This window comes from Sinohyriopsis cumingii, chromosome 13, assembly GCF_028554795.1.
Source record: "Sinohyriopsis cumingii isolate HCF-2022 chromosome 13, ASM2855479v2, whole genome shotgun sequence".
NCBI classification, from domain to species: domain Eukaryota; kingdom Metazoa; phylum Mollusca; class Bivalvia; order Unionida; family Unionidae; genus Sinohyriopsis; species Sinohyriopsis cumingii.
In genome coordinates this window covers 46851893-46986513 of record NC_142973.1, presented here as the reverse complement: position 1 = coordinate 46986513, position 134621 = coordinate 46851893, and the positions used below count along the sequence as shown (strand labels likewise).

Sequence of the window (134621 nt, the reverse complement as noted above, 5' to 3'; positions counted from 1 at the left end):
GAGAAAAAACTGTCGCAAATGACCCATGATCAAACTAAATTTAATGAATTTTAATAATCTTTGTATCATTTAAGACCAGATGATAGGAAGGAACTTAATGTTCCTATAAAGTGTTTTCTTTTTCTCTCTTAGTTTTCTCTGAAGAGGGTGTTTTGTAATATATGTAATTTATGGATGACATTATTCATTGTTGTATACACAGACTGGTTCTCTAAATTCAAGACCGAAACTATGCAATCAAGCTGATTGTTGTTGTGGGTAACACATGAAAAGTAATTAGTTGACTTTGTTTAGACTAACATGCTTTAAGATAAAGTCGATTTCCGATGACGAAGACATATTTAGAATTAAAATGATATTTATTTGCATGCTTCTAAATGAAATCCAACTCATCTGAATTTTACTGTTGATAATAATCAAGAGTTTCAGATCTACATAATATTAATTGCTGCCGATAGACCCTTGGACAATTCGTTGATCAAACAGCATTCTCCATTCGCCGGCGTCCCCGTTTGACACTTGCATTATGCATAAAGATGAATGCATGCTGATGTATGTCGATGGAAGCCAAATTTGCCATTCTAGTCGACGGTCATACCATTAATTTGACAGTTGATTTTCACAACAACAAAAAAGATAATTCCAGTAGGTGGATTAGGCAAGGTTCGTTTTAGGTTCTCTCTAAGCAGCACATTCATCTTTCGTTAAAGATATGATAGGAAATCTGTACAAATATTATGAATTCGTCCATCAATATTTTGCTTAAAAACCAATTCCGGATAGACTTTGTTCTATTTACAACCTCCTTGAAAACGAATACCGTTTTCTACTAAAATGCATCTTGTGGATAGATGTGAGATGAAATTCAAGCAGACAAGACCTTTGAAGAGACTAGCAAGTGAGAAATCATGTGGCTGTCTCCAATTTAGAAAGTGCTTCAATCCAAGTAATCTACGCCGTTTCAGAATCAAATAAAGAGATGTGTTGTGTCGGTTTATTCTAACAGCATGCATTGTAACCCCATAGGCAGTCAATCAATAAATCAACGCCTACTGAATTAGATGACACAGACATGTAAATGACATTAGGCAGTTAAGGTAAAGACACGGTGGGGAGATAGGCCCTTACGAAGCAAGGGAATAATGTGCATCGGTGGTTCAGTGGTAGAATGCTCGCCTGCCACGCGGGCGGCCCGGGTTCGATTCCCGGCCGATGCAAATTTTTTTTATATAGTTTTAGAATGTTTGCATAATCCAATATTTGTAATAACTCTTTTTGCCCTAGTCTAATTTTCGCTCACTTTTGTGTTTTATGCCAACTCCACAACTGAAATCGGAACAGTCCTTGAATCAGAAGCTTGGATGTCTCACACTGAGTGTCCCTCGCTTCCCGGAAAAAAACATGGATGTTGGTGCAAAACAGCTTTCCATTACAGTGGGACAGATCCTTATCTTGTCTATAAGGAGTTTCTAATTGGAACTGTAGGAAGAGCGTAATAACCTTCATTTTTCAGTCAGAGGATAATCTTTAAATCCGGATGACGATGCCTATCGCCCTTAATTATTTTAACACAAGAACATTTCAGTGTACTGAACGTGTTATTATCATTTACTTTATGACACTAGAATACTCTTTTAGAGATGTCTTCAATTTATTTCAACATTTATGTCTGTCTGTAAACCTCGTTTCACGTTTGACCTTCTCCAGCCAACTTTGACTCGAATTTCATTGAACTGATTTCAAATCCAGACTGAAAGGAATGATACTAAGTTCCCATTCACAATGTTTTTGTGTTATTTACAGATTACTGTATCAAACGATCATTGACCTCTCTCTCTCCCTCTCTCTCTCTCCCTCTCTCTCCCTCGCACTCTCTCTCTCTCTCTCTCTCTCTCTCTCTCTCTCTCTCGTTCGTTATCACACAAGAGTTCAAAGTTTATGCCTGCACAATGTCATATGTAGGAAAGTCATCATTGGAGATGTAAATGTTTAGATGATCAACCTGTCATGGGTTTCATTACATTTCAGAGGACAACAAATAGAACTATAATCAGCCTGCAATTTCAAAACTCTACAACGTCATTAAGAATAAATGTACGACATACTGTTATATCTACAATTACACCGTTTGAAAGATAAACTATATCCTCATGCGCAAACATGCACGCACGCAAACATACATATATGTGTAAACAACATACAATCATTTTTTTAAAAAGGCAAACTGTTATCTATACTGTATTTCTACTGTGTGATTGAAGTTTCTCCTTAATTGCGGGTAGGAGATTGGGCCTATCTGAATAATGTCTTTTTTATCAATAACATATTGAAGGCTTATTGTGTATATGGTTGTAGATTATAAAGTAAGATTATTAATTTTGTATGAAAACATCTTTATTTGGATTTGAGCTCAGATCATTAGTTTTTCCTCAGGAAATCCTGGTGTACCAGATATTTGGCATGTTCTTTACTAAACCTTTAGTATTATACATGATCTTGCTGCCAGCGTTGAATATTATAGTAAACGAAACAAATATATTTGCAGTAGATGCATTAGGCAAAGTTGATTGCAGGTTTTATCTAAGCAATACACCAAACTTTAGGATAGGAAAACTGTACCAATAGTGCGAATTGCGTCCATTAATGTCTTGCTTACAAACTAATTCAGGAGGGATTTTATTTGATTCACAACCTCCTTAGAAATGAACACCATTTCTCTACTTGCATGTGTCTTGTAGAAAGATCTAAGAGCCATATATATACAGACGCTGGCGGCCTTCATTTGATTGCAAGTCGATGAAAGGGTACTTTTACGTTCAGAATGTGTGCATGGTCCTAAATTGTACTAGCGTTTCTCGCTGTAACCTAATTGTCGCTCACTTATGTTTTGTATGCCAACGCCACAACTTAAAGTCTTCCATCAGGAGATGGGGTTTCTCACACAGAATGTCCCTCGTTTGATAGATGCCCCGTGAATCCAAAATCAAAAGCAATTATTTTGTCATTGAGGATGTATTAAACTGCATGCCATAGCATTCATAGAACTGTATGCCTGAGAATGTGCAGAAATGCATTTCTGTCTATCGAAACAAAAGCACACCTGATGTTTCTATCCAGAACTCAAACCTGAGTAAATCATAAAATAGGGAGTTGCAAAATTAATGCTAAAACAGTTCTCTGGCAATCAAGAAGTCTAGTAAAAGTAATGCCACCAATGTCTTTCATCAGTACATTTTGGAATTAGAGCTACAATGAAATGATTTTGCAATATTATCAGCCTATTACAAACCCAGTTTGAAGTGAGACAGAAATGTGACTCGGATTGAATCTTGAAAAGGTAAATAAAAGTCAGACGGAAACTTGCCGAAAACATGGAAGTCCGACGATATTTTTGAATAGTAAATGGAAATCAGACGAAGTCTTGGTAAAGTATGTTTAGGTAGATTTCTGAACACAAGGGAATTCGACTGCTGTATTCCGAATTCAATACCAAGGTATTGTTATATTTATCCGAAAAGTCACAAACGGGTCTAGAACTGGACTATGCCAAGCGAAGTTCGGACAAGTGGCACATTGTTTCAGATTGTTCAAGACAGACTGAGCGTGTTGCCGAGCGGATTTATTTTAATCGAAACACTTTGGCGCAGAAACACTATCCATATTTTAAAGATACAAATGATTTCCTGGAAAAAACTGACCAAACTTACAGCCTCTTAAAACTGTATACTTGGAGAAAGAAAAGTGTGCAACGGCCATAAATTACCATTTTTGTACGTTAGGTGTATTGAGGATAGTTTCCTCGTTTGGACCCATGTGGAGGAAAAATAGTTTCCTGACTGGATAAAACAACCAACATTCATCAATTAAAATTAAAACGAAAAAGAAATGGAATAAGGAGTAGATTTCCTAAATTTGACATTATACAACAGAATAAACTTGCAAACGGGAATAATCGGGACATTAGGATATATTTAAAGGAGATTCATCAATTGTTACGTTAAATACCTTTCCTGTAAAGCATGGGTTCAGGAGCATTGTTAATTCCAAACACATATTTCCCACACGATTTTGCAACATCAACAAGATTTAATGACGCTTGTTCGATGTATTTCGAGAAATAAGTTGAAAAATCAAGCAAGTGGTTAAACAGAGACCTGAAGTTTTAAGAAGAATAAATATTCTCAACAAAAGAAAACTAACAATTTCGTTTTTTGTTAGTTATATTCGACGTTCTTAGTTTTTCTCCTTTATATTCCATACAACTTTACAAAACAAAAAATAACAATTACGATCTATGTTGGTTTCAGTCCACGTTCTTTTTTTCTTTTACATTCCTTAAAAGCTTGCAAAACAAATGTAACAAGTACGTTCTTTGTTGGTTAAAGTCGATCTTCTTTTTTTCTTTCTTACATTCTTTACAAGCTTACAAATTAAAACTAACAATTATGTTCTTTTTTGGTTTCAATCGACGTTCCGCATCTGCAAGATGACTTATTGTTGTTACAGCTCTGTGAAGATAACAATTCCAAAATGTTGCACCGTATAATTGTAAATATAACTTTATGAAGCATATTTATTCTTAATAGGGTTGTCAACTTTTGAAAGCTGAGGCTGATTGAAGTCCTGAAGATTGATCTCTGAAAGGTAAAGAAATGCAAGACAGGTTGATCATCTAGCCATCTACAACTACAAATATAACTTCCCAACATATGTCACATACACAACGAGAAAACACCGATATTATTTTCACCGAAAGCATAACTTAGGAAGAAAATTATAATATATTCAATTGAATTCGAATCGCAATTATGCGACTATTTATTTCAATTGAAACCTTTAAAGGGAGGAAATCACTGGCCGCACATGGTGTCTGAAGCCATACACTGCTTTATACTCCTCATCAAGAGCAGAAGACTTCTTCCAGGACATGGTGATTATCACAATTTTTGCACGATCAGTTGCGTTCAAAACATTTAAAAGAACGGAAACATGGTACTTATTGGAAATGTAACACGTGCAGTTACATACAAAGCCAGTGAATGAACAGGAGCCGTGGTGATGCATAGTTATAGCAGAAACAGTTGCATTTGAAAATCCGAGAAACAGAATAAACTCTCTAGCCGAAGATGTTACCTACTTATGATATTGATCAAGTGGTAGTCAGTATTTATCACCTTCAGACACACACAATAAGAGAACGGGAGTAAAATGAAATTTGTTGATTTTGAAATAAGGACAGACCAAGTTTCATGAAAATGTCTTACAATTTTAGAGCGAACTAACTGAAGACATTTTATTCTTAATTCTTACTGATTATATGGACAGACATACATTCGCAGAGTAAATGTGAATTTTTTTGAACATCAAAGTTTTCCTAATTTGACTTACTTGTTCATCTTTGAACTGCAACGATAAAACACTTAATTGACCATATGCCTTTTGTATGGTTTCGCTTTCTAATGAACCGAACACTTGATTGAAAATTCAGGCGTGAATATGCTTTGGCGCATCATCTTAAATTAGTATCATATACTTTCTTTAAAACATAATCTGGACACTAGAATAGTTTTAAAGGAGATTCATCAATTGTTACGTAAAATACTTTTCCAATAAGTCGTACGTTCAGGAGCATTGTCAAATTCCCAATACATATCTCCCACACGATTTGTAACAATCAACAACATTTAATGACGTTTGCTTGTTGCTTTTCGTGAAATAGGTTAGAAAATCAAGAAAGTGGGTAAACTGAGACTTGATGTTTTAAGAAGAATAAAGATTCTCAACAAGAAAAATCACAACCTACCAATTACGTTCTTTGCTGATCCCCGGTCGAGTCATACCAAAGACTTACAAAATGCTACTAACAGCTGCCTCGCTTCACGCTCAGCATTAAGAGGTTAGTGTTAGGACTGGTCCGCCTGGTGTCAGGATAATATGACTGGGTTGGACATCATGCTACATGTCTGCGGCATGATGCCCCAGTACTAGACATAACTATAATCTGTCGCACTGCGGACATCGTAGCGATATGACTGATAGATTATTAAAGCTACGTTAAAAATCCAAATCACACACACACACACACACACACGCAGACGCACACATGTTCTTTGCTGGTTTTAATCGACGTTCTTATTTTTTCTTCTTTCCATTCCTTACAACCTTACACAACAAAAGATAACAATTACGTTATTTGTTAGTTTCAATCGATGTTCAGCATATGAATCAAAGTTTGCAAGAGAATATTTGTGTGAATATTTGTGTGATTTGCAACAACAATTTCCTGATGCGTTTCAAAGTTACACTTTGAATAGAGCTTACAAAGGAAATGAAAATATAAGGAGCATTTTGGGCGAGATCCAGTCTTCCGAGTATCGACAAGCCTGGTTTTTAAAAGTGTAAATCGAATGGTAGTAAGTGGTGAATGTTTCTAATTAATTCAGACCTAGCAATTAACGTTAAAACAAAATCAAAATTGTAAAGTTAAAAATATAGTTCATATGATGCGTAAACCATGTTTTATGTGATGTATTGTTTAAACTGTATAAAGAGAATGCAGAGGAAACCAAAAGGCATTTAATTTATTTACTTTTAATGAACATTCTGCGGGACCATTATGGTACATAGATTCATTCGCATCTATCTGTCTGTCTCTATGTATAACTGTATGTCTGCTTCAATCTCAATCCATTGTAAACCTGTCTGCCTGTTTGTCTGCCTATATGTCTATTGTATTGCCTGTTCAAGTATTTTGATTCTCTTGATGGGTATCTTCCTTCGTTGGAATGATGAAATATATATCTATATATCAATCTATCGATTGACCGATAGCTTTATTCCGTCTATATATCTTGATGGGCATGCTCCTTTTTGAGAATGAGTACATTTCATACACAACTAGTAAAGTTTCAAAATCTTAGTCTTTCGTCATCATTAAACTATTCAATTTGCTTCAGAACAAGAAGACAGAATAACTTCAAATTACTTTTGTTTTTACATTCATCGCCAGGCTTTCTTCTCCAGTTACTTGTCGACATTATGTCCAAATAATGAAGATAATGACCCAAATATAAGTCCTTCCTCCAAGGACAAAAAAAAAACTGTCGCAAATGACCAAAGGAAAAACTGATTTTAATGAATTTTAATCATTATTGCATAGGATAAGAAGGAACTTAGTGTCACTATAAAGTGTTTTTTATTTCTCTTAGTTTTCTCTGACGATGGTGTTTTCTGACATATGTAATTGTGGTTAAGATTAGTCTTTCTTGTATACATAAACTGGTTCTCTAAATTCAAGAATGAAACTATGCAATCAAAACTGGCAGAAGTTAAATAATTATTAGCATACATTTTGATAAGGATGTCTAAAACAAACTTTTTCTGTATGGGTGTGGAGGTTAACTTTGTTCAGAGGAAGATAAGAGTGCAATGAAAAACTATGCTAATCCACTGGTCCATACAGTAGTTATATTTGTTCAAGAATTTCAGTACATCCTCTGAAGCTGAAGTCGTAAATGGGGTTCTGGGAAGTTAACTTCCAATTAATTGTACTTGACTAACTATATGAAAACCTATTTCAAGTTTTGGAGAAATGACAATTCACCAGCGTTTCCGAAATGAATCCGTCAAAAGTATTGCATTTACACGAATAATTGAAAATGAAATATTTCACTCATGGTTGTCCCGAGAGATTGCTTCAACCATTTACCAGGATACTACAAAATGAGTATTAACTTTGATTTCCAAAATGGTGGGCTCGTCCGGGATTTGAACCCGGGACCTCTCGCACCCAAAGCGAGAATCATACCCCTAGACCAACGAGCCTCACATGGGAAATAATCGTGCCATTATCCGCCTTTATATTTGTCCTGCATACGAGCCGCTACCTTATCGACAGCTTGATATCAGTGCGCTGCTGTTACTCAGATCCTTGCACATGAAAAGATTATATCATAGATGAAACGTACATATTTCATTTCCTTGTGTACATTTCATGCACAAATAGTATTGTTTCGAAATATCAGTCTTTTGATATCATTTACTATTCAGTTTGCTTCAAAGCTAATCTCCCAAATCTATGAGACATACACATATAAGTCCTTCTTCCAAGGAGAAAAAACTGTCGCAAATGACCCATGATCAAACTAAATTTAATGAATTTTAATAATCTTTGCATCATTTAAGACCAGATGATAGGAAGGAACTTAATGTTCTTATAAAGTGTTTTCTTTTTCTCTCTTAGTTTTCTCTGAAGAGGGTGTTTTGTAATATATGTAATTTATGGATGACATTATTCATTGTTGTATACACAGACTGGTTCTCTAAATTCAAGACCGAAACTATGCAATCAAGCTGATTGTTGTTGTGGGTAACAAATGAAAAGTAATTAGTTGACTTTGTTTAGACTAACATGCTTTAAGATAAAGTCGATTTCCGATGACGAAGACATATTTAGAATTAAAATGATATTTTATTTGCATGCTTCTAAATGAAATCCAACTCATCTGAATTTTACTGTTGATAATAATCAAGAGTTTCAGATCTACATAATATTAATTGCTGCCGATAGACCCTTGGACAATTCGTTGATCAAACAGCATTCTCCATTCGCCGGCGTCCCCGTTTGACACTTGCATTATGCATAAAGATGAATGCATGCTGATGTATGTCGATGGAAGCCAAATTTGCCATTCTAGTCGACGGTCATACCATTAATTTGACAGTTGATTTTCACAACAACAAAAAAGATAATTCCAGTAGGTGGATTAGGCAAGGTTCGTTTTAGGTTCTCTCTAAGCAGCACATTCATCTTTCGTTAAAGATATGATAGGAAATCTGTACAAATATTATGAATTCGTCCATCAATATTTTGCTTAAAAACCAATTCCGGATAGACTTTGTTCTATTTACAACCTCCTTGAAAACGAATACCGTTTTCTACTAAAATGCATCTTGTGGATAGATGTGAGATGAAATTCAAGCAGACAAGACCTTTGAAGAGACTAGCAAGTGAGAAATCATGTGGCTGTCTCCAATTTAGAAAGTGCTTCAATCCAAGTAATCTACGCCGTTTCAGAATCAAATAAAGAGATGTGTTGTGTCGGTTTATTCTAACAGCATGCATTGTAACCCCATAGGCAGTCAATCAATAAATCAACGCCTACTGAATTAGATGACACAGACATGTAAATGACATTAGGCAGTTAAGGTAAAGACACGGTGGGGAGATAGGCCCTTACGAAGCAAGGGAATAATGTGCATCGGTGGTTCAGTGGTAGAATGCTCGCCTGCCACGCGGGCGGCCCGGGTTCGATTCCCGGCCGATGCAAATTTTTTTTATATAGTTTTAGAATGTTTGCATAATCCAATATTTGTAATAACTCTTTTTGCCCTAGTCTAATTTTCGCTCACTTTTGTGTTTTATGCCAACTCCACAACTGAAATCGGAACAGTCCTTGAATCAGAAGCTTGGATGTCTCACACTGAGTGTCCCTCGCTTCCCGGAAAAAAACATGGATGTTGGTGCAAAACAGCTTTCCATTACAGTGGGACAGATCCTTATCTTGTCTATAAGGAGTTTCTAATTGGAACTGTAGGAAGAGCGTAATAACCTTCATTTTTCAGTCAGAGGTTAATCTTTAAATCCGGATGACGATGCCTATCGCCCTTAATTATTTTAACACAAGAACATTTCAGTGTACTGAACGTGTTATTATCATTTACTTTATGACACTAGAATACTCTTTTAGAGATGTCTTCAATTTATTTCAACATTTATGTCTGTCTGTAAACCTCGTTTCACGTTTGACCTTCTCCAGCCAACTTTGACTCGAATTTCATTGAACTGATTTCAAATCCAGACTGAAAGGAATGATACTAAGTTCCCATTCACAATGTTTTTGTGTTATTTACAGATTACTGTATCAAACGATCATTGACCTCTCTCTCTCCCTCTCTCTCTCTCCCTCTCTCTCCCTCGCACTCTCTCTCTCTCTCTCTCTCTCTCTCTCTCTCTCTCTCTCTCTCTCTCTCTCTCTCTCTCTCTCTCTCGTTCGTTATCACACAAGAGTTCAAAGTTTATGCCTGCACAATGTCATATGTAGGAAAGTCATCATTGGAGATGTAAATGTTTAGATGATCAACCTGTCATGGGTTTCATTACATTTCAGAGGACAACAAATAGAACTATAATCAGCCTGCAATTTCAAAACTCTACAACGTCATTAAGAATAAATGTACGACATACTGTTATATCTACAATTACACCGTTTGAAAGATAAACTATATCCTCATGCGCAAACATGCACGCACGCAAACATACATATATGTGTAAACAACATACAATCATTTTTTTTAAAAAGGCAAACTGTTATCTATACTGTATTTCTACTGTGTGATTGAAGTTTCTCCTTAATTGCGGGTAGGAGATTGGGCCTATCTGAATAATGTCTTTTTTATCAATAACATATTGAAGGCTTATTGTGTATATGGTTGTAGATTATAAAGTAAGATTATTAATTTTGTATGAAAACATCTTTATTTGGATTTGAGCTCAGATCATTAGTTTTTCCTCAGGAAATCCTGGTGTACCAGATATTTGGCATGTTCTTTACTAAACCTTTAGTATTATACATGATCTTGCTGCCAGCGTTGAATATTATAGTAAACGAAACAAATATATTTGCAGTAGATGCATTAGGCAAAGTTGATTGCAGGTTTTATCTAAGCAATACACCAAACTTTAGGATAGGAAAACTGTACCAATAGTGCGAATTGCGTCCATTAATGTCTTGCTTACAAACTAATTCAGGAGGGATTTTATTTGATTCACAACCTCCTTAGAAATGAACACCATTTCTCTACTTGCATGTGTCTTGTAGAAAGATCTAAGAGCCATATATATACAGACGCTGGCGGCCTTCATTTGATTGCAAGTCGATGAAAGGGTACTTTTACGTTCAGAATGTGTGCATGGTCCTAAATTGTACTAGCGTTTCTCGCTGTAACCTAATTGTCGCTCACTTATGTTTTGTATGCCAACGCCACAACTTAAAGTCTTCCATCAGGAGATGGGGTTTCTCACACAGAATGTCCCTCGTTTGATAGATGCCCCGTGAATCCAAAATCAAAAGCAATTATTTTGTCATTGAGGATGTATTAAACTGCATGCCATAGCATTCATAGAACTGTATGCCTGAGAATGTGCAGAAATGCATTTCTGTCTATCGAAACAAAAGCACACCTGATGTTTCTATCCAGAACTCAAACCTGAGTAAATCATAAAATAGGGAGTTGCAAAATTAATGCTAAAACAGTTCTCTGGCAATCAAGAAGTCTAGTAAAAGTAATGCCACCAATGTCTTTCATCAGTACATTTTGGAATTAGAGCTACAATGAAATGATTTTGCAATATTATCAGCCTATTACAAACCCAGTTTGAAGTGAGACAGAAATGTGACTCGGATTGAATCTTGAAAAGGTAAATAAAAGTCAGACGGAAACTTGCCGAAAACATGGAAGTCCGACGATATTTTTGAATAGTAAATGGAAATCAGACGAAGTCTTGGTAAAGTATGTTTAGGTAGATTTCTGAACACAAGGGAATTCGACTGCTGTATTCCGAATTCAATACCAAGGTATTGTTATATTTATCCGAAAAGTCACAAACGGGTCTAGAACTGGACTATGCCAAGCGAAGTTCGGACAAGTGGCACATTGTTTCAGATTGTTCAAGACAGACTGAGCGTGTTGCCGAGCGGATTTATTTTAATCGAAACACTTTGGCGCAGAAACACTATCCATATTTTAAAGATACAAATGATTTCCTGGAAAAAACTGACCAAACTTACAGCCTCTTAAAACTGTATACTTGGAGAAAGAAAAGTGTGCAACGGCCATAAATTACCATTTTTGTACGTTAGGTGTATTGAGGATAGTTTCCTCGTTTGGACCCATGTGGAGGAAAAATAGTTTCCTGACTGGATAAAACAACCAGCATTCATCAATTAAAATTAAAACGAAAAAGAAATGGAATAAGGAGTAGATTTCCTAAATTTGACATTATACAACAGAATAAACTTGCAAACGGGAATAATCGGGACATTAGGATATATTTAAAGGAGATTCATCAATTGTTACGTTAAATACCTTTCCTGTAAGGCATGGGTTCAGGAGCATTGTTAATTCCAAACACATATTTCCCACACGATTTTGCAACATCAACAAGATTTAATGACGCTTGTTCGATGTATTTCGAGAAATAAGTTGAAAAATCAAGCAAGTGGTTAAACAGAGACCTGAAGTTTTAAGAAGAATAAATATTCTCAACAAAAGAAAACTAACAATTTCGTTTTTTGTTAGTTATATTCGACGTTCTTAGTTTTTCTCCTTTATATTCCATACAACTTTACAAAACAAAAAATAACAATTACGATCTATGTTGGTTTCAGTCCACGTTCTTTTTTTCTTTTACATTCCTTAAAAGCTTGCAAAACAAATGTAACAAGTACGTTCTTTGTTGGTTAAAGTCGATCTTCTTTTTTTCTTTCTTACATTCTTTACAAGCTTACAAATTAAAACTAACAATTATGTTCTTTTTTGGTTTCAATCGACGTTCCGCATCTGCAAGATGACTTATTGTTGTTACAGCTCTGTGAAGATAACAATTCCAAAATGTTGCACCGTATAATTGTAAATATAACTTTATCAAGCATATTTATTCTTAATAGGGTTGTCAACTTTTGAAAGCTGAGGCTGATTGAAGTCCTGAAGATTGATCTCTGAAAGGTAAAGAAATGCAAGACAGGTTGATCATCTAGCCATCTACAACTACAAATATAACTTCCCAACATATGTCACATACACAACGAGAAAACACCGATATTATTTTCACCGAAAGCATAACTTAGGAAGAAAATTATAATATATTCAATTGAATTCGAATCGCAATTATGCGACTATTTATTTCAATTGAAACCTTTAAAGGGAGGAAATCACTGGCCGCACATGGTGTCTGAAGCCATACACTGCATTATACTCCTCATCAAGAGCAGAAGACTTCTTCCAGGACATGGTGATTATCACAATTTTTGCACGATCAGTTGCGTTCAAAACACTTAAAAGAACGGAAACATGGTACTTATTGGAAATGTAACACGTGCAGTTACATACAAAGCCAGTGAATGAACAGGAGCCGTGGTGATGCATAGTTATAGCAGAAACAGTTGCATTTGAAAATCCGAGAAACAGAATAAACTCTCTAGCCGAAGATGTTACCTACTTATGATATTGATCAAGTGGTAGTCAGTATTTATCACCTTCAGACACACACAATAAGAGAACGGGAGTAAAATGAAATTTGTTGATTTTGAAATAAGGACAGACCAAGTTTCATGAAAATGTCTTACAATTTTAGAGCGAACTAACTGAAGACATTTTATTCTTAATTCTTACTGATTATATGGACAGACATACATTCGCAGAGTAAATGTGAATTTTTTTGAACATCAAAGTTTTCCTAATTTGACTTACTTGTTCATCTTTGAACTGCAACGATAAAACACTTAATTGACCATATGCCTTTTGTATGGTTTCGCTTTCTAATGAACCGAACACTTGATTGAAAATTCAGGCGTGAATATGCTTTGGCGCATCATCTTAAATTAGTATCATATACTTTCTTTAAAACATAATCTGGACACTAGAATAGTTTTAAAGGAGATTCATCAATTGTTACGTAAAATACTTTTCCAATAAGTCGTACGTTCAGGAGCATTGCCAAATTCCCAATACATATCTCCCACACGATTTGTAACAATCAACAACATTTAATGACGTTTGCTTGTTGCTTTTCGTGAAATAGGTTAGAAAATCAAGAAAGTGGGTAAACTGAGACTTGATGTTTTAAGAAGAATAAAGATTCTCAACAAGAAAAATCACAACCTACCAATTACGTTCTTTGCTGATCCCCGGTCGAGTCATACCAAAGACTTACAAAATGCTACTAACAGCTGCCTCGCTTCACGCTCAGCATTAAGAGGTTAGTGTTAGGACTGGTCCGCCTGGTGTCAGGATAATATGACTGGGTTGGACATCATGCTACATGTCTGCGGCATGATGCCCCAGTACTAGACATAACTATAATCTGTCGCACTGCGGACATCGTAGCGATATGACTGATAGATTATTAAAGCTACGTTAAAAATCCAAATCACACACACACACACACACACACACACACACACGCAGACGCACACATGTTCTTTGCTGGTTTTAATCGACGTTCTTATTTTTTCTTCTTTCCATTCCTTACAACCTTACACAACAAAAGATAACAATTACGTTATTTGTTAGTTTCAATCGATGTTCAGCATATGAATCAAAGTTTGCAAGAGAATATTTGTGTGAATATTTGTGTGATTTGCAACAACAATTTCCTGATGCGTTTCAAAGTTACACTTTGAATAGAGCTTACAAAGGAAATGAAAATATAAGGAGCATTTTGGGCGAGATCCAGTCTTCCGAGTATCGACAAGCCTGGTTTTTAAAAGTGTAAATCGAATGGTAGTAAGTGGTGAATGTTTCTAATTAATTCAGACCTAGCAATTAACGTTAAAACAAAATCAAAATTGTAAAGTTAAAAATATAGTTCATATGATGCGTAAACCATGTTTTATGTGATGTATTGTTTAAACTGTATAAAGAGAATGCAGAGGAAACCAAAAGGCATTTAATTTATTTACTTTTAATGAACATTCTGCGGGACCATTATGGTACATAGATTCATTCGCATCTATCTGTCTGTCTCTATGTATAACTGTATGTCTGCTTCAATCTCAATCCATTGTAAACCTGTCTGCCTGTTTGTCTGCCTATATGTCTATTGTATTGCCTGTTCAAGTATTTTGATTCTCTTGATGGGTATTTTCCTTCGTTGGAATGATGAAATATATATCTATATATCAATCTATCGATTGACCGATAGCTTTATTCCGTCTATATATCTTGATGGGCATGCTCCTTTTTGAGAATGAGTACATTTCATACACAACTAGTAAAGTTTCAAAATCTTAGTCTTTCGTCATCATTAAACTATTCAATTTGCTTCAGAACAAGAAGACAGAATAACTTCAAATTACTTTTGTTTTTACATTCATCGCCAGGCTTTCTTCTCCAGTTACTTGTCGACATTATGTCCAAATAATGAAGATAATGACCCAAATATAAGTCCTTCCTCCAAGGACAAAAAAAAAAACTGTCGCAAATGACCAAAGGAAAAACTGATTTTAATGAATTTTAATCATTATTGCATAGGATAAGAAGGAACTTAGTGTCACTATAAAGTGTTTTTTATTTCTCTTAGTTTTCTCTGACGATGGTGTTTTCTGACATATGTAATTGTGGTTAAGATTAGTCTTTCTTGTATACATAAACTGGTTCTCTAAATTCAAGAATGAAACTATGCAATCAAAACTGGCAGAAGTTAAATAATTATTAGCATACATTTTGATAAGGATGTCTAAAACAAACTTTTTCTGTATGGGTGTGGAGGTTAACTTTGTTCAGAGGAAGATAAGAGTGCAATGAAAAACTATGCTAATCCACTGGTCCATACAGTAGTTATATTTGTTCAAGAATTTCAGTACATCCTCTGAAGCTGAAGTCGTAAATGGGGTTCTGGGAAGTTAACTTCCAATTAATTGTACTTGACTAACTATATGAAAACCTATTTCAAGTTTTGGAGAAATGACAATTCACCAGCGTTTCCGAAATGAATCCGTCAAAAGTATTGCATTTACACGAATAATTGAAAATGAAATATTTCACTCATGGTTGTCCCGAGAGATTGCTTCAACCATTTACCAGGATACTACAAAATGAGTATTAACTTTGATTTCCAAAATGGTGGGCTCGTCCGGGATTTGAACCCGGGACCTCTCGCACCCAAAGCGAGAATCATACCCCTAGACCAACGAGCCTCACATGGGAAATAATCGTGCCATTATCCGCCTTTATATTTGTCCTGCATACGAGCCGCTACCTTATCGACAGCTTGATATCAGTGCGCTGCTGTTACTCAGATCCTTGCACATGAAAAGATTATATCATAGATGAAACGTACATATTTCATTTCCTTGTGTACATTTCATGCACAAATAGTATTGTTTCGAAATATCAGTCTTTTGATATCATTTACTATTCAGTTTGCTTCAAAGCTAATCTCCCAAATCTATGAGACATACACATATAAGTCCTTCTTCCAAGGAGAAAAAACTGTCGCAAATGACCCATGATCAAACTAAATTTAATGAATTTTAATAATCTTTGTATCATTTAAGACCAGATGATAGGAAGGAACTTAATGTTCCTATAAAGTGTTTTCTTTTTCTCTCTTAGTTTTCTCTGAAGAGGGTGTTTTGTAATATATGTAATTTATGGATGACATTATTCATTGTTGTATACACAGACTGGTTCTCTAAATTCAAGACCGAAACTATGCAATCAAGCTGATTGTTGTTGTGGGTAACACATGAAAAGTAATTAGTTGACTTTGTTTAGACTAACATGCTTTAAGATAAAGTCGATTTCCGATGACGAAGACATATTTAGAATTAAAATGATATTTATTTGCATGCTTCTAAATGAAATCCAACTCATCTGAATTTTACTGTTGATAATAATCAAGAGTTTCAGATCTACATAATATTAATTGCTGCCGATAGACCCTTGGACAATTCGTTGATCAAACAGCATTCTCCATTCGCCGGCGTCCCCGTTTGACACTTGCATTATGCATAAAGATGAATGCATGCTGATGTATGTCGATGGAAGCCAAATTTGCCATTCTAGTCGACGGTCATACCATTAATTTGACAGTTGATTTTCACAACAACAAAAAAGATAATTCCAGTAGGTGGATTAGGCAAGGTTCGTTTTAGGTTCTCTCTAAGCAGCACATTCATCTTTCGTTAAAGATATGATAGGAAATCTGTACAAATATTATGAATTCGTCCATCAATATTTTGCTTAAAAACCAATTCCGGATAGACTTTGTTCTATTTACAACCTCCTTGAAAACGAATACCGTTTTCTACTAAAATGCATCTTGTGGATAGATGTGAGATGAAATTCAAGCAGACAAGACCTTTGAAGAGACTAGCAAGTGAGAAATCATGTGGCTGTCTCCAATTTAGAAAGTGCTTCAATCCAAGTAATCTACGCCGTTTCAGAATCAAATAAAGAGATGTGTTGTGTCGGTTTATTCTAACAGCATGCATTGTAACCCCATAGGCAGTCAATCAATAAATCAACGCCTACTGAATTAGATGACACAGACATGTAAATGACATTAGGCAGTTAAGGTAAAGACACGGTGGGGAGATAGGCCCTTACGAAGCAAGGGAATAATGTGCATCGGTGGTTCAGTGGTAGAATGCTCGCCTGCCACGCGGGCGGCCCGGGTTCGATTCCCGGCCGATGCAAATTTTTTTTATATAGTTTTAGAATGTTTGCATAATCCAATATTTGTAATAACTCTTTTTGCCCTAGTCTAATTTTCGCTCACTTTTGTGTTTTATGCCAACTCCACAACTGAAATCGGAACAGTCCTTGAATCAGAAGCTTGGATGTCTCACACTGAGTGTCCCTCGCTTCCCGGAAAAAAACATGGATGTTGGTGCAAAACAGCTTTCCATTACAGTGGGACAGATCCTTATCTTGTCTATAAGGAGTTTCTAATTGGAACTGTAGGAAGAGCGTAATAACCTTCATTTTTCAGTCAGAGGATAATCTTTAAATCCGGATGACGATGCCTATCGCCCTTAATTATTTTAACACAAGAACATTTCAGTGTACTGAACGTGTTATTATCATTTACTTTATGACACTAGAATACTCTTTTAGAGATGTCTTCAATTTATTTCAACATTTATGTCTGTCTGTAAACCTCGTTTCACGTTTGACCTTCTCCAGCCAACTTTGACTCGAATTTCATTGAACTGATTTCAAATCCAGACTGAAAGGAATGATACTAAGTTCCCATTCACAATGTTTTTGTGTTATTTACAGATTACTGTATCAAACGATCATTGACCTCTCTCTCTCCCTCTCTCTCTCTCCCTCTCTCTCCCTCGCACTCTCTCTCTCTCTCTCTCTCTCTCTCTCTCTCTCTCTCTCTCTCTCGTTCGTTATCACACAAGAGTTCAAAGTTTATGCCTGCACAATGTCATATGTAGGAAAGTCATCATTGGAGATGTAAATGTTTAGATGATCAACCTGTCATGGGTTTCATTACATTTCAGAGGACAACAAATAGAACTATAATCAGCCTGCAATTTCAAAACTCTACAACGTCATTAAGAATAAATGTACGACATACTGTTATATCTACAATTACACCGTTTGAAAGATAAACTATATCCTCATGCGCAAACATGCACGCACGCAAACATACATATATGTGTAAACAACATACAATCATTTTTTTAAAAAGGCAAACTGTTATCTATACTGTATTTCTACTGTGTGATTGAAGTTTCTCCTTAATTGCGGGTAGGAGATTGGGCCTATCTGAATAATGTCTTTTTTATCAATAACATATTGAAGGCTTATTGTGTATATGGTTGTAGATTATAAAGTAAGATTATTAATTTTGTATGAAAACATCTTTATTTGGATTTGAGCTCAGATCATTAGTTTTTCCTCAGGAAATCCTGGTGTACCAGATATTTGGCATGTTCTTTACTAAACCTTTAGTATTATACATGATCTTGCTGCCAGCGTTGAATATTATAGTAAACGAAACAAATATATTTGCAGTAGATGCATTAGGCAAAGTTGATTGCAGGTTTTATCTAAGCAATACACCAAACTTTAGGATAGGAAAACTGTACCAATAGTGCGAATTGCGTCCATTAATGTCTTGCTTACAAACTAATTCAGGAGGGATTTTATTTGATTCACAACCTCCTTAGAAATGAACACCATTTCTCTACTTGCATGTGTCTTGTAGAAAGATCTAAGAGCCATATATATACAGACGCTGGCGGCCTTCATTTGATTGCAAGTCGATGAAAGGGTACTTTTACGTTCAGAATGTGTGCATGGTCCTAAATTGTACTAGCGTTTCTCGCTGTAACCTAATTGTCGCTCACTTATGTTTTGTATGCCAACGCCACAACTTAAAGTCTTCCATCAGGAGATGGGGTTTCTCACACAGAATGTCCCTCGTTTGATAGATGCCCCGTGAATCCAAAATCAAAAGCAATTATTTTGTCATTGAGGATGTATTAAACTGCATGCCATAGCATTCATAGAACTGTATGCCTGAGAATGTGCAGAAATGCATTTCTGTCTATCGAAACAAAAGCACACCTGATGTTTCTATCCAGAACTCAAACCTGAGTAAATCATAAAATAGGGAGTTGCAAAATTAATGCTAAAACAGTTCTCTGGCAATCAAGAAGTCTAGTAAAAGTAATGCCACCAATGTCTTTCATCAGTACATTTTGGAATTAGAGCTACAATGAAATGATTTTGCAATATTATCAGCCTATTACAAACCCAGTTTGAAGTGAGACAGAAATGTGACTCGGATTGAATCTTGAAAAGGTAAATAAAAGTCAGACGGAAACTTGCCGAAAACATGGAAGTCCGACGATATTTTTGAATAGTAAATGGAAATCAGACGAAGTCTTGGTAAAGTATGTTTAGGTAGATTTCTGAACACAAGGGAATTCGACTGCTGTATTCCGAATTCAATACCAAGGTATTGTTATATTTATCCGAAAAGTCACAAACGGGTCTAGAACTGGACTATGCCAAGCGAAGTTCGGACAAGTGGCACATTGTTTCAGATTGTTCAAGACAGACTGAGCGTGTTCCCGAGCGGATTTATTTTAATCGAAACACTTTGGCGCAGAAACACTATCCATATTTTAAAGATACAAATGATTTCCTGGAAAAAACTGACCAAACTTACAGCCTCTTAAAACTGTATACTTGGAGAAAGAAAAGTGTGCAACGGCCATAAATTACCATTTTTGTACGTTAGGTGTATTGAGGATAGTTTCCTCGTTTGGACCCATGTGGAGGAAAAATAGTTTCCTGACTGGATAAAACAACCAACATTCATCAATTAAAATTAAAACGAAAAAGAAATGGAATAAGGAGTAGATTTCCTAAATTTGACATTATACAACAGAATAAACTTGCAAACGGGAATAATCGGGACATTAGGATATATTTAAAGGAGATTCATCAATTGTTACGTTAAATACCTTTCCTGTAAAGCATGGGTTCAGGAGCATTGTTAATTCCAAACACATATTTCCCACACGATTTTGCAACATCAACAAGATTTAATGACGCTTGTTCGATGTATTTCGAGAAATAAGTTGAAAAATCAAGCAAGTGGTTAAACAGAGACCTGAAGTTTTAAGAAGAATAAATATTCTCAACAAAAGAAAACTAACAATTTCGTTTTTTGTTAGTTATATTCGACGTTCTTAGTTTTTCTCCTTTATATTCCATACAACTTTACAAAACAAAAAATAACAATTACGATCTATGTTGGTTTCAGTCCACGTTCTTTTTTTCTTTTACATTCCTTAAAAGCTTGCAAAACAAATGTAACAAGTACGTTCTTTGTTGGTTAAAGTCGATCTTCTTTTTTTCTTTCTTACATTCTTTACAAGCTTACAAATTAAAACTAACAATTATGTTCTTTTTTGGTTTCAATCGACGTTCCGCATCTGCAAGATGACTTATTGTTGTTACAGCTCTGTGAAGATAACAATTCCAAAATGTTGCACCGTATAATTGTAAATATAACTTTATCAAGCATATTCATTCTTAATAGGGTTGTCAACTTTTGAAAGCTGAGGCTGATTGAAGTCCTGAAGATTGATCTCTGAAAGGTAAAGAAATGCAAGACAGGTTGATCATCTAGCCATCTACAACTACAAATATAACTTCCCAACATATGTCACATACACAACGAGAAAACACCGATATTATTTTCACCGAAAGCATAACTTAGGAAGAAAATTATAATATATTCAATTGAATTCGAATCGCAATTATGCGACTATTTATTTCAATTGAAACCTTTAAAGGGAGGAAATCACTGGCCGCACATGGTGTCTGAAGCCATACACTGCATTATACTCCTCATCAAGAGCAGAAGATTTCTTCCAGGACATGGTGATTATCACAATTTTTGCACGATCAGTTGCGTTCAAAACATTTAAAAGAACGGAAACATGGTACTTATTGGAAATGTAACACGTGCAGTTACATACGAAGCCAGTGAATGAACAGGAGCCGTGGTGATGCATAGTTATAGCAGAAACAGTTGCATTTGAAAATCCGAGAAACAGAATAAACTCTCTAGCCGAAGATGTTACCTACTTATGATATTGATCAAGTGGTAGTCAGTATTTATCACCTTCAGACACACACAATAAGAGAACGGGAGTAAAATGAAATTTGTTGATTTTGAAATAAGGACAGACCAAGTTTCATGAAAATGTCTTACAATTTTAGAGCGAACTAACTGAAGACATTTTATTCTTAATTCTTACTGATTATATGGACAGACATACATTCGCAGAGTAAATGTGAATTTTTTTGAACATCAAAGTTTTCCTAATTTGACTTACTTGTTCATCTTTGAACTGCAACGATAAAACACTTAATTGACCATATGCCTTTTGTATGGTTTCGCTTTCTAATGAACCGAACACTTGATTGAAAATTCAGGCGTGAATATGCTTTGGCGCATCATCTTAAATTAGTATCATATACTTTCTTTAAAACATAATCTGGACACTAGAATAGTTTTAAAGGAGATTCATCAATTGTTACGTAAAATACTTTTCCAATAAGTCGTACGTTCAGGAGCATTGTCAAATTCCCAATACATATCTCCCACACGATTTGTAACAATCAACAACATTTAATGACGTTTGCTTGTTGCTTTTCGTGAAATAGGTTAGAAAATCAAGAAAGTGGGTAAACTGAGACTTGATGTTTTAAGAAGAATAAAGATTCTCAACAAGAAAAATCACAACCTACCAATTACGTTCTTTGCTGATCCCCGGTCGAGTCATACCAAAGACTTACAAAATGCTACTAACAGCTGCCTCGCTTCACGCTCAGCATTAAGAGGTTAGTGTTAGGACTGGTCCGCCTGGTGTCAGGATAATATGACTGGGTTGGACATCATGCTACATGTCTGCGGCATGATGCCCCAGTACTAGACATAACTATAATCTGTCGCACTGCGGACATCGTAGCGATATGACTGATAGATTATTAAAGCTACGTTAAAAATCCAAATCACACACACACACACACACACACACACGCAGACGCACACATGTTCTTTGCTGGTTTTAATCGACGTTCTTATTTTTTCTTCTTTCCATTCCTTACAACCTTACACAACAAAAGATAACAATTACGTTATTTGTTAGTTTCAATCGATGTTCAGCATATGAATCAAAGTTTGCAAGAGAATATTTGTGTGAATATTTGTGTGATTTGCAACAACAATTTCCTGATGCGTTTCAAAGTTACACTTTGAATAGAGCTTACAAAGGAAATGAAAATATAAGGAGCATTTTGGGCGAGATCCAGTCTTCCGAGTATCGACAAGCCTGGTTTTTAAAAGTGTAAATCGAATGGTAGTAAGTGGTGAATGTTTCTAATTAATTCAGACCTAGCAATTAACGTTAAAACAAAATCAAAATTGTAAAGTTAAAAATATAGTTCATATGATGCGTAAACCATGTTTTATGTGATGTATTGTTTAAACTGTATAAAGAGAATGCAGAGGAAACCAAAAGGCATTTAATTTATTTACTTTTAATGAACATTCTGCGGGACCATTATGGTACATAGATTCATTCGCATCTATCTGTCTGTCTCTATGTATAACTGTATGTCTGCTTCAATCTCAATCCATTGTAAACCTGTCTGCCTGTTTGTCTGCCTATATGTCTATTGTATTGCCTGTTCAAGTATTTTGATTCTCTTGATGGGTATCTTCCTTCGTTGGAATGATGAAATATATATCTATATATCAATCTATCGATTGACCGATAGCTTTATTCCGTCTATATATCTTGATGGGCATGCTCCTTTTTGAGAATGAGTACATTTCATACACAACTAGTAAAGTTTCAAAATCTTAGTCTTTCGTCATCATTAAACTATTCAATTTGCTTCAGAACAAGAAGACAGAATAACTTCAAATTACTTTTGTTTTTACATTCATCGCCAGGCTTTCTTCTCCAGTTACTTGTCGACATTATGTCCAAATAATGAAGATAATGACCCAAATATAAGTCCTTCCTCCAAGGACAAAAAAAAAACTGTCGCAAATGACCAAAGGAAAAACTGATTTTAATGAATTTTAATCATTATTGCATAGGATAAGAAGGAACTTAGTGTCACTATAAAGTGTTTTTTATTTCTCTTAGTTTTCTCTGACGATGGTGTTTTCTGACATATGTAATTGTGGTTAAGATTAGTCTTTCTTGTATACATAAACTGGTTCTCTAAATTCAAGAATGAAACTATGCAATCAAAACTGGCAGAAGTTAAATAATTATTAGCATACATTTTGATAAGGATGTCTAAAACAAACTTTTTCTGTATGGGTGTGGAGGTTAACTTTGTTCAGAGGAAGATAAGAGTGCAATGAAAAACTATGCTAATCCACTGGTCCATACAGTAGTTATATTTGTTCAAGAATTTCAGTACATCCTCTGAAGCTGAAGTCGTAAATGGGGTTCTGGGAAGTTAACTTCCAATTAATTGTACTTGACTAACTATATGAAAACCTATTTCAAGTTTTGGAGAAATGACAATTCACCAGCGTTTCCGAAATGAATCCGTCAAAAGTATTGCATTTACACGAATAATTGAAAATGAAATATTTCACTCATGGTTGTCCCGAGAGATTGCTTCAACCATTTACCAGGATACTACAAAATGAGTATTAACTTTGATTTCCAAAATGGTGGGCTCGTCCGGGATTTGAACCCGGGACCTCTCGCACCCAAAGCGAGAATCATACCCCTAGACCAACGAGCCTCACATGGGAAATAATCGTGCCATTATCCGCCTTTATATTTGTCCTGCATACGAGCCGCTACCTTATCGACAGCTTGATATCAGTGCGCTGCTGTTACTCAGATCCTTGCACATGAAAAGATTATATCATAGATGAAACGTACATATTTCATTTCCTTGTGTACATTTCATGCACAAATAGTATTGTTTCGAAATATCAGTCTTTTGATATCATTTACTATTCAGTTTGCTTCAAAGCTAATCTCCCAAATCTATGAGACATACACATATAAGTCCTTCTTCCAAGGAGAAAAAACTGTCGCAAATGACCCATGATCAAACTAAATTTAATGAATTTTAATAATCTTTGCATCATTTAAGACCAGATGATAGGAAGGAACTTAATGTTCTTATAAAGTGTTTTCTTTTTCTCTCTTAGTTTTCTCTGAAGAGGGTGTTTTGTAATATATGTAATTTATGGATGACATTATTCATTGTTGTATACACAGACTGGTTCTCTAAATTCAAGACCGAAACTATGCAATCAAGCTGATTGTTGTTGTGGGTAACAAATGAAAAGTAATTAGTTGACTTTGTTTAGACTAACATGCTTTAAGATAAAGTCGATTTCCGATGACGAAGACATATTTAGAATTAAAATGATATTTTATTTGCATGCTTCTAAATGAAATCCAACTCATCTGAATTTTACTGTTGATAATAATCAAGAGTTTCAGATCTACATAATATTAATTGCTGCCGATAGACCCTTGGACAATTCGTTGATCAAACAGCATTCTCCATTCGCCGGCGTCCCCGTTTGACACTTGCATTATGCATAAAGATGAATGCATGCTGATGTATGTCGATGGAAGCCAAATTTGCCATTCTAGTCGACGGTCATACCATTAATTTGACAGTTGATTTTCACAACAACAAAAAAGATAATTCCAGTAGGTGGATTAGGCAAGGTTCGTTTTAGGTTCTCTCTAAGCAGCACATTCATCTTTCGTTAAAGATATGATAGGAAATCTGTACAAATATTATGAATTCGTCCATCAATATTTTGCTTAAAAACCAATTCCGGATAGACTTTGTTCTATTTACAACCTCCTTGAAAACGAATACCGTTTTCTACTAAAATGCATCTTGTGGATAGATGTGAGATGAAATTCAAGCAGACAAGACCTTTGAAGAGACTAGCAAGTGAGAAATCATGTGGCTGTCTCCAATTTAGAAAGTGCTTCAATCCAAGTAATCTACGCCGTTTCAGAATCAAATAAAGAGATGTGTTGTGTCGGTTTATTCTAACAGCATGCATTGTAACCCCATAGGCAGTCAATCAATAAATCAACGCCTACTGAATTAGATGACACAGACATGTAAATGACATTAGGCAGTTAAGGTAAAGACACGGTGGGGAGATAGGCCCTTACGAAGCAAGGGAATAATGTGCATCGGTGGTTCAGTGGTAGAATGATCGCCTGCCACGCGGGCGGCCCGGGTTCGATTCCCGGCCGATGCAAATTTTTTTTATATAGTTTTAGAATGTTTGCATAATCCAATATTTGTAATAACTCTTTTTGCCCTAGTCTAATTTTCGCTCACTTTTGTGTTTTATGCCAACTCCACAACTGAAATCGGAACAGTCCTTGAATCAGAAGCTTGGATGTCTCACACTGAGTGTCCCTCGCTTCCCGGAAAAAAACATGGATGTTGGTGCAAAACAGCTTTCCATTACAGTGGGACAGATCCTTATCTTGTCTATAAGGAGTTTCTAATTGGAACTGTAGGAAGAGCGTAATAACCTTCATTTTTCAGTCAGAGGTTAATCTTTAAATCCGGATGACGATGCCTATCGCCCTTAATTATTTTAACACAAGAACATTTCAGTGTACTGAACGTGTTATTATCATTTACTTTATGACACTAGAATACTCTTTTAGAGATGTCTTCAATTTATTTCAACATTTATGTCTGTCTGTAAACCTCGTTTCACGTTTGACCTTCTCCAGCCAACTTTGACTCGAATTTCATTGAACTGATTTCAAATCCAGACTGAAAGGAATGATACTAAGTTCCCATTCACAATGTTTTTGTGTTATTTACAGATTACTGTATCAAACGATCATTGACCTCTCTCTCTCCCTCTCTCTCTCTCCCTCTCTCTCCCTCGCACTCTCTCTCTCTCTCTCTCTCTCTCTCTCTCTCTCTCTCTCTCTCTCTCTGTCTCTCTCGTTCGTTATCACACAAGAGTTCAAAGTTTATGCCTGCACAATGTCATATGTAGGAAAGTCATCATTGGAGATGTAAATGTTTAGATGATCAACCTGTCATGGGTTTCATTACATTTCAGAGGACAACAAATAGAACTATAATCAGCCTGCAATTTCAAAACTCTACAACGTCATTAAGAATAAATGTACGACATACTGTTATATCTACAATTACACCGTTTGAAAGATAAACTATATCCTCATGCGCAAACATGCACGCACGCAAACATACATATATGTGTAAACAACATACAATCATTTTTTTTAAAAAGGCAAACTGTTATCTATACTGTATTTCTACTGTGTGATTGAAGTTTCTCCTTAATTGCGGGTAGGAGATTGGGCCTATCTGAATAATGTCTTTTTTATCAATAACATATTGAAGGCTTATTGTGTATATGGTTGTAGATTATAAAGTAAGATTATTAATTTTGTATGAAAACATCTTTATTTGGATTTGAGCTCAGATCATTAGTTTTTCCTCAGGAAATCCTGGTGTACCAGATATTTGGCATGTTCTTTACTAAACCTTTAGTATTATACATGATCTTGCTGCCAGCGTTGAATATTATAGTAAACGAAACAAATATATTTGCAGTAGATGCATTAGGCAAAGTTGATTGCAGGTTTTATCTAAGCAATACACCAAACTTTAGGATAGGAAAACTGTACCAATAGTGCGAATTGCGTCCATTAATGTCTTGCTTACAAACTAATTCAGGAGGGATTTTATTTGATTCACAACCTCCTTAGAAATGAACACCATTTCTCTACTTGCATGTGTCTTGTAGAAAGATCTAAGAGCCATATATATACAGACGCTGGCGGCCTTCATTTGATTGCAAGTCGATGAAAGGGTACTTTTACGTTCAGAATGTGTGCATGGTCCTAAATTGTACTAGCGTTTCTCGCTGTAACCTAATTGTCGCTCACTTATGTTTTGTATGCCAACGCCACAACTTAAAGTCTTCCATCAGGAGATGGGGTTTCTCACACAGAATGTCCCTCGTTTGATAGATGCCCCGTGAATCCAAAATCAAAAGCAATTATTTTGTCATTGAGGATGTATTAAACTGCATGCCATAGCATTCATAGAACTGTATGCCTGAGAATGTGCAGAAATGCATTTCTGTCTATCGAAACAAAAGCACACCTGATGTTTCTATCCAGAACTCAAACCTGAGTAAATCATAAAATAGGGAGTTGCAAAATTAATGCTAAAACAGTTCTCTGGCAATCAAGAAGTCTAGTAAAAGTAATGCCACCAATGTCTTTCATCAGTACATTTTGGAATTAGAGCTACAATGAAATGATTTTGCAATATTATCAGCCTATTACAAACCCAGTTTGAAGTGAGACAGAAATGTGACTCGGATTGAATCTTGAAAAGGTAAATAAAAGTCAGACGGAAACTTGCCGAAAACATGGAAGTCCGACGATATTTTTGAATAGTAAATGGAAATCAGACGAAGTCTTGGTAAAGTATGTTTAGGTAGATTTCTGAACACAAGGGAATTCGACTGCTGTATTCCGAATTCAATACCAAGGTATTGTTATATTTATCCGAAAAGTCACAAACGGGTCTAGAACTGGACTATGCCAAGCGAAGTTCGGACAAGTGGCACATTGTTTCAGATTGTTCAAGACAGACTGAGCGTGTTGCCGAGCGGATTTATTTTAATCGAAACACTTTGGCGCAGAAACACTATCCATATTTTAAAGATACAAATGATTTCCTGGAAAAAACTGACCAAACTTACAGCCTCTTAAAACTGTATACTTGGAGAAAGAAAAGTGTGCAACGGCCATAAATTACCATTTTTGTACGTTAGGTGTATTGAGGATAGTTTCCTCGTTTGGACCCATGTGGAGGAAAAATAGTTTCCTGACTGGATAAAACAACCAGCATTCATCAATTAAAATTAAAACGAAAAAGAAATGGAATAAGGAGTAGATTTCCTAAATTTGACATTATACAACAGAATAAACTTGCAAACGGGAATAATCGGGACATTAGGATATATTTAAAGGAGATTCATCAATTGTTACGTTAAATACCTTTCCTGTAAGGCATGGGTTCAGGAGCATTGTTAATTCCAAACACATATTTCCCACACGATTTTGCAACATCAACAAGATTTAATGACGCTTGTTCGATGTATTTCGAGAAATAAGTTGAAAAATCAAGCAAGTGGTTAAACAGAGACCTGAAGTTTTAAGAAGAATAAATATTCTCAACAAAAGAAAACTAACAATTTCGTTTTTTGTTAGTTATATTCGACGTTCTTAGTTTTTCTCCTTTATATTCCATACAACTTTACAAAACAAAAAATAACAATTACGATCTATGTTGGTTTCAGTCCACGTTCTTTTTTTCTTTTACATTCCTTAAAAGCTTGCAAAACAAATGTAACAAGTACGTTCTTTGTTGGTTAAAGTCGATCTTTTTTTCTTTCTTACATTCTTTACAAGGTTACAAATTAAAACTAACAATTATGTTCTTTTTTGGTTTCAATCGACGTTCCGCATCTGCAAGATGACTTATTGTTGTTACAGCACTGTGAAGATAACAATTCCAAAATGTTGCACCGTATAACTGTAAATATAACTTGATCAAGCATATTTATTCTCAATAGGGTTGTCAACTTTTGAAAGCTGAGGCTGATTGAAGTCCTGAAGATTGATCTCTGAAAGGTAAAGAAATGCAAGACAGGTTGATCATCTAGCCATCTACAACTACAAATATAACTTCCCAACATATGTCACATACACAACGAGAAAACACCGATATTATTTTCACCGAAAGCATAACTTAGAAAGAAAATTATAATATATTCAATTGAATTCGAATCGCAATTATGCGACTATTTATTTCAATTGAAACCTTTAAAGCGAGAGAAATCACTGGCCGCACATGGTGTCTGAAGCCATACACTGCATTATACTCCTCAGCAAGAGCAGAAGACCTCTTCCAGGACATGGTGATGATCACAATTTTTGCACGATCAGTTGCGTTCAAAACATTTAAAAGAACGGAAACCCTCTTCAAGCACATGGTACTTATTGGAAATGTAACACGTGCAGTTACATACGAAGCCAGTGAATGAACAGGAGCCGTGGTGATGCATAGTTATAGCAGAAACAGTTGCATTTGAAAATCCGAGAAACAGAATAAACTCTCTAGCCGAAGATGTTACCTACTTATGATATTGATCAAGTGGTAGTCGGTATTTATCACCTTCAAACACACACAATAAGAGAACGGGAGTAAAATGAAATTTGTTGATTTTGAAATAAGGACAGACCAAGTTTCATGAACATGTCTTACAATTTTAGAGCGAACTAACTGAAGACATTTTATTCTTAATTCTTACTGATTATATGGACAGACATACATTCGCAGAGTAAATGTGAATTTTTTTGAACATCAAAGTTTTCCTAATTTGATTTACTTGTTCATCTTTGAACTGCAACGATAAAACACTTAATTGACCATATGCCTTTTGTATGGTTTCGCTTTCTAATGAACCGAACACTTGATTGAAAATTCAGGCGTGAATATGCTTTGGCGCATCATCTTAAACTAGTATCATATACTTACTTTAAAACATAATCTGGACACTAGAATAGTTTTAAAGGAGGTTCATCAATTGTTACGTAAAATACTTTTCCAATAAGTCGTACGTTCAGGAGCATTGTCAAATTCCCAATACATATCTCCCACACGATTTGTAACAATCAACAACATTTAATGATGTTTGCTTGTTGCTTTTCGTGAAATAGGTTAGAAAATCAAGAAAGTGGGTAAACTGAGACTTGATGTTTTAAGAAGAATAAAGATTCTCAACAAGAAAAATCACAACCTACCAATTACGTTCTTTGCTGATCCCCGGTCGAGTCATACCAAAGACTTACAAAATGCTACTAACAGCTGCCTCGCTTCGCGCTCAGCATTAAGAGGTTAGTGTTAGGACTGGTCCGCCTGGTGTCAGGATAATATGACTGGGTGGGACATCATGCTACATGTCTGCGGCATGATGCCCCAGTGCTAGACATAACTATAATCTGTCGCACTGCGGACATCGTAGCGATATGACTGATAAATTATTAAAGCTACGTTAAAAATCCAAATCACACACACACACGCACACACACACGCACACGCACACATGTTCTTTGCTGGTTTTAATCGACGTTCTTATTTTTTCTTCTTTCCATTCCTTACAACCTTACACAACAAAAGATAACAATTACGTTATTTGTTAGTTTCAATCGATGTTCAGCATATGAATCAAAGTTTGCAAGAGAATATTTGTGTGAATATTTGTGTGATTTGCAACAACAATTTCCTGATGCGTTTCAAAGTTACACTTTGAATAGAGCTTACAAAGGAAATGAAAATATAAGGAGCATTTTGGGCGATATCCAGTCTTCCGAGTATCCACAAGCCTGGTTTTTAAAAGTGTAAATCGAATGGTAGTAAGTGGTGAATGTTTCTAATTAATTCAGACCTAGCAATTAACGTTAAAACAAAATCAAAATTGTAAAGTTAAAAATATAGTTCATATGATGCGAAAACTGTTTTATGTTATGTATTGTTTAAACTGTATAAAGAGAATGCAGAGGAAACCAAAAGGCATTTAATTTATTTACTTTTAATGAACATTCTTCGGGACCTTTATGGTACATAGATTCATTCGCATCTATCTGTCTGTCTCTATGTATAACTGTATATCTGTTTTAATCTCAATCCACTGTAAACCTGTCTGCCTGTTTGTCTGCCTATATGTCTATTGTATTGCCTGTTCAAGTATTTTGATTCTCTTGATGGGTATCTTCCTTCGTTGGAATGATGAAATATATATCTAAATATCAATCTATCGATTGACCGATAGCTTTATCTGTCTATATATCTTGATGGGCATGCTCCTTTTTGAGAATGAGTACATTTCATACACAACTAGTAAAGTTTCAAAATCTTAGTCTTTCGTCATAATTAAACTATTCAATTTGCTTCAGAACAAGAAGACAGAATAACTTCAAATTACTTTTGTTTTTACATTCATCGCCAGGCTTTCTTCTCAGTTACTTGTCGATATTATGTCCATATAATGAAGATAATGACCCAAATATAAGTCCTTCTTCAAAGGCAAAAAAAAACTGTCACAAATGACCAAAGGAAAAACTGATTTTAATGAATTTTAATCATTATTGCATAGGATAAGAAGGAACTTAGTGTCACTATAAAGTGTTTTTTATTTCTCTTAGTTTTCTCTGACGATGGTGTTTTCTGACATATGTAATTGTGGTTAAGATTAGTCTTTCTTGTATACATAAACTGGTTCTCTAAACTCAAAAATGAAACTATGCAATCAAAACTGGCAGAAGTTAAATAATTATTAGCATACATTTTGATAAGGATGTCTAAAACAAACTTTTTCTGTATGGGTGTGGAGGTTAACTTTGTTCAGAGGAAGATAAGAGTGCAATGAAAAACTATGCTAATCCACTGGTCCATACAGTAGTTATATTTGTTCAAGAATTTCCGTACATCCTCTGAAGCTGAAGTCGTAAATGGGGTTCTGGGAAGTTAACTTCCAATTAATTGTACTTGACTAACTATATGAAAACCTATTTCAAGTTTTGGAGAAATGACAATTCACCAGCGTTTCCGAAATCAATCCGTCAAAAGTATTGCATTTACACGAATAATTGAAAATGAAATATTTCATTCATGGCTGTCCCGAGAGATTGCTTCAACCATTTACCAGGATACTACAAAATGAGTATTAACTTTGATTTCCAAAATGGTGGGCTCGTCCGGGATTTGAACCCGGGACCTCTCGCACCCAAAGCGAGAATCATACCCCTAGACCAACGAGCCTCACATGGGAAATAATCGTGCCATTATCCGCCTTTATATTTGTCCTGCATACGAGCCGTACCTTATCTACAGCTTGATATCAGTGCGCTGCTGTTACTCAGATCCTTGCACATGAAAAGATTATATCATAGATGAAACGTACATATTTCATTTCCTTGTGTACATTTCATGCACAAATAGTATTGTTTCGAAATATCAGTCTTTTGATATCATTTACTATTCAGTTTGCTTCAAAGCTAATCTCCCAAATCTATGAGACATACACATATAAGTCCTTCTTCCAAGGAGAAAAAACTGTCGCAAATGACCCATGATCAAACTAAATTTAATGAATTTTAATAATCTTTGCATCATTTAAGACCAGATGATAGGAAGGAACTTAATGTTCTTATAAAGTGTTTTCTTTTTCTCTCTTAGTTTTCTCTGAAGAGGGTGTTTTGTAATATATGTAATTTATGGATGACATTATTCATTGTTGTATACACAGACTGGTTCTCTAAATTCAAGACCGAAACTATGCAATCAAGCTGATTGTTGTTGTGGGTAACAAATGAAAAGTAATTAGTTGACTTTGTTTAGACTAACATGCTTTAAGATAAAGTCGATTTCCGATGACGAAGACATATTTAGAATTAAAATGATATTTTATTTGCATGCTTCTAAATGAAATCCAACTCATCTGAATTTTACTGTTGATAATAATCAAGAGTTTCAGATCTACATAATATTAATTGCTGCCGATAGACCCTTGGACAATTCGTTGATCAAACAGCATTCTCCATTCGCCGGCGTCCCCGTTTGACACTTGCATTATGCATAAAGATGAATGCATGCTGATGTATGTCGATGGAAGCCAAATTTGCCATTCTAGTCGACGGTCATACCATTAATTTGACAGTTGATTTTCACAACAACAAAAAAGATAATTCCAGTAGGTGGATTAGGCAAGGTTCGTTTTAGGTTCTCTCTAAGCAGCACATTCATCTTTCGTTAAAGATATGATAGGAAATCTGTACAAATATTATGAATTCGTCCATCAATATTTTGCTTAAAAACCAATTCCGGATAGACTTTGTTCTATTTACAACCTCCTTGAAAACGAATACCGTTTTCTACTAAAATGCATCTTGTGGATAGATGTGAGATGAAATTCAAGCAGACAAGACCTTTGAAGAGACTAGCAAGTGAGAAATCATGTGGCTGTCTCCAATTTAGAAAGTGCTTCAATCCAAGTAATCTACGCCGTTTCAGAATCAAATAAAGAGATGTGTTGTGTCGGTTTATTCTAACAGCATGCATTGTAACCCCATAGGCAGTCAATCAATAAATCAACGCCTACTGAATTAGATGACACAGACATGTAAATGACATTAGGCAGTTAAGGTAAAGACACGGTGGGGAGATAGGCCCTTACGAAGCAAGGGAATAATGTGCATCGGTGGTTCAGTGGTAGAATGCTCGCCTGCCACGCGGGCGGCCCGGGTTCGATTCGCGGCCGATGCAAATTTTTTTTATATAGTTTTAGAATGTTTGCATAATCCAATATTTGTAATAACTCTTTTTGCCCTAGTCTAATTTTCGCTCACTTTTGTGTTTTATGCCAACTCCACAACTGATATCGGAACAGTCCTTGAATCAGAAGCTTGGATGTCTCACACTGAGTGTCCCTCGCTTCCCGGAAAAAAACATGGATGTTGGTGCAAAACAGCTTTCCATTACAGTGGGACAGATCCTTATCTTGTCTATAAGGAGTTTCTAATTGGAACTGTAGGAAGAGCGTAATAACCTTCATTTTTCAGTCAGAGGTTAATCTTTAAATCCGGATGACGATGCCTATCGCCCTTAATTATTTTAACACAAGAACATTTCAGTGTACTGAACGTGTTATTATCATTTACTTTATGACACTAGAATACTCTTTTAGAGATGTCTTCAATTTATTTCAACATTTATGTCTGTCTGTAAACCTCGTTTCACGTTTGACCTTCTCCAGCCAACTTTGACTCGAATTTCATTGAACTGATTTCAAATCCAGACTGAAAGGAATGATACTAAGTTCCCATTCACAATGTTTTTGTGTTATTTACAGATTACTGTATCAAACGATCATTGACCTCTCTCTCTCCCTCTCTCTCTCTCCCTCTCTCTCCCTCGCACTCTCTCTCTCTCTCTCTCTCTCTCTCTCTCTCTCTCTCTCTCTCTCTCTCTCTCTCTCTCTCTGTCTCTCTCGTTCGTTATCACACAAGAGTTCAAAGTTTATGCCTGCACAATGTCATATGTAGGAAAGTCATCATTGGAGATGTAAATGTTTAGATGATCAACCTGTCATGGGTTTCATTACATTTCAGAGGACAACAAATAGAACTATAATCAGCCTGCAATTTCAAAACTCTACAACGTCATTAAGAATAAATGTACGACATACTGTTATATCTACAATTACACCGTTTGAAAGATAAACTATATCCTCATGCGCAAACATGCACGCACGCAAACATACATATATGTGTAAACAACATACAATCATTTTTTTTAAAAAGGCAAACTGTTATCTATACTGTATTTCTACTGTGTGATTGAAGTTTCTCCTTAATTGCGGGTAGGAGATTGGGCCTATCTGAATAATGTCTTTTTTATCAATAACATATTGAAGGCTTATTGTGTATATGGTTGTAGATTATAAAGTAAGATTATTAATTTTGTATGAAAACATCTTTATTTGGATTTGAGCTCAGATCATTAGTTTTTCCTCAGGAAATCCTGGTGTACCAGATATTTGGCATGTTCTTTACTAAACCTTTAGTATTATACATGATCTTGCTGCCAGCGTTGAATATTATAGTAAACGAAACAAATATATTTGCAGTAGATGCATTAGGCAAAGTTGATTGCAGGTTTTATCTAAGCAATACACCAAACTTTAGGATAGGAAAACTGTACCAATAGTGCGAATTGCGTCCATTAATGTCTTGCTTACAAACTAATTCAGGAGGGATTTTATTTGATTCACAACCTCCTTAGAAATGAACACCATTTCTCTACTTGCATGTGTCTTGTAGAAAGATCTAAGAGCCATATATATACAGACGCTGGCGGCCTTCATTTGATTGCAAGTCGATGAAAGGGTACTTTTACGTTCAGAATGTGTGCATGGTCCTAAATTGTACTAGCGTTTCTCGCTGTAACCTAATTGTCGCTCACTTATGTTTTGTATGCCAACGCCACAACTTAAAGTCTTCCATCAGGAGATGGGGTTTCTCACACAGAATGTCCCTCGTTTGATAGATGCCCCGTGAATCCAAAATCAAAAGCAATTATTTTGTCATTGAGGATGTATTAAACTGCATGCCATAGCATTCATAGAACTGTATGCCTGAGAATGTGCAGAAATGCATTTCTGTCTATCGAAACAAAAGCACACCTGATGTTTCTATCCAGAACTCAAACCTGAGTAAATCATAAAATAGGGAGTTGCAAAATTAATGCTAAAACAGTTCTCTGGCAATCAAGAAGTCTAGTAAAAGTAATGCCACCAATGTCTTTCATCAGTACATTTTGGAATTAGAGCTACAATGAAATGATTTTGCAATATTATCAGCCTATTACAAACCCAGTTTGAAGTGAGACAGAAATGTGACTCGGATTGAATCTTGAAAAGGTAAATAAAAGTCAGACGGAAACTTGCCGAAAACATGGAAGTCCGACGATATTTTTGAATAGTAAATGGAAATCAGACGAAGTCTTGGTAAAGTATGTTTAGGTAGATTTCTGAACACAAGGGAATTCGACTGCTGTATTCCGAATTCAATACCAAGGTATTGTTATATTTATCCGAAAAGTCACAAACGGGTCTAGAACTGGACTATGCCAAGCGAAGTTCGGACAAGTGGCACATTGTTTCAGATTGTTCAAGACAGACTGAGCGTGTTGCCGAGCGGATTTATTTTAATCGAAACACTTTGGCGCAGAAACACTATCCATATTTTAAAGATACAAATGATTTCCTGGAAAAAACTGACCAAACTTACAGCCTCTTAAAACTGTATACTTGGAGAAAGAAAAGTGTGCAACGGCCATAAATTACCATTTTTGTACGTTAGGTGTATTGAGGATAGTTTCCTCGTTTGGACCCATGTGGAGGAAAAATAGTTTCCTGACTGGATAAAACAACCAGCATTCATCAATTAAAATTAAAACGAAAAAGAAATGGAATAAGGAGTAGATTTCCTAAATTTGACATTATACAACAGAATAAACTTGCAAACGGGAATAATCGGGACATTAGGATATATTTAAAGGAGATTCATCAATTGTTACGTTAAATACCTTTCCTGTAAGGCATGGGTTCAGGAGCATTGTTAATTCCAAACACATATTTCCCACACGATTTTGCAACATCAACAAGATTTAATGACGCTTGTTCGATGTATTTCGAGAAATAAGTTGAAAAATCAAGCAAGTGGTTAAACAGAGACCTGAAGTTTTAAGAAGAATAAATATTCTCAACAAAAGAAAACTAACAATTTCGTTTTTTGTTAGTTATATTCGACGTTCTTAGTTTTTCTCCTTTATATTCCATACAACTTTACAAAACAAAAAATAACAATTACGATCTATGTTGGTTTCAGTCCACGTTCTTTTTTTCTTTTACATTCCTTAAAAGCTTGCAAAACAAATGTAACAAGTACGTTCTTTGTTGGTTAAAGTCGATCTTCTTTTTTTCTTTCTTACATTCTTTACAAGCTTACAAATTAAAACTAACAATTATGTTCTTTTTTGGTTTCAATCGACGTTCCGCATCTGCAAGATGACTTATTGTTGTTACAGCTCTGTGAAGATAACAATTCCAAAATGTTGCACCGTATAATTGTAAATATAACTTTATCAAGCATATTTATTCTTAATAGGGTTGTCAACTTTTGAAAGCTGAGGCTGATTGAAGTCCTGAAGATTGATCTCTGAAAGGTAAAGAAATGCAAGACAGGTTGATCATCTAGCCATCTACAACTACAAATATAACTTCCCAACATATGTCACATACACAACGAGAAAACACCGATATTATTTTCACCGAAAGCATAACTTAGGAAGAAAATTATAATATATTCAATTGAATTCGAATCGCAATTATGCGACTATTTATTTCAATTGAAACCTTTAAAGGGAGGAAATCACTGGCCGCACATGGTGTCTGAAGCCATACACTGCATTATACTCCTCATCAAGAGCAGAAGACTTCTTCCAGGACATGGTGATTATCACAATTTTTGCACGATCAGTTGCGTTCAAAACACTTAAAAGAACGGAAACATGGTACTTATTGGAAATGTAACACGTGCAGTTACATACAAAGCCAGTGAATGAACAGGAGCCGTGGTGATGCATAGTTATAGCAGAAACAGTTGCATTTGAAAATCCGAGAAACAGAATAAACTCTCTAGCCGAAGATGTTACCTACTTATGATATTGATCAAGTGGTAGTCAGTATTTATCACCTTCAGACACACACAATAAGAGAACGGGAGTAAAATGAAATTTGTTGATTTTGAAATAAGGACAGACCAAGTTTCATGAAAATGTCTTACAATTTTAGAGCGAACTAACTGAAGACATTTTATTCTTAATTCTTACTGATTATATGGACAGACATACATTCGCAGAGTAAATGTGAATTTTTTTGAACATCAAAGTTTTCCTAATTTGACTTACTTGTTCATCTTTGAACTGCAACGATAAAACACTTAATTGACCATATGCCTTTTGTATGGTTTCGCTTTCTAATGAACCGAACACTTGATTGAAAATTCAGGCGTGAATATGCTTTGGCGCATCATCTTAAATTAGTATCATATACTTTCTTTAAAACATAATCTGGACACTAGAATAGTTTTAAAGGAGATTCATCAATTGTTACGTAAAATACTTTTCCAATAAGTCGTACGTTCAGGAGCATTGCCAAATTCCCAATACATATCTCCCACACGATTTGTAACAATCAACAACATTTAATGACGTTTGCTTGTTGCTTTTCGTGAAATAGGTTAGAAAATCAAGAAAGTGGGTAAACTGAGACTTGATGTTTTAAGAAGAATAAAGATTCTCAACAAGAAAAATCACAACCTACCAATTACGTTCTTTGCTGATCCCCGGTCGAGTCATACCAAAGACTTACAAAATGCTACTAACAGCTGCCTCGCTTCACGCTCAGCATTAAGAGGTTAGTGTTAGGACTGGTCCGCCTGGTGTCAGGATAATATGACTGGGTTGGACATCATGCTACATGTCTGCGGCATGATGCCCCAGTACTAGACATAACTATAATCTGTCGCACTGCGGACATCGTAGCGATATGACTGATAGATTATTAAAGCTACGTTAAAAATCCAAATCACACACACACACACACACACACACACACGCAGACGCACACATGTTCTTTGCTGGTTTTAATCGACGTTCTTATTTTTTCTTCTTTCCATTCCTTACAACCTTACACAACAAAAGATAACAATTACGTTATTTGTTAGTTTCAATCGATGTTCAGCATATGAATCAAAGTTTGCAAGAGAATATTTGTGTGAATATTTGTGTGATTTGCAACAACAATTTCCTGATGCGTTTCAAAGTTACACTTTGAATAGAGCTTACAAAGGAAATGAAAATATAAGGAGCATTTTGGGCGAGATCCAGTCTTCCGAGTATCGACAAGCCTGGTTTTTAAAAGTGTAAATCGAATGGTAGTAAGTGGTGAATGTTTCTAATTAATTCAGACCTAGCAATTAACGTTAAAACAAAATCAAAATTGTAAAGTTAAAAATATAGTTCATATGATGCGTAAACCATGTTTTATGTGATGTATTGTTTAAACTGTATAAAGAGAATGCAGAGGAAACCAAAAGGCATTTAATTTATTTACTTTTAATGAACATTCTGCGGGACCATTATGGTACATAGATTCATTCGCATCTATCTGTCTGTCTCTATGTATAACTGTATGTCTGCTTCAATCTCAATCCATTGTAAACCTGTCTGCCTGTTTGTCTGCCTATATGTCTATTGTATTGCCTGTTCAAGTATTTTGATTCTCTTGATGGGTATCTTCCTTCGTTGGAATGATGAAATATATATCTATATATCAATCTATCGATTGACCGATAGCTTTATTCCGTCTATATATCTTGATGGGCATGCTCCTTTTTGAGAATGAGTACATTTCATACACAACTAGTAAAGTTTCAAAATCTTAGTCTTTCGTCATCATTAAACTATTCAATTTGCTTCAGAACAAGAAGACAGAATAACTTCAAATTACTTTTGTTTTTACATTCATCGCCAGGCTTTCTTCTCCAGTTACTTGTCGACATTATGTCCAAATAATGAAGATAATGACCCAAATATAAGTCCTTCCTCCAAGGACAAAAAAAAAAACTGTCGCAAATGACCAAAGGAAAAACTGATTTTAATGAATTTTAATCATTATTGCATAGGATAAGAAGGAACTTAGTGTCACTATAAAGTGTTTTTTATTTCTCTTAGTTTTCTCTGACGATGGTGTTTTCTGACATATGTAATTGTGGTTAAGATTAGTCTTTCTTGTATACATAAACTGGTTCTCTAAATTCAAGAATGAAACTATGCAATCAAAACTGGCAGAAGTTAAATAATTATTAGCATACATTTTGATAAGGATGTCTAAAACAAACTTTTTCTGTATGGGTGTGGAGGTTAACTTTGTTCAGAGGAAGATAAGAGTGCAATGAAAAACTATGCTAATCCACTGGTCCATACAGTAGTTATATTTGTTCAAGAATTTCAGTACATCCTCTGAAGCTGAAGTCGTAAATGGGGTTCTGGGAAGTTAACTTCCAATTAATTGTACTTGACTAACTATATGAAAACCTATTTCAAGTTTTGGAGAAATGACAATTCACCAGCGTTTCCGAAATGAATCCGTCAAAAGTATTGCATTTACACGAATAATTGAAAATGAAATATTTCACTCATGGTTGTCCCGAGAGATTGCTTCAACCATTTACCAGGATACTACAAAATGAGTATTAACTTTGATTTCCAAAATGGTGGGCTCGTCCGGGATTTGAACCCGGGACCTCTCGCACCCAAAGCGAGAATCATACCCCTAGACCAACGAGCCTCACATGGGAAATAATCGTGCCATTATCCGCCTTTATATTTGTCCTGCATACGAGCCGCTACCTTATCGACAGCTTGATATCAGTGCGCTGCTGTTACTCAGATCCTTGCACATGAAAAGATTATATCATAGATGAAACGTACATATTTCATTTCCTTGTGTACATTTCATGCACAAATAGTATTGTTTCGAAATATCAGTCTTTTGATATCATTTACTATTCAGTTTGCTTCAAAGCTAATCTCCCAAATCTATGAGACATACACATATAAGTCCTTCTTCCAAGGAGAAAAAACTGTCGCAAATGACCCATGATCAAACTAAATTTAATGAATTTTAATAATCTTTGCATCATTTAAGACCAGATGATAGGAAGGAACTTAATGTTCCTATAAAGTGTTTTCTTTTTCTCTCTTAGTTTTCTCTGAAGAGGGTGTTTTGTAATATATGTAATTTATGGATGACATTATTCATTGTTGTATACACAGACTGGTTCTCTAAATTCAAGACCGAAACTATGCAATCAAGCTGATTGTTGTTGTGGGTAACAAATGAAAAGTAATTAGTTGACTTTGTTTAGACTAACATGCTTTAAGATAAAGTCGATTTCCGATGACGAAGACATATTTAGAATTAAAATGATATTTTATTTGCATGCTTCTAAATGAAATCCAACTCATCTGAATTTTACTGTTGATAATAATCAAGAGTTTCAGATCTACATAATATTAATTGCTGCCGATAGACCCTTGGACAATTCGTTGATCAAACAGCATTCTCCATTCGCCGGCGTCCCCGTTTGACACTTGGATTATGCATAAAGATGAATGCTTGCTGATGTATGTCGATGGAAGCCAAATTTGCCATTCTAGTCGACGGTCATACCATTAATTTGACAGTTGATTTTCACAACAACAAAAAAGATAATTCCAGTAGGTGGATTAGGCAAGGTTCGTTTTAGGTTCTCTCTAAGCAGCACATTCATCTTTCGTTAAAGATATGATAGGAAATCTGTACAAATATTATGAATTCGTCCATCAATATTTTACTTAAAAACCAATTCCGGATAGACTTTGTTCTATTTACAACCTCCTTGAAAACGAATACCGTTTTCTACTAAAATGCATCTTGTGGATAGATGTGAGATGAAATTCAAGCAGACAAGACCTTTGAAGAGACTAGCAAGTGAGAAATCATGTGGCTGTCTCCAATTTAGAAAGTGCTTCAATCCAAGTAATCTACGCCGTTTCAGAATCAAATAAAGAGATGTGTTGTGTCGGTTTATTCTAACAGCATGCATTGTAACCCCATAGGCAGTCAATCAATAAATCAACGCCTACTGAATTAGATGACACAGACATGTAAATGACATTAGGCAGTTAAGGTAAAGACACGGTGGGGAGATAGGCCCTTACGAAGCAAGGGAATAATGTGCATCGGTGGTTCAGTGGTAGAATGCTCGCCTGCCACGCGGGCGGCCCGGGTTCGATTCCCGGCCGATGCAAATTTTTTTTATATAGTTTTAGAATGTTTGCATAATCCAATATTTGTAATAACTCATTTTGCCCTAGTCTAATTTTCGCTCACTTTTGTGTTTTATGCCAACTCCACAACTGAAATCGGAACAGTCCTTGAATCAGAAGCTTGGATGTCTCACACTGAGTGTCCCTCGCTTCCCGGAAAAAAACATGGATGTTGGTGCAAAACAGCTTTCCATTACAGTGGGACAGATCCTTATCTTGTCTATAAGGAGTTTCTAATTGGAACTGTAGGAAGAGCGTAATAACCTTCATTTTTCAGTCAGAGGATAATCTTTAAATCCGGATGACGATGCCTATCGCCCTTAATTATTTTAACACAAGAACATTTCAGTGTACTGAACGTGTTATTATCATTTACTTTATGACACTAGAATACTCTTTTAGAGATGTCTTCAATTTATTTCAACATTTATGTCTGTCTGTAAACCTCGTTTCACGTTTGACCTTCTCCAGCCAACTTTGACTCGAATTTCATTGAACTGATTTCAAATCCAGACTGAAAGGAATGATACTAAGTTCCCATTCACAATGTTTTTGTGTTATTTACAGATTACTGTATCAAACGATCATTGACCTCTCTCTCTCCCTCTCTCTCTCTCCCTCTCTCTCCCTCGCACTCTCTCTCTCTCTCTCTCTCTCTCTCTCTCTCTCTCTCTCTCTCTCTCTCGTTCGTTATCACACAAGAGTTCAAAGTTTATGCCTGCACAATGTCATATGTAGGAAAGTCATCATTGGAGATGTAAATGTTTAGATGATCAACCTGTCATGGGTTTCATTACATTTCAGAGGACAACAAATAGAACTATAATCAGCCTGCAATTTCAAAACTCTACAACGTCATTAAGAATAAATGTACGACATACTGTTATATCTACAATTACACCGTTTGAAAGATAAACTATATCCTCATGCGCAAACATGCACGCACGCAAACATACATATATGTGTAAACAACATACAATCATTTTTTTAAAAAGGCAAACTGTTATCTATACTGTATTTCTACTGTGTGATTGAAGTTTCTCCTTAATTGCGGGTAGGAGATTGGGCCTATCTGAATAATGTCTTTTTTATCAATAACATATTGAAGGCTTATTGTGTATATGGTTGTAGATTATAAAGTAAGATTATTAATTTTGTATGAAAACATCTTTATTTGGATTTGAGCTCAGATCATTAGTTTTTCCTCAGGAAATCCTGGTGTACCAGATATTTGGCATGTTCTTTACTAAACCTTTAGTATTATACATGATCTTGCTGCCAGCGTTGAATATTATAGTAAACGAAACAAATATATTTGCAGTAGATGCATTAGGCAAAGTTGATTGCAGGTTTTATCTAAGCAATACACCAAACTTTAGGATAGGAAAACTGTACCAATAGTGCGAATTGCGTCCATTAATGTCTTGCTTACAAACTAATTCAGGAGGGATTTTATTTGATTCACAACCTCCTTAGAAATGAACACCATTTCTCTACTTGCATGTGTCTTGTAGAAAGATCTAAGAGCCATATATATACAGACGCTGGCGGCCTTCATTTGATTGCAAGTCGATGAAAGGGTACTTTTACGTTCAGAATGTGTGCATGGTCCTAAATTGTACTAGCGTTTCTCGCTGTAACCTAATTGTCGCTCACTTATGTTTTGTATGCCAACGCCACAACTTAAAGTCTTCCATCAGGAGATGGGGTTTCTCACACAGAATGTCCCTCGTTTGATAGATGCCCCGTGAATCCAAAATCAAAAGCAATTATTTTGTCATTGAGGATGTATTAAACTGCATGCCATAGCATTCATAGAACTGTATGCCTGAGAATGTGCAGAAATGCATTTCTGTCTATCGAAACAAAAGCACACCTGATGTTTCTATCCAGAACTCAAACCTGAGTAAATCATAAAATAGGGAGTTGCAAAATTAATGCTAAAACAGTTCTCTGGCAATCAAGAAGTCTAGTAAAAGTAATGCCACCAATGTCTTTCATCAGTACATTTTGGAATTAGAGCTACAATGAAATGATTTTGCAATATTATCAGCCTATTACAAACCCAGTTTGAAGTGAGACAGAAATGTGACTCGGATTGAATCTTGAAAAGGTAAATAAAAGTCAGACGGAAACTTGCCGAAAACATGGAAGTCCGACGATATTTTTGAATAGTAAATGGAAATCAGACGAAGTCTTGGTAAAGTATGTTTAGGTAGATTTCTGAACACAAGGGAATTCGACTGCTGTATTCCGAATTCAATACCAAGGTATTGTTATATTTATCCGAAAAGTCACAAACGGGTCTAGAACTGGACTATGCCAAGCGAAGTTCGGACAAGTGGCACATTGTTTCAGATTGTTCAAGACAGACTGAGCGTGTTGCCGAGCGGATTTATTTTAATCGAAACACTTTGGCGCAGAAACACTATCCATATTTTAAAGATACAAATGATTTCCTGGAAAAAACTGACCAAACTTACAGCCTCTTAAAACTGTATACTTGGAGAAAGAAAAGTGTGCAACGGCCATAAATTACCATTTTTGTACGTTAGGTGTATTGAGGATAGTTTCCTCGTTTGGACCCATGTGGAGGAAAAATAGTTTCCTGACTGGATAAAACAACCAACATTCATCAATTAAAATTAAAACGAAAAAGAAATGGAATAAGGAGTAGATTTCCTAAATTTGACATTATACAACAGAATAAACTTGCAAACGGGAATAATCGGGACATTAGGATATATTTAAAGGAGATTCATCAATTGTTACGTTAAATACCTTTCCTGTAAGGCATGGGTTCAGGAGCATTGTTAATTCCAAACACATATTTCCCACACGATTTTGCAACATCAACAAGATTTAATGACGCTTGTTCGATGTATTTCGAGAAATAAGTTGAAAAATCAAGCAAGTGGTTAAACAGAGACCTGAAGTTTTAAGAAGAATAAATATTCTCAACAAAACAAAACTAACAATTTCGTTTTTTGTTAGTTATATTCGACGTTCTTAGTTTTTCTCCTTTATATTCCATACAACTTTACAAAACAAAAAATAACAATTACGATCTATGTTGGTTTCAGTCCACGTTCTTTTTTTCTTTTACATTCCTTAAAAGCTTGCAAAACAAATGTAACAAGTACGTTCTTTGTTGGTTAAAGTCGATCTTCTTTTTTTCTTTCTTACATTCTTTACAAGCTTACAAATTAAAACTAACAATTATGTTCTTTTTTGGTTTCAATCGACGTTCCGCATCTGCAAGATGACTTATTGTTGTTACAGCTCTGTGAAGATAACAATTCCAAAATGTTGCACCGTATAATTGTAAATATAACTTTATCAAGCATATTCATTCTTAATAGGGTTGTCAACTTTTGAAAGCTGAGGCTGATTGAAGTCCTGAAGATTGATCTCTGAAAGGTAAAGAAATGCAAGACAGGTTGATCATCTAGCCATCTACAACTACAAATATAACTTCCCAACATATGTCACATACACAACGAGAAAACACCGATATTATTTTCACCGAAAGCATAACTTAGGAAGAAAATTATAATATATTCAATTGAATTCGAATCGCAATTATGCGACTATTTATTTCAATTGAAACCTTTAAAGGGAGGAAATCACTGGCCGCACATGGTGTCTGAAGCCATACACTGCATTATACTCCTCATCAAGAGCAGAAGATTTCTTCCAGGACATGGTGATTATCACAATTTTTGCACGATCAGTTGCGTTCAAAACATTTAAAAGAACGGAAACATGGTACTTATTGGAAATGTAACACGTGCAGTTACATACGAAGCCAGTGAATGAACAGGAGCCGTGGTGATGCATAGTTATAGCAGAAACAGTTGCATTTGAAAATCCGAGAAACAGAATAAACTCTCTAGCCGAAGATGTTACCTACTTATGATATTGATCAAGTGGTAGTCAGTATTTATCACCTTCAGACACACACAATAAGAGAACGGGAGTAAAATGAAATTTGTTGATTTTGAAATAAGGACAGACCAAGTTTCATGAAAATGTCTTACAATTTTAGAGCGAACTAACTGAAGACATTTTATTCTTAATTCTTACTGATTATATGGACAGACATACATTCGCAGAGTAAATGTGAATTTTTTTGAACATCAAAGTTTTCCTAATTTGACTTACTTGTTCATCTTTGAACTGCAACGATAAAACACTTAATTGACCATATGCCTTTTGTATGGTTTCGCTTTCTAATGAACCGAACACTTGATTGAAAATTCAGGCGTGAATATGCTTTGGCGCATCATCTTAAATTAGTATCATATACTTTCTTTAAAACATAATCTGGACACTAGAATAGTTTTAAAGGAGATTCATCAATTGTTACGTAAAATACTTTTCCAATAAGTCGTACGTTCAGGAGCATTGTCAAATTCCCAATACATATCTCCCACACGATTTGTAACAATCAACAACATTTAATGACGTTTGCTTGTTGCTTTTCGTGAAATAGGTTAGAAAATCAAGAAAGTGGGTCAACTGAGACTTGATGTTTTAAGAAGAATAAAGATTCTCAACAAGAAAAATCACAACCTACCAATTACGTTCTTTGCTGATCCCCGGTCGAGTCATACCAAAGACTTACAAAATGCTACTAACAGCTGCCTCGCTTCACGCTCAGCATTAAGAGGTTAGTGTTAGGACTGGTCCGCCTGGTGTCAGGATAATATGACTGGGTTGGACATCATGCTACATGTCTGCGGCATGATGCCCCAGTACTAGACATAACTATAATCTGTCGCACTGCGGACATCGTAGCGATATGACTGATAGATTATTAAAGCTACGTTAAAAATCCAAATCACACACACACACACACACACACACACACACGCAGACGCACACATGTTCTTTGCTGGTTTTAATCGACGTTCTTATTTTTTCTTCTTTCCATTCCTTACAACCTTACACAACAAAAGATAACAATTACGTTATTTGTTAGTTTCAATCGATGTTCAGCATATGAATCAAAGTTTGCAAGAGAATATTTGTGTGAATATTTGTGTGATTTGCAACAACAATTTCCTGATGCGTTTCAAAGTTACACTTTGAATAGAGCTTACAAAGGAAATGAAAATATAAGGAGCATTTTGGGCGAGATCCAGTCTTCCGAGTATCGACAAGCCTGGTTTTTAAAAGTGTAAATCGAATGGTAGTAAGTGGTGAATGTTTCTAATTAATTCAGACCTAGCAATTAACGTTAAAACAAAATCAAAATTGTAAAGTTAAAAATATAGTTCATATGATGCGTAAACCATGTTTTATGTGATGTATTGTTTAAACTGTATAAAGAGAATGCAGAGGAAACCAAAAGGCATTTAATTTATTTACTTTTAATGAACATTCTGCGGGACCATTATGGTACATAGATTCATTCGCATCTATCTGTCTGTCTCTATGTATAACTGTATGTCTGCTTCAATCTCAATCCATTGTAAACCTGTCTGCCTGTTTGTCTGCCTATATGTCTATTGTATTGCCTGTTCAAGTATTTTGATTCTCTTGATGGGTATCTTCCTTCGTTGGAATGATGAAATATATATCTATATATCAATCTATCGATTGACCGATAGCTTTATTCCGTCTATATATCTTGATGGGCATGCTCCTTTTTGAGAATGAGTACATTTCATACACAACTAGTAAAGTTTCAAAATCTTAGTCTTTCGTCATCATTAAACTATTCAATTTGCTTCAGAACAAGAAGACAGAATAACTTCAAATTACTTTTGTTTTTACATTCATCGCCAGGCTTTCTTCTCCAGTTACTTGTCGACATTATGTCCAAATAATGAAGATAATGACCCAAATATAAGTCCTTCCTCCAAGGACAAAAAAAAAAACTGTCGCAAATGACCAAAGGAAAAACTGATTTTAATGAATTTTAATCATTATTGCATAGGATAAGAAGGAACTTAGTGTCACTATAAAGTGTTTTTTATTTCTCTTAGTTTTCTCTGACGATGGTGTTTTCTGACATATGTAATTGTGGTTAAGATTAGTCTTTCTTGTATACATAAACTGGTTCTCTAAATTCAAGAATGAAACTATGCAATCAAAACTGGCAGAAGTTAAATAATTATTAGCATACATTTTGATAAGGATGTCTAAAACAAACTTTTTCTGTATGGGTGTGGAGGTTAACTTTGTTCAGAGGAAGATAAGAGTGCAATGAAAAACTATGCTAATCCACTGGTCCATACAGTAGTTATATTTGTTCAAGAATTTCAGTACATCCTCTGAAGCTGAAGTCGTAAATGGGGTTCTGGGAAGTTAACTTCCAATTAATTGTACTTGACTAACTATATGAAAACCTATTTCAAGTTTTGGAGAAATGACAATTCACCAGCGTTTCCGAAATGAATCCGTCAAAAGTATTGCATTTACACGAATAATTGAAAATGAAATATTTCACTCATGGTTGTCCCGAGAGATTGCTTCAACCATTTACCAGGATACTACAAAATGAGTATTAACTTTCATTTCCAAAATGGTGGGCTCGTCCGGGATTTGAACCCGGGACCTCTCGCACCCAAAGCGAGAATCATACCCCTAGACCAACGAGCCTCACATGGGAAATAATCGTGCCATTATCCGCCTTTATATTTGTCCTGCATACGAGCCGCTACCTTATCGACAGCTTGATATCAGTGCGCTGCTGTTACTCAGATCCTTGCACATGAAAAGATTATATCATAGATGAAACGTACATATTTCATTTCCTTGTGTACATTTCATGCACAAATAGTATTGTTTCGAAATATCAGTCTTTTGATATCATTTACTATTCAGTTTGCTTCAAAGCTAATCTCCCAAATCTATGAGACATACACATATAAGTCCTTCTTCCAAGGCGAAAAAACTGTCGCAAATGACCCATGATCAAACTAAATTTAATGAATTTTAATAATCTTTGCATCATTTAAGACCAGATGATAGGAAGGAACTTAATGTTCTTATAAAGTGTTTTCTTTTTCTCTCTTAGTTTTCTCTGAAGAGGGTGTTTTGTAATATATGTAATTTATGGATGACATTATTCATTGTTGTATACACAGACTGGTTCTCTAAATTCAAGACCGAAACTATGCAATCAAGCTGATTGTTGTTGTGGGTAACAAATGAAAAGTAATTAGTTGACTTTGTTTAGACTAACATGCTTTAAGATAAAGTCGATTTCCGATGACGAAGACATATTTAGAATTAAAATGATATTTTATTTGCATGCTTCTAAATGAAATCCAACTCATCTGAATTTTACTGTTGATAATAATCAAGAGTTTCAGATCTACATAATAGTAATTGCTGCCGATAGACCCTTGGACAATTCGTTGATCAAACAGCATTCTCCATTCGCCGGCGTCCCCGTTTGACATTTGCATCATGCATAAAGATGAATGCATGCTGATGTATGTCGATGGAAGCCAAATTTGCCATTCTAGTCGACGGTCATACCATTAATTTGACAGTTGATTTTCACAACAACAAAAAAGATAATTCCAGTAGGTGGATTAGGCAAGGTTCGTTTTAGGTTCTCTCTAAGCAGCACATTCATCTTTCGTTAAAGATATGATAGGAAATCTGTACAAATATTATGAATTCGTCCATCAATATTTTACTTAAAAACCAATTCCGGATAGACTTTGTTCTATTTACAACCTCCTTGAAAACGAATACCGTTTTCTACTAAAATGCATCTTGTGGATAGATGTGAGATGAAATTCAAGCAGACAAGACCTTTGAAGAGACTAGCAAGTGAGAAATCATGTGGCTGTCTCCAATTTAGAAAGTGCTTCAATCCAAGTAATCTACGCCGTTTCAGAATCAAATAAAGAGATGTGTTGTGTCGGTTTATTCTAACAGCATGCATTGTAACCCCATTGGCAGTCAATCAATAAATCAACGCCTACTGAATTAGATGACACAGACATGTAAATGACATTAGGCAGTTAAGGTAAAGACACGGTGGGGAGATAGGCCCTTACGAAGCAAGGGAATAATGTGCATCGGTGGTTCAGTGGTAGAATGCTCGCCTGCCACGCGGGCGGCCCGGGTTCGATTCCCGGCCGATGCAAATTTTTTTTATATAGTTTTAGAATGTTTGCATAATCCAATATTTGTAATAACTCTTTTTGCCCTAGTCTAATTTTCGCTCACTTTTGTGTTTTATGCCAACTCCACAACTGAAATCGGAACAGTCCTTGAATCAGAAGCTTGGATGTCTCACACTGAGTGTCCCTCGCTTCCCGGAAAAAAACATGGATGTTGGTGCAAAACAGCTTTCCATTACAGTGGGACAGATCCTTATCTTGTCTATAAGGAGTTTCTAATTGGAACTGTAGGAAGAGCGTAATAACCTTCATTTTTCAGTCAGAGGTTAATCTTTAAATCCGGATGACGATGCCTATCGCCCTTAATTATTTTAACACAAGAACATTTCAGTGTACTGAACGTGTTATTATCATTTACTTTATGACACTAGAATACTCTTTTAGAGATGTCTTCAATTTATTTCAACATTTATGTCTGTCTGTAAACCTCGTTTCACGTTTGACCTTCTCCAGCCAACTTTGACTCGAATTTCATTGAACTGATTTCAAATCCAGACTGAAAGGAATGATACTAAGTTCCCATTCACAATGTTTTTGTGTTATTTACAGATTACTGTATCAAACGATCATTGACCTCTCTCTCTCCCTCTCTCTCTCTCTCCCTCTCTCTCCCTCGCATTCTCTCTCTCTCTCTCTCTCTCTCTCTCTCTCTCTCGTTCGTTATCACACAAGAGTTCAAAGTTTATGCCTGCACAATGTCATATGTAGGAAAGTCATCATTGGAGATGTAAATGTTTAGATGATCAACCTGTCATGGGTTTCATTACATTTCAGAGGACAACAAATAGAACTATAATCAGCCTGCAATTTCAAAACTCTACAACGTCATTAAGAATAAATGTACGACATACTGTTATATCTAAAATTACACCGTTTGAAAGATAAACTATATCCTCATGCGCAAACATGCACGCACGCAAACATACATATATGTGTAAACAACATACAATCATTTTTTTTAAAAAGGCAAACTGTTATCTATACTGTATTTCTACTGTGTGATTGAAGTTTCTCCTTAATTGCGGGTAGGAGATTGGGCCTATCTGAATAATGTCTTTTTTATCAATAACATATTGAAGGCTTATTGTGTATATGGTTGTAGATTATAAAGTAAGATTATTAATTTTGTATGAAAACATCTTTATTTGGATTTGAGCTCAGATCATTAGTTTTTCCTCAGGAAATCCTGGTGTACCAGATATTTGGCATGTTCTTTACTAAACCTTTAGTATTATACATGATCTTGCTGCCAGCGTTGAATATTATAGTAAACGAAACAAATATATTTGCAGTAGATGCATTAGGCAAAGTTGATTGCAGGTTTTATCTAAGCAATACACCAAACTTTAGGATAGGAAAACTGTACCAATAGTGCGAATTGCGTCCATTAATGTCTTGCTTACAAACTAATTCAGGAGGGATTTTATTTGATTCACAACCTCCTTAGAAATGAACACCATTTCTCTACTTGCATGTGTCTTGTAGAAAGATCTAAGAGCCATATATATACAGACGCTGGCGGCCTTCATTTGATTGCAAGTCGATGAAAGGGTACTTTTACGTTCAGAATGTGTGCATGGTCCTAAATTGTACTAGCGTTTCTCGCTGTAACCTAATTGTCGCTCACTTATGTTTTGTATGCCAACGCCACAACTTAAAGTCTTCCATCAGGAGATGGGGTTTCTCACACAGAATGTCCCTCGTTTGATAGATGCCCCGTGAATCCAAAATCAAAAGCAATTATTTTGTCATTGAGGATGTATTAAACTGCATGCCATAGCATTCATAGAACTGTATGCCTGAGAATGTGCAGAAATGCATTTCTGTCTATCGAAACAAAAGCACACCTGATGTTTCTATCCAGAACTCAAACCTGAGTAAATCATAAAATAGGGAGTTGCAAAATTAATGCTAAAACAGTTCTCTGGCAATCAAGAAGTCTAGTAAAAGTAATGCCACCAATGTCTTTCATCAGTACATTTTGGAATTAGAGCTACAACGAAATGATTTTGCAATATTATCAGCCTATTACAAACCCAGTTTGAAGTGAGACAGAAATGTGACTCGGATTGAATCTTGAAAAGGTAAATAAAAGTCAGACGGAAACTTGCCGAAAACATGGAAGTCCGACGATATTTTTGAATAGTAAATGGAAATCAGACGAAGTCTTGGTAAAGTATGTTTAGGTAGATTTCTGAACACAAGGGAATTCGACTGCTGTATTCCGAATTCAATACCAAGGTATTGTTATATTTATCCGAAAAGTCACAAACGGGTCTAGAACTGGACTATGCCAAGCGAAGTTCGGACAAGTGGCACATTGTTTCAGATTGTTCAAGACAGACTGAGCGTGTTGCCGAGCGGATTTATTTTAATCGAAACACTTTGGCGCAGAAACACTATCCATATTTTAAAGATACAAATGATTTCCTGGAAAAAACTGACCAAACTTACAGCCTCTTAAAACTGTATACTTGGAGAAAGAAAAGTGTGCAACGGCCATAAATTACCATTTTTGTACGTTAGGTGTATTGAGGATAGTTTCCTCGTTTGGACCCATGTGGAGGAAAAATAGTTTCCTGACTGGATAAAACAACCAACATTCATCAATTAAAATTAAAACGAAAAAGAAATGGAATAAGGAGTAGATTTCCTAAATTTGACATTATACAACAGAATAAACTTGCAAACGGGAATAATCGGGACATTAGGATATATTTAAAGGAGATTCATCAATTGTTACGTTAAATACCTTTCCTGTAAGGCATGGGTTCAGGAGCATTGTTAATTCCAAACACATATTTCCCACACGATTTTGCAACATCAACAAGATTTAATGACGCTTGTTCGATGTATTTCGAGAAATAAGTTGAAAAATCAAGCAAGTGGTTAAACAGAGACCTGAAGTTTTAAGAAGAATAAATATTCTCAACAAAACAAAACTAACAATTTCGTTTTTTGTTAGTTATATTCGACGTTCTTAGTTTTTCTCCTTTATATTCCATACAACTTTACAAAACAAAAAATAACAATTACGATCTATGTTGGTTTCAGTCCACGTTCTTTTTTTCTTTTACATTCCTTAAAAGCTTGCAAAACAAATGTAACAAGTACGTTCTTTGTTGGTTAAAGTCGATCTTCTTTTTTTCTTTCTTACATTCTTTACAAGCTTACAAATTAAAACTAACAATTATGTTCTTTTTTGGTTTCAATCGACGTTCCGCATCTGCAAGATGACTTATTGTTGTTACAGCTCTGTGAAGATAACAATTCCAAAATGTTGCACCGTATAATTGTAAATATAACTTTATCAAGCATATTTATTCTTAATAGGGTTGTCAACTTTTGAAAGCTGAGGCTGATTGAAGTCCTGAAGATTGATCTCTGAAAGGTAAAGAAATGCAAGACAGGTTGATCATCTAGCCATCTACAACTACAAATATAACTTCCCAACATATGTCACATACACAACGAGAAAACACCGATATTATTTTCACCGAAAGCATAACTTAGGAAGAAAATTATAATATATTCAATTGAATTCGAATCGCAATTATGCGACTATTTATTTCAATTGAAACCTTTAAAGGGAGGAAATCACTGGCCGCACATGGTGTCTGAAGCCATACACTGCATTATACTCCTCATCAAGAGCAGAAGACTTCTTCCAGGACATGGTGATTATCACAATTTTTGCACGATCAGTTGCGTTCAAAACATTTAAAAGAACGGAAACATGGTACTTATTGGAAATGTAACACGTGCAGTTACATACAAAGCCAGTGAATGAACAGGAGCCGTGGTGATGCATAGTTATAGCAGAAACAGTTGCATTTGAAAATCCGAGAAACAGAATAAACTCTCTAGCCGAAGATGTTACCTACTTATGATATTGATCAAGTGGTAGTCAGTATTTATCACCTTCAGACACACACAATAAGAGAACGGGAGTAAAATGAAATTTGTTGATTTTGAAATAAGGACAGACCAAGTTTCATGAAAATGTCTTACAATTTTAGAGCGAACTAACTGAAGACATTTTATTCTTAATTCTTACTGATTATATGGACAGACATACATTCGCAGAGTAAATGTGAATTTTTTTGAACATCAAAGTTTTCCTAATTTGACTTACTTGTTCATCTTTGAACTGCAACGATAAAACACTTAATTGACCATATGCCTTTTGTATGGTTTCGCTTTCTAATGAACCGAACACTTGATTGAAAATTCAGGCGTGAATATGCTTTGGCGCATCATCTTAAATTAGTATCATATACTTTCTTTAAAACATAATCTGGACACTAGAATAGTTTTAAAGGAGATTCATCAATTGTTACGTAAAATACTTTTCCAATAAGTCGTACGTTCAGGAGCATTGTCAAATTCCCAATACATATCTCCCACACGATTTGTAACAATCAACAACATTTAATGACGTTTGCTTGTTGCTTTTCGTGAAATAGGTTAGAAAATCAAGAAAGTGGGTCAACTGAGACTTGATGTTTTAAGAAGAATAAAGATTCTCAACAAGAAAAATCACAACCTACCAATTACGTTCTTTGCTGATCCCCGGTCGAGTCATACCAAAGACTTACAAAATGCTACTAACAGCTGCCTCGCTTCACGCTCAGCATTAAGAGGTTAGTGTTAGGACTGGTCCGCCTGGTGTCAGGATAATATGACTGGGTTGGACATCATGCTACATGTCTGCGGCATGATGCCCCAGTACTAGACATAACTATAATCTGTCGCACTGCGGACATCGTAGCGATATGACTGATAGATTATTAAAGCTACGTTAAAAATCCAAATCACACACACACACACACACACACACACGCAGACGCACACATGTTCTTTGCTGGTTTTAATCGACGTTCTTATTTTTTCTTCTTTCCATTCCTTACAACCTTACACAACAAAAGATAACAATTACGTTATTTGTTAGTTTCAATCGATGTTCAGCATATGAATCAAAGTTTGCAAGAGAATATTTGTGTGAATATTTGTGTGATTTGCAACAACAATTTCCTGATGCGTTTCAAAGTTACACTTTGAATAGAGCTTACAAAGGAAATGAAAATATAAGGAGCATTTTGGGCGAGATCCAGTCTTCCGAGTATCGACAAGCCTGGTTTTTAAAAGTGTAAATCGAATGGTAGTAAGTGGTGAATGTTTCTAATTAATTCAGACCTAGCAATTAACGTTAAAACAAAATCAAAATTGTAAAGTTAAAAATATAGTTCATATGATGCGTAAACCATGTTTTATGTGATGTATTGTTTAAACTGTATAAAGAGAATGCAGAGGAAACCAAAAGGCATTTAATTTATTTACTTTTAATGAACATTCTGCGGGACCATTATGGTACATAGATTCATTCGCATCTATCTGTCTGTCTCTATGTATAACTGTATGTCTGCTTCAATCTCAATCCATTGTAAACCTGTCTGCCTGTTTGTCTGCCTATATGTCTATTGTATTGCCTGTTCAAGTATTTTGATTCTCTTGATGGGTATCTTCCTTCGTTGGAATGATGAAATATATATCTATATATCAATCTATCGATTGACCGATAGCTTTATTCCGTCTATATATCTTGATGGGCATGCTCCTTTTTGAGAATGAGTACATTTCATACACAACTAGTAAAGTTTCAAAATCTTAGTCTTTCGTCATCATTAAACTATTCAATTTGCTTCAGAACAAGAAGACAGAATAACTTCAAATTACTTTTGTTTTTACATTCATCGCCAGGCTTTCTTCTCCAGTTACTTGTCGACATTATGTCCAAATAATGAAGATAATGACCCAAATATAAGTCCTTCCTCCAAGGACAAAAAAAGCTGTCGCAAATGACCAAAGGAAAAACTGATTTTAATGAATTTTAATCATTATTGCATAGGATAAGAAGGAACTTAGTGTCACTATAAAGTGTTTTTTATTTCTCTTAGTTTTCTCTGACGATGGTGTTTTCTGACATATGTAATTGTGGTTAAGATTAGTCTTTCTTGTATACATAAACTGGTTCTCTAAATTCAAGAATGAAACTATGCAATCAAAACTGGCAGAAGTTAAATAATTATTAGCATACATTTTGATAAGGATGTCTAAAACACACTTTTTCTGTATGGGTGTGGAGGTTAACTTTGTTCAGAGGAAGATAAGAGTGCAATGAAAAACTATGCTAATCCACTGGTCCATACAGTAGTTATATTTGTTCAAGAATTTCAGTACATCCTCTGAAGCTGAAGTTGTAAATGGGGTTCTGGGAAGTTAACTTCCAATTAATTGTACTTGACTAACTATATGAAAACCTATTTCAAGTTTTGGAGAAATGACAATTCACCAGCGTTTCCGAAATGAATCCGTCAAAAGTATTGCATTTACACGAATAATTGAAAATGAAATATTTCACTCATGGCTGTCCCGAGAGATTGCTTCAACCATTTACCAGGATACTACAAAATGAGTATTAACTTTCATTTCCAAAATGGTGGGCTCGTCCGGGATTTGAACCCGGGACCTCTCGCACCCAAAGCGAGAATCATACCCCTAGACCAACGAGCCTCACATTGGAAATAATCGTGCCATTATCCGCCTTTATATTTGTCCTGCATACGAGCCGCTACCTTATCGACAGCTTGATATCAGTGCGCTGCTGTTACTCAGATCCTTGCACATGAAAAGATTATATCATAGATGAAACGTACATATTTCATTTCCCTGTGTACATTTCATGCACAAATAGTATTGTTTCGAAATATCAGTCTTTTGATATCATTTACTATTCAGTTTGCTTCAAAGCTAATCTCCCAAATCTATGAGACATACACATATAAGTCCTTCTTCCAAGGAGAAAAAACTGTCGCAAATGACCCATGATCAAACTAAATTTAATGAATTTTAATAATCTTTGCATCATTTAAGACCAGATGATAGGAAGGAACTTAATGTTCCTATAAAGTGTTTTCTTTTTCTCTCTTAGTTTTCTCTGAAGAGGGTGTTTTGTAATATATGTAATTTATGGATGACATTATTCATTGTTGTATACACAGACTGGTTCTCTAAATTCAAGACCGAAACTATGCAATCAAGCTGATTGTTGTTGTGGGTAACACATGAAAAGTAATTAGTTGACTTTGTTTAGACTAACATGCTTTAAGATAAAGTCGATTTCCGATGACGAAGACATATTTAGAATTAAAATGATATTTATTTGCATGCTTCTAAATGAAATCCAACTCATCTGAATTTTACTGTTGATAATAATCAAGAGTTTCAGATCTACATAATATTAATTGCTGCCGATAGACCCTTGGACAATCCGTTGATCAAACAGCATTCTCCATTCGCCGGCGTCCCCGTTTGACACTTGCATTATGCATAAAGATGAATGCATGCTGATGTATGTCGATGGAAGCCAAATTTGCCATTCTAGTCGACGGTCATACCATTAATTTGACAGTTGATTTTCACAACAACAAAAAAGATAATTCCAGTAGGTGGATTAGGCAAGGTTCGTTTTAGGTTCTCTCTAAGCAGCACATTCATCTTTCGTTAAAGATATGATAGGAAATCTGTACAAATATTATGAATTCGTCCATCAATATTTTACTTAAAAACCAATTCCGGATAGACTTTGTTCTATTTACAACCTCCTTGAAAACGAATACCGTTTTCTACTAAAATGCATCTTGTGGATAGATGTGAGATGAAATTCAAGCAGACAAGACCTTTGAAGAGACTAGCAAGTGAGAAATCATGTGGCTGTCTCCAATTTAGAAAGTGCTTCAATCCAAGTAATCTACGCCGTTTCAGAATCAAATAAAGAGATGTGTTGTGTCGGTTTATTCTAACAGCATGCATTGTAACCCCATTGGCAGTCAATCAATAAATCAACGCCTACTGAATTAGATGACACAGACATGTAAATGACATTAGGCAGTTAAGGTAAAGACACGGTGGGGAGATAGGCCCTTACGAAGCAAGGGAATAATGTGCATCGGTGGTTCAGTGGTAGAATGCTCGCCTGCCACGCGGGCGGCCCGGGTTCGATTCCCGGCCGATGCAAATTTTTTTTATATAGTTTTAGAATGTTTGCATAATCCAATATTTGTAATAACTCTTTTTGCCCTAGTCTAATTTTCGCTCACTTTTGTGTTTTATGCCAACTCCACAACTGAAATCGGAACAGTCCTTGAATCAGAAGCTTGGATGTCTCACACTGAGTGTCCCTCGCTTCCCGGAAAAAAACATGGATGTTGGTGCAAAACAGCTTTCCATTACAGTGGGACAGATCCTTATCTTGTCTATAAGGAGTTTCTAATTGGAACTGTAGGAAGAGCGTAATAACCTTCATTTTTCAGTCAGAGGTTAATCTTTAAATCCGGATGACGATGCCTATCGCCCTTAATTATTTTAACACAAGAACATTTCAGTGTACTGAACGTGTTATTATCATTTACTTTATGACACTAGAATACTCTTTTAGAGATGTCTTCAATTTATTTCAACATTTATGTCTGTCTGTAAACCTCGTTTCACGTTTGACCTTCTCCAGCCAACTTTGACTCGAATTTCATTGAACTGATTTCAAATCCAGACTGAAAGGAATGATACTAAGTTCCTATTCACAATGTTTTTGTGTTATTTACAGATTACTGTATCAAACGATCATTGACCTCTCTCTCTCCCTCTCTCTCTCTCCCTCTCTCTCCCTCGCACTCTCTCTCTCTCTCTCTCGTTCGTTATCACACAAGAGTTCAAAGTTTATGCCTGCACAATGTCATATGTAGGAAAGTCATCATTGGAGATGTAAATGTTTAGATGATCAACCTGTCATGGGTTTCATTACATTTCAGAGGACAACAAATAGAACTATAATCAGCCTGCAATTTCAAAACTCTACAACGTCATTAAGAATAAATGTACGACATACTGTTATATCTACAATTACACCGTTTGAAAGATAAACTATATCCTCATGCGCAAACATGCACGCACGCAAACATACATATATGTGTAAACAACATACAATCATTTTTTTTAAAAGGCAAACTGTTATCTATACTGTATTTCTACTGTGTGATTGAAGTTTCTCCTTAATTGCGGGTAGGAGATTGGGCCTATCTGAATAATGTCTTTTTTTTATCAATAACATATTGAAGGCTTATTGTGTATATGGTTGTAGATTATAAAGTAAGATTATTAATTTTGTATGAAAACATCTTTATTTGGATTTCAGATCAGATCATTAGTTTTTCCTCAGGAAATCCTGGTGTACCAGATATTTGGCATGTTGTTTACTAAACCTTTAGTATTATACATGATCTTGCTCCCAGCGTTGAATATTATAGTAAACGAAACAAATATATTTGCAGTAGATGCATTAGGCAAAGTTGATTGCAGGTTTTATCTAAGCAATACACGAAACTTTAGGATAGGAAAACTGTACCAATAGTGCGAATTGCGTCCATTAATGTCTTGCTTACAAACTAATTCAGGACGGATTTTATTTGATTCACAACCTCCTTAGAAATGAACACCATTTCTCTACTTGCATGTGTCTTGTAGAAAGATCTAAGAGCCATATATATACAGACGCTGGCGGCCTTCATTTGATTGCAAGTCGATGAAAGGGTACTTTTACGTTCAGAATGTGTGCATGGTCCTAAATTGTACTAGCGTTTTTCGCTGTAACCTAATTGTCGCTCACTTATGTTTTGTATGCCAACGCCACAACTTAAAGTCTTCCATCAGGAGATGGGGTTTCTCACACAGAATGTCCCTCGTTTGATAGATGCCCCGTGAATCCAAAATCAAAAGCAATTATTTTGTCATTGAGGATGTATTAAACTGCATGCCATAGCATTCATAGAACTGTATGCCTGAGAATGTGCAGAAATGCATTTCTGTCTATCGAAACAAAAGCACACCTGATGTTTCTATCCAGAACTCAAACCTGAGTAAATCATAAAATAGGGAGTTGCAAAATTAATGCTAAAACAGTTCTCTGGCAATCAAGAAGTCTAGTAAAAGTAATGCCACCAATGTCTTTCATCAGTACATTTTGGAATTAGAGCTACAACGAAATGATTTTGCAATATTATCAGCCTATTACAAACCCAGTTTGAAGTGAGACAGAAATGTGACTCGGATTGAATCTCGAAAAGGTAAATAAAAGTCAGACGGAAACTTGCCGAAAACATGGAAGTCCGACGATATTTTTGAATAGTAAATGGAAATCAGACGAAGTCTTGGTAAAGTATGTTTAGGTAGATTTCTGAACACAAGGGAATTCGACTGCTGTATTCCGAATTCAATACCAAGGTATTGTTATATTTATCCGAAAAGTCACAAACGGGTCTAGAACTGGACTATGCCAAGCGAAGTTCGGACAAGTGGCACATTGTTTCAGATTGTTCAAGACAGACTGAGCGTGTTGCCGAGCGGATTTATTTTAATCGAAACACTTTGGCGCAGAAACACTATCCATATTTTAAAGATACAAATGATTTCCTGGAAAAAACTGACCAAACTTACAGCCTCTTAAAACTGTATACTTGGAGAAAGAAAAGTGTGCAACGGCCATAAATTACCATTTTTGTACGTTAGGTGTATTGAGGATAGTTTCCTCGTTTGGACCCATGTGGAGGAAAAATAGTTTCCTGACTGGATAAAACAACCAACATTCATCAATTAAAATTAAAACGAAAAAGAAATGGAATAAGGAGTAGATTTCCTAAATTTGACATTATACAACAGAATAAACTTGCAAACGGGAATAATCGGGACATTAGGATATATTTAAAGGAGATTCATCAATTGTTACGTTAAATACCTTTCCTGTAAGGCATGGGTTCAGGAGCATTGTTAATTCCAAACACATATTTCCCACACGATTTTGCAACATCAACAAGATTTAATGACGCTTGTTCGATGTATTTCGAGAAATAAGTTGAAAAATCAAGCAAGTGGTTAAACAGAGACCTGAAGTTTTAAGAAGAATAAATATTCTCAACAAAACAAAACTAACAATTTCGTTTTTTGTTAGTTATATTCGACGTTCTTAGTTTTTCTCCTTTATATTCCATACAACTTTACAAAACAAAAAATAACAATTACGATCTATGTTGGTTTCAGTCCACGTTCTTTTTTTCTTTTACATTCCTTAAAAGCTTGCAAAACAAATGTAACAAGTACGTTCTTTGTTGGTTAAAGTCGATCTTCTTTTTTTCTTTCTTACATTCTTTACAAGCTTACAAATTAAAACTAACAATTATGTTCTTTTTTGGTTTCAATCGACGTTCCGCATCTGCAAGATGACTTATTGTTGTTACAGCTCTGTGAAGATAACAATTCCAAAATGTTGCACCGTATAATTGTAAATATAACTTTATCAAGCATATTTATTCTTAATAGGGTTGTCAACTTTTGAAAGCTGAGGCTGATTGAAGTCCTGAAGATTGATCTCTGAAAGGTAAAGAAATGCAAGACAGGTTGATCATCTAGCCATCTACAACTACAAATATAACTTCCCAACATATGTCACATACACAACGAGAAAACACCGATATTATTTTCACCGAAAGCATAACTTAGGAAGAAAATTATAATATATTCAATTGAATTCGAATCGCAATTATGCGACTATTTATTTCAATTGAAACCTTTAAAGGGAGGAAATCACTGGCCGCACATGGTGTCTGAAGCCATACACTGCATTATACTCCTCATCAAGAGCAGAAGACTTCTTCCAGGACATGGTGATTATCACAATTTTTGCACGATCAGTTGCGTTCAAAACATTTAAAAGAACGGAAACATGGTACTTATTGGAAATGTAACACGTGCAGTTACATACAAAGCCAGTGAATGAACAGGAGCCGTGGTGATGCATAGTTATAGCAGAAACAGTTGCATTTGAAAATCCGAGAAACAGAATAAACTCTCTAGCCGAAGATGTTACCTACTTATGATATTGATCAAGTGGTAGTCAGTATTTATCACCTTCAGACACACACAATAAGAGAACGGGAGTAAAATGAAATTTGTTGATTTTGAAATAAGGACAGACCAAGTTTCATGAAAATGTCTTACAATTTTAGAGCGAACTAACTGAAGACATTTTATTCTTAATTCTTACTGATTATATGGACAGACATACATTCGCAGAGTAAATGTGAATTTTTTTGAACATCAAAGTTTTCCTAATTTGACTTACTTGTTCATCTTTGAACTGCAACGATAAAACACTTAATTGACCATATGCCTTTTGTATGGTTTCGCTTTCTAATGAACCGAACACTTGATTGAAAATTCAGGCGTGAATATGCTTTGGCGCATCATCTTAAATTAGTATCATATACTTTCTTTAAAACATAATCTGGACACTAGAATAGTTTTAAAGGAGATTCATCAATTGTTACGTAAAATACTTTTCCAATAAGTCGTACGTTCAGGAGCATTGTCAAATTCCCAATACATATCTCCCACACGATTTGTAACAATCAACAACATTTAATGACGTTTGCTTGTTGCTTTTCGTGAAATAGGTTAGAAAATCAAGAAAGTGGGTCAACTGAGACTTGATGTTTTAAGAAGAATAAAGATTCTCAACAAGAAAAATCACAACCTACCAATTACGTTCTTTGCTGATCCCCGGTCGAGTCATACCAAAGACTTACAAAATGCTACTAACAGCTGCCTCGCTTCACGCTCAGCATTAAGAGGTTAGTGTTAGGACTGGTCCGCCTGGTGTCAGGATAATATGACTGGGTTGGACATCATGCTACATGTCTGCGGCATGATGCCCCAGTACTAGACATAACTATAATCTGTCGCACTGCGGACATCGTAGCGATATGACTGATAGATTATTAAAGCTACGTTAAAAATCCAAATCACACACACACACACACACACACACGCAGACGCACACATGTTCTTTGCTGGTTTTAATCGACGTTCTTATTTTTTCTTCTTTCCATTCCTTACAACCTTACACAACAAAAGATAACAATTACGTTATTTGTTAGTTTCAATCGATGTTCAGCATATGAATCAAAGTTTGCAAGAGAATATTTGTGTGAATATTTGTGTGATTTGCAACAACAATTTCCTGATGCGTTTCAAAGTTACACTTTGAATAGAGCTTACAAAGGAAATGAAAATATAAGGAGCATTTTGGGCGAGATCCAGTCTTCCGAGTATCGACAAGCCTGGTTTTTAAAAGTGTAAATCGAATGGTAGTAAGTGGTGAATGTTTCTAATTAATTCAGACCTAGCAATTAACGTTAAAACAAAATCAAAATTGTAAAGTTAAAAATATAGTTCATATGATGCGTAAACCATGTTTTATGTGATGTATTGTTTAAACTGTATAAAGAGAATGCAGAGGAAACCAAAAGGCATTTAATTTATTTACTTTTAATGAACATTCTGCGGGACCATTATGGTACATAGATTCATTCGCATCTATCTGTCTGTCTCTATGTATAACTGTATGTCTGCTTCAATCTCAATCCATTGTAAACCTGTCTGCCTGTTTGTCTGCCTATATGTCTATTGTATTGCCTGTTCAAGTATTTTGATTCTCTTGATGGGTATCTTCCTTCGTTGGAATGATGAAATATATATCTATATATCAATCTATCGATTGACCGATAGCTTTATTCCGTCTATATATCTTGATGGGCATGCTCCTTTTTGAGAATGAGTACATTTCATACACAACTAGTAAAGTTTCAAAATCTTAGTCTTTCGTCATCATTAAACTATTCAATTTGCTTCAGAACAAGAAGACAGAATAACTTCAAATTACTTTTGTTTTTACATTCATCGCCAGGCTTTCTTCTCCAGTTACTTGTCGACATTATGTCCAAATAATGAAGATAATGACCCAAATATAAGTCCTTCCTCCAAGGACAAAAAAAGCTGTCGCAAATGACCAAAGGAAAAACTGATTTTAATGAATTTTAATCATTATTGCATAGGATAAGAAGGAACTTAGTGTCACTATAAAGTGTTTTTTATTTCTCTTAGTTTTCTCTGACGATGGTGTTTTCTGACATATGTAATTGTGGTTAAGATTAGTCTTTCTTGTATACATAAACTGGTTCTCTAAATTCAAGAATGAAACTATGCAATCAAAACTGGCAGAAGTTAAATAATTATTAGCATACATTTTGATAAGGATGTCTAAAACACACTTTTTCTGTATGGGTGTGGAGGTTAACTTTGTTCAGAGGAAGATAAGAGTGCAATGAAAAACTATGCTAATCCACTGGTCCATACAGTAGTTATATTTGTTCAAGAATTTCAGTACATCCTCTGAAGCTGAAGTTGTAAATGGGGTTCTGGGAAGTTAACTTCCAATTAATTGTACTTGACTAACTATATGAAAACCTATTTCAAGTTTTGGAGAAATGACAATTCACCAGCGTTTCCGAAATGAATCCGTCAAAAGTATTGCATTTACACGAATAATTGAAAATGAAATATTTCACTCATGGCTGTCCCGAGAGATTGCTTCAACCATTTACCAGGATACTACAAAATGAGTATTAACTTTCATTTCCAAAATGGTGGGCTCGTCCGGGATTTGAACCCGGGACCTCTCGCACCCAAAGCGAGAATCATACCCCTAGACCAACGAGCCTCACATGGGAAATAATCGTGCCATTATCCGCCTTTATATTTGTCCTGCATACGAGCCGCTACCTTATCGACAGCTTGATATCAGTGCGCTGCTGTTACTCAGATCCTTGCACATGAAAAGATTATATCATAGATGAAACGTACATATTTCATTTCCTTGTGTACATTTCATGCACAAATAGTATTGTTTCGAAATATCAGTCTTTTGATATCATTTACTATTCAGTTTGCTTCAAAGCTAATCTCCCAAATCTATGAGACATACACATATAAGTCCTTCTTCCAAGGAGAAAAAACTGTCGCAAATGACCCATGATCAAACTAAATTTAATGAATTTTAATAATCTTTGCATCATTTAAGACCAGATGATAGGAAGGAACTTAATGTTCTTATAAAGTGTTTTCTTTTTCTCTCTTAGTTTTCTCTGAAGAGGGTGTTTTGTAATATATGTAATTTATGGATGACATTATTCATTGTTGTATACACAGACTGGTTCTCTAAATTCAAGACCGAAACTATGCAATCAAGCTGATTGTTGTTGTGGGTAACAAATGAAAAGTAATTAGTTGACTTTGTTTAGACTAACATGCTTTAAGATAAAGTCGATTTCCGATGACGAAGACATATTTAGAATTAAAATGATATTTTATTTGCATGCTTCTAAATGAAATCCAACTCATCTGAATTTTACTGTTGATAATAATCAAGAGTTTCAGATCTACATAATATTAATTGCTGCCGATAGACCCTTGGACAATTCGTTGATCAAACAGCATTCTCCATTCGCCGGCGTCCCCGTTTGACACTTGGATTATGCATAAAGATGAATGCTTGCTGATGTATGTCGATGGAAGCCAAATTTGCCATTCTAGTCGACGGTCATACCATTAATTTGACAGTTGATTTTCACAACAACAAAAAAGATAATTCCAGTAGGTGGATTAGGCAAGGTTCGTTTTAGGTTCTCTCTAAGCAGCACATTCATCTTTCGTTAAAGATATGATAGGAAATCTGTACAAATATTATGAATTCGTCCATCAATATTTTGCTTAAAAACCAATTCCGGATAGACTTTGTTCTATTTACAACCTCCTTGAAAACGAATACCGTTTTCTACTAAAATGCATCTTGTGGATAGATGTGAGATGAAATTCAAGCAGACAAGACCTTTGAAGAGACTAGCAAGTGAGAAATCATGTGGCTGTCTCCAATTTAGAAAGTGCTTCAATCCAAGTAATCTACGCCGTTTCAGAATCAAATAAAGAGATGTGTTGTGTCGGTTTATTCTAACAGCATGCATTGTAACCCCATAGGCAGTCAATCAATAAATCAACGCCTACTGAATTAGATGACACAGACATGTAAATGACATTAGGCAGTTAAGGTAAAGACACGGTGGGGAGATAGGCCCTTACGAAGCAAGGGAATAATGTGCATCGGTGGTTCAGTGGTAGAATGCTCGCCTGCCACGCGGGCGGCCCGGGTTCGATTCCCGGCCGATGCAAATTTTTTTTATATAGTTTTAGAATGTTTGCATAATCCAATATTTGTAATAACTCATTTTGCCCTAGTCTAATTTTCGCTCACTTTTGTGTTTTATGCCAACTCCACAACTGAAATCGGAACAGTCCTTGAATCAGAAGCTTGGATGTCTCACACTGAGTGTCCCTCGCTTCCCGGAAAAAAACATGGATGTTGGTGCAAAACAGCTTTCCATTACAGTGGGACAGATCCTTATCTTGTCTATAAGGAGTTTCTAATTGGAACTGTAGGAAGAGCGTAATAACCTTCATTTTTCAGTCAGAGGATAATCTTTAAATCCGGATGACGATGCCTATCGCCCTTAATTATTTTAACACAAGAACATTTCAGTGTACTGAACGTGTTATTATCATTTACTTTATGACACTAGAATACTCTTTTAGAGATGTCTTCAATTTATTTCAACATTTATGTCTGTCTGTAAACCTCGTTTCACGTTTGACCTTCTCCAGCCAACTTTGACTCGAATTTCATTGAACTGATTTCAAATCCAGACTGAAAGGAATGATACTAAGTTCCCATTCACAATGTTTTTGTGTTATTTACAGATTACTGTATCAAACGATCATTGACCTCTCTCTCTCCCTCTCTCTCTCTCCCTCTCTCTCCCTCGCACTCTCTCTCTCTCTCTCTCTCTCTCTCTCTCTCTCTCTCTCTCTCTCTCGTTCGTTATCACACAAGAGTTCAAAGTTTATGCCTGCACAATGTCATATGTAGGAAAGTCATCATTGGAGATGTAAATGTTTAGATGATCAACCTGTCATGGGTTTCATTACATTTCAGAGGACAACAAATAGAACTATAATCAGCCTGCAATTTCAAAACTCTACAACGTCATTAAGAATAAATGTACGACATACTGTTATATCTACAATTACACCGTTTGAAAGATAAACTATATCCTCATGCGCAAACATGCACGCACGCAAACATACATATATGTGTAAACAACATACAATCATTTTTTTAAAAAGGCAAACTGTTATCTATACTGTATTTCTACTGTGTGATTGAAGTTTCTCCTTAATTGCGGGTAGGAGATTGGGCCTATCTGAATAATGTCTTTTTTATCAATAACATATTGAAGGCTTATTGTGTATATGGTTGTAGATTATAAAGTAAGATTATTAATTTTGTATGAAAACATCTTTATTTGGATTTGAGCTCAGATCATTAGTTTTTCCTCAGGAAATCCTGGTGTACCAGATATTTGGCATGTTCTTTACTAAACCTTTAGTATTATACATGATCTTGCTGCCAGCGTTGAATATTATAGTAAACGAAACAAATATATTTGCAGTAGATGCATTAGGCAAAGTTGATTGCAGGTTTTATCTAAGCAATACACCAAACTTTAGGATAGGAAAACTGTACCAATAGTGCGAATTGCGTCCATTAATGTCTTGCTTACAAACTAATTCAGGAGGGATTTTATTTGATTCACAACCTCCTTAGAAATGAACACCATTTCTCTACTTGCATGTGTCTTGTAGAAAGATCTAAGAGCCATATATATACAGACGCTGGCGGCCTTCATTTGATTGCAAGTCGATGAAAGGGTACTTTTACGTTCAGAATGTGTGCATGGTCCTAAATTGTACTAGCGTTTCTCGCTGTAACCTAATTGTCGCTCACTTATGTTTTGTATGCCAACGCCACAACTTAAAGTCTTCCATCAGGAGATGGGGTTTCTCACACAGAATGTCCCTCGTTTGATAGATGCCCCGTGAATCCAAAATCAAAAGCAATTATTTTGTCATTGAGGATGTATTAAACTGCATGCCATAGCATTCATAGAACTGTATGCCTGAGAATGTGCAGAAATGCATTTCTGTCTATCGAAACAAAAGCACACCTGATGTTTCTATCCAGAACTCAAACCTGAGTAAATCATAAAATAGGGAGTTGCAAAATTAATGCTAAAACAGTTCTCTGGCAATCAAGAAGTCTAGTAAAAGTAATGCCACCAATGTCTTTCATCAGTACATTTTGGAATTAGAGCTACAATGAAATGATTTTGCAATATTATCAGCCTATTACAAACCCAGTTTGAAGTGAGACAGAAATGTGACTCGGATTGAATCTTGAAAAGGTAAATAAAAGTCAGACGGAAACTTGCCGAAAACATGGAAGTCCGACGATATTTTTGAATAGTAAATGGAAATCAGACGAAGTCTTGGTAAAGTATGTTTAGGTAGATTTCTGAACACAAGGGAATTCGACTGCTGTATTCCGAATTCAATACCAAGGTATTGTTATATTTATCCGAAAAGTCACAAACGGGTCTAGAACTGGACTATGCCAAGCGAAGTTCGGACAAGTGGCACATTGTTTCAGATTGTTCAAGACAGACTGAGCGTGTTGCCGAGCGGATTTATTTTAATCGAAACACTTTGGCGCAGAAACACTATCCATATTTTAAAGATACAAATGATTTCCTGGAAAAAACTGACCAAACTTACAGCCTCTTAAAACTGTATACTTGGAGAAAGAAAAGTGTGCAACGGCCATAAATTACCATTTTTGTACGTTAGGTGTATTGAGGATAGTTTCCTCGTTTGGACCCATGTGGAGGAAAAATAGTTTCCTGACTGGATAAAACAACCAACATTCATCAATTAAAATTAAAACGAAAAAGAAATGGAATAAGGAGTAGATTTCCTAAATTTGACATTATACAACAGAATAAACTTGCAAACGGGAATAATCGGGACATTAGGATATATTTAAAGGAGATTCATCAATTGTTACGTTAAATACCTTTCCTGTAAGGCATGGGTTCAGGAGCATTGTTAATTCCAAACACATATTTCCCACACGATTTTGCAACATCAACAAGATTTAATGACGCTTGTTCGATGTATTTCGAGAAATAAGTTGAAAAATCAAGCAAGTGGTTAAACAGAGACCTGAAGTTTTAAGAAGAATAAATATTCTCAACAAAACAAAACTAACAATTTCGTTTTTTGTTAGTTATATTCGACGTTCTTAGTTTTTCTCCTTTATATTCCATACAACTTTACAAAACAAAAAATAACAATTACGATCTATGTTGGTTTCAGTCCACGTTCTTTTTTTCTTTTACATTCCTTAAAAGCTTGCAAAACAAATGTAACAAGTACGTTCTTTGTTGGTTAAAGTCGATCTTCTTTTTTTCTTTCTTACATTCTTTACAAGCTTACAAATTAAAACTAACAATTATGTTCTTTTTTGGTTTCAATCGACGTTCCGCATCTGCAAGATGACTTATTGTTGTTACAGCTCTGTGAAGATAACAATTCCAAAATGTTGCACCGTATAATTGTAAATATAACTTTATCAAGCATATTCATTCTTAATAGGGTTGTCAACTTTTGAAAGCTGAGGCTGATTGAAGTCCTGAAGATTGATCTCTGAAAGGTAAAGAAATGCAAGACAGGTTGATCATCTAGCCATCTACAACTACAAATATAACTTCCCAACATATGTCACATACACAACGAGAAAACACCGATATTATTTTCACCGAAAGCATAACTTAGGAAGAAAATTATAATATATTCAATTGAATTCGAATCGCAATTATGCGACTATTTATTTCAATTGAAACCTTTAAAGGGAGGAAATCACTGGCCGCACATGGTGTCTGAAGCCATACACTGCATTATACTCCTCATCAAGAGCAGAAGATTTCTTCCAGGACATGGTGATTATCACAATTTTTGCACGATCAGTTGCGTTCAAAACATTTAAAAGAACGGAAACATGGTACTTATTGGAAATGTAACACGTGCAGTTACATACGAAGCCAGTGAATGAACAGGAGCCGTGGTGATGCATAGTTATAGCAGAAACAGTTGCATTTGAAAATCCGAGAAACAGAATAAACTCTCTAGCCGAAGATGTTACCTACTTATGATATTGATCAAGTGGTAGTCAGTATTTATCACCTTCAGACACACACAATAAGAGAACGGGAGTAAAATGAAATTTGTTGATTTTGAAATAAGGACAGACCAAGTTTCATGAAAATGTCTTACAATTTTAGAGCGAACTAACTGAAGACATTTTATTCTTAATTCTTACTGATTATATGGACAGACATACATTCGCAGAGTAAATGTGAATTTTTTTGAACATCAAAGTTTTCCTAATTTGACTTACTTGTTCATCTTTGAACTGCAACGATAAAACACTTAATTGACCATATGCCTTTTGTATGGTTTCGCTTTCTAATGAACCGAACACTTGATTGAAAATTCAGGCGTGAATATGCTTTGGCGCATCATCTTAAATTAGTATCATATACTTTCTTTAAAACATAATCTGGACACTAGAATAGTTTTAAAGGAGATTCATCAATTGTTACGTAAAATACTTTTCCAATAAGTCGTACGTTCAGGAGCATTGTCAAATTCCCAATACATATCTCCCACACGATTTGTAACAATCAACAACATTTAATGACGTTTGCTTGTTGCTTTTCGTGAAATAGGTTAGAAAATCAAGAAAGTGGGTCAACTGAGACTTGATGTTTTAAGAAGAATAAAGATTCTCAACAAGAAAAATCACAACCTACCAATTACGTTCTTTGCTGATCCCCGGTCGAGTCATACCAAAGACTTACAAAATGCTACTAACAGCTGCCTCGCTTCACGCTCAGCATTAAGAGGTTAGTGTTAGGACTGGTCCGCCTGGTGTCAGGATAATATGACTGGGTTGGACATCATGCTACATGTCTGCGGCATGATGCCCCAGTACTAGACATAACTATAATCTGTCGCACTGCGGACATCGTAGCGATATGACTGATAGATTATTAAAGCTACGTTAAAAATCCAAATCACACACACACACACACACACACACACACGCAGACGCACACATGTTCTTTGCTGGTTTTAATCGACGTTCTTATTTTTTCTTCTTTCCATTCCTTACAACCTTACACAACAAAAGATAACAATTACGTTATTTGTTAGTTTCAATCGATGTTCAGCATATGAATCAAAGTTTGCAAGAGAATATTTGTGTGAATATTTGTGTGATTTGCAACAACAATTTCCTGATGCGTTTCAAAGTTACACTTTGAATAGAGCTTACAAAGGAAATGAAAATATAAGGAGCATTTTGGGCGAGATCCAGTCTTCCGAGTATCGACAAGCCTGGTTTTTAAAAGTGTAAATCGAATGGTAGTAAGTGGTGAATGTTTCTAATTAATTCAGACCTAGCAATTAACGTTAAAACAAAATCAAAATTGTAAAGTTAAAAATATAGTTCATATGATGCGTAAACCATGTTTTATGTGATGTATTGTTTAAACTGTATAAAGAGAATGCAGAGGAAACCAAAAGGCATTTAATTTATTTACTTTTAATGAACATTCTGCGGGACCATTATGGTACATAGATTCATTCGCATCTATCTGTCTGTCTCTATGTATAACTGTATGTCTGCTTCAATCTCAATCCATTGTAAACCTGTCTGCCTGTTTGTCTGCCTATATGTCTATTGTATTGCCTGTTCAAGTATTTTGATTCTCTTGATGGGTATCTTCCTTCGTTGGAATGATGAAATATATATCTATATATCAATCTATCGATTGACCGATAGCTTTATTCCGTCTATATATCTTGATGGGCATGCTCCTTTTTGAGAATGAGTACATTTCATACACAACTAGTAAAGTTTCAAAATCTTAGTCTTTCGTCATCATTAAACTATTCAATTTGCTTCAGAACAAGAAGACAGAATAACTTCAAATTACTTTTGTTTTTACATTCATCGCCAGGCTTTCTTCTCCAGTTACTTGTCGACATTATGTCCAAATAATGAAGATAATGACCCAAATATAAGTCCTTCCTCCAAGGACAAAAAAAAAAACTGTCGCAAATGACCAAAGGAAAAACTGATTTTAATGAATTTTAATCATTATTGCATAGGATAAGAAGGAACTTAGTGTCACTATAAAGTGTTTTTTATTTCTCTTAGTTTTCTCTGACGATGGTGTTTTCTGACATATGTAATTGTGGTTAAGATTAGTCTTTCTTGTATACATAAACTGGTTCTCTAAATTCAAGAATGAAACTATGCAATCAAAACTGGCAGAAGTTAAATAATTATTAGCATACATTTTGATAAGGATGTCTAAAACAAACTTTTTCTGTATGGGTGTGGAGGTTAACTTTGTTCAGAGGAAGATAAGAGTGCAATGAAAAACTATGCTAATCCACTGGTCCATACAGTAGTTATATTTGTTCAAGAATTTCAGTACATCCTCTGAAGCTGAAGTCGTAAATGGGGTTCTGGGAAGTTAACTTCCAATTAATTGTACTTGACTAACTATATGAAAACCTATTTCAAGTTTTGGAGAAATGACAATTCACCAGCGTTTCCGAAATGAATCCGTCAAAAGTATTGCATTTACACGAATAATTGAAAATGAAATATTTCACTCATGGTTGTCCCGAGAGATTGCTTCAACCATTTACCAGGATACTACAAAATGAGTATTAACTTTCATTTCCAAAATGGTGGGCTCGTCCGGGATTTGAACCCGGGACCTCTCGCACCCAAAGCGAGAATCATACCCCTAGACCAACGAGCCTCACATGGGAAATAATCGTGCCATTATCCGCCTTTATATTTGTCCTGCATACGAGCCGCTACCTTATCGACAGCTTGATATCAGTGCGCTGCTGTTACTCAGATCCTTGCACATGAAAAGATTATATCATAGATGAAACGTACATATTTCATTTCCTTGTGTACATTTCATGCACAAATAGTATTGTTTCGAAATATCAGTCTTTTGATATCATTTACTATTCAGTTTGCTTCAAAGCTAATCTCCCAAATCTATGAGACATACACATATAAGTCCTTCTTCCAAGGCGAAAAAACTGTCGCAAATGACCCATGATCAAACTAAATTTAATGAATTTTAATAATCTTTGCATCATTTAAGACCAGATGATAGGAAGGGACTTAATGTTCTTATAAAGTGTTTTCTTTTTCTCTCTTAGTTTTCTCTGAAGAGGGTGTTTTGTAATATATGTAATTTATGGATGACATTATTCATTGTTGTATACACAGACTGGTTCTCTAAATTCAAGACCGAAACTATGCAATCAAGCTGATTGTTGTTGTGGGTAACAAATGAAAAGTAATTAGTTGACTTTGTTTAGACTAACATGCTTTAAGATAAAGTCGATTTCCGATGACGAAGACATATTTAGAATTAAAATGATATTTTATTTGCATGCTTCTAAATGAAATCCAACTCATCTGAATTTTACTGTTGATAATAATCAAGAGTTTCAGATCTACATAATATTAATTGCTGCCGATAGACCCTTGGACAATTCGTTGATCAAACAGCATTCTCCATTCGCCGGCGTCCCCGTTTGACATTTGCATCATGCATAAAGATGAATGCATGCTGATGTATGTCGATGGAAGCCAAATTTGCCATTCTAGTCGACGGTCATACCATTAATTTGACAGTTGATTTTCACAACAACAAAAAAGATAATTCCAGTAGGTGGATTAGGCAAGGTTCGTTTTAGGTTCTCTCTAAGCAGCACATTCATCTTTCGTTAAAGATATGATAGGAAATCTGTACAAATATTATGAATTCGTCCATCAATATTTTACTTAAAAACCAATTCCGGATAGACTTTGTTCTATTTACAACCTCCTTGAAAACGAATACCGTTTTCTACTAAAATGCATCTTGTGGATAGATGTGAGATGAAATTCAAGCAGACAAGACCTTTGAAGAGACTAGCAAGTGAGAAATCATGTGGCTGTCTCCAATTTAGAAAGTGCTTCAATCCAAGTAATCTACGCCGTTTCAGAATCAAATAAAGAGATGTGTTGTGTCGGTTTATTCTAACAGCATGCATTGTAACCCCATAGGCAGTCAATCAATAAATCAACGCCTACTGAATTAGATGACACAGACATGTAAATGACATTAGGCAGTTAAGGTAAAGACACGGTGGGGAGATAGGCCCTTACGAAGCAAGGGAATAATGTGCATCGGTGGTTCAGTGGTAGAATGCTCGCCTGCCACGCGGGCGGCCCGGGTTCGATTCCCGGCCGATGCAAATTTTTTTTATATAGTTTTAGAATGTTTGCATAATCCAATATTTGTAATAACTCTTTTTGCCCTAGTCTAATTTTCGCTCACTTTTGTGTTTTATGCCAACTCCACAACTGAAATCGGAACAGTCCTTGAATCAGAAGCTTGGATGTCTCACACTGAGTGTCCCTCGCTTCCCGGAAAAAAACATGGATGTTGGTGCAAAACAGCTTTCCATTACAGTGGGACAGATCCTTATCTTGTCTATAAGGAGTTTCTAATTGGAACTGTAGGAAGAGCGTAATAACCTTCATTTTTCAGTCAGAGGTTAATCTTTAAATCCGGATGACGATGCCTATCGCCCTTAATTATTTTAACACAAGAACATTTCAGTGTACTGAACGTGTTATTATCATTTACTTTATGACACTAGAATACTCTTTTAGAGATGTCTTCAATTTATTTCAACATTTATGTCTGTCTGTAAACCTCGTTTCACGTTTGACCTTCTCCAGCCAACTTTGACTCGAATTTCATTGAACTGATTTCAAATCCAGACTGAAAGGAATGATACTAAGTTCCCATTCACAATGTTTTTGTGTTATTTACAGATTACTGTATCAAACGATCATTGACCTCTCTCTCTCCCTCTCTCTCTCTCCCTCTCTCTCCCTCGCACTCTCTCTCTCTCTCTCTCTCTCTCTCTCTCTCTCTCTCTCTCTCTCTCGTTCGTTATCACACAAGAGTTCAAAGTTTATGCCTGCACAATGTCATATGTAGGAAAGTCATCATTGGAGATGTAAATGTTTAGATGATCAACCTGTCATGGGTTTCATTACATTTCAGAGGACAACAAATAGAACTATAATCAGCCTGCAATTTCAAAACTCTACAACGTCATTAAGAATAAATGTACGACATACTGTTATATCTACAATTACACCGTTTGAAAGATAAACTATATCCTCATGCGCAAACATGCACGCACGCAAACATACATATATGTGTAAACAACATACAATCATTTTTTTAAAAAGGCAAACTGTTATCTATACTGTATTTCTACTGTGTGATTGAAGTTTCTCCTTAATTGCGGGTAGGAGATTGGGCCTATCTGAATAATGTCTTTTTTATCAATAACATATTGAAGGCTTATTGTGTATATGGTTGTAGATTATAAAGTAAGATTATTAATTTTGTATGAAAACATCTTTATTTGGATTTGAGCTCAGATCATTAGTTTTTCCTCAGGAAATCCTGGTGTACCAGATATTTGGCATGTTCTTTACTAAACCTTTAGTATTATACATGATCTTGCTGCCAGCGTTGAATATTATAGTAAACGAAACAAATATATTTGCAGTAGATGCATTAGGCAAAGTTGATTGCAGGTTTTATCTAAGCAATACACCAAACTTTAGGATAGGAAAACTGTACCAATAGTGCGAATTGCGTCCATTAATGTCTTGCTTACAAACTAATTCAGGAGGGATTTTATTTGATTCACAACCTCCTTAGAAATGAACACCATTTCTCTACTTGCATGTGTCTTGTAGAAAGATCTAAGAGCCATATATATACAGACGCTGGCGGCCTTCATTTGATTGCAAGTCGATGAAAGGGTACTTTTACGTTCAGAATGTGTGCATGGTCCTAAATTGTACTAGCGTTTCTCGCTGTAACCTAATTGTCGCTCACTTATGTTTTGTATGCCAACGCCACAACTTAAAGTCTTCCATCAGGAGATGGGGTTTCTCACACAGAATGTCCCTCGTTTGATAGATGCCCCGTGAATCCAAAATCAAAAGCAATTATTTTGTCATTGAGGATGTATTAAACTGCATGCCATAGCATTCATAGAACTGTATGCCTGAGAATGTGCAGAAATGCATTTCTGTCTATCGAAACAAAAGCACACCTGATGTTTCTATCCAGAACTCAAACCTGAGTAAATCATAAAATAGGGAGTTGCAAAATTAATGCTAAAACAGTTCTCTGGCAATCAAGAAGTCTAGTAAAAGTAATGCCACCAATGTCTTTCATCAGTACATTTTGGAATTAGAGCTACAATGAAATGATTTTGCAATATTATCAGCCTATTACAAACCCAGTTTGAAGTGAGACAGAAATGTGACTCGGATTGAATCTTGAAAAGGTAAATAAAAGTCAGACGGAAACTTGCCGAAAACATGGAAGTCCGACGATATTTTTGAATAGTAAATGGAAATCAGACGAAGTCTTGGTAAAGTATGTTTAGGTAGATTTCTGAACACAAGGGAATTCGACTGCTGTATTCCGAATTCAATACCAAGGTATTGTTATATTTATCCGAAAAGTCACAAACGGGTCTAGAACTGGACTATGCCAAGCGAAGTTCGGACAAGTGGCACATTGTTTCAGATTGTTCAAGACAGACTGAGCGTGTTGCCGAGCGGATTTATTTTAATCGAAACACTTTGGCGCAGAAACACTATCCATATTTTAAAGATACAAATGATTTCCTGGAAAAAACTGACCAAACTTACAGCCTCTTAAAACTGTATACTTGGAGAAAGAAAAGTGTGCAACGGCCATAAATTACCATTTTTGTACGTTAGGTGTATTGAGGATAGTTTCCTCGTTTGGACCCATGTGGAGGAAAAATAGTTTCCTGACTGGATAAAACAACCAACATTCATCAATTAAAATTAAAACGAAAAAGAAATGGAATAAGGAGTAGATTTCCTAAATTTGACATTATACAACAGAATAAACTTGCAAACGGGAATAATCGGGACATTAGGATATATTTAAAGGAGATTCATCAATTGTTACGTTAAATACCTTTCCTGTAAGGCATGGGTTCAGGAGCATTGTTAATTCCAAACACATATTTCCCACACGATTTTGCAACATCAACAAGATTTAATGACGCTTGTTCGATGTATTTCGAGAAATAAGTTGAAAAATCAAGCAAGTGGTTAAACAGAGACCTGAAGTTTTAAGAAGAATAAATATTCTCAACAAAACAAAACTAACAATTTCGTTTTTTGTTAGTTATATTCGACGTTCTTAGTTTTTCTCCTTTATATTCCATACAACTTTACAAAACAAAAAATAACAATTACGATCTATGTTGGTTTCAGTCCACGTTCTTTTTTTCTTTTACATTCCTTAAAAGCTTGCAAAACAAATGTAACAAGTACGTTCTTTGTTGGTTAAAGTCGATCTTCTTTTTTTCTTTCTTACATTCTTTACAAGCTTACAAATTAAAACTAACAATTATGTTCTTTTTTGGTTTCAATCGACGTTCCGCATCTGCAAGATGACTTATTGTTGTTACAGCTCTGTGAAGATAACAATTCCAAAATGTTGCACCGTATAATTGTAAATATAACTTTATCAAGCATATTCATTCTTAATAGGGTTGTCAACTTTTGAAAGCTGAGGCTGATTGAAGTCCTGAAGATTGATCTCTGAAAGGTAAAGAAATGCAAGACAGGTTGATCATCTAGCCATCTACAACTACAAATATAACTTCCCAACATATGTCACATACACAACGAGAAAACACCGATATTATTTTCACCGAAAGCATAACTTAGGAAGAAAATTATAATATATTCAATTGAATTCGAATCGCAATTATGCGACTATTTATTTCAATTGAAACCTTTAAAGGGAGGAAATCACTGGCCGCACATGGTGTCTGAAGCCATACACTGCATTATACTCCTCATCAAGAGCAGAAGATTTCTTCCAGGACATGGTGATTATCACAATTTTTGCACGATCAGTTGCGTTCAAAACATTTAAAAGAACGGAAACATGGTACTTATTGGAAATGTAACACGTGCAGTTACATACGAAGCCAGTGAATGAACAGGAGCCGTGGTGATGCATAGTTATAGCAGAAACAGTTGCATTTGAAAATCCGAGAAACAGAATAAACTCTCTAGCCGAAGATGTTACCTACTTATGATATTGATCAAGTGGTAGTCAGTATTTATCACCTTCAGACACACACAATAAGAGAACGGGAGTAAAATGAAATTTGTTGATTTTGAAATAAGGACAGACCAAGTTTCATGAAAATGTCTTACAATTTTAGAGCGAACTAACTGAAGACATTTTATTCTTAATTCTTACTGATTATATGGACAGACATACATTCGCAGAGTAAATGTGAATTTTTTTGAACATCAAAGTTTTCCTAATTTGACTTACTTGTTCATCTTTGAACTGCAACGATAAAACACTTAATTGACCATATGCCTTTTGTATGGTTTCGCTTTCTAATGAACCGAACACTTGATTGAAAATTCAGGCGTGAATATGCTTTGGCGCATCATCTTAAATTAGTATCATATACTTTCTTTAAAACATAATCTGGACACTAGAATAGTTTTAAAGGAGATTCATCAATTGTTACGTAAAATACTTTTCCAATAAGTCGTACGTTCAGGAGCATTGTCAAATTCCCAATACATATCTCCCACACGATTTGTAACAATCAACAACATTTAATGACGTTTGCTTGTTGCTTTTCGTGAAATAGGTTAGAAAATCAAGAAAGTGGGTCAACTGAGACTTGATGTTTTAAGAAGAATAAAGATTCTCAACAAGAAAAATCACAACCTACCAATTACGTTCTTTGCTGATCCCCGGTCGAGTCATACCAAAGACTTACAAAATGCTACTAACAGCTGCCTCGCTTCACGCTCAGCATTAAGAGGTTAGTGTTAGGACTGGTCCGCCTGGTGTCAGGATAATATGACTGGGTTGGACATCATGCTACATGTCTGCGGCATGATGCCCCAGTACTAGACATAACTATAATCTGTCGCACTGCGGACATCGTAGCGATATGACTGATAGATTATTAAAGCTACGTTAAAAATCCAAATCACACACACACACACACACACACACACACGCAGACGCACACATGTTCTTTGCTGGTTTTAATCGACGTTCTTATTTTTTCTTCTTTCCATTCCTTACAACCTTACACAACAAAAGATAACAATTACGTTATTTGTTAGTTTCAATCGATGTTCAGCATATGAATCAAAGTTTGCAAGAGAATATTTGTGTGAATATTTGTGTGATTTGCAACAACAATTTCCTGATGCGTTTCAAAGTTACACTTTGAATAGAGCTTACAAAGGAAATGAAAATATAAGGAGCATTTTGGGCGAGATCCAGTCTTCCGAGTATCGACAAGCCTGGTTTTTAAAAGTGTAAATCGAATGGTAGTAAGTGGTGAATGTTTCTAATTAATTCAGACCTAGCAATTAACGTTAAAACAAAATCAAAATTGTAAAGTTAAAAATATAGTTCATATGATGCGTAAACCATGTTTTATGTGATGTATTGTTTAAACTGTATAAAGAGAATGCAGAGGAAACCAAAAGGCATTTAATTTATTTACTTTTAATGAACATTCTGCGGGACCATTATGGTACATAGATTCATTCGCATCTATCTGTCTGTCTCTATGTATAACTGTATGTCTGCTTCAATCTCAATCCATTGTAAACCTGTCTGCCTGTTTGTCTGCCTATATGTCTATTGTATTGCCTGTTCAAGTATTTTGATTCTCTTGATGGGTATCTTCCTTCGTTGGAATGATGAAATATATATCTATATATCAATCTATCGATTGACCGATAGCTTTATTCCGTCTATATATCTTGATGGGCATGCTCCTTTTTGAGAATGAGTACATTTCATACACAACTAGTAAAGTTTCAAAATCTTAGTCTTTCGTCATCATTAAACTATTCAATTTGCTTCAGAACAAGAAGACAGAATAACTTCAAATTACTTTTGTTTTTACATTCATCGCCAGGCTTTCTTCTCCAGTTACTTGTCGACATTATGTCCAAATAATGAAGATAATGACCCAAATATAAGTCCTTCCTCCAAGGACAAAAAAAAAAACTGTCGCAAATGACCAAAGGAAAAACTGATTTTAATGAATTTTAATCATTATTGCATAGGATAAGAAGGAACTTAGTGTCACTATAAAGTGTTTTTTATTTCTCTTAGTTTTCTCTGACGATGGTGTTTTCTGACATATGTAATTGTGGTTAAGATTAGTCTTTCTTGTATACATAAACTGGTTCTCTAAATTCAAGAATGAAACTATGCAATCAAAACTGGCAGAAGTTAAATAATTATTAGCATACATTTTGATAAGGATGTCTAAAACAAACTTTTTCTGTATGGGTGTGGAGGTTAACTTTGTTCAGAGGAAGATAAGAGTGCAATGAAAAACTATGCTAATCCACTGGTCCATACAGTAGTTATATTTGTTCAAGAATTTCAGTACATCCTCTGAAGCTGAAGTCGTAAATGGGGTTCTGGGAAGTTAACTTCCAATTAATTGTACTTGACTAACTATATGAAAACCTATTTCAAGTTTTGGAGAAATGACAATTCACCAGCGTTTCCGAAATGAATCCGTCAAAAGTATTGCATTTACACGAATAATTGAAAATGAAATATTTCACTCATGGTTGTCCCGAGAGATTGCTTCAACCATTTACCAGGATACTACAAAATGAGTATTAACTTTCATTTCCAAAATGGTGGGCTCGTCCGGGATTTGAACCCGGGACCTCTCGCACCCAAAGCGAGAATCATACCCCTAGACCAACGAGCCTCACATGGGAAATAATCGTGCCATTATCCGCCTTTATATTTGTCCTGCATACGAGCCGCTACCTTATCGACAGCTTGATATCAGTGCGCTGCTGTTACTCAGATCCTTGCACATGAAAAGATTATATCATAGATGAAACGTACATATTTCATTTCCTTGTGTACATTTCATGCACAAATAGTATTGTTTCGAAATATCAGTCTTTTGATATCATTTACTATTCAGTTTGCTTCAAAGCTAATCTCCCAAATCTATGAGACATACACATATAAGTCCTTCTTCCAAGGCGAAAAAACTGTCGCAAATGACCCATGATCAAACTAAATTTAATGAATTTTAATAATCTTTGCATCATTTAAGACCAGATGATAGGAAGGGACTTAATGTTCTTATAAAGTGTTTTCTTTTTCTCTCTTAGTTTTCTCTGAAGAGGGTGTTTTGTAATATATGTAATTTATGGATGACATTATTCATTGTTGTATACACAGACTGGTTCTCTAAATTCAAGACCGAAACTATGCAATCAAGCTGATTGTTGTTGTGGGTAACAAATGAAAAGTAATTAGTTGACTTTGTTTAGACTAACATGCTTTAAGATAAAGTCGATTTCCGATGACGAAGACATATTTAGAATTAAAATGATATTTTATTTGCATGCTTCTAAATGAAATCCAACTCATCTGAATTTTACTGTTGATAATAATCAAGAGTTTCAGATCTACATAATATTAATTGCTGCCGATAGACCCTTGGACAATTCGTTGATCAAACAGCATTCTCCATTCGCCGGCGTCCCCGTTTGACATTTGCATCATGCATAAAGATGAATGCATGCTGATGTATGTCGATGGAAGCCAAATTTGCCATTCTAGTCGACGGTCATACCATTAATTTGACAGTTGATTTTCACAACAACAAAAAAGATAATTCCAGTAGGTGGATTAGGCAAGGTTCGTTTTAGGTTCTCTCTAAGCAGCACATTCATCTTTCGTTAAAGATATGATAGGAAATCTGTACAAATATTATGAATTCGTCCATCAATATTTTACTTAAAAACCAATTCCGGATAGACTTTGTTCTATTTACAACCTCCTTGAAAACGAATACCGTTTTCTACTAAAATGCATCTTGTGGATAGATGTGAGATGAAATTCAAGCAGACAAGACCTTTGAAGAGACTAGCAAGTGAGAAATCATGTGGCTGTCTCCAATTTAGAAAGTGCTTCAATCCAAGTAATCTACGCCGTTTCAGAATCAAATAAAGAGATGTGTTGTGTCGGTTTATTCTAACAGCATGCATTGTAACCCCATAGGCAGTCAATCAATAAATCAACGCCTACTGAATTAGATGACACAGACATGTAAATGACATTAGGCAGTTAAGGTAAAGACACGGTGGGGAGATAGGCCCTTACGAAGCAAGGGAATAATGTGCATCGGTGGTTCAGTGGTAGAATGCTCGCCTGCCACGCGGGCGGCCCGGGTTCGATTCCCGGCCGATGCAAATTTTTTTTATATAGTTTTAGAATGTTTGCATAATCCAATATTTGTAATAACTCTTTTTGCCCTAGTCTAATTTTCGCTCACTTTTGTGTTTTATGCCAACTCCACAACTGAAATCGGAACAGTCCTTGAATCAGAAGCTTGGATGTCTCACACTGAGTGTCCCTCGCTTCCCGGAAAAAAACATGGATGTTGGTGCAAAACAGCTTTCCATTACAGTGGGACAGATCCTTATCTTGTCTATAAGGAGTTTCTAATTGGAACTGTAGGAAGAGCGTAATAACCTTCATTTTTCAGTCAGAGGTTAATCTTTAAATCCGGATGACGATGCCTATCGCCCTTAATTATTTTAACACAAGAACATTTCAGTGTACTGAACGTGTTATTATCATTTACTTTATGACACTAGAATACTCTTTTAGAGATGTCTTCAATTTATTTCAACATTTATGTCTGTCTGTAAACCTCGTTTCACGTTTGACCTTCTCCAGCCAACTTTGACTCGAATTTCATTGAACTGATTTCAAATCCAGACTGAAAGGAATGATACTAAGTTCCCATTCACAATGTTTTTGTGTTATTTACAGATTACTGTATCAAACGATCATTGACCTCTCTCTCTCCCTCTCTCTCTCTCTCTCCCTCTCTCTCCCTCGCATTCTCTCTCTCTCTCTCTCTCTCTCTCTCTCTCTCTCTCTCTCTCTCTCTCTCGTTCGTTATCACACAAGAGTTCAAAGTTTATGCCTGCACAATGTCATATGTAGGAAAGTCATCATTGGAGATGTAAATGTTTAGATGATCAACCTGTCATGGGTTTCATTACATTTCAGAGGACAACAAATAGAACTATAATCAGCCTGCAATTTCAAAACTCTACAACGTCATTAAGAATAAATGTACGACATACTGTTATATCTACAATTACACCGTTTGAAAGATAAACTATATCCTCATGCGCAAACATGCACGCACGCAAACATACATATATGTGTAAACAACATACAATCATTTTTTTTAAAAAGGCAAACTGTTATCTATACTGTATTTCTACTGTGTGATTGAAGTTTCTCCTTAATTGCGGGTAGGAGATTGGGCCTATCTGAATAATGTCTTTTTTATCAATAACATATTGAAGGCTTATTGTGTATATGGTTGTAGATTATAAAGTAAGATTATTAATTTTGTATGAAAACATCTTTATTTGGATTTGAGCTCAGATCATTAGTTTTTCCTCAGGAAATCCTGGTGTACCAGATATTTGGCATGTTCTTTACTAAACCTTTAGTATTATACATGATCTTGCTGCCAGCGTTGAATATTATAGTAAACGAAACAAATATATTTGCAGTAGATGCATTAGGCAAAGTTGATTGCAGGTTTTATCTAAGCAATACACCAAACTTTAGGATAGGAAAACTGTACCAATAGTGCGAATTGCGTCCATTAATGTCTTGCTTACAAACTAATTCAGGAGGGATTTTATTTGATTCACAACCTCCTTAGAAATGAACACCATTTCTCTACTTGCATGTGTCTTGTAGAAAGATCTAAGAGCCATATATATACAGACGCTGGCGGCCTTCATTTGATTGCAAGTCGATGAAAGGGTACTTTTACGTTCAGAATGTGTGCATGGTCCTAAATTGTACTAGCGTTTCTCGCTGTAACCTAATTGTCGCTCACTTATGTTTTGTATGCCAACGCCACAACTTAAAGTCTTCCATCAGGAGATGGGGTTTCTCACACAGAATGTCCCTCGTTTGATAGATGCCCCGTGAATCCAAAATCAAAAGCAATTATTTTGTCATTGAGGATGTATTAAACTGCATGCCATAGCATTCATAGAACTGTATGCCTGAGAATGTGCAGAAATGCATTTCTGTCTATCGAAACAAAAGCACACCTGATGTTTCTATCCAGAACTCAAACCTGAGTAAATCATAAAATAGGGAGTTGCAAAATTAATGCTAAAACAGTTCTCTGGCAATCAAGAAGTCTAGTAAAAGTAATGCCACCAATGTCTTTCATCAGTACATTTTGGAATTAGAGCTACAACGAAATGATTTTGCAATATTATCAGCCTATTACAAACCCAGTTTGAAGTGAGACAGAAATGTGACTCGGATTGAATCTTGAAAAGGTAAATAAAAGTCAGACGGAAACTTGCCGAAAACATGGAAGTCAGACGATATTTTTGAATAGTAAATGGAAATCAGACGAAGTCTTGGTAAAGTATGTTTAGGTAGATTTCTGAACACAAGGGAATTCGACTGCTGTATTCCGAATTCAATACCAAGGTATTGTTATATTTATCCGAAAAGTCACAAACGGGTCTAGAACTGGACTATGCCAAGCGAAGTTCGGACAAGTGGCACATTGTTTCAGATTGTTCAAGACAGACTGAGCGTGTTGCCGAGCGGATTTATTTTAATCGAAACACTTTGGCGCAGAAACACTATCCATATTTTAAAGATACAAATGATTTCCTGGAAAAAACTGACCAAACTTACAGCCTCTTAAAACTGTATACTTGGAGAAAGAAAAGTGTGCAACGGCCATAAATTACCATTTTTGTACGTTAGGTGTATTGAGGATAGTTTCCTCGTTTGGACCCATGTGGAGGAAAAATAGTTTCCTGACTGGATAAAACAACCAACATTCATCAATTAAAATTAAAACGAAAAAGAAATGGAATAAGGAGTAGATTTCCTAAATTTGACATTATACAACAGAATAAACTTGCAAACGGGAATAATCGGGACATTAGGATATATTTAAAGGAGATTCATCAATTGTTACGTTAAATACCTTTCCTGTAAGGCATGGGTTCAGGAGCATTGTTAATTCCAAACACATATTTCCCACACGATTTTGCAACATCAACAAGATTTAATGACGCTTGTTCGATGTATTTCGAGAAATAAGTTGAAAAATCAAGCAAGTGGTTAAACAGAGACCTGAAGTTTTAAGAAGAATAAATATTCTCAACAAAACAAAACTAACAATTTCGTTTTTTGTTAGTTATATTCGACGTTCTTAGTTTTTCTCCTTTATATTCCATACAACTTTACAAAACAAAAAATAACAATTACGATCTATGTTGGTTTCAGTCCACGTTCTTTTTTTCTTTTACATTCCTTAAAAGCTTGCAAAACAAATGTAACAAGTACGTTCTTTGTTGGTTAAAGTCGATCTTCTTTTTTTCTTTCTTACATTCTTTACAAGCTTACAAATTAAAACTAACAATTATGTTCTTTTTTGGTTTCAATCGACGTTCCGCATCTGCAAGATGACTTATTGTTGTTACAGCTCTGTGAAGATAACAATTCCAAAATGTTGCACCGTATAATTGTAAATATAACTTTATCAAGCATATTTATTCTTAATAGGGTTGTCAACTTTTGAAAGCTGAGGCTGATTGAAGTCCTGAAGATTGATCTCTGAAAGGTAAAGAAATGCAAGACAGGTTGATCATCTAGCCATCTACAACTACAAATATAACTTCCCAACATATGTCACATACACAACGAGAAAACACCGATATTATTTTCACCGAAAGCATAACTTAGGAAGAAAATTATAATATATTCAATTGAATTCGAATCGCAATTATGCGACTATTTATTTCAATTGAAACCTTTAAAGGGAGGAAATCACTGGCCGCACATGGTGTCTGAAGCCATACACTGCATTATACTCCTCATCAAGAGCAGAAGACTTCTTCCAGGACATGGTGATTATCACAATTTTTGCACGATCAGTTGCGTTCAAAACATTTAAAAGAACGGAAACATGGTACTTATTGGAAATGTAACACGTGCAGTTACATACAAAGCCAGTGAATGAACAGGAGCCGTGGTGATGCATAGTTATAGCAGAAACAGTTGCATTTGAAAATCCGAGAAACAGAATAAACTCTCTAGCCGAAGATGTTACCTACTTATGATATTGATCAAGTGGTAGTCAGTATTTATCACCTTCAGACACACACAATAAGAGAACGGGAGTAAAATGAAATTTGTTGATTTTGAAATAAGGACAGACCAAGTTTCATGAAAATGTCTTACAATTTTAGAGCGAACTAACTGAAGACATTTTATTCTTAATTCTTACTGATTATATGGACAGACATACATTCGCAGAGTAAATGTGAATTTTTTTGAACATCAAAGTTTTCCTAATTTGACTTACTTGTTCATCTTTGAACTGCAACGATAAAACACTTAATTGACCATATGCCTTTTGTATGGTTTCGCTTTCTAATGAACCGAACACTTGATTGAAAATTCAGGCGTGAATATGCTTTGGCGCATCATCTTAAATTAGTATCATATACTTTCTTTAAAACATAATCTGGACACTAGAATAGTTTTAAAGGAGATTCATCAATTGTTACGTAAAATACTTTTCCAATAAGTCGTACGTTCAGGAGCATTGTCAAATTCCCAATACATATCTCCCACACGATTTGTAACAATCAACAACATTTAATGACGTTTGCTTGTTGCTTTTCGTGAAATAGGTTAGAAAATCAAGAAAGTGGGTCAACTGAGACTTGATGTTTTAAGAAGAATAAAGATTCTCAACAAGAAAAATCACAACCTACCAATTACGTTCTTTGCTGATCCCCGGTCGAGTCATACCAAAGACTTACAAAATGCTACTAACAGCTGCCTCGCTTCACGCTCAGCATTAAGAGGTTAGTGTTAGGACTGGTCCGCCTGGTGTCAGGATAATATGACTGGGTTGGACATCATGCTACATGTCTGCGGCATGATGCCCCAGTACTAGACATAACTATAATCTGTCGCACTGCGGACATCGTAGCGATATGACTGATAGATTATTAAAGCTACGTTAAAAATCCAAATCACACACACACACACACACACACGCAGACGCACACATGTTCTTTGCTGGTTTTAATCGACGTTCTTATTTTTTCTTCTTTCCATTCCTTACAACCTTACACAACAAAAGATAACAATTACGTTATTTGTTAGTTTCAATCGATGTTCAGCATATGAATCAAAGTTTGCAAGAGAATATTTGTGTGAATATTTGTGTGATTTGCAACAACAATTTCCTGATGCGTTTCAAAGTTACACTTTGAATAGAGCTTACAAAGGAAATGAAAATATAAGGAGCATTTTGGGCGAGATCCAGTCTTCCGAGTATCGACAAGCCTGGTTTTTAAAAGTGTAAATCGAATGGTAGTAAGTGGTGAATGTTTCTAATTAATTCAGACCTAGCAATTAACGTTAAAACAAAATCAAAATTGTAAAGTTAAAAATATAGTTCATATGATGCGTAAACCATGTTTTATGTGATGTATTGTTTAAACTGTATAAAGAGAATGCAGAGGAAACCAAAAGGCATTTAATTTATTTACTTTTAATGAACATTCTGCGGGACCATTATGGTACATAGATTCATTCGCATCTATCTGTCTGTCTCTATGTATAACTGTATGTCTGCTTCAATCTCAATCCATTGTAAACCTGTCTGCCTGTTTGTCTGCCTATATGTCTATTGTATTGCCTGTTCAAGTATTTTGATTCTCTTGATGGGTATCTTCCTTCGTTGGAATGATGAAATATATATCTATATATCAATCTATCGATTGACCGATAGCTTTATTCCGTCTATATATCTTGATGGGCATGCTCCTTTTTGAGAATGAGTACATTTCATACACAACTAGTAAAGTTTCAAAATCTTAGTCTTTCGTCATCATTAAACTATTCAATTTGCTTCAGAACAAGAAGACAGAATAACTTCAAATTACTTTTGTTTTTACATTCATCGCCAGGCTTTCTTCTCCAGTTACTTGTCGACATTATGTCCAAATAATGAAGATAATGACCCAAATATAAGTCCTTCCTCCAAGGACAAAAAAAGCTGTCGCAAATGACCAAAGGAAAAACTGATTTTAATGAATTTTAATCATTATTGCATAGGATAAGAAGGAACTTAGTGTCACTATAAAGTGTTTTTTATTTCTCTTAGTTTTCTCTGACGATGGTGTTTTCTGACATATGTAATTGTGGTTAAGATTAGTCTTTCTTGTATACATAAACTGGTTCTCTAAATTCAAGAATGAAACTATGCAATCAAAACTGGCAGAAGTTAAATAATTATTAGCATACATTTTGATAAGGATGTCTAAAACACACTTTTTCTGTATGGGTGTGGAGGTTAACTTTGTTCAGAGGAAGATAAGAGTGCAATGAAAAACTATGCTAATCCACTGGTCCATACAGTAGTTATATTTGTTCAAGAATTTCAGTACATCCTCTGAAGCTGAAGTTGTAAATGGGGTTCTGGGAAGTTAACTTCCAATTAATTGTACTTGACTAACTATATGAAAACCTATTTCAAGTTTTGGAGAAATGACAATTCACCAGCGTTTCCGAAATGAATCCGTCAAAAGTATTGCATTTACACGAATAATTGAAAATGAAATATTTCACTCATGGCTGTCCCGAGAGATTGCTTCAACCATTTACCAGGATACTACAAAATGAGTATTAACTTTCATTTCCAAAATGGTGGGCTCGTCCGGGATTTGAACCCGGGACCTCTCGCACCCAAAGCGAGAATCATACCCCTAGACCAACGAGCCTCACATTGGAAATAATCGTGCCATTATCCGCCTTTATATTTGTCCTGCATACGAGCCGCTACCTTATCGACAGCTTGATATCAGTGCGCTGCTGTTACTCAGATCCTTGCACATGAAAAGATTATATCATAGATGAAACGTACATATTTCATTTCCCTGTGTACATTTCATGCACAAATAGTATTGTTTCGAAATATCAGTCTTTTGATATCATTTACTATTCAGTTTGCTTCAAAGCTAATCTCCCAAATCTATGAGACATACACATATAAGTCCTTCTTCCAAGGAGAAAAAACTGTCGCAAATGACCCATGATCAAACTAAATTTAATGAATTTTAATAATCTTTGCATCATTTAAGACCAGATGATAGGAAGGAACTTAATGTTCCTATAAAGTGTTTTCTTTTTCTCTCTTAGTTTTCTCTGAAGAGGGTGTTTTGTAATATATGTAATTTATGGATGACATTATTCATTGTTGTATACACAGACTGGTTCTCTAAATTCAAGAGCGAAACTATGCAATCAAGCTGATTGTTGTTGTGGGTAACACATGAAAAGTAATTAGTTGACTTTGTTTAGACTAACATGCTTTAAGATAAAGTCGATTTCCGATGACGAAGACATATTTAGAATTAAAATGATATTTATTTGCATGCTTCTAAATGAAATCCAACTCATCTGAATTTTACTGTTGATAATAATCAAGAGTTTCAGATCTACATAATATTAATTGCTGCCGATAGACCCTTGGACAATCCGTTGATCAAACAGCATTCTCCATTCGCCGGCGTCCCCGTTTGACACTTGCATTATGCATAAAGATGAATGCATGCTGATGTATGTCGATGGAAGCCAAATTTGCCATTCTAGTCGACGGTCATACCATTAATTTGACAGTTGATTTTCACAACAACAAAAAAGATAATTCCAGTAGGTGGATTAGGCAAGGTTCGTTTTAGGTTCTCTCTAAGCAGCACATTCATCTTTCGTTAAAGATATGATAGGAAATCTGTACAAATATTATGAATTCGTCCATCAATATTTTACTTAAAAACCAATTCCGGATAGACTTTGTTCTATTTACAACCTCCTTGAAAACGAATACCGTTTTCTACTAAAATGCATCTTGTGGATAGATGTGAGATGAAATTCAAGCAGACAAGACCTTTGAAGAGACTAGCAAGTGAGAAATCATGTGGCTGTCTCCAATTTAGAAAGTGCTTCAATCCAAGTAATCTACGCCGTTTCAGAATCAAATAAAGAGATGTGTTGTGTCGGTTTATTCTAACAGCATGCATTGTAACCCCATTGGCAGTCAATCAATAAATCAACGCCTACTGAATTAGATGACACAGACATGTAAATGACATTAGGCAGTTAAGGTAAAGACACGGTGGGGAGATAGGCCCTTACGAAGCAAGGGAATAATGTGCATCGGTGGTTCAGTGGTAGAATGCTCGCCTGCCACGCGGGCGGCCCGGGTTCGATTCCCGGCCGATGCAAATTTTTTTTATATAGTTTTAGAATGTTTGCATAATCCAATATTTGTAATAACTCTTTTTGCCCTAGTCTAATTTTCGCTCACTTTTGTGTTTTATGCCAACTCCACAACTGAAATCGGAACAGTCCTTGAATCAGAAGCTTGGATGTCTCACACTGAGTGTCCCTCGCTTCCCGGAAAAAAACATGGATGTTGGTGCAAAACAGCTTTCCATTACAGTGGGACAGATCCTTATCTTGTCTATAAGGAGTTTCTAATTGGAACTGTAGGAAGAGCGTAATAACCTTCATTTTTCAGTCAGAGGTTAATCTTTAAATCCGGATGACGATGCCTATCGCCCTTAATTATTTTAACACAAGAACATTTCAGTGTACTGAACGTGTTATTATCATTTACTTTATGACACTAGAATACTCTTTTAGAGATGTCTTCAATTTATTTCAACATTTATGTCTGTCTGTAAACCTCGTTTCACGTTTGACCTTCTCCAGCCAACTTTGACTCGAATTTCATTGAACTGATTTCAAATCCAGACTGAAAGGAATGATACTAAGTTCCTATTCACAATGTTTTTGTGTTATTTACAGATTACTGTATCAAACGATCATTGACCTCTCTCTCTCCCTCTCTCTCTCTCCCTCTCTCTCCCTCGCACTCTCTCTCTCTCTCTCTCGTTCGTTATCACACAAGAGTTCAAAGTTTATGCCTGCACAATGTCATATGTAGGAAAGTCATCATTGGAGATGTAAATGTTTAGATGATCAACCTGTCATGGGTTTCATTACATTTCAGAGGACAACAAATAGAACTATAATCAGCCTGCAATTTCAAAACTCTACAACGTCATTAAGAATAAATGTACGACATACTGTTATATCTACAATTACACCGTTTGAAAGATAAACTATATCCTCATGCGCAAACATGCACGCACGCAAACATACATATATGTGTAAACAACATACAATCATTTTTTTTAAAAGGCAAACTGTTATCTATACTGTATTTCTACTGTGTGATTGAAGTTTCTCCTTAATTGCGGGTAGGAGATTGGGCCTATCTGAATAATGTCTTTTTTTTATCAATAACATATTGAAGGCTTATTGTGTATATGGTTGTAGATTATAAAGTAAGATTATTAATTTTGTATGAAAACATCTTTATTTGGATTTGAGCTCAGATCATTAGTTTTTCCTCAGGAAATCCTGGTGTACCAGATATTTGGCATGTTGTTTACTAAACCTTTAGTATTATACATGATCTTGCTGCCAGCGTTGAATATTATAGTAAACGAAACAAATATATTTGCAGTAGATGCATTAGGCAAAGTTGATTGCAGGTTTTATCTAAGCAATACACGAAACTTTAGGATAGGAAAACTGTACCAATAGTGCGAATTGCGTCCATTAATGTCTTGCTTACAAACTAATTCAGGAGGGATTTTATTTGATTCACAACCTCCTTAGAAATGAACACCATTTCTCTACTTGCATGTGTCTTGTAGAAAGATCTAAGAGCCATATATATACAGACGCTGGCGGCCTTCATTTGATTGCAAGTCGATGAAAGGGTACTTTTACGTTCAGAATGTGTGCATGGTCCTAAATTGTACTAGCGTTTTTCGCTGTAACCTAATTGTCGCTCACTTATGTTTTGTATGCCAACGCCACAACTTAAAGTCTTCCATCAGGAGATGGGGTTTCTCACACAGAATGTCCCTCGTTTGATAGATGCCCCGTGAATCCAAAATCAAAAGCAATTATTTTGTCATTGAGGATGTATTAAACTGCATGCCATAGCATTCATAGAACTGTATGCCTGAGAATGTGCAGAAATGCATTTCTGTCTATCGAAACAAAAGCACACCTGATGTTTCTATCCAGAACTCAAACCTGAGTAAATCATAAAATAGGGAGTTGCAAAATTAATGCTAAAACAGTTCTCTGGCAATCAAGAAGTCTAGTAAAAGTAATGCCACCAATGTCTTTCATCAGTACATTTTGGAATTAGAGCTACAACGAAATGATTTTGCAATATTATCAGCCTATTACAAACCCAGTTTGAAGTGAGACAGAAATGTGACTCGGATTGAATCTCGAAAAGGTAAATAAAAGTCAGACGGAAACTTGCCGAAAACATGGAAGTCCGACGATATTTTTGAATAGTAAATGGAAATCAGACGAAGTCTTGGTAAAGTATGTTTAGGTAGATTTCTGAACACAAGGGAATTCGACTGCTGTATTCCGAATTCAATACCAAGGTATTGTTATATTTATCCGAAAAGTCACAAACGGGTCTAGAACTGGACTATGCCAAGCGAAGTTCGGACAAGTGGCACATTGTTTCAGATTGTTCAAGACAGACTGAGCGTGTTGCCGAGCGGATTTATTTTAATCGAAACACTTTGGCGCAGAAACACTATCCATATTTTAAAGATACAAATGATTTCCTGGAAAAAACTGACCAAACTTACAGCCTCTTAAAACTGTATACTTGGAGAAAGAAAAGTGTGCAACGGCCATAAATTACCATTTTTGTACGTTAGGTGTATTGAGGATAGTTTCCTCGTTTGGACCCATGTGGAGGAAAAATAGTTTCCTGACTGGATAAAACAACCAACATTCATCAATTAAAATTAAAACGAAAAAGAAATGGAATAAGGAGTAGATTTCCTAAATTTGACATTATACAACAGAATAAACTTGCAAACGGGAATAATCGGGACATTAGGATATATTTAAAGGAGATTCATCAATTGTTACGTTAAATACCTTTCCTGTAAGGCATGGGTTCAGGAGCATTGTTAATTCCAAACACATATTTCCCACACGATTTTGCAACATCAACAAGATTTAATGACGCTTGTTCGATGTATTTCGAGAAATAAGTTGAAAAATCAAGCAAGTGGTTAAACAGAGACCTGAAGTTTTAAGAAGAATAAATATTCTCAACAAAACAAAACTAACAATTTCGTTTTTTGTTAGTTATATTCGACGTTCTTAGTTTTTCTCCTTTATATTCCATACAACTTTACAAAACAAAAAATAACAATTACGATCTATGTTGGTTTCAGTCCACGTTCTTTTTTTCTTTTACATTCCTTAAAAGCTTGCAAAACAAATGTAACAAGTACGTTCTTTGTTGGTTAAAGTCGATCTTCTTTTTTTCTTTCTTACATTCTTTACAAGCTTACAAATTAAAACTAACAATTATGTTCTTTTTTGGTTTCAATCGACGTTCCGCATCTGCAAGATGACTTATTGTTGTTACAGCTCTGTGAAGATAACAATTCCAAAATGTTGCACCGTATAATTGTAAATATAACTTTATCAAGCATATTTATTCTTAATAGGGTTGTCAACTTTTGAAAGCTGAGGCTGATTAAAGTCCTGAAGATTGATCTCTGAAAGGTAAAGAAATGCAAGACAGGTTGATCATCTAGCCATCTACAACTACAAATATAACTTCCCAACATATGTCACATACACAACGAGAAAACACCGATATTATTTTCACCGAAAGCATAACTTAGGAAGAAAATTATAATATATTCAATTGAATTCGAATCGCAATTATGCGACTATTTATTTCAATTGAAACCTTTAAAGGGAGGAAATCACTGGCCGCACATGGTGTCTGAAGCCATACACTGCATTATACTCCTCATCAAGAGCAGAAGACTTCTTCCAGGACATGGTGATTATCACAATTTTTGCACGATCAGTTGCGTTCAAAACATTTAAAAGAACGGAAACATGGTACTTATTGGAAATGTAACACGTGCAGTTACATACAAAGCCAGTGAATGAACAGGAGCCGTGGTGATGCATAGTTATAGCAGAAACAGTTGCATTTGAAAATCCGAGAAACAGAATAAACTCTCTAGCCGAAGATGTTACCTACTTATGATATTGATCAAGTGGTAGTCAGTATTTATCACCTTCAGACACACACAATAAGAGAACGGGAGTAAAATGAAATTTGTTGATTTTGAAATAAGGACAGACCAAGTTTCATGAAAATGTCTTACAATTTTAGAGCGAACTAACTGAAGACATTTTATTCTTAATTCTTACTGATTATATGGACAGACATACATTCGCAGAGTAAATGTGAATTTTTTTGAACATCAAAGTTTTCCTAATTTGACTTACTTGTTCATCTTTGAACTGCAACGATAAAACACTTAATTGACCATATGCCTTTTGTATGGTTTCGCTTTCTAATGAACCGAACACTTGATTGAAAATTCAGGCGTGAATATGCTTTGGCGCATCATCTTAAATTAGTATCATATACTTTCTTTAAAACATAATCTGGACACTAGAATAGTTTTAAAGGAGATTCATCAATTGTTACGTAAAATACTTTTCCAATAAGTCGTACGTTCAGGAGCATTGTCAAATTCCCAATACATATCTCCCACACGATTTGTAACAATCAACAACATTTAATGACGTTTGCTTGTTGCTTTTCGTGAAATAGGTTAGAAAATCAAGAAAGTGGGTCAACTGAGACTTGATGTTTTAAGAAGAATAAAGATTCTCAACAAGAAAAATCACAACCTACCAATTACGTTCTTTGCTGATCCCCGGTCGAGTCATACCAAAGACTTACAAAATGCTACTAACAGCTGCCTCGCTTCACGCTCAGCATTAAGAGGTTAGTGTTAGGACTGGTCCGCCTGGTGTCAGGATAATATGACTGGGTTGGACATCATGCTACATGTCTGCGGCATGATGCCCCAGTACTAGACATAACTATAATCTGTCGCACTGCGGACATCGTAGCGATATGACTGATAGATTATTAAAGCTACGTTAAAAATCCAAATCACACACACACACACACACACACACGCAGACGCACACATGTTCTTTGCTGGTTTTAATCGACGTTCTTATTTTTTCTTCTTTCCATTCCTTACAACCTTACACAACAAAAGATAACAATTACGTTATTTGTTAGTTTCAATCGATGTTCAGCATATGAATCAAAGTTTGCAAGAGAATATTTGTGTGAATATTTGTGTGATTTGCAACAACAATTTCCTGATGCGTTTCAAAGTTACACTTTGAATAGAGCTTACAAAGGAAATGAAAATATAAGGAACATTTTGGGCGAGATCCAGTCTTCCGAGTATCGACAAGCCTGGTTTTTAAAAGTGTAAATCGAATGGTAGTAAGTGGTGAATGTTTCTAATTAATTCAGACCTAGCAATTAACGTTAAAACAAAATCAAAATTGTAAAGTTAAAAATATAGTTCATATGATGCGTAAACCATGTTTTATGTGATGTATTGTTTAAACTGTATAAAGAGAATGCAGAGGAAACCAAAAGGCATTTAATTTATTTACTTTTAATGAACATTCTGCGGGACCATTATGGTACATAGATTCATTCGCATCTATCTGTCTGTCTCTATGTATAACTGTATGTCTGCTTCAATCTCAATCCATTGTAAACCTGTCTGCCTGTTTGTCTGCCTATATGTCTATTGTATTGCCTGTTCAAGTATTTTGATTCTCTTGATGGGTATCTTCCTTCGTTGGAATGATGAAATATATATCTATATATCAATCTATCGATTGACCGATAGCTTTATTCCGTCTATATATCTTGATGGGTATGCTCCTTTTTGAGAATGAGTACATTTCATACACAACTAGTAAAGTTTCAAAATCTTAGTCTTTCGTCATCATTAAACTATTCAATTTGCTTCAGAACAAGAAGACAGAATAACTTCAAATTACTTTTGTTTTTACATTCATCGCCAGGCTTTCTTCTCCAGTTACTTGTCGACATTATGTCCAAATAATGAAGATAATGACCCAAATATAAGTCCTTCCTCCAAGGACAAAAAAAAAAACTGTCGCAAATGACCAAAGGAAAAACTGATTTTAATGAATTTTAATCATTATTGCATAGGATAAGAAGGAACTTAGTGTCACTATAAAGTGTTTTTTATTTCTCTTAGTTTTCTCTGACGATGGTGTTTTCTGACATATGTAATTGTGGTTAAGATTAGTCTTTCTTGTATACATAAACTGGTTCTCTAAATTCAAGAATGAAACTATGCAATCAAAACTGGCAGAAGTTAAATAATTATTAGCATACATTTTGATAAGGATGTCTAAAACAAACTTTTTCTGTATGGGTGTGGAGGTTAACTTTGTTCAGAGGAAGATAAGAGTGCAATGAAAAACTATGCTAATCCACTGGTCCATACAGTAGTTATATTTGTTCAAGAATTTCAGTACATCCTCTGAAGCTGAAGTCGTAAATGGGGTTCTGGGAAGTTAACTTCCAATTAATTGTACTTGACTAACTATATGAAAACCTATTTCAAGTTTTGGAGAAATGACAATTCACCAGCGTTTCCGAAATGAATCCGTCAAAAGTATTGCATTTACACGAATAATTGAAAATGAAATATTTCACTCATGGCTGTCCCGAGAGATTGCTTCAACCATTTACCAGGATACTACAAAATGAGTATTAACTTTCATTTCCAAAATGGTGGGCTCGTCCGGGATTTGAACCCGGGACCTCTCGCACCCAAAGCGAGAATCATACCCCTAGACCAACGAGCCTCACATGGGAAATAATCGTGCCATTATCCGCCTTTATATTTGTCCTGCATACGAGCCGCTACCTTATCGACAGCTTGATATCAGTGCGCTGCTGTTACTCAGATCCTTGCACATGAAAAGATTATATCATAGATGAAACGTACATATTTCATTTCCTTGTGTACATTTCATGCACAAATAGTATTGTTTCGAAATATCAGTCTTTTGATATCATTTACTATTCAGTTTGCTTCAAAGCTAATCTCCCAAATCTATGAGACATACACATATAAGTCCTTCTTCCAAGGAGAAAAAACTGTCGCAAATGACCCATGATCAAACTAAATTTAATGAATTTTAATAATCTTTGCATCATTTAAGACCAGATGATAGGAAGGAACTTAATGTTCTTATAAAGTGTTTTCTTTTTCTCTCTTAGTTTTCTCTGAAGAGGGTGTTTTGTAATATATGTAATTTATGGATGACATTATTCATTGTTGTATACACAGACTGGTTCTCTAAATTCAAGACCGAAACTATGCAATCAAGCTGATTGTTGTTGTGGGTAACAAATGAAAAGTAATTAGTTGACTTTGTTTAGACTAACATGCTTTAAGATAAAGTCGATTTCCGATGACGAAGACATATTTAGAATTAAAATGATATTTTATTTGCATGCTTCTAAATGAAATCCAACTCATCTGAATTTTACTGTTGATAATAATCAAGAGTTTCAGATCTACATAATATTAATTGCTGCCGATAGACCCTTGGACAATTCGTTGATCAAACAGCATTCTCCATTCGCCGGCGTCCCCGTTTGACATTTGCATTATGCATAAAGATGAATGCATGCTGATGTATGTCGATGGAAGCCAAATTTGCCATTCTAGTCGACGGTCATACCATTAATTTGACAGTTGATTTTCACAACAACAAAAAAGATAATTCCAGTAGGTGGATTAGGCAAGGTTCGTTTTAGGTTCTCTCTAAGCAGCACATTCATCTTTCGTTAAAGATATGATAGGAAATCTGTACAAATATTATGAATTCGTCCATCAATATTTTACTTAAAAACCAATTCCGGATAGACTTTGTTCTATTTACAACCTCCTTGAAAACGAATACCGTTTTCTACTAAAATGCATCTTGTGGATAGATGTGAGATGAAATTCAAGCAGACAAGACCTTTGAAGAGACTAGCAAGTGAGAAATCATGTGGCTGTCTCCAATTTAGAAAGTGCTTCAATCCAAGTAATCTACGCCGTTTCAGAATCAAATAAAGAGATGTGTTGTGTCGGTTTATTCTAACAGCATGCATTGTAACCCCATAGGCAGTCAATCAATAAATCAACGCCTACTGAATTAGATGACACAGACATGTAAATGACATTAGGCAGTTAAGGTAAAGACACGGTGGGGAGATAGGCCCTTACGAAGCAAGGGAATAATGTGCATCGGTGGTTCAGTGGTAGAATGCTCGCCTGCCACGCGGGCGGCCCGGGTTCGATTCCCGGCCGATGCAAATTTTTTTTATATAGTTTTAGAATGTTTGCATAATCCAATATTTGTAATAACTCTTTTTGCCCTAGTCTAATTTTCGCTCACTTTTGTGTTTTATGCCAACTCCACAACTGAAATCGGAACAGTCCTTGAATCAGAAGCTTGGATGTCTCACACTGAGTGTCCCTCGCTTCCCGGAAAAAAACATGGATGTTGGTGCAAAACAGCTTTCCATTACAGTGGGACAGATCCTTATCTTGTCTATAAGGAGTTTCTAATTGGAACTGTAGGAAGAGCGTAATAACCTTCATTTTTCAGTCAGAGGTTAATCTTTAAATCCGGATGACGATGCCTATCGCCCTTAATTATTTTAACACAAGAACATTTCAGTGTACTGAACGTGTTATTATCATTTACTTTATGACACTAGAATACTCTTTTAGAGATGTCTTCAATTTATTTCAACATTTATGTCTGTCTGTAAACCTCGTTTCACGTTTGACCTTCTCCAGCCAACTTTGACTCGAATTTCATTGAACTGATTTCAAATCCAGACTGAAAGGAATGATACTAAGTTCCCATTCACAATGTTTTTGTGTTATTTACAGATTACTGTATCAAACGATCATTGACCTCTCTCTCTCCCTCTCTCTCTCTCCCTCTCTCTCCCTCGCACTCTCTCTCTCTCTCTCTCTCTCTCTCTCTCTCTCGTTCGTTATCACACAAGAGTTCAAAGTTTATGCCTGCACAATGTCATATGTAGGAAAGTCATCATTGGAGATGTAAATGTTTAGATGATCAACCTGTCATGGGTTTCATTACATTTCAGAGGACAACAAATAGAACTATAATCAGCCTGCAATTTCAAAACTCTACAACGTCATTAAGAATAAATGTACGACATACTGTTATATCTACAATTACACCGTTTGAAAGATAAACTATATCCTCATGCGCAAACATGCACGCACGCAAACATACATATATGTGTAAACAACATACAATCATTTTTTTTAAAAAGGCAAACTGTTATCTATACTGTATTTCTACTGTGTGATTGAAGTTTCTCCTTAATTGCGGGTAGGAGATTGGCCTATCTGAATAATGTCTTTTTTATCAATAACATATTGAAGGCTTATTGTGTATATGGTTGTAGATTATAAAGTAAGATTATTAATTTTGTATGAAAACATCTTTATTTGGATTTGAGCTCAGATCATTAGTTTTTCCTCAGGAAATCCTGGTGTACCAGATATTTGGCATGTTCTTTACTAAACCTTTAGTATTATACATGATCTTGCTGCCAGCGTTGAATATTATAGTAAACGAAACAAATATATTTGCAGTAGATGCATTAGGCAAAGTTGATTGCAGGTTTTATCTAAGCAATACACCAAACTTTAGGATAGGAAAACTGTACCAATAGTGCGAATTGCGTCCATTAATGTCTTGCTTACAAACTAATTCAGGAGGGATTTTATTTGATTCACAACCTCCTTAGAAATGAACACCATTTCTCTACTTGCATGTGTCTTGTAGAAAGATCTAAGAGCCATATATATACAGACGCTGGCGGCCTTCATTTGATTGCAAGTCGATGAAAGGGTACTTTTACGTTCAGAATGTGTGCATGGTCCTAAATTGTACTAGCGTTTCTCGCTGTAACCTAATTGTCGCTCACTTATGTTTTGTATGCCAACGCCACAACTTAAAGTCTTCCTTCAGGAGATGGGGTTTCTCACACAGAATGTCCCTCGTTTGATAGATGCCCCGTGAATCCAAAATCAAAAGCAATTATTTTGTCATTGAGGATGTATTAAACTGCATGCCATAGCATTCATAGAACTGTATGCCTGAGAATGTGCAGAAATGCATTTCTGTCTATCGAAACAAAAGCACACCTGATGTTTCTATCCAGAACTCAAACCTGAGTAAATCATAAAATAGGGAGTTGCAAAATTAATGCTAAAACAGTTCTCTGGCAATCAAGAAGTCTAGTAAAAGTAATGCCACCAATGTCTTTCATCAGTACATTTTGGAATTAGAGCTACAATGAAATGATTTTGCAATATTATCAGCCTATTACAAACCCAGTTTGAAGTGAGACAGAAATGTGACTCGGATTGAATCTTGAAAAGGTAAATAAAAGTCAGACGGAAACTTGCCGAAAACATGGAAGTCAGACGATATTTTTGAATAGTAAATGGAAATCAGACGAAGTCTTGGTAAAGTATGTTTAGGTAGATTTCTGAACACAAGGGAATTCGACTGCTGTATTCCGAATTCAATACCAAGGTATTGTTATATTTATCCGAAAAGTCACAAACGGGTCTAGAACTGGACTATGCCAAGCGAAGTTCGGACAAGTGGCACATTGTTTCAGATTGTTCAAGACAGACTGAGCGTGTTGCCGAGCGGATTTATTTTAATCGAAACACTTTGGCGCAGAAACACTATCCATATTTTAAAGATACAAATTATTTCCTGGAAAAAACTGACCAAACTTACAGCCTCTTAAAACTGTATACTTGGAGAAAGAAAAGTGTGCAACGGCCATAAATTACCATTTTTGTACGTTAGGTGTATTGAGGATAGTTTCCTCGTTTGGACCCATGTGGAGGAAAAATAGTTTCCTGACTGGATAAAACAACCAACATTCATCAATTAAAATTAAAACGAAAAAGAAATGGAATAAGGAGTAGATTTCCTAAATTTGACATTATACAACAGAATAAACTTGCAAACGGGAATAATCGGGACATTAGGATATATTTAAAGGAGATTCATCAATTGTTACGTTAAATACCTTTCCTGTAAGGCATGGGTTCAGGAGCATTGTTAATTCCAAACACATATTTCCCACACGATTTTGCAACATCAACAAGATTTAATGACGCTTGTTCGATGTATTTCGAGAAATAAGTTGAAAAATCAAGCAAGTGGTTAAACAGAGACCTGAAGTTTTAAGAAGAATAAATATTCTCAACAAAACAAAACTAACAATTTCGTTTTTTGTTAGTTATATTCGACGTTCTTAGTTTTTCTCCTTTATATTCCATACAACTTTACAAAACAAAAAATAACAATTACGATCTATGTTGGTTTCAGTCCACGTTCTTTTTTTCTTTTACATTCCTTAAAAGCTTGCAAAACAAATGTAACAAGTACGTTCTTTGTTGGTTAAAGTCGATCTTCTTTTTTTCTTTCTTACATTCTTTACAAGCTTACAAATTAAAACTAACAATTATGTTCTTTTTTGGTTTCAATCGACGTTCCGCATCTGCAAGATGACTTATTGTTGTTACAGCTCTGTGAAGATAACAATTCCAAAATGTTGCACCGTATAATTGTAAATATAACTTTATCAAGCATATTTATTCTTAATAGGGTTGTCAACTTTTGAAAGCTGAGGCTGATTGAAGTCCTGAAGATTGATCTCTGAAAGGTAAAGAAATGCAAGACAGGTTGATCATCTAGCCATCTACAACTACAAATATAACTTCCCAACATATGTCACATACACAACGAGAAAACACCGATATTATTTTCACCGAAAGCATAACTTAGGAAGAAAATTATAATATATTCAATTGAATTCGAATCGCAATTATGCGACTATTTATTTCAATTGAAACCTTTAAAGGGAGGAAATCACTGGCCGCACATGGTGTCTGAAGCCATACACTGCATTATACTCCTCATCAAGAGCAGAAGACTTCTTCCAGGACATGGTGATTATCACAATTTTTGCACGATCAGTTGCGTTCAAAACATTTAAAAGAACGGAAACATGGTACTTATTGGAAATGTAACACGTGCAGTTACATACAAAGCCAGTGAATGAACAGGAGCCGTGGTGATGCATAGTTATAGCAGAAACAGTTGCATTTGAAAATCCGAGAAACAGAATAAACTCTCTAGCCGAAGATGTTACCTACTTATGATATTGATCAAGTGGTAGTCAGTATTTATCACCTTCAGACACACACAATAAGAGAACGGGAGTAAAATGAAATTTGTTGATTTTGAAATAAGGACAGACCAAGTTTCATGAAAATGTCTTACAATTTTAGAGCGAACTAACTGAAGACATTTTATTCTTAATTCTTACTGATTATATGGACAGACATACATTCGCAGAGTAAATGTGAATTTTTTTGAACATCAAAGTTTTCCTAATTTGACTTACTTGTTCATCTTTGAACTGCAACGATAAAACACTTAATTGACCATATGCCTTTTGTATGGTTTCGCTTTCTAATGAACCGAACACTTGATTGAAAATTCAGGCGTGAATATGCTTTGGCGCATCATCTTAAATTAGTATCATATACTTTCTTTAAAACATAATCTGGACACTAGAATAGTTTTAAAGGAGATTCATCAATTGTTACGTAAAATACTTTTCCAATAAGTCGTACGTTCAGGAGCATTGTCAAATTCCCAATACATATCTCCCACACGATTTGTAACAATCAACAACATTTAATGACGTTTGCTTGTTGCTTTTCGTGAAATAGGTTAGAAAATCAAGAAAGTGGGTAAACTGAGACTTGATGTTTTAAGAAGAATAAAGATTCTCAACAAGAAAAATCACAACCTACCAATTACGTTCTTTGCTGATCCCCGGTCGAGTCATACCAAAGACTTACAAAATGCTACTAACAGCTGCCTCGCTTCACGCTCAGCATTAAGAGGTTAGTGTTAGGACTGGTCCGCCTGGTGTCAGGATAATATGACTGGGTTGGACATCATGCTACATGTCTGCGGCATGATGCCCCAGTACTAGACATAACTATAATCTGTCGCACTGCGGACATCGTAGCGATATGACTGATAGATTATTAAAGCTACGTTAAAAATCCAAATCACACACACACACACACACACACACACACACGCAGACGCACACATGTTCTTTGCTGGTTTTAATCGACGTTCTTATTTTTTCTTCTTTCCATTCCTTACAACCTTACACAACAAAAGATAACAATTACGTTATTTGTTAGTTTCAATCGATGTTCAGCATATGAATCAAAGTTTGCAAGAGAATATTTGTGTGAATATTTGTGTGATTTGCAACAACAATTTCCTGATGCGTTTCAAAGTTACACTTTGAATAGAGCTTACAAAGGAAATGAAAATATAAGGAGCATTTTGGGCGAGATCCAGTCTTCCGAGTATCGACAAGCCTGGTTTTTAAAAGTGTAAATCGAATGGTAGTAAGTGGTGAATGTTTCTAATTAATTCAGACCTAGCAATTAACGTTAAAACAAAATCAAAATTGTAAAGTTAAAAATATAGTTCATATGATGCGTAAACCATGTTTTATGTGATGTATTGTTTAAACTGTATAAAGAGAATGCAGAGGAAACCAAAAGGCATTTAATTTATTTACTTTTAATGAACATTCTGCGGGACCATTATGGTACATAGATTCATTCGCATCTATCTGTCTGTCTCTATGTATAACTGTATGTCTGCTTCAATCTCAATCCATTGTAAACCTGTCTGCCTGTTTGTCTGCCTATATGTCTATTGTATTGCCTGTTCAAGTATTTTGATTCTCTTGATGGGTATCTTCCTTCGTTGGAATGATGAAATATATATCTATATATCAATCTATCGATTGACCGATAGCTTTATTCCGTCTATATATCTTGATGGGCATGCTCCTTTTTGAGAATGAGTACATTTCATACACAACTAGTAAAGTTTCAAAATCTTAGTCTTTCGTCATCATTAAACTATTCAATTTGCTTCAGAACAAGAAGACAGAATAACTTCAAATTACTTTTGTTTTTACATTCATCGCCAGGCTTTCTTCTCCAGTTACTTGTCGACATTATGTCCAAATAATGAAGATAATGACCCAAATATAAGTCCTTCCTCCAAGGACAAAAAAAGCTGTCGCAAATGACCAAAGGAAAAACTGATTTTAATGAATTTTAATCATTATTGCATAGGATAAGAAGGAACTTAGTGTCACTATAAAGTGTTTTTTATTTCTCTTAGTTTTCTCTGACGATGGTGTTTTCTGACATATGTAATTGTGGTTAAGATTAGTCTTTCTTGTATACATAAACTGGTTCTCTAAATTCAAGAATGAAACTATGCAATCAAAACTGGCAGAAGTTAAATAATTATTAGCATACATTTTGATAAGGATGTCTAAAACAAACTTTTTCTGTATGGGTGTGGAGGTTAACTTTGTTCAGAGGAAGATAAGAGTGCAATGAAAAACTATGCTAATCCACTGGTCCATACAGTAGTTATATTTGTTCAAGAATTTCAGTACATCCTCTGAAGCTGAAGTTGTAAATGGGGTTCTGGGAAGTTAACTTCCAATTAATTGTACTTGACTAACTATATGAAAACCTATTTCAAGTTTTGGAGAAATGACAATTCACCAGCGTTTCCGAAATGAATCCGTCAAAAGTATTGCATTTACACGAATAATTGAAAATGAAATATTTCACTCATGGCTGTCCCGAGAGATTGCTTCAACCATTTACCAGGATTGTACAAAATGAGTATTAACTTTCATTTCCAAAATGGTGGGCTCGTCCGGGATTTGAACCCGGGACCTCTCGCACCCAAAGCGAGAATCATACCCCTAGACCAACGAGCCTCACATGGGAAATAATCGTGCCATTATCCGCCTTTATATTTGTCCTGCATACGAGCCGCTACCTTATCGACAGCTTGATATCAGTGCGCTGCTGTTACTCAGATCCTTGCACATGAAAAGATTATATCATAGATGAAACGTACATATTTCATTTCCTTGTGTACATTTCATGCACAAATAGTATTGTTTCGAAATATCAGTCTTTTGATATCATTTACTATTCAGTTTGCTTCAAAGCTAATCTCCCAAATCTATGAGACATACACATATAAGTCCTTCTTCCAAGGAGAAAAAACTGTCGCAAATGACCCATGATCAAACTAAATTTAATGAATTTTAATAATCTTTGCATCATTTAAGACCAGATGATAGGAAGGAACTTAATGTTCCTATAAAGTGTTTTCTTTTTCTCTCTTAGTTTTCTCTGAAGAGGGTGTTTTGTAATATATGTAATTTATGGATGACATTATTCATTGTTGTATACACAGACTGGTTCTCTAAATTCAAGACCGAAACTATGCAATCAAGCTGATTGTTGTTGTGGGTAACACATGAAAAGTAATTAGTTGACTTTGTTTAGACTAACATGCTTTAAGATAAAGTCGATTTCCGATGACGAAGACATATTTAGAATTAAAATGATATTTATTTGCATGCTTCTAAATGAAATCCAACTCATCTGAATTTTACTGTTGATAATAATCAAGAGTTTCAGATCTACATAATATTAATTGCTGCCGATAGACCCTTGGACAATCCGTTGATCAAACAGCATTCTCCATTCGCCGGCGTCCCCGTTTGACACTTGCATTATGCATAAAGATGAATGCATGCTGATGTATGTCGATGGAAGCCAAATTTGCCATTCTAGTCGACGGTCATACCATTAATTTGACAGTTGATTTTCACAACAACAAAAAAGATAATTCCAGTAGGCGGATTAGGCAAGGTTCGTTTTAGGTTCTCTCTAAGCAGCACATTCATCTTTCGTTAAAGATATGATAGGAAATCTGTACAAATATTATGAATTCGTCCATCAATATTTTGCTTAAAAACCAATTCCGGATAGACTTTGTTCTATTTACAACCTCCTTGAAAACGAATACCGTTTTCTACTAAAATGCATCTTGTGGATAGATGTGAGATGAAATTCAAGCAGACAAGACCTTTGAAGAGACTAGCAAGTGAGAAATCATGTGGCTGTCTCCAATTTAGAAAGTGCTTCAATCCAAGTAATCTACGCCGTTTCAGAATCAAATAAAGAGATGTGTTGTGTCGGTTTATTCTAACAGCATGCATTGTAACCCCATTGGCAGTCAATCAATAAATCAACGCCTACTGAATTAGATGACACAGACATGTAAATGACATTAGGCAGTTAAGGTAAAGACACGGTGGGGAGATAGGCCCTTACGAAGCAAGGGAATAATGTGCATCGGTGGTTCAGTGGTAGAATGCTCGCCTGCCACGCGGGCGGCCCGGGTTCGATTCCCGGCCGATGCAAATTTTTTTTATATAGTTTTAGAATGTTTGCATAATCCAATATTTGTAATAACTCTTTTTGCCCTAGTCTAATTTTCGCTCACTTTTGTGTTTTATGCCAACTCCACAACTGAAATCGGAACAGTCCTTGAATCAGAAGCTTGGATGTCTCACACTGAGTGTCCCTCGCTTCCCGGAAAAAAACATGGATGTTGGTGCAAAACAGCTTTCCATTACAGTGGGACAGATCCTTATCTTGTCTATAAGGAGTTTCTAATTGGAACTGTAGGAAGAGCGTAATAACCTTCATTTTTCAGTCAGAGGTTAATCTTTAAATCCGGATGACGATGCCTATCGCCCTTAATTATTTTAACACAAGAACATTTCAGTGTACTGAACGTGTTATTATCATTTACTTTATGACACTAGAATACTCTTTTAGAGATGTCTTCAATTTATTTCAACATTTATGTCTGTCTGTAAACCTCGTTTCACGTTTGACCTTCTCCAGCCAACTTTGACTCGAATTTCATTGAACTGATTTCAAATCCAGACTGAAAGGAATGATACTAAGTTCCTATTCACAATGTTTTTGTGTTATTTACAGATTACTGTATCAAACGATCATTGACCTCTCTCTCTCCCTCTCTCTCTCTCCCTCTCTCTCCCTCGCACTCTCTCTCTCTCTCTCTCTCTCTCTCGTTCGTTATCACACAAGAGTTCAAAGTTTATGCCTGCACAATGTCATATGTAGGAAAGTCATCATTGGAGATGTAAATGTTTAGATGATCAACCTGTCATGGGTTTCATTACATTTCAGAGGACAACAAATAGAACTATAATCAGCCTGCAATTTCAAAACTCTACAACGTCATTAAGAATAAATGTACGACATACTGTTATATCTACAATTACACCGTTTGAAAGATAAACTATATCCTCATGCGCAAACATGCACGCACGCAAACATACATATATGTGTAAACAACATACAATCATTTTTTTTAAAAGGCAAACTGTTATCTATACTGTATTTCTACTGTGTGATTGAAGTTTCTCCTTAATTGCGGGTAGGAGATTGGGCCTATCTGAATAATGTCTTTTTTATCAATAACATATTGAAGGCTTATTGTGTATATGGTTGTAGATTATAAAGTAAGATTATTAATTTTGTATGAAAACATCTTTATTTGGATTTCAGATCAGATCATTAGTTTTTCCTCAGGAAATCCTGGTGTACCAGATATTTGGCATGTTGTTTACTAAACCTTTAGTATTATACATGATCTTGCTGCCAGCGTTGAATATTATAGTAAACGAAACAAATATATTTGCAGTAGATGCATTAGGCAAAGTTGATTGCAGGTTTTATCTAAGCAATACACCAAACTTTAGGATAGGAAAACTGTACCAATAGTGCGAATTGCGTCCATTAATGTCTTGCTTACAAACTAATTCAGGACGGATTTTATTTGATTCACAACCTCCTTAGAAATGAACACCATTTCTCTACTTGCATGTGTCATGTAGAAAGATCTAAGAGCCATATATATACAGACGCTGGCGGCCTTCATTTGATTGCAAGTCGATGAAAGGGTACTTTTACGTTCAGAATGTGTGCATGGTCCTAAATTGTACTAGCGTTTTTCGCTGTAACCTAATTGTCGCTCACTTATGTTTTGTATGCCAACGCCACAACTTAAAGTCTTCCATCAGGAGATGGGGTTTCTCACACAGAATGTCCCTCGTTTGATAGATGCCCCGTGAATCCAAAATCAAAAGCAATTATTTTGTCATTGAGGATGTATTAAACTGCATGCCATAGCATTCATAGAACTGTATGCCTGAGAATGTGCAGAAATGCATTTCTGTCTATCGAAACAAAAGCACACCTGATGTTTCTATCCAGAACTCAAACCTGAGTAAATCATAAAATAGGGAGTTGCAAAATTAATGCTAAAACAGTTCTCTGGCAATCAAGAAGTCTAGTAAAAGTAATGCCACCAATGTCTTTCATCAGTACATTTTGGAATTAGAGCTACAACGAAATGATTTTGCAATATTATCAGCCTATTACAAACCCAGTTTGAAGTGAGACAGAAATGTGACTCGGATTGAATCTTGAAAAGGTAAATAAAAGTCAGACGGAAACTTGCCGAAAACATGGAAGTCCGACGATATTTTTGAATAGTAAATGGAAATCAGACGAAGTCTTGGTAAAGTATGTTTAGGTAGATTTCTGAACACAAGAGAATTCGACTGCTGTATTCCGAATTCAATACCAAGGTATTGTTATATTTATCCGAAAAGTCACAAACGGGTCTAGAACTGGACTATGCCAAGCGAAGTTCGGACAAGTGGCACATTGTTTCAGATTGTTCAAGACAGACTGAGCGTGTTGCCGAGCGGATTTATTTTAATCGAAACACTTTGGCGCAGAAACACTATCCATATTTTAAAGATACAAATGATTTCCTGGAAAAAACTGACCAAACTTACAGCCTCTTAAAACTGTATACTTGGAGAAAGAAAAGTGTGCAACGGCCATAAATTACCATTTTTGTACGTTAGGTGTATTGAGGATAGTTTCCTCGTTTGGACCCATGTGGAGGAAAAATAGTTTCCTGACTGGATAAAACAACCAACATTCATCAATTAAAATTAAAACGAAAAAGAAATGGAATAAGGAGTAGATTTCCTAAATTTGACATTATACAACAGAATAAACTTGCAAACGGGAATAATCGGGACATTAGGATATATTTAAAGGAGATTCATCAATTGTTACGTTAAATACCTTTCCTGTAAGGCATGGGTTCAGGAGCATTGTTAATTCCAAACACATATTTCCCACACGATTTTGCAACATCAACAAGATTTAATGACGCTTGTTCGATGTATTTCGAGAAATAAGTTGAAAAATCAAGCAAGTGGTTAAACAGAGACCTGAAGTTTTAAGAAGAATAAATATTCTCAACAAAACAAAACTAACAATTTCGTTTTTTGTTAGTTATATTCGACGTTCTTAGTTTTTCTCCTTTATATTCCATACAACTTTACAAAACAAAAAATAACAATTACGATCTATGTTGGTTTCAGTCCACGTTCTTTTTTTCTTTTACATTCCTTAAAAGCTTGCAAAACAAATGTAACAAGTACGTTCTTTGTTGGTTAAAGTCGATCTTCTTTTTTTCTTTCTTACATTCTTTACAAGCTTACAAATTAAAACTAACAATTATGTTCTTTTTTGGTTTCAATCGACGTTCCGCATCTGCAAGATGACTTATTGTTGTTACAGCTCTGTGAAGATAACAATTCCAAAATGTTGCACCGTATAATTGTAAATATAACTTTATCAAGCATATTTATTCTTAATAGGGTTGTCAACTTTTGAAAGCTGAGGCTGATTGAAGTCCTGAAGATTGATCTCTGAAAGGTAAAGAAATGCAAGACAGGTTGATCATCTAGCCATCTACAACTACACATATAACTTCCCAACATATGTCACATACACAACGAGAAAACACCGATATTATTTTCACCGAAAGCATAACTTAGGAAGAAAATTATAATATATTCAATTGAATTCGAATCGCAATTATGCGACTATTTATTTCAATTGAAACCTTTAAAGGGAGGAAATCACTGGCCGCACATGGTGTCTGAAGCCATACACTGCATTATACTCCTCATCAAGAGCAGAAGACTTCTTCCAGGACATGGTGATTATCACAATTTTTGCACGATCAGTTGCGTTCAAAACATTTAAAAGAACGGAAACATGGTACTTATTGGAAATGTAACACGTGCAGTTACATACAAAGCCAGTGAATGAACAGGAGCCGTGGTGATGCATAGTTATAGCAGAAACAGTTGCATTTGAAAATCCGAGAAACAGAATAAACTCTCTAGCCGAAGATGTTACCTACTTATGATATTGATCAAGTGGTAGTCAGTATTTATCACCTTCAGACACACACAATAAGAGAACGGGAGTAAAATGAAATTTGTTGATTTTGAAATAAGGACAGACCAAGTTTCATGAAAATGTCTTACAATTTTAGAGCGAACTAACTGAAGACATTTTATTCTTAATTCTTACTGATTATATGGACAGACATACATTCGCAGAGTAAATGTGAATTTTTTTGAACATCAAAGTTTTCCTAATTTGACTTACTTGTTCATCTTTGAACTGCAACGATAAAACACTTAATTGACCATATGCCTTTTGTATGGTTTCGCTTTCTAATGAACCGAACACTTGATTGAAAATTCAGGCGTGAATATGCTTTGGCGCATCATCTTAAATTAGTATCATATACTTTCTTTAAAACATAATCTGGACACTAGAATAGTTTTAAAGGAGATTCATCAATTGTTACGTAAAATACTTTTCCAATAAGTCGTACGTTCAGGAGCATTGTCAAATTCCCAATACATATCTCCCACACGATTTGTAACAATCAACAACATTTAATGACGTTTGCTTGTTGCTTTTCGTGAAATAGGTTAGAAAATCAAGAAAGTGGGTAAACTGAGACTTGATGTTTTAAGAAGAATAAAGATTCTCAACAAGAAAAATCACAACCTACCAATTACGTTCTTTGCTGATCCCCGGTCGAGTCATACCAAAGACTTACAAAATGCTACTAACAGCTGCCTCGCTTCACGCTCAGCATTAAGAGGTTAGTGTTAGGACTGGTCCGCCTGGTGTCAGGATAATATGACTGGGTTGGACATCATGCTACATGTCTGCGGCATGATGCCCCAGTACTAGACATAACTATAATCTGTCGCACTGCGGACATCGTAGCGATATGACTGATAGATTATTAAAGCTACGTTAAAAATCCAAATCACACACACACACACACACACACACACACGCAGACGCACACATGTTCTTTGCTGGTTTTAATCGACGTTCTTATTTTTTCTTCTTTCCATTCCTTACAACCTTACACAACAAAAGATAACAATTACGTTATTTGTTAGTTTCAATCGATGTTCAGCATATGAATCAAAGTTTGCAAGAGAATATTTGTGTGAATATTTGTGTGATTTGCAACAACAATTTCCTGATGCGTTTCAAAGTTACACTTTGAATAGAGCTTACAAAGGAAATGAAAATATAAGGAGCATTTTGGGCGAGATCCAGTCTTCCGAGTATCGACAAGCCTGGTTTTTAAAAGTGTAAATCGAATGGTAGTAAGTGGTGAATGTTTCTAATTAATTCAGACCTAGCAATTAACGTTAAAACAAAATCAAAATTGTAAAGTTAAAAATATAGTTCATATGATGCGTAAACCATGTTTTATGTGATGTATTGTTTAAACTGTATAAAGAGAATGCAGAGGAAACCAAAAGGCATTTAATTTATTTACTTTTAATGAACATTCTGCGGGACCATTATGGTACATAGATTCATTCGCATCTATCTGTCTGTCTCTATGTATAACTGTATGTCTGCTTCAATCTCAATCCATTGTAAACCTGTCTGCCTGTTTGTCTGCCTATATGTCTATTGTATTGCCTGTTCAAGTATTTTGATTCTCTTGATGGGTATCTTCCTTCGTTGGAATGATGAAATATATATCTATATATCAATCTATCGATTGACCGATAGCTTTATTCCGTCTATATATCTTGATGGGCATGCTCCTTTTTGAGAATGAGTACATTTCATACACAACTAGTAAAGTTTCAAAATCTTAGTCTTTCGTCATCATTAAACTATTCAATTTGCTTCAGAACAAGAAGACAGAATAACTTCAAATTACTTTTGTTTTTACATTCATCGCCAGGCTTTCTTCTCCAGTTACTTGTCGACATTATGTCCAAATAATGAAGATAATGACCCAAATATAAGTCCTTCCTCCAAGGACAAAAAAGCTGTCGCAAATGACCAAAGGAAAAACTGATTTTAATGAATTTTAATCATTATTGCATAGGATAAGAAGGAACTTAGTGTCACTATAAAGTGTTTTTTATTTCTCTTAGTTTTCTCTGACGATGGTGTTTTCTGACATATGTAATTGTGGTTAAGATTAGTCTTTCTTGTATACATAAACTGGTTCTCTAAATTCAAGAATGAAACTATGCAATCAAAACTGGCAGAAGTTAAATAATTATTAGCATACATTTTGATAAGGATGTCTAAAACAAACTTTTTCTGTATGGGTGTGGAGGTTAATTTTGTTCAGAGGAAGATAAGAGTGCAATGAAAAACTATGCTAATCCACTGGTCCATACAGTAGTTATATTTGTTCAAGAATTTCAGTACATCCTCTGAAGCTGAAGTTGTAAATGGGGTTCTGGGAAGTTAACTTCCAATTAATTGTACTTGACTAACTATATGAAAACCTATTTCAAGTTTTGGAGAAATGACAATTCACCAGCGTTTCCGAAATGAATCCGTCAAAAGTATTGCATTTACACGAATAATTGAAAATGAAATATTTCACTCATGGCTGTCCCGAGAGATTGCTTCAACCATTTACCAGGATACTACAAAATGAGTATTAACTTTCATTTCCAAAATGGTGGGCTCGTCCGGGATTTGAACCCGGGACCTCTCGCACCCAAAGCGAGAATCATACCCCTAGACCAACGAGCCTCACATGGGAAATAATCGTGCCATTATCCGCCTTTATATTTGTCCTGCATACGAGCCGCTACCTTATCGACAGCTTGATATCAGTGCGCTGCTGTTACTCAGATCCTTGCACATGAAAAGATTATATCATAGATGAAACGTACATATTTCATTTCCTTGTGTACATTTCATGCACAAATAGTATTGTTTCGAAATATCAGTCTTTTGATATCATTTACTATTCAGTTTGCTTCAAAGCTAATCTCCCAAATCTATGAGACATACACATATAAGTCCTTCTTCCAAGGAGAAAAAACTGTCGCAAATGACCCATGATCAAACTAAATTTAATGAATTTTAATAATCTTTCCATCATTTAAGACCAGATGATAGGAAGGAACTTAATGTTCCTATAAAGTGTTTTCTTTTTCTCTCTTAGTTTTCTCTGAAGAGGGTGTTTTGTAATATATGTAATTTATGGATGACATTATTCATTGTTGTATACACAGACTGGTTCTCTAAATTCAAGACCGAAACTATGCAATCAAGCTGATTGTTGTTGTGGGTAACACATGAAAAGTAATTAGTTGACTTTGTTTAGACTAACATGCTTTAAGATAAAGTCGATTTCCGATGACGAAGACATATTTAGAATTAAAATGATATTTATTTGCATGCTTCTAAATGAAATCCAACTCATCTGAATTTTACTGTTGATAATAATCAAGAGTTTCAGATCTACATAATATTAATTGCTGCCGATAGACCCTTGGACAATCCGTTGATCAAACAGCATTCTCCATTCGCCGGCGTCCCCGTTTGACACTTGCATTATGCATGAAGATGAATGCATGCTGATGTATGTCGATGGAAGCCAAATTTGCCATTCTAGTCGACGGTCATACCATTAATTTGACAGTTGATTTTCACAACAACAAAAAAGATAATTCCAGTAGGCGGATTAGGCAAGGTTCGTTTTAGGTTCTCTCTAAGCAGCACATTCATCTTTCGTTAAAGATATGATAGGAAATCTGTACAAATATTATGAATTCGTCCATCAATATTTTGCTTAAAAACCAATTCCGGATAGACTTTGTTCTATTTACAACCTCCTTGAAAACGAATACCGTTTTCTACTAAAATGCATCTTGTGGATAGATGTGAGATGAAATTCAAGCAGACAAGACCTTTGAAGAGACTAGCAAGTGAGAAATCATGTGGCTGTCTCCAATTTAGAAAGTGCTTCAATCCAAGTAATCTACGCCGTTTCAGAATCAAATAAAGAGATGTGTTGTGTCGGTTTATTCTAACAGCATGCATTGTAACCCCATAGGCAGTCAATCAATAAATCAACGCCTACTGAATTAGATGACACAGACATGTAAATGACATTTGGCAGTTAAGGTAAAGACACGGTGGGGAGATAGGCCCTTACGAAGCAAGGGAATAATGTGGTAAAATGCTCGCCTGCCACGCGGGCGGCCCGGGTTCGATTCCCGGCCGATGCAAATTTTTTTTATATAGTTTTAGAATGTTTGCATAATCCAATATTTGTAATAACTCTTTTTGCCCTAGTCTAATTTTCGCTCACTTTTGTGTTTTATGCCAACTCCACAACTGAAATCGGAACAGTCCTTGAATCAGAAGCTTGGATGTCTCACACTGAGTGTCCCTCGCTTCCCGGAAAAAAACATGGATGTTGGTGCAAAACAGCTTTCCATTACAGTGGGACAGATCCTTATCTTGTCTATAAGGAGTTTCTAATTGGAACTGTAGGAAGAGCGTAATAACCTTCATTTTTCAGTCAGAGGTTAATCTTTAAATCCGGATGACGATGCCTATCGCCCTTAATTATTTTAACACAAGAACATTTCAGTGTACTGAACGTGTTATTATCATTTACTTTATGACACTAGAATACTCTTTTAGAGATGTCTTCAATTTATTTCAACATTTATGTCTGTCTGTAAACCTCGTTTCACGTTTGACCTTCTCCAGCCAACTTTGACTCGAATTTCATTGAACTGATTTCAAATCCAGACTGAAAGGAATGATACTAAGTTCCTATTCACAATGTTTTTGTGTTATTTACAGATTACTGTATCAAACGATCATTGACCTCTCTCTCTCCCTCTCTCTCTCTCCCTCGCACTCTCTCTCTCTCTCTCTTTCTCTCTCTCTCTCTCGTTCGTTATCACACAAGAGTTCAAAGTTTATGCCTGCACAATGTCATATGTAGGAAAGTCATCATTGGAGATGTAAATGTTTAGATGATCAACCTGTCATGGGTTTCATTACATTTCAGAGGACAACAAATAGAACTATAATCAGCCTGCAATTTCAAAACTCTACAACGTCATTAAGAATAAATGTACGACATACTGTTATATCTACAATTACACCGTTTGAAAGATAAACTATATCCTCATGCGCAAACATGCACGCACGCAAACATACATATATGTGTAAACAACATACAATCATTTTTTTTAAAAAGGCAAACTGTTATCTATACTGTATTTCTACTGTGTGATTGAAGTTTCTCCTTAATTGCGGGTAGGAGATTGGGCCTATCTGAATAATGTCTTTTTTATCAATAACATATTGAAGGCTTATTGTGTATATGGTTGTAGATTATAAAGTAAGATTATTAATTTTGTATGAAAACATCTTTATTTGGATTTGAGCTCAGATCATTAGTTTTTCCTCAGGAAATCCTGGTGTACCAGATATTTGGCATGTTCTTTACTAAACCTTTAGTATTATACATGATCTTGCTGCCAGCGTTGAATATTATAGTAAACGAAACAAATATATTTGCAGTAGATGCATTAGGCAAAGTTGATTGCAGGTTTTATCTAAGCAATACACCAAACTTTAGGATAGGAAAACTGTACCAATAGTGCGAATTGCGTCCATTAATGTCTTGCTTACAAACTAATTCAGGAGGGATTTTATTTGATTCACAACCTCCTTAGAAATGAACACCATTTCTCTACTTGCATGTGTCTTGTAGAAAGATCTAAGAGCCATATATATACAGACGCTGGCGGCCTTCATTTGATTGCAAGTCGATGAAAGGGTACTTTTACGTTCAGAATGTGTGCATGGTCCTAAATTGTACTAGCGTTTCTCGCTGTAACCTAATTGTCGCTCACTTATGTTTTGTATGCCAACGCCACAACTTAAAGTCTTCCATCAGGAGATGGGGTTTCTCACACAGAATGTCCCTCGTTTGATAGATGCCCCGTGAATCCAAAATCAAAAGCAATTATTTTGTCATTGAGGATGTATTAAACTGCATGCCATAGCATTCATAGAACTGTATGCCTGAGAATGTGCAGAAATGCATTTCTGTCTATCGAAACAAAAGCACACCTGATGTTTCTATCCAGAACTCAAACCTGAGTAAATCATAAAATAGGGAGTTGCAAAATTAATGCTAAAACAGTTCTCTGGCAATCAAGAAGTCTAGTAAAAGTAATGCCACCAATGTCTTTCATCAGTACATTTTGGAATTAGAGCTACAATGAAATGATTTTGCAATATTATCAGCCTATTACAAACCCAGTTTGAAGTGAGACAGAAATGTGACTCGGATTGAATCTTGAAAAGGTAAATAAAAGTCAGACGGAAACTTGCCGAAAACATGGAAGTCCGACGATATTTTTGAATAGTAAATGGAAATCAGACGAAGTCTTGGTAAAGTATGTTTAGGTAGATTTCTGAACACAAGGGAATTCGACTGCTGTATTCCGAATTCAATACCAAGGTATTGTTATATTTATCCGAAAAGTCACAAACGGGTCTAGAACTGGACTATGCCAAGCGAAGTTCGGACAAGTGGCACATTGTTTCAGATTGTTCAAGACAGACTGAGCGTGTTGCCGAGCGGATTTATTTTAATCGAAACACTTTGGCGCAGAAACACTATCCATATTTTAAAGATACAAATGATTTCCTGGAAAAAACTGACCAAACTTACAGCCTCTTAAAACTGTATACTTGGAGAAAGAAAAGTGTGCAACGGCCATAAATTACCATTTTTGTACGTTAGGTGTATTGAGGATAGTTTCCTCGTTTGGACCCATGTGGAGGAAAAATAGTTTCCTGACTGGATAAAACAACCAACATTCATCAATTAAAATTAAAACGAAAAAGAAATGGAATAAGGAGTAGATTTCCTAAATTTGACATTATACAACAGAATAAACTTGCAAACGGGAATAATCGGGACATTAGGATATATTTAAAGGAGATTCATCAATTGTTACGTTAAATACCTTTCCTGTAAAGCATGGGTTCAGGAGCATTGTTAATTCCAAACACATATTTCCCACACGATTTTGCAACATCAACAAGATTTAATGACGCTTGTTCGATGTATTTCGAGAAATAAGTTGAAAAATCAAGCAAGTGGTTAAACAGAGACCTGAAGTTTTAAGAAGAATAAATATTCTCAACAAAACAAAACTAACAATTTCGTTTTTTGTTAGTTATATTCGACGTTCTTAGTTTTTCTCCTTTATATTCCATACAACTTTACAAAACAAAAAATAACAATTACGATCTATGTTGGTTTCAGTCCACGTTCTTTTTTTCTTTTACATTCCTTAAAAGCTTGCAAAACAAATGTAACAAGTACGTTCTTTGTTGGTTAAAGTCGATCTTCTTTTTTTCTTTCTTACATTCTTTACAAGCTTACAAATTAAAACTAACAATTATGTTCTTTTTTGGTTTCAATCGACGTTCCGCATCTGCAAGATGACTTATTGTTGTTACAGCTCTGTGAAGATAACAATTCCAAAATGTTGCACCGTATAATTGTAAATATAACTTTATCAAGCATATTTATTCTTAATAGGGTTGTCAACTTTTGAAAGCTGAGGCTGATTGAAGTCCTGAAGATTGATCTCTGAAAGGTAAAGAAATGCAAGACAGGTTGATCATCTAGCCATCTACAACTACAAATATAACTTCCCAACATATGTCACATACACAACGAGAAAACACCGATATTATTTTCACCGAAAGCATAACTTAGGAAGAAAATTATAATATATTCAATTGAATTCGAATCGCAATTATGCGACTATTTATTTCAATTGAAACCTTTAAAGGGAGGAAATCACTGGCCGCACATGGTGTCTGAAGCCATACACTGCATTATACTCCTCATCAAGAGCAGAAGATTTCTTCCAGGACATGGTGATTATCACAATTTTTGCACGATCAGTTGCGTTCAAAACATTTAAAAGAACGGAAACATGGTACTTATTGGAAATGTAACACGTGCAGTTACATACGAAGCCAGTGAATGAACAGGAGCCGTGGTGATGCATAGTTATAGCAGAAACAGTTGCATTTGAAAATCCGAGAAACAGAATAAACTCTCTAGCCGAAGATGTTACCTACTTATGATATTGATCAAGTGGTAGTCAGTATTTATCACCTTCAGACACACACAATAAGAGAACGGGAGTAAAATGAAATTTGTTGATTTTGAAATAAGGACAGACCAAGTTTCATGAAAATGTCTTACAATTTTAGAGCGAACTAACTGAAGACATTTTATTCTTAATTCTTACTGATTATATGGACAGACATACATTCGCAGAGTAAATGTGAATTTTTTTGAACATCAAAGTTTTCCTAATTTGACTTACTTGTTCATCTTTGAACTGCAACGATAAAACACTTAATTGACCATATGCCTTTTGTATGGTTTCGCTTTCTAATGAACCGAACACTTGATTGAAAATTCAGGCGTGAATATGCTTTGGCGCATCATCTTAAATTAGTATCATATACTTTCTTTAAAACATAATCTGGACACTAGAATAGTTTTAAAGGAGATTCATCAATTGTTACGTAAAATACTTTTCCAATAAGTCGTACGTTCAGGAGCATTGTCAAATTCCCAATACATATCTCCCACACGATTTGTAACAATCAACAACATTTAATGACGTTTGCTTGTTGCTTTTCGTGAAATAGGTTAGAAAATCAAGAAAGTGGGTAAACTGAGACTTGATGTTTTAAGAAGAATAAAGATTCTCAACAAGAAAAATCACAACCTACCAATTACGTTCTTTGCTGATCCCCGGTCGAGTCATACCAAAGACTTACAAAATGCTACTAACAGCTGCCTCGCTTCACGCTCAGCATTAAGAGGTTAGTGTTAGGACTGGTCCGCCTGGTGTCAGGATAATATGACTGGGTTGGACATCATGCTACATGTCTGCGGCATGATGCCCCAGTACTAGACATAACTATAATCTGTCGCACTGCGGACATCGTAGCGATATGACTGATAGATTATTAAAGCTACGTTAAAAATCCAAATCACACACAGACACACACACGCAGACGCACACATGTTCTTTGCTGGTTTTAATCGACGTTCTTATTTTTTCTTCTTTCCATTCCTTACAACCTTACACAACAAAAGATAACAATTACGTTATTTGTTAGTTTCAATCGATGTTCAGCATATGAATCAAAGTTTGCAAGAGAATATTTGTGTGAATATTTGTGTGATTTGCAACAACAATTTCCTGATGCGTTTCAAAGTTACACTTTGAATAGAGCTTACAAAGGAAATGAAAATATAAGGAGCATTTTGGGCGAGATCCAGTCTTCCGAGTATCGACAAGCCTGGTTTTTAAAAGTGTAAATCGAATGGTAGTAAGTGGTGAATGTTTCTAATTAATTCAGACCTAGCAATTAACGTTAAAACAAAATCAAAATTGTAAAGTTAAAAATATAGTTCATATGATGCGTAAACCATGTTTTATGTGATGTATTGTTTAAACTGTATAAAGAGAATGCAGAGGAAACCAAAAGGCATTTAATTTATTTACTTTTAATGAACATTCTGCGGGACCATTATGGTACATAGATTCATTCGCATCTATCTGTCTGTCTCTATGTATAACTGTATGTCTGCTTCAATCTCAATCCATTGTAAACCTGTCTGCCTGTTTGTCTGCCTATATGTCTATTGTATTGCCTGTTCAAGTATTTTGATTCTCTTGATGGGTATCTTCCTTCGTTGGAATGATGAAATATATATCTATATATCAATCTATCGATTGACCGATAGCTTTATTCCGTCTATATATCTTGATGGGCATGCTCCTTTTTGAGAATGAGTACATTTCATACACAACTAGTAAAGTTTCAAAATCTTAGTCTTTCGTCATCATTAAACTATTCAATTTGTTTCAGAACAAGAAGACAGAATAACTTCAAATTACTTTTGTTTTTACATTCATCGCCAGGCTTTCTTCTCCAGTTACTTGTCGACATTATGTCCAAATAATGAAGATAATGACCCAAATATAAGTCCTTCCTCCAAGGACAAAAAAAGCTGTCGCAAATGACCAAAGGAAAAACTGATTTTAATGAATTTTAATCATTATTGCATAGGATAAGAAGGAACTTAGTGTCACTATAAAGTGTTTTTTATTTCTCTTAGTTTTCTCTGACGATGGTGTTTTCTGACATATGTAATTGTGGTTAAGATTAGTCTTTCTTGTATACATAAACTGGTTCTCTAAATTCAAGAATGAAACTATGCAATCAAAACTGGCAGAAGTTAAATAATTATTAGCATACATTTTGATAAGGATGTCTAAAACAAACTTTTTCTGTATGGGTGTGGAGGTTAATTTTGTTCAGAGGAAGATAAGAGTGCAATGAAAAACTATGCTAATCCACTGGTCCATACAGTAGTTATATTTGTTCAAGAATTTCAGTACATCCTCTGAAGCTGAAGTTGTAAATGGGGTTCTGGGAAGTTAACTTCCAATTAATTGTACTTGACTAACTATATGAAAACCTATTTCAAGTTTTGGAGAAATGACAATTCACCAGCGTTTCCGAAATGAATCCGTCAAAAGTATTGCATTTACACGAATAATTGAAAATGAAATATTTCACTCATGGCTGTCCCGAGAGATTGCTTCAACCATTTACCAGGATACTACAAAATGAGTATTAACTTTCATTTCCAAAATGGTGGGCTCGTCCGGGATTTGAACCCGGGACCTCTCGCACCCAAAGCGAGAATCATACCCCTAGACCAACGAGCCTCACATGGGAAATAATCGTGCCATTATCCGCCTTTATATTTGTCCTGCATACGAGCCGCTACCTTATCGACAGCTTGATATCAGTGCGCTGCTGTTACTCAGATCCTTGCACATGAAAAGATTATATCATAGATGAAACGTACATATTTCATTTCCTTGTGTACATTTCATGCACAAATAGTATTGTTTCGAAATATCAGTCTTTTGATATCATTTACTATTCAGTTTGCTTCAAAGCTAATCTCCCAAATCTATGAGACATACACATATAAGTCCTTCTTCCAAGGAGAAAAAACTGTCGCAAATGACCCATGATCAAACTAAATTTAATGAATTTTAATAATCTTTGCATCATTTAAGACCAGATGATAGGAAGGAACTTAATGTTCCTATAAAGTGTTTTCTTTTTCTCTCTTAGTTTTCTCTGAAGAGGGTGTTTTGTAATATATGTAATTTATGGATGACATTATTCATTGTTGTATACACAGACTGGTTCTCTAAATTCAAGACCGAAACTATGCAATCAAGCTGATTGTTGTTGTGGGTAACACATGAAAAGTAATTAGTTGACTTTGTTTAGACTAACATGCTTTAAGATAAAGTCGATTTCCGATGACGAAGACATATTTAGAATTAAAATGATATTTATTTGCATGCTTCTAAATGAAATCCAACTCATCTGAATTTTACTGTTGATAATAATCAAGAGTTTCAGATCTACATAATATTAATTGCTGCCGATAGACCCTTGGACAATCCGTTGATCAAACAGCATTCTCCATTCGCCGGCGTCCCCGTTTGACACTTGCATTATGCATGAAGATGAATGCATGCTGATGTATGTCGATGGAAGCCAAATTTGCCATTCTAGTCGACGGTCATACCATTAATTTGACAGTTGATTTTCACAACAACAAAAAAGATAATTCCAGTAGGCGGATTAGGCAAGGTTCGTTTTAGGTTCTCTCTAAGCAGCACATTCATCTTTCGTTAAAGATATGATAGGAAATCTGTACAAATATTATGAATTCGTCCATCAATATTTTGCTTAAAAACCAATTCCGGATAGACTTTGTTCTATTTACAACCTCCTTGAAAACGAATACCGTTTTCTACTAAAATGCATCTTGTGGATAGATGTGAGATGAAATTCAAGCAGACAAGACCTTTGAAGAGACTAGCAAGTGAGAAATCATGTGGCTGTCTCCAATTTAGAAAGTGCTTCAATCCAAGTAATCTACGCCGTTTCAGAATCAAATAAAGAGATGTGTTGTGTCGGTTTATTCTAACAGCATGCATTGTAACCCCATAGGCAGTCAATCAATAAATCAACGCCTACTGAATTAGATGACACAGACATGTAAATGACATTAGGCAGTTAAGGTAAAGACACGGTGGGGAGATAGGCCCTTACGAAGCAAGGGAATAATGTGCATCGGTGGTTCAGTGGTAGAATGCTCGCCTGCCACGCGGGCGGCCCGGGTTCGATTCCCGGCCGATGCAAATTTTTTTTATATAGTTTTAGAATGTTTGCATAATCCAATATTTGTAATAACTCTTTTTGCCCTAGTCTAATTTTCGCTCACTTTTGTGTTTTATGCCAACTCCACAACTGAAATCGGAACAGTCCTTGAATCAGAAGCTTGGATGTCTCACACTGAGTGTCCCTCGCTTCCCGGAAAAAAACATGGATGTTGGTGCAAAACAGCTTTCCATTACAGTGGGACAGATCCTTATCTTGTCTATAAGGAGTTTCTAATTGGAACTGTAGGAAGAGCGTAATAACCTTCATTTTTCAGTCAGAGGTTAATCTTTAAATCCGGATGACGATGCCTATCGCCCTTAATTATTTTAACACAAGAACATTTCAGTGTACTGAACGTGTTATTATCATTTACTTTATGACACTAGAATACTCTTTTAGAGATGTCTTCAATTTATTTCAACATTTATGTCTGTCTGTAAACCTCGTTTCACGTTTGACCTTCTCCAGCCAACTTTGACTCGAATTTCATTGAACTGATTTCAAATCCAGACTGAAAGGAATGATACTAAGTTCCTATTCACAATGTTTTTGTGTTATTTACAGATTACTGTATCAAACGATCATTGACCTCTCTCTCTCCCTCTCTCTCTCTCCCTCGCACTCTCTCTCTCTCTCTCTTTCTCTCTCTCTCTCTCGTTCGTTATCACACAAGAGTTCAAAGTTTATGCCTGCACAATGTCATATGTGGGAAAGTCATCATTGGAGATGTAAATGTTTAGATGATCAACCTGTCATGGGTTTCATTACATTTCAGAGGACAACAAATAGAACTATAATCAGCCTGCAATTTCAAAACTCTACAACGTCATTAAGAATAAATGTACGACATACTGTTATATCTACAATTACACCGTTTGAAAGATAAACTATATCCTCATGCGCAAACATGCACGCACGCAAACATACATATATGTGTAAACAACATACAATCATTTTTTTTAAAAAGGCAAACTGTTATCTATACTGTATTTCTACTGTGTGATTGAAGTTTCTCCTTAATTGCGGGTAGGAGATTGGGCCTATCTGAATAATGTCTTTTTTATCAATAACATATTGAAGGCTTATTGTGTATATGGTTGTAGATTATAAAGTAAGATTATTAATTTTGTATGAAAACATCTTTATTTGGATTTGAGCTCAGATCATTAGTTTTTCCTCAGGAAATCCTGGTGTACCAGATATTTGGCATGTTCTTTACTAAACCTTTAGTATTATACATGATCTTGCTGCCAGCGTTGAATATTATAGTAAACGAAACAAATATATTTGCAGTAGATGCATTAGGCAAAGTTGATTGCAGGTTTTATCTAAGCAATACACCAAACTTTAGGATAGGAAAACTGTACCAATAGTGCGAATTGCGTCCATTAATGTCTTGCTTACAAACTAATTCAGGAGGGATTTTATTTGATTCACAACCTCCTTAGAAATGAACACCATTTCTCTACTTGCATGTGTCTTGTAGAAAGATCTAAGAGCCATATATATACAGACGCTGGCGGCCTTCATTTGATTGCAAGTCGATGAAAGGGTACTTTTACGTTCAGAATGTGTGCATGGTCCTAAATTGTACTAGCGTTTCTCGCTGTAACCTAATTGTCGCTCACTTATGTTTTGTATGCCAACGCCACAACTTAAAGTCTTCCATCAGGAGATGGGGTTTCTCACACAGAATGTCCCTCGTTTGATAGATGCCCCGTGAATCCAAAATCAAAAGCAATTATTTTGTCATTGAGGATGTATTAAACTGCATGCCATAGCATTCATAGAACTGTATGCCTGAGAATGTGCAGAAATGCATTTCTGTCTATCGAAACAAAAGCACACCTGATGTTTCTATCCAGAACTCAAACCTGAGTAAATCATAAAATAGGGAGTTGCAAAATTAATGCTAAAACAGTTCTCTGGCAATCAAGAAGTCTAGTAAAAGTAATGCCACCAATGTCTTTCATCAGTACATTTTGGAATTAGAGCTACAATGAAATGATTTTGCAATATTATCAGCCTATTACAAACCCAGTTTGAAGTGAGACAGAAATGTGACTCGGATTGAATCTTGAAAAGGTAAATAAAAGTCAGACGGAAACTTGCCGAAAACATGGAAGTCCGACGATATTTTTGAATAGTAAATGGAAATCAGACGAAGTCTTGGTAAAGTATGTTTAGGTAGATTTCTGAACACAAGGGAATTCGACTGCTGTATTCCGAATTCAATACCAAGGTATTGTTATATTTATCCGAAAAGTCACAAACGGGTCTAGAACTGGACTATGCCAAGCGAAGTTCGGACAAGTGGCACATTGTTTCAGATTGTTCAAGACAGACTGAGCGTGTTGCCGAGCGGATTTATTTTAATCGAAACACTTTGGCGCAGAAACACTATCCATATTTTAAAGATACAAATGATTTCCTGGAAAAAACTGACCAAACTTACAGCCTCTTAAAACTGTATACTTGGAGAAAGAAAAGTGTGCAACGGCCATAAATTACCATTTTTGTACGTTAGGTGTATTGAGGATAGTTTCCTCGTTTGGACCCATGTGGAGGAAAAATAGTTTCCTGACTGGATAAAACAACCAACATTCATCAATTAAAATTAAAACGAAAAAGAAATGGAATAAGGAGTAGATTTCCTAAATTTGACATTATACAACAGAATAAACTTGCAAACGGGAATAATCGGGACATTAGGATATATTTAAAGGAGATTCATCAATTGTTACGTTAAATACCTTTCCTGTAAGGCATGGGTTCAGGAGCATTGTTAATTCCAAACACATATTTCCCACACGATTTTGCAACATCAACAAGATTTAATGACGCTTGTTCGATGTATTTCGAGAAATAAGTTGAAAAATCAAGCAAGTGGTTAAACAGAGACCTGAAGTTTTAAGAAGAATAAATATTCTCAACAAAACAAAACTAACAATTTCGTTTTTTGTTAGTTATATTCGACGTTCTTAGTTTTTCTCCTTTATATTCCATACAACTTTACAAAACAAAAAATAACAATTACGATCTATGTTGGTTTCAGTCCACGTTCTTTTTTTCTTTTACATTCCTTAAAAGCTTGCAAAACAAATGTAACAAGTACGTTCTTTGTTGGTTAAAGTCGATCTTCTTTTTTTCTTTCTTACATTCTTTACAAGCTTACAAATTAAAACTAACAATTATGTTCTTTTTTGGTTTCAATCGACGTTCCGCATCTGCAAGATGACTTATTGTTGTTACAGCTCTGTGAAGATAACAATTCCAAAATGTTGCACCGTATAATTGTAAATATAACTTTATCAAGCATATTTATTCTTAATAGGGTTGTCAACTTTTGAAAGCTGAGGCTGATTGAAGTCCTGAAGATTGATCTCTGAAAGGTAAAGAAATGCAAGACAGGTTGATCATCTAGCCATCTACAACTACAAATATAACTTCCCAACATATGTCACATACACAACGAGAAAACACCGATATTATTTTCACCGAAAGCATAACTTAGGAAGAAAATTATAATATATTCAATTGAATTCGAATCGCAATTATGCGACTATTTATTTCAATTGAAACTTTTAAAGGGAGGAAATCACTGGCCGCACATGGTGTCTGAAGCCATACACTGCATTATACTCCTCATCAAGAGCAGAAGATTTCTTCCAGGACATGGTGATTATCACAATTTTTGCACGATCAGTTGCGTTCAAAACATTTAAAAGAACGGAAACATGGTACTTATTGGAAATGTAACACGTGCAGTTACATACGAAGCCAGTGAATGAACAGGAGCCGTGGTGATGCATAGTTATAGCAGAAACAGTTGCATTTGAAAATCCGAGAAACAGAATAAACTCTCTAGCCGAAGATGTTACCTACTTATGATATTGATCAAGTGGTAGTCAGTATTTATCACCTTCAGACACACACAATAAGAGAACGGGAGTAAAATGAAATTTGTTGATTTTGAAATAAGGACAGACCAAGTTTCATGAAAATGTCTTACAATTTTAGAGCGAACTAACTGAAGACATTTTATTCTTAATTCTTACTGATTATATGGACAGACATACATTCGCAGAGTAAATGTGAATTTTTTTGAACATCAAAGTTTTCCTAATTTGACTTACTTGTTCATCTTTGAACTGCAACGATAAAACACTTAATTGACCATATGCCTTTTGTATGGTTTCGCTTTCTAATGAACCGAACACTTGATTGAAAATTCAGGCGTGAATATGCTTTGGCGCATCATCTTAAATTAGTATCATATACTTTCTTTAAAACATAATCTGGACACTAGAATAGTTTTAAAGGAGATTCATCAATTGTTACGTAAAATACTTTTCCAATAAGTCGTACGTTCAGGAGCATTGTCAAATTCCCAATACATATCTCCCACACGATTTGTAACAATCAACAACATTTAATGACGTTTGCTTGTTGCTTTTCGTGAAATAGGTTAGAAAATCAAGAAAGTGGGTAAACTGAGACTTGATGTTTTAAGAATAATAAAGATTCTCAACAAGAAAAATCACAACCTACCAATTACGTTCTTTGCTGATCCCCGGTCGAGTCATACCAAAGACTTACAAAATGCTACTAACAGCTGCCTCGCTTCACGCTCAGCATTAAGAGGTTAGTGTTAGGACTGGTCCGCCTGGTGTCAGGATAATATGACTGGGTTGGACATCATGCTACATGTCTGCGGCATGATGCCCCAGTACTAGATATAACTATAATCTGTCGCACTGCGGACATCGTAGCGATATGACTGATAGATTATTAAAGCTACGTTAAAAATCCAAATCACACACACACACACACACGCAGACGCACACATGTTCTTTGCTGGTTTTAATCGACGTTCTTATTTTTTCTTCTTTCCATTCCTTACAACCTTACACAACAAAAGATAACAATTACGTTATTTGTTAGTTTCAATCGATGTTCAGCATATGAATCAAAGTTTGCAAGAGAATATTTGTGTGAATATTTGTGTGATTTGCAACAACAATTTCCTGATGCGTTTCAAAGTTACACTTTGAATAGAGCTTACAAAGGAAATGAAAATATAAGGAGCATTTTGGGCGAGATCCAGTCTTCCGAGTATCGACAAGCCTGGTTTTTAAAAGTGTAAATCGAATGGTAGTAAGTGGTGAATGTTTCTAATTAATTCAGACCTAGCAATTAACGTTAAAACAAAATCAAAATTGTAAAGTTAAAAATATAGTTCATATGATGCGTAAACCATGTTTTATGTGATGTATTGTTTAAACTGTATAAAGAGAATGCAGAGGAAACCAAAAGGCATTTAATTTATTTACTTTTAATGAACATTCTGCGGGACCATTATGGTACATAGATTCATTCGCATCTATCTGTCTGTCTCTATGTATAACTGTATGTCTGCTTCAATCTCAATCCATTGTAAACCTGTCTGCCTGTTTGTCTGCCTATATGTCTATTGTATTGCCTGTTCAAGTATTTTGATTCTCTTGATGGGTATTTTCCTTCGTTGGAATGATGAAATATATATCTATATATCAATCTATCGATTGACCGATAGCTTTATTCCGTCTATATATCTTGATGGGCATGCTCCTTTTTGAGAATGAGTACATTTCATACACAACTAGTAAAGTTTCAAAATCTTAGTCTTTCGTCATCATTAAACTATTCAATTTGCTTCAGAACAAGAAGACAGAATAACTTCAAATTACTTTTGTTTTTACATTCATCGCCAGGCTTTCTTCTCCAGTTACTTGTCGACATTATGTCCAAATAATGAAGATAATGACCCAAATATAAGTCCTTCCTCCAAGGACAAAAAAAAAACTGTCGCAAATGACCAAAGGAAAAACTGATTTTAATGAATTTTAATCATTATTGCATAGGATAAGAAGGAACTTAGTGTCACTATAAAGTGTTTTTTATTTCTCTTAGTTTTCTCTGACGATGGTGTTTTCTGACATATGTAATTGTGGTTAAGATTAGTCTTTCTTGTATACATAAACTGGTTCTCTAAATTCAAGAATGAAACTATGCAATCAAAACTGGCAGAAGTTAAATAATTATTAGCATACATTTTGATAAGGATGTCTAAAACAAACTTTTTCTGTATGGGTGTGGAGGTTAACTTTGTTCAGAGGAAGATAAGAGTGCAATGAAAAACTATGCTAATCCACTGGTCCATACAGTAGTTATATTTGTTCAAGAATTTCAGTACATCCTCTGAAGCTGAAGTCGTAAATGGGGTTCTGGGAAGTTAACTTCCAATTAATTGTACTTGACTAACTATATGAAAACCTATTTCAAGTTTTGGAGAAATGACAATTCACCAGCGTTTCCGAAATGAATCCGTCAAAAGTATTGCATTTACACGAATAATTGAAAATGAAATATTTCACTCATGGCTGTCCCGAGAGATTGCTTCAACCATTTACCAGGATACTACAAAATGAGTATTAACTTTCATTTCCAAAATGGTGGGCTCGTCCGGGATTTGAACCCGGGACCTCTCGCACCCAAAGCGAGAATCATACCCCTAGACCAACGAGCCTCACATGGGAAATAATCGTGCCATTATCCGCCTTTATATTTGTCCTGCATACGAGCCGCTACCTTATCGACAGCTTGATATCAGTGCGCTGCTGTTACTCAGATCCTTGCACATGAAAAGATTATATCATAGATGAAACGTACATATTTCATTTCCTTGTGTACATTTCATGCACAAATAGTATTGTTTCGAAATATCAGTCTTTTGATATCATTTACTATTCAGTTTGCTTCAAAGCTAATCTCCCAAATCTATGAGACATACACATATAAGTCCTTCTTCCAAGGAGAAAAAACTGTCGCAAATGACCCATGATCAAACTAAATTTAATGAATTTTAATAATCTTTGCATCATTTAAGACCAGATGATAGGAAGGAACTTAATGTTCTTATAAAGTGTTTTCTTTTTCTCTCTTAGTTTTCTCTGAAGAGGGTGTTTTGTAATATATGTAATTTATGGATGACATTATTCATTGTTGTATACACAGACTGGTTCTCTAAATTCAAGACCGAAACTATGCAATCAAGCTGATTGTTGTTGTGGGTAACAAATGAAAAGTAATTAGTTGACTTTGTTTAGACTAACATGCTTTAAGATAAAGTCGATTTCCGATGACGAAGACATATTTAGAATTAAAATGATATTTTATTTGCATGCTTCTAAATGAAATCCAACTCATCTGAATTTTACTGTTGATAATAATCAAGAGTTTCAGATCTACATAATATTAATTGCTGCCGATAGACCCTTGGACAATTCGTTGATCAAACAGCATTCTCCATTCGCCGGCGTCCCCGTTTGACACTTGCATTATGCATAAAGATGAATGCATGCTGATGTATGTCGATGGAAGCCAAATTTGCCATTCTAGTCGACGGTCATACCATTAATTTGACAGTTGATTTTCACAACAACAAAAAAGATAATTCCAGTAGGTGGATTAGGCAAGGTTCGTTTTAGGTTCTCTCTAAGCAGCACATTCATCTTTCGTTAAAGATATGATAGGAAATCTGTACAAATATTATGAATTCGTCCATCAATATTTTGCTTAAAAACCAATTCCGGATAGACTTTGTTCTATTTACAACCTCCTTGAAAACGAATACCGTTTTCTACTAAAATGCATCTTGTGGATAGATGTGAGATGAAATTCAAGCAGACAAGACCTTTGAAGAGACTAGCAAGTGAGAAATCATGTGGCTGTCTCCAATTTAGAAAGTGCTTCAATCCAAGTAATCTACGCCGTTTCAGAATCAAATAAAGAGATGTGTTGTGTCGGTTTATTCTAACAGCATGCATTGTAACCCCATAGGCAGTCAATCAATAAATCAACGCCTACTGAATTAGATGACACAGACATGTAAATGACATTAGGCAGTTAAGGTAAAGACACGGTGGGGAGATAGGCCCTTACGAAGCAAGGGAATAATGTGCATCGGTGGTTCAGTGGTAGAATGCTCGCCTGCCACGCGGACGGCCCGGGTTCGATTCCCGGCCGATGCAAATTTTTTTTATATAGTTTTAGAATGTTTGCATAATCCAATATTTGTAATAACTCTTTTTGCCCTAGTCTAATTTTCGCTCACTTTTGTGTTTTATGCCAACTCCACAACTGAAATCGGAACAGTCCTTGAATCAGAAGCTTGGATGTCTCACACTGAGTGTCCCTCGCTTCCCGGAAAAAAACATGGATGTTGGTGCAAAACAGCTTTCCATTACAGTGGGACAGATCCTTATCTTGTCTATAAGGAGTTTCTAATTGGAACTGTAGGAAGAGCGTAATAACCTTCATTTTTCAGTCAGAGGTTAATCTTTAAATCCGGATGACGATGCCTATCGCCCTTAATTATTTTAACACAAGAACATTTCAGTGTACTGAACGTGTTATTATCATTTACTTTATGACACTAGAATACTCTTTTAGAGATGTCTTCAATTTATTTCAACATTTATGTCTGTCTGTAAACCTCGTTTCACGTTTGACCTTCTCCAGCCAACTTTGACTCGAATTTCATTGAACTGATTTCAAATCCAGACTGAAAGGAATGATACTAAGTTCCCATTCACAATGTTTTTGTGTTATTTACAGATTACTGTATCAAACGATCATTGACCTCTCTCTCTCCCTCTCTCTCTCTCCCTCTCTCTCCCTCGCACTCTCTCTCTCTCTCTCTCTCTCTCTCTCTCTCTCTCTCGTTCGTTATCACACAAGAGTTCAAAGTTTATGCCTGCACAATGTCATATGTAGGAAAGTCATCATTGGAGATGTAAATGTTTAGATGATCAACCTGTCATGGGTTTCATTACATTTCAGAGGACAACAAATAGAACTATAATCAGCCTGCAATTTCAAAACTCTACAACGTCATTAAGAATAAATGTACGACATACTGTTATATCTACAATTACACCGTTTGAAAGATAAACTATATCCTCATGCGCAAACATGCACGCACGCAAACATACATATATGTGTAAACAACATACAATCATTTTTTTTAAAAGGCAAACTGTTATCTATACTGTATTTCTACTGTGTGATTGAAGTTTCTCCTTAATTGCGGGTAGGAGATTGGGCCTATCTGAATAATGTCTTTTTTATCAATAACATATTGAAGGCTTATTGTGTATATGGTTGTAGATTATAAAGTAAGATTATTAATTTTGTATGAAAACATCTTTATTTGGATTTCAGATCAGATCATTAGTTTTTCCTCAGGAAATCCTGGTGTACCAGATATTTGGCATGTTGTTTACTAAACCTTTAGTATTATACATGATCTTGCTGCCAGCGTTGAATATTATAGTAAACGAAACAAATATATTTGCAGTAGATGCATTAGGCAAAGTTGATTGCAGGTTTTATCTAAGCAATACACGAAACTTTAGGATAGGAAAACTGTACCAATAGTGCGAATTGCGTCCATTAATGTCTTGCTTACAAACTAATTCAGGAGGGATTTTATTTGATTCACAACCTCCTTAGAAATGAACACCATTTCTCTACTTGCATGTGTCTTGTAGAAAGATCTAAGAGCCATATATATACAGACGCTGGCGGCCTTCATTTGATTGCAAGTCGATGAAAGGGTACTTTTACGTTCAGAATGTGTGCATGGTCCTAAATTTTACTAGCGTTTTTCGCTGTAACCTAATTGTCGCTCACTTATGTTTTGTATGCCAACGCCACAACTTAAAGTCTTCCATCAGGAGATGGGGTTTCTCACACAGAATGTCCCTCGTTTGATAGATGCCCCGTGAATCCAAAATCAAAAGCAATTATTTTGTCATTGAGGATGTATTAAACTGCATGCCATAGCATTCATAGAACTGTATGCCTGAGAATGTGCAGAAATGCATTTCTGTCTATCGAAACAAAAGCACACCTGATGTTTCTATCCAGAACTCAAACCTGAGTAAATCATAAAATAGGGAGTTGCAAAATTAATGCTAAAACAGTTCTCTGGCAATCAAGAAGTCTAGTAAAAGTAATGCCACCAATGTCTTTCATCAGTACATTTTGGAATTAGAGCTACAATGAAATGATTTTGCAATATTATCAGCCTATTACAAACCCAGTTTGAAGTGAGACAGAAATGTGACTCGGATTGAATCTTGAAAAGGTAAATAAAAGTCAGACGGAAACTTGCCGAAAACATGGAAGTCCGACGATATTTTTGAATAGTAAATGGAAATCAGACGAAGTCTTGGTAAAGTATGTTTAGGTAGATTTCTGAACACAAGGGAATTCGACTGCTGTATTCCGAATTGAATACCAAGGTATTGTTATATTTATCCGAAAAGTCACAAACGGGTCTAGAACTGGACTATGCCAAGCGAAGTTCGGACAAGTGGCACATTGTTTCAGATTGTTCAAGACAGACTGAGCGTGTTGCCGAGCGGATTTATTTTAATCGAAACACTTTGGCGCAGAAACACTATCCATATTTTAAAGATACAAATGATTTCCTGGAAAAAACTGACCAAACTTACAGCCTCTTAAAACTGTATACTTGGAGAAAGAAAAGTGTGCAACGGCCATAAATTACCATTTTTGTACGTTAGGTGTATTGAGGATAGTTTCCTCGTTTGGACCCATGTGGAGGAAAAATAGTTTCCTGACTGGATAAAACAACCAACATTCATCAATTAAAATTAAAACGAAAAAGAAATGGAATAAGGAGTAGATTTCCTAAATTTGACATTATACAACAGAATAAACTTGCAAACGGGAATAATCGGGACATTAGGATATATTTAAAGGAGATTCATCAATTGTTACGTTAAATACCTTTCCTGTAAGGCATGGGTTCAGGAGCATTGTTAATTCCAAACACATATTTCCCACACGATTTTGCAACATCAACAAGATTTAATGACGCTTGTTCGATGTATTTCGAGAAATAAGTTGAAAAATCAAGCAAGTGGTTAAACAGAGACCTGAAGTTTTAAGAAGAATAAATATTCTCAACAAAAGAAAACTAACAATTTCGTTTTTTGTTAGTTATATTCGACGTTCTTAGTTTTTCTCCTTTATATTCCATACAACTTTACAAAACAAAAAATAACAATTACGATCTATGTTGGTTTCAGTCCACGTTCTTTTTTTCTTTTACATTCCTTAAAAGCTTGCAAAACAAATGTAACAAGTACGTTCTTTGTTGGTTAAAGTCGATCTTCTTTTTTTCTTTCTTACATTCTTTACAAGCTTACAAATTAAAACTAACAATTATGTTCTTTTTTGGTTTCAATCGACGTTCCGCATCTGCAAGATTACTTATTGTTGTTACAGCTCTGTGAAGATAACAATTCCAAAATGTTGCACCGTATAATTGTAAATATAACTTTATCAAGCATATTTATTCTTAATAGGGTTGTCAACTTTTGAAAGCTGAGGCTGATTGAAGTCCTGAAGATTGATCTCTGAAAGGTAAAGAAATGCAAGACAGGTTGATCATCTAGCCATCTACAACTACATATATAACATCCCAACATATGTCACATACCCAATGAGAAAACACCGATATTATT

General features: G+C 35.4%; 32 non-coding genes across 32 annotated transcripts; 16 read left to right on the top strand and 16 right to left on the bottom strand.

Annotated features, from left to right (window-relative positions):
- The first annotated feature begins 1146 nt into the window (after positions 1-1146).
- Positions 1147-1217, top strand: Trnag-gcc (transfer RNA glycine (anticodon GCC)). The gene has a single exon. It is a non-coding gene; the product is annotated as a tRNA-Gly (tRNA).
- Positions 1218-7752: 6535 nt separating this feature from the next.
- Trnap-ugg (transfer RNA proline (anticodon UGG)) lies at positions 7753-7824 on the bottom strand. The gene has a single exon. It is a non-coding gene; the product is annotated as a tRNA-Pro (tRNA).
- A 1433-nt stretch (positions 7825-9257) lies between these two features.
- On the top strand, positions 9258-9328 carry Trnag-gcc (transfer RNA glycine (anticodon GCC)). Its single transcript has one exon. It is a non-coding gene; the product is annotated as a tRNA-Gly (tRNA).
- A 6577-nt stretch (positions 9329-15905) lies between these two features.
- Trnap-ugg (transfer RNA proline (anticodon UGG)) lies at positions 15906-15977 on the bottom strand. The gene has a single exon. It is a non-coding gene; the product is annotated as a tRNA-Pro (tRNA).
- A 1432-nt stretch (positions 15978-17409) lies between these two features.
- On the top strand, positions 17410-17480 carry Trnag-gcc (transfer RNA glycine (anticodon GCC)). Its single transcript has one exon. It is a non-coding gene; the product is annotated as a tRNA-Gly (tRNA).
- A 6547-nt stretch (positions 17481-24027) lies between these two features.
- Positions 24028-24099, bottom strand: Trnap-ugg (transfer RNA proline (anticodon UGG)). The gene has a single exon. It is a non-coding gene; the product is annotated as a tRNA-Pro (tRNA).
- A 1433-nt stretch (positions 24100-25532) lies between these two features.
- Trnag-gcc (transfer RNA glycine (anticodon GCC)) lies at positions 25533-25603 on the top strand. The gene has a single exon. It is a non-coding gene; the product is annotated as a tRNA-Gly (tRNA).
- A 6563-nt stretch (positions 25604-32166) lies between these two features.
- Trnap-ugg (transfer RNA proline (anticodon UGG)) lies at positions 32167-32238 on the bottom strand. Its single transcript has one exon. It is a non-coding gene; the product is annotated as a tRNA-Pro (tRNA).
- Positions 32239-33670: 1432 nt separating this feature from the next.
- Trnag-gcc (transfer RNA glycine (anticodon GCC)) lies at positions 33671-33741 on the top strand. Its single transcript has one exon. It is a non-coding gene; the product is annotated as a tRNA-Gly (tRNA).
- A 6577-nt stretch (positions 33742-40318) lies between these two features.
- Trnap-ugg (transfer RNA proline (anticodon UGG)) lies at positions 40319-40390 on the bottom strand. The gene has a single exon. It is a non-coding gene; the product is annotated as a tRNA-Pro (tRNA).
- A 1433-nt stretch (positions 40391-41823) lies between these two features.
- Positions 41824-41894, top strand: Trnag-gcc (transfer RNA glycine (anticodon GCC)). The gene has a single exon. It is a non-coding gene; the product is annotated as a tRNA-Gly (tRNA).
- A 6556-nt stretch (positions 41895-48450) lies between these two features.
- Positions 48451-48522, bottom strand: Trnap-ugg (transfer RNA proline (anticodon UGG)). The gene has a single exon. It is a non-coding gene; the product is annotated as a tRNA-Pro (tRNA).
- A 1433-nt stretch (positions 48523-49955) lies between these two features.
- Positions 49956-50026, top strand: Trnag-gcc (transfer RNA glycine (anticodon GCC)). Its single transcript has one exon. It is a non-coding gene; the product is annotated as a tRNA-Gly (tRNA).
- Positions 50027-56564: 6538 nt separating this feature from the next.
- On the bottom strand, positions 56565-56636 carry Trnap-ugg (transfer RNA proline (anticodon UGG)). The gene has a single exon. It is a non-coding gene; the product is annotated as a tRNA-Pro (tRNA).
- A 1432-nt stretch (positions 56637-58068) lies between these two features.
- Positions 58069-58139, top strand: Trnag-gcc (transfer RNA glycine (anticodon GCC)). The gene has a single exon. It is a non-coding gene; the product is annotated as a tRNA-Gly (tRNA).
- A 6517-nt stretch (positions 58140-64656) lies between these two features.
- Positions 64657-64728, bottom strand: Trnap-ugg (transfer RNA proline (anticodon UGG)). Its single transcript has one exon. It is a non-coding gene; the product is annotated as a tRNA-Pro (tRNA).
- Positions 64729-66161: 1433 nt separating this feature from the next.
- Positions 66162-66232, top strand: Trnag-gcc (transfer RNA glycine (anticodon GCC)). The gene has a single exon. It is a non-coding gene; the product is annotated as a tRNA-Gly (tRNA).
- Positions 66233-72784: 6552 nt separating this feature from the next.
- On the bottom strand, positions 72785-72856 carry Trnap-ugg (transfer RNA proline (anticodon UGG)). The gene has a single exon. It is a non-coding gene; the product is annotated as a tRNA-Pro (tRNA).
- Positions 72857-74289: 1433 nt separating this feature from the next.
- Trnag-gcc (transfer RNA glycine (anticodon GCC)) lies at positions 74290-74360 on the top strand. Its single transcript has one exon. It is a non-coding gene; the product is annotated as a tRNA-Gly (tRNA).
- Positions 74361-80912: 6552 nt separating this feature from the next.
- Trnap-ugg (transfer RNA proline (anticodon UGG)) lies at positions 80913-80984 on the bottom strand. The gene has a single exon. It is a non-coding gene; the product is annotated as a tRNA-Pro (tRNA).
- A 1433-nt stretch (positions 80985-82417) lies between these two features.
- On the top strand, positions 82418-82488 carry Trnag-gcc (transfer RNA glycine (anticodon GCC)). The gene has a single exon. It is a non-coding gene; the product is annotated as a tRNA-Gly (tRNA).
- A 6552-nt stretch (positions 82489-89040) lies between these two features.
- Trnap-ugg (transfer RNA proline (anticodon UGG)) lies at positions 89041-89112 on the bottom strand. Its single transcript has one exon. It is a non-coding gene; the product is annotated as a tRNA-Pro (tRNA).
- A 1432-nt stretch (positions 89113-90544) lies between these two features.
- Positions 90545-90615, top strand: Trnag-gcc (transfer RNA glycine (anticodon GCC)). Its single transcript has one exon. It is a non-coding gene; the product is annotated as a tRNA-Gly (tRNA).
- A 6520-nt stretch (positions 90616-97135) lies between these two features.
- Trnap-ugg (transfer RNA proline (anticodon UGG)) lies at positions 97136-97207 on the bottom strand. The gene has a single exon. It is a non-coding gene; the product is annotated as a tRNA-Pro (tRNA).
- Positions 97208-98640: 1433 nt separating this feature from the next.
- On the top strand, positions 98641-98711 carry Trnag-gcc (transfer RNA glycine (anticodon GCC)). Its single transcript has one exon. It is a non-coding gene; the product is annotated as a tRNA-Gly (tRNA).
- Positions 98712-105248: 6537 nt separating this feature from the next.
- Positions 105249-105320, bottom strand: Trnap-ugg (transfer RNA proline (anticodon UGG)). The gene has a single exon. It is a non-coding gene; the product is annotated as a tRNA-Pro (tRNA).
- A 1432-nt stretch (positions 105321-106752) lies between these two features.
- Trnag-gcc (transfer RNA glycine (anticodon GCC)) lies at positions 106753-106823 on the top strand. The gene has a single exon. It is a non-coding gene; the product is annotated as a tRNA-Gly (tRNA).
- Positions 106824-113349: 6526 nt separating this feature from the next.
- Positions 113350-113421, bottom strand: Trnap-ugg (transfer RNA proline (anticodon UGG)). Its single transcript has one exon. It is a non-coding gene; the product is annotated as a tRNA-Pro (tRNA).
- An 8003-nt stretch (positions 113422-121424) lies between these two features.
- On the bottom strand, positions 121425-121496 carry Trnap-ugg (transfer RNA proline (anticodon UGG)). The gene has a single exon. It is a non-coding gene; the product is annotated as a tRNA-Pro (tRNA).
- Positions 121497-122928: 1432 nt separating this feature from the next.
- Positions 122929-122999, top strand: Trnag-gcc (transfer RNA glycine (anticodon GCC)). The gene has a single exon. It is a non-coding gene; the product is annotated as a tRNA-Gly (tRNA).
- A 6518-nt stretch (positions 123000-129517) lies between these two features.
- Positions 129518-129589, bottom strand: Trnap-ugg (transfer RNA proline (anticodon UGG)). Its single transcript has one exon. It is a non-coding gene; the product is annotated as a tRNA-Pro (tRNA).
- A 1433-nt stretch (positions 129590-131022) lies between these two features.
- On the top strand, positions 131023-131093 carry Trnag-gcc (transfer RNA glycine (anticodon GCC)). The gene has a single exon. It is a non-coding gene; the product is annotated as a tRNA-Gly (tRNA).
- Positions 131094-134621: the final 3528 nt, after the last annotated feature.